The sequence below is a fragment of the Bactrocera tryoni genome, chromosome 1 (assembly GCF_016617805.1).
Source record: "Bactrocera tryoni isolate S06 chromosome 1, CSIRO_BtryS06_freeze2, whole genome shotgun sequence".
NCBI lineage: Eukaryota > Metazoa > Arthropoda > Insecta > Diptera > Tephritidae > Bactrocera > Bactrocera tryoni.
The window spans coordinates 11,815,749-11,959,927 of record NC_052499.1 but is presented as its reverse complement, the minus strand read 5'-3'; the positions used below and the strand labels follow the sequence as shown (position 1 = coordinate 11,959,927).

General features: G+C 35.1%; 5 protein-coding genes and 1 long non-coding RNA gene across 35 annotated transcripts; 2 read left to right on the top strand and 4 right to left on the bottom strand.

Moving 5' to 3' along the window:
• Nucleotides 1-26,503: 26,503 nt before the first annotated feature.
• LOC120780063 (luciferin 4-monooxygenase-like) lies at nucleotides 26,504-29,332 on the bottom strand. The gene is made up of 5 exons (XM_040112341.1): nucleotides 29,053-29,332; nucleotides 28,771-28,978; nucleotides 28,494-28,680; nucleotides 27,746-27,862; nucleotides 26,504-27,673 (listed from the first exon to the last, which is right to left on the bottom strand). Exons 1-5 carry the CDS (start codon nucleotides 29,191-29,193, stop codon nucleotides 26,695-26,697), a joined length of 1,632 nt encoding a protein of 543 aa, XP_039968275.1. The 5' UTR covers nucleotides 29,194-29,332; the 3' UTR covers nucleotides 26,504-26,694.
• Nucleotides 29,333-32,068: 2,736 nt separating this feature from the next.
• LOC120782592 (embryonic polarity protein dorsal-like) lies at nucleotides 32,069-34,519 on the top strand. Its single transcript, XM_040114944.1, has one exon. It carries the CDS (start codon nucleotides 32,069-32,071, stop codon nucleotides 34,445-34,447), a length of 2,379 nt encoding a protein of 792 aa, XP_039970878.1. The 3' UTR covers nucleotides 34,448-34,519.
• Nucleotides 34,520-34,534: 15 nt separating this feature from the next.
• On the bottom strand, nucleotides 34,535-37,175 carry LOC120782593 (4-coumarate--CoA ligase 1-like). The gene is made up of 5 exons (XM_040114945.1): nucleotides 36,909-37,175; nucleotides 36,633-36,840; nucleotides 36,391-36,577; nucleotides 35,646-35,765; nucleotides 34,535-35,579 (listed from the first exon to the last, which is right to left on the bottom strand). Exons 1-5 carry the CDS (start codon nucleotides 37,059-37,061, stop codon nucleotides 34,607-34,609), a joined length of 1,641 nt encoding a protein of 546 aa, XP_039970879.1. The 5' UTR covers nucleotides 37,062-37,175; the 3' UTR covers nucleotides 34,535-34,606.
• A 3,303-nt stretch (nucleotides 37,176-40,478) lies between these two features.
• On the top strand, nucleotides 40,479-43,385 carry LOC120776381 (embryonic polarity protein dorsal-like). Its single transcript, XM_040106988.1, has one exon. It carries the CDS (start codon nucleotides 40,783-40,785, stop codon nucleotides 43,321-43,323), a length of 2,541 nt encoding a protein of 846 aa, XP_039962922.1. The 5' UTR covers nucleotides 40,479-40,782; the 3' UTR covers nucleotides 43,324-43,385.
• A 20-nt stretch (nucleotides 43,386-43,405) lies between these two features.
• LOC120776386 lies at nucleotides 43,406-46,068 on the bottom strand. Of its 2 annotated transcripts, XR_005705427.1 has the most exons (3): nucleotides 44,655-46,068; nucleotides 43,762-44,568; nucleotides 43,406-43,665 (listed from the first exon to the last, which is right to left on the bottom strand). It is a non-coding gene; the product is annotated as an uncharacterized LOC120776386 (long non-coding RNA). The 2 variants fall into 2 exon arrangements; XR_005705426.1 differs by having other exon boundaries at nucleotides 43,406-44,568.
• Nucleotides 46,069-57,964: 11,896 nt separating this feature from the next.
• Nucleotides 57,965-138,523, bottom strand: LOC120782428 (glutamate-gated chloride channel). Of its 29 annotated transcripts, XM_040114681.1 has the most exons (15): nucleotides 137,910-138,523; nucleotides 133,460-133,627; nucleotides 132,069-132,519; nucleotides 109,910-110,055; nucleotides 106,994-107,106; nucleotides 93,391-93,461; nucleotides 81,894-81,963; nucleotides 79,967-80,203; nucleotides 77,836-77,970; nucleotides 68,873-69,025; nucleotides 68,225-68,404; nucleotides 63,596-63,714; nucleotides 59,357-59,481; nucleotides 58,846-58,962; nucleotides 57,965-58,625 (listed from the first exon to the last, which is right to left on the bottom strand). In XM_040114681.1, exons 4-15 carry the CDS (start codon nucleotides 109,969-109,971, stop codon nucleotides 58,616-58,618), a joined length of 1,392 nt encoding a protein of 463 aa, XP_039970615.1. In that variant the 5' UTR covers nucleotides 109,972-110,055; nucleotides 132,069-132,519; nucleotides 133,460-133,627; nucleotides 137,910-138,523; the 3' UTR covers nucleotides 57,965-58,615. The 29 variants fall into 29 exon arrangements, with proteins under 29 accessions (XP_039970615.1, XP_039970620.1, XP_039970622.1 ...); XM_040114686.1 differs by lacking the exon at nucleotides 132,069-132,519; XM_040114688.1 differs by lacking the exons at nucleotides 93,391-93,461; nucleotides 133,460-133,627 and adding an exon at nucleotides 104,033-104,100.
• Between the last annotated feature and the right edge of the window lie 5,656 nt (nucleotides 138,524-144,179).

Below are 144,179 nucleotides of genomic sequence, written 5' to 3'. Positions count from 1 at the left end.
AACTATTCAATGTCGCCGTTCTATCTACTGAGGTATTCGCTGTTGCCAATGCTCAAAGGACCAAAAATCTTCAGCAGAGCCTTTCTCTCGAACACTCCTAAGGCTGTCTCATCAGTTGATGTCATTGTCCATGCCTTCACACTGGAATAATGAGTGATTTATAGAGTTTGGTTTTTGTTCGTCGAGAGAGGACTTTACTTCTCAATTGCCACCTCAGTCCGATGTAGTACCTGTTGGCAAAAGTTATTCTGTGTTGGATTTCGATGCTGACGTTGTTGTTGGTGTTAATGCTGGTTCCAAGCTGGATGAAATTATCGACGACTTCGTAGTTTTGACTGTCAACAGTGACATGGGCGCCTAGTCACGCGTAGAATGTTTGTTTGATGACAGGATATATTTCTTGTCTTGCCCTCGTTCACCAGCATAGCTTATAATATTTTAATAAAAAAATAAAAATTATTATTAATATGAACTAAAGCTTGGCTATTATCAACAAAAACCGACAAAAATGGAAGAATTTTAAATTTTACCGCTCTACTTGAGCAGTTTACACCACTGTGCGTATGCGTGTATGCAAATAATTCCACTATTTATTTTAATTTAATAAATTAACAGCTTAAGTATATTCTAAAGCAATAATAGACGTCTCACCCGCTACACCTTTACATTTAATAGTCATACATGTAGATATGTATGTATGTATGTATGTATATTTGTATGCAGATATTAACGCACAAGTTGCTCAGCGTTATGATAAATCACCGCCTTGATCGTAATTGCGCTTTTCAACATTTAATATTTAATATGCGAGCAATTTTCTAGTTTCATATTTAATTAATTAAATATTTATTATTTTCTTAATCTACCTGAAACAGTTCTAATGGCGCTAATTAAGTGGCCGGCTTAAGATCTGCCATGCATATTAGCATTAATGAGCTCATGTCTACGAGTTGTCAACTTTGTTTACTTTTTACTTATCATAACCATATTATCATAAATATTATATATACTATACGCGCTGTGTGCTTGTATGTGTGTCGCTATCGCGTTGAAGGCGGAGATTTAACGTTTCACATTAATCGTGATTTGAGCATCGAATTGCCATTTGTTATGCAAAACCATGCAACACTTTGCATACAAAATTGTAACGGTAAATATTTGCCGTATTTGCCATAAGTAGCAGGCGTGCGTATCAAATGGACCCGCGTATTTGGGTTGGTTGCATGTAAAAGTCGGTTGTTTGCGCGCCTTTAATAAATTATTTTTAATGAAATTGTAATGAGAAACAAATAACTGGACAATTTATCATGGTATCGCAATAATCACGTAATATTTTTACACCTGATCGAAAGCGAGTCACAGGTAGCTAGATCGCTTGGCTGATCAAGTGGTTAATGGTAAGCTTTATTACTTCCTATAAGCTTCAAGTGGCGCCTTGTGCACGCGGCTTGTTCTAAAATGACATAAAATTATTCCGCTTATTTTATTAAATTGTAATTTTATTATAAATAAATAGTAATATTTGCGTAGAATAAATATAACGAGTTATTTTCTGCGGTCCCTTTGATCTCTCCGGTCATATTAAATAAGTACATGCCTCAGAATGCCGTTAGCAGAACATGCAATATATAAATTGATGTAATTTTTTATAACTAATTCGACAACAGCACTTTCATACACAAGATTTTTATTATAAGCAAATTTACATGCCATATATTAAATATTTAGTTTAAGGAAATGTGAGGAAAAAGCAAACTAACTAGCACTCTAAACAGCCTGAAGATTTCTAAAACAGCTTAATTTAGTTCGAGGTATTCCCAAAATATTCTACTGCTGCTGGCGCTGCTGTGGAAAATAAGGAAGAGGATGGTAAGAAAAAGACGACGATGTGGGTTTCGGTCTCTTCGACTAAACAGTTCAACGCTACAGTTAAGGTTGAGGGTATTAAGTGGAGGTAAACGTTATGAAGACATTAAATACGGATCTATAGAATTTTACGAGTTTATGCTTGTTGTTGAAGCATAAAACATTTCCAACGCTGCTAAGGTGACAGCTCTACAGTTAAAGAGATATAAATCGCAAATTCGTTTCAATTTTGTCGAACGGAAGAATTTCCGTGCTTGAGACGTCGTATGACGCATTTCTTAAACTTAATATATTGTTCTACTTGCTAAACTTTGAAGCGGATAATATCGGGAAATGTAAGACTTTAAACGCCCTCGACTTGGCGCATTTTATGTCGAGATCTTAAACTGAAAGCATATGTAGAATATGCAGCTTGTGTAAGAACTGGAGACCTTCTTAAGCGACATCGCTTCGGTCTATGGGATTGAGATCACTTACACATTGACCGATAGTTGCAGTATGTAGTCAAGCGGAGGGTCGAGGGAAGTAATTGCCCAATTTTTTTAACTTTTGGCACAAGGGCATACTGTCACCATAAAAATTGTCTCCCCAAATTGCAATACTGGAGAATGGAGTTGTGTTCACGCAAGTGCGGAAAGGTTTCTGATTTTCATTCACTTGGGAGTGGTCAGAAACGATTCTTTTACATATAGCTAAAGCAGCTCACGACTTCCGGTCTTAGACCAAGTATCCTCTAGGTAGCCAAAGAACATCCGCTTGAAAGCGAGTTAAAGAGAGAAGGCGAAACATCCCATCCACAGGGTTGTGCGCTGAGTGATCCAGCACGTAAAAACGCCCCTAATGAAACATTACCAACAGCCTCGGATGAAAGACCCCCCTTTTGATGACGACTATGGCGAGCATATTGTGTGAAAAATTAAAGCCCACCATCAACAAACTAATTGGACTTTATCAGTAGGCCTGGAAAATTCGCAACTGACCAGGTATTCACCATGCGCCAAATCTTGGCAAAGACCCGTGAAAAGAAGATCGACATACACGACCTCTTTGTCGATTTTAAAGCTGCTTTTGACAGCACGAAAAGGAGTTGCCTTTATGCCGCGATATCTGAATTTGGCATCCCCGCAAAACTAATACGGCTGTGTAAGCTGACGTTGAACAATACCAAAAGCTCCGTCAGTCCAAACGAGGTTTCAGACAAGGCGACTCTCTTTCGTGCGACTTCTTCAATCTGATCTTGAAGAAAATAATTCGAGCTGCACATCTAAATAGGGAAGGTGCTATCTTCTATAGGAATGGACAACTGTTGGCGTATGCCGATGACATCGTTATCATTGGCCTCAACAATCGCGCTACTTTCTCCAGAATGGATCAGAAAGCGAAGCAAATGGGTCTGGTAGTGAACGAGGACAAGGCCACTAATATCAACACCAACAATAATGTCACCCTCGAAATCCAACGCAGAATAACTCTTGCCAACAGGTGCTACTTCGGACTGGGCAGGCAATTGAAAAATAAAGTCCTCTGTCGACGAACGAAGACCAAATTCTACAAGTCACTCACCACCTCCGTCCTGCTATATGGAGCAGAGGTTAGGGCGATGACAACATCTGATGATTCGACGTTACCAGTTTTCGAGAGAAAGGTTCTGCGGAAGATTTGAGACCCTTTGCGCATTGGCCACGGCGAATATCGCTTTCGATGGAACGATGAGCTGTATGAGGTATACGACGACATTGACATAGTTCAGCGAATTAAAGATAGTGGATGGTTGGAATAGTGTTTTACACTTGGGACACCTTGTATATGAACGCTACTATGCTTTCAGAAAGTTCGCTAATACAAACTTCTTTTGCTCAAATAAACATTTGTCATTAATAATAATATGATTTTGTAATCCAAAAGAGTTAAAGTTAATAAATACTTCATTCATTCGAACAAATGACAGTGTTATAGTTATGGGTTGCTGCATCTATACATACATACACATGCACACAAAAAAATATGTAAAACGACGACCACTTAAAGACGAATTTTTCACTGGAATTGCCTAATATGCTCCATTTTTGAGAATCAGCTGGGAATGCTTTTCATTGTTATATGCATGAATATCAAAAAATGTTGCAGCTTCGAACCTTAACCCTGCGCTTGCAACTAAAAATGTGCGTTCATCCATCAGCAAGTTGCCAAAAAAAAGCAACGAAAAACATTAAAGTTTCTAACGCCAAAGTATTGTGCAATAAAAGCAACAAGCACACACATACGCACATATATATGAACTTCAAAAATGCAGTTGTTTTTATAAAAGTTCAAAAAAAATATTAAAGAGTGGCAAACAAATTCGTTGTGGCCACCAATCATTCATCTTTCATTCAACAAGCTGCAAGCGCAGTTAAATATGAAATCAAGAGCATTTCCCACACATAATATAAATACTTATACATACTATACAGTGGCCACAAACGAAAGGCTTGTCAGGCCGCTGTGGACGCTACCGCTGCTCTCGTCTGCCAGAAGTGACGCAACCAGGCAGCGCGCGAATGAGTGAACGAGTGAATGCTTGAGCCGCTAATGAGTTACATAAATTGCGCTTGCCACCAAATGTGCCACCAAAATGCCGTGAAATGTTGCAGTGCGTGTGACCATGCCACATATGGCCATTTAGCGCCTGTGTTTCCACGAATAGATGCCGCATTCCGCGGCAAATGCATTTGCATTGCTGCATTGTAATCTGTAAGCAACAACACCGTTCTATTTTTATATGTATGTATGTATGTAAATAAATTTTTTGGTGCGTGATGATGAATGCGCGCCCCCGATATTAGTTCAAACGTTTGCTATTAACAAATTCAACACACTTTGTGGCAGGCAGCGCTGAGTGTATAATAATACTAGCATTCTACAAATAACTTCGTATTCTTCTGCTGCAGAAACGAGCATTCAATAATATGTAATGATAATGGCGATGACGATGACACGAATTGCTGCGACTCCAATGAACCTTATCCTAAAGTGGCAACGGTCGCTTTTGTGTGAGAGATGTGTGAGGGACGGCGGGGGCTTGTATTGTTTGGGTGCTAAAAGTAGGTGGAATAGTGTAATGAAGCTTTATTTAGTCTTATGGGGGTGGCAGCATATTCGAATATTTGTTAGGTGCTTTACGAAACACCGATCTTTAGATAAGATTGACTCTTTTAAGTATTTATTTTAAGGTTTGTATTTTGAGGTTATTATGCTACAGTTAACAATATACTTGAACATTACATTAGATGAAGACCTAAATCACAAGATTACAGATTTTTGACTTGCATTTTCCACACCGTCGACACACCATCCATAGGCTCGTTTAAGCATTCTTAGACAGTTGAGAGTCCTCAGCTCTTAATGGATAGATTTTAGAAGATAAAAGTACTTCGAGTTATAACGATATTTCAGAATATAATGGACTTTTTGCGATTATGAATCTAAGACAATAATAAGCTTGTATTTATAATGGCTTTTGAAACTGATTTGAAAGTTTTGGAGGACTGATTCAATTCGGAAACATACAATAGAAATAGGTGACAAGAAATTTTCGGATATCACTGATTTTTGGAGTAGGATATAGAAGAGGTTTGATGAATATATTTTCACTCTTAAAAAAAACTTGCTTACACTGCACTTAGCAAAATTACAGTTGTAGGGGTTCTTCAACTAACTCATAGAAATCGTCCGAGTTCTTTCAACGAAGCTTAAGAAAATCAAAAGCTTATAAGTAATGAGAAATGAAAGCGATTAGAGCGGGCTGCGAAGGATATAGTTTGAAGTTTTTTTAAATAGAAAAAGTTGCTCCGATAACGAAATGAATTTTTATAAATTACAAGATCCTGCCGCATAGTTTGTAAAGCCTAAAAATTTCGCAAAACAAAACGACGTGGGCCAAGTTTTGGGAATCTTTCGCGAACTTCTTCTGCAGTGATTTCAATGTCATGATGCGTGTGCAGCAACGACTGGCCGTTCAATTTATCTTGAAGTATGTTTGTCCTCAGGCACGTTTTTATGCGGCGAAATTACGAAAAAGAGCGTTCAGAGCTCGCATTCGTCACAGGAAGTGTACAGAATATGCGAAGAAAACTATGAATTATTTGGTACAGGTGTAAGTCGCAGTTCTTCAACGTTTCCAATGCAGTAGTCGGTAACTTGTTGTCTTTTAACTTTGGCTTTTGCCCCCAATGGCACTGCCTTTGAGCTTCAAACGTCACACGAGATTGCCATTATCCAAAAAGCCTTTGAATCTATCTACCAAGCAGACAATACGATTTTCCATTTCTTTGGTTTTTAAAGCAAATACTCGTACTTTTTCTACAAGCAGCAAACTCAGTTGAAATCCATTCAATACTTCTTTAGAAAAGCGTGTCTTCAAATCTTCATCGATTGTATCCAACAGAGGAATGTACACTGAAACCCTGTAGTATTCTTCGCAAGTTCTCACGCAGAAATTTTCGCGTTTTGTTTGTCGGCCGCAGATTCTTGGTTTTTCTTCGTCAACTTTCAGTTCTGCTACCATTTCCCCCAAAAATTTCCCAAATTTCCCCCATTTCTCCTCTATGAATCCGCCACTGTATAAAGTGTATATTTGATTCATCAGTTTGTCGTGCTGATCATTAATAATTATTTTGTCGCCTTCAAAGTAATCCAGAAGTAATATAAGTACTTATGTCAACAATTTTTTCCAGTCCACGAAACATTTTTCATAACCATTTTTTGGGATGGTCTTCAGCTCCTTCAGCGAATTTTGTTTTACTATCTCCTAAATCGACATAAAACGGATTCCACAGAACGGCAATTTCAGTTTGGAAACAAGAAAAAATCAGACGGAGCAAAACCCGGTGAATACGATGGTTGATCGATGGCATTCATTGTGTTGGTGGCTTTGAATTCGGTCACAATCGTAGCTCGATGCGATGGTGCATTATCATCGTGCAATATCCGTGAATTGTTCTTTCGCAATCCTGACCGTTTTTGGCGGATGTTCTCACTCAATACGGCCAAAAAGAACTCCTTATTGACTGTCTGTCCCGGAACAAATTCATGATGCGAAATAGCAAAAAAACAATGAGCATCACCTTGATTTGAGCGTCTTTTTGCTTTCGGTTTATTTTTTCCTCTCCATTCCCATGATTGTTGACTTGGTTGCATGTCAAACTCACAAACCCTTGCTTCATCGGCAGGTATAATGCTCTTCATAAATGTGGGATCGGAATTCGCACGATCAAGCATGACCAAAGGATCTGTTTACGGTACTCTTTTTGAAAAAAAAATAGCTTTATCGGGACGGGTCGAGCAAGAAGGCGTTTCATACCCAAAATATCAACCAAAATCATTCGAAAGGACTCGCGAGAGATGTCGAGCTCTCTTGCAATCTCTCCAACACTTGTCTGACGAGTTTTTTAATATTCTTCAGTTGAACTGATCGAAGGTCGTCCAGAACAAGGCATGTCTTCAACGATCTCTCGACCGCCTTTGAAGGATTTGTACCACTCGTAGGCTTGTGTTTTTTGATAAAACTGAATCACAGTAAGTCTTTTTTTAACATTCGTAATTATTCCGCAAACGAATTTTGATTAGAATATGTACATAATTTGAGACAAATTTTTTCTTCGATATTTTTATCCAATGTAAAAAGCGGAAGGCACTACTGAGGTGTACCGACTTAAGCAGCTGCTGTAAACAGACTAGTTGACAGATAGCGCTTATATTTGGCATAGTAATAACAGTCCTTTCAATTTATCTAAATACATTTTTTTGAAATATCATCCAGGGAAGATAATTACAATTTCCGGGTCTGGGTCACAATATAAATGTTTTTTCATTAGTATGCATTTTTGTAGTGTTATTTTAATTACAATATTTTAAGACTCGAACGTTTAAATATTGTAATTATTGTAATATTGCCGGGGAAACATATATATTTTTCGGGTCACCTACATATATATTTTAAGATAGGGTTTCTAAGTTTTAGTCTTCGAAGAAATGTAAATTAGTCATGGTAAACGTTATAATCGATAAATTGTTTAAGAAAATAAAATTTTTTCCACATATTCAAAAACATACACATACTGATGACATATTTATGTCACATCGGCTTGAGAATCTCAAAAAACTGTTTGAATATCTTTATTTATAACTGTGTTAATTCCAGCTAAATACGAAAAATAAGATTAGGGCGAGTAATAAAACACTCTTTGTATCAAATAAATCTCCAGAAATTATCGAGTATCTCAAAAGTACAGTATTAAGTTGTTAACAAAGCACATTCCCATACAAGACTACACCCACACGAACGGCGGCCACGAACGGCGGCCACGAACGTTTAAATTAAGTTAGTTCACTGAAAGCTAATAAAACATCTTAAATGAATATAAATCTGATTAAATAAGTACGATAATAATTTGGGAGATTTATTGTAAATAAGCCAACACCATTCAAATCGATTGATATGAAGTGACGCGACGCGGCTGCCACAGACACACGAACGCCAAAAGCGCGACTGCAACGAGGCCAAGATCACTGATCCGTAAACGCACAAACAAATGCAAGTTTATACATATTTACATTAATACGTATGTATGTATGTACATAAGTATATATAAGCCAAAGTTATACTCCGAAGAGTCGCCGTGCTTTCTTTAGTCAACCTTAACCTCAAAGCTGGTATTACTCATGATAAGTTACGAGAGAACGAAATGAGCCGTGTTTATGCCGTATGTAAGTGTGTAAAAGGGAATAACAAAACAAGTCGAAGTCGTTATCTGTCGGAATTATTACAATCAATTCGCCAGAACTGCTTTATAAACGAAACATTTAAATTCCGATACGAAATGATTGGCCATTGTGTGGTATTCGGTATGGTGTGACATTGTGTCGGTCCATTGCCGTCAGCTGCAGTGATAATGGTGGCCTTTGCGTGTAATAATACGACAATACCTCATTCCACAATTATTGGTGGTGTTGATGATGACGCCAACGCTAACATTGACTCTTTGATTTATTTTTATTAGAGCCTTTTCGAGGGCGAACAAGTCAAACAAAGGCGAAGCCGAAAGAAGGGTAAGGAGAAGCAAATAATGAGTCCACCGCCAGACGCATGCGCAGACGGTTGATGTAAAATAAGTAAATAAATGTCGGCAAGCACAATAAACATAATACAGTTAAATAAAAATAGGTTCACTAAAGTTAAAACCACGTCGTGGTTGCCAGACGCGCGGCCGTAACAGCGCAACAGATGTTAGAACCGACGGATGAAGAAATTAAGGCGCACGATAGATAATTGAAGGTTTTACAAACAAATGAGAAAATGCATTGCACGTCGCCACAATATGTATAGCAGTTTTAATCAGTTTGAAACTCTGGTGTATATGATTGTTATATATTATAAGCAGTCCTCGATTCGGCAAGCATTGCTCGCCAGCGAATCGAACAAACTAAACCAGATGCTCAAAATTCAAATTATTTTTTTTTCGCATTAAAAAACGTGGTTTTCCATGAGCTACAAAATAAATTTTTCTTCCTTCTTCTTCTTTTTCCTTGCGAAAAATCTACCAGCAACCGGAAACCCAGTTTATGAACAGGTGGAGTTGACCTGTCAGTGAGCTTAAAGCCTTCCTGCAATTGTTAAATTAGCTGGAATTAAGCTTTGGCCACGAAAAGGACAGCAATGCCGCCTGGTTATCAGTATATTTGGTTGATTTCTGCATCCACCCGTATTTATTCACAAACCTTCTCTGTGCCTAGTACTTTTGCTGGGAAGATGCCACCTATGTTTCATAGACGGATTAAGTGAGAGAGAGAGAGAGGGATTTCAAGAGGCTTGAACTATACCTCCGTCCCTACTATGCTGTTCATTTTGAATCCATCAGTATTGGTTAAGAAGGTATCCTCCTCCCCTACTAAACCTCTTCTCCATTCACGTTTAAAGAGACATAATAATTGGAATAAATATCATTTGCTAATAAGGAAATCACGATTTTCAAAAGTAACGAATAAAAATTCATATCTGCACAATCTGGAAACAAATTTTGAAAAAAATCTGTAATACATACATATGTATCTTTCTTGTCCTGAGATTTGAATGACTTCGAAAGTCTTTCGCTCTTTGTGTTGGAACACGTACGCGCCATTCCAGTGTCGACGGCAATTACTTCTAATGGCAGATGCTTGCTGCCTTAGCGCCCATATTTTACCACGAAATGTCGCTGCTCGGGCATCGCTGGCCATTTATGAATGTATGTACAGTAATTATGGGTCGGGAGTTAATTAAAATTCTTGCATGCAAATAAGATTTCAATTTTGCTAAAGTCCGAGCGATCTGTGTTCTTTATTTTTTGATCCTATTTCCATACATACATATGTAAATATGTGTCTGTGCGTGTGTCGAATATAATGTTTTGATGCACACAAATCACTTTCAATTACACATTAAACGCTTATTATTATGGTTATGACCAATAATAACACATAAATTGTTTGATTTGCGCGCTCAACTCGAATTTGAATGCCAATAATGTATATATTATGTGGAATCCGGTGAAGCTCTTGCATAGTAATCACAGCGTATGATTTTGTGCGCACTGTGCGCTGATTGAATATGCCATTAAATTAATTTCCCATATGACTGTTGTTCTAAATGTCGCTTAGCATTCGCACGATTTACGTGATATCCACTGGGAACATGTCGTCATTATTTAAGGGCATTACTTTTATTGCAAAATGGAAAGTTTTCGCTGATGTTATTGAAATATCGCCAAATTGGCTCTTTCCGAATTTTTGTATGTTTTCTAAGTTCAATTAATCATGGAGTCGCCAAACCAAACTCTGACTCAGAGAAAGAGCTCTACGCACATACTGGTGAAAGACGGTTCCAAGACGAGGTTTCAACCATTAACTTATCGGTAGATTGGCTGCTGCGGAGTGCAGCCTCCTTCAGAGAAATGACCATCCACTCCAATATCAGGGCGGCGATATTAGCCTTGAAGTCATTAACAGTGCGTTCACTTTGTGATAAGACTAGTATGGGTGCCAGGCGATAGCGGAATAGCAGGAAACTGTAAAGCCAGTGAGCTAGAAAGGTAGGGTGACTAGCGGGTCGGTGGTTCCGTCTCCTTGTGTGTTCTATTAATAAATAGCTGGGCTTCAGCGCTAGGTCAACATCGGTACATAGTCTGTCCGAAGAGATCTAAAGAGCTCTTTGCTCTCAGTAAGGCTAGTCCACTGGTTAGTTGTGGGATTCTAATAGACCATTGCCATAAAGGCGTGGAAGTCTTACCAGACGCTAGTTGGATGAACTGTATGGAAATAGACATAAGCTAAATACCTTTCAGAAATACAAAATATTTCTTATAAGAACTTGATTTGTATTGGTTAGTTTTTATGGCAGCGATATGCACTGGTGGCCCGATCAGAACGATTTCTTCGAAGATTACACCGCTACTTTGGACAATACCTCATGCCAAATTTCGTAAATATTTCTCTTCAAATGAAGAAAGCAATTGATTCATTCGGTCTGTTTGGCAACTAACTATGTTCCGATCTGAATAATTTTTTCGGAGATTTCACCTTTGGTTTAGACAATAAGTCATGCCAAAGTTCCTTTTGATCAATTTGTACAGGTTAGAACAAATGAGCTGCATCTTCGAGAGAGGACATGTGCAAAATTTCCAATCGATATTTCAAACACTGGACTAGTCGCGTATATATAGTATAGACGAGCAGACGGACATGGCTGAACCAACATAGCTGATCGTTTATATATATTTTTTATAGCGTCTTCAACGTTTCCTCGTCGCAAACTTAATATACTCTGTTCAGGGTATAACCAGAACTTATTCCAGTTTAGAAGCGATTCCATTTAGAGTATCGTGATGACACTCCACGCACCCACTATTCAATGGAAAGGTTTACACAGAGTTTTAGTATGGACTTTTGAGAGCTCATTTGTGTTTCGAAAAAGCTATCATCTACGAATTAATCCTGTCATTCTATTTGAGAGAATTTGAATCTTGAAATCATCAATTCAGAAGCTAACGTTAAAATTTTCGAAAATACTAAATTTCAAATACAAAAAGAGCCACAAAATTGTTCAAACCCATTAGAAACCAGTTTGATTTTAAAACCTTAGGAATTTTAATGCAAAGTAGGAAAAACTATTCCCCAGAATAATGTATCCGATTTCGTTCAGTCAATTATGCCTCTTACACTCCCATTAAGCCACCAATTAACTTTTCAAACAAACATGATTTGAAACATGATTTCCTTTTACTCCCTACCACCGTTTGTTTGACATTTGCCAACTTAAGTGGATTTTAATTGAAACCCGAAAGAGCAGCATAACCCCACCATCAGTAATCCCCCAACGAAGCAGAGCACTCTCGCTAAGTGTTTCAGGCACTTATACGTAATACTCGAAGCACTGGCATAATTTCCGACATGGATACACGTAGTACAAGTAGCAATTGCCGGGTGAACGGATAATAAACGTCAAGCCAATTAGATAGAGCCGGCAGGGCAATCAGTGTGCGCAAGTGAGAACCGCTTGTGCAAGGCCAATGCTCCTCAATATCGGGCACCCACTATTCACGACATACAACATATGCATGTTTTAGTGTGTGTGTGTGTGTGTAAGTGCGGCGATCAGCATGGCTGCAATTATGAAGTGAAATCGAAAGGATCAAATTTCAACAGCGCCTCCGAGTGTCAGCCGTGAATACGTGAGCGCAGCAACAGCGAATAAGTACTCGTGGTTAAGTGCTTCAGCTGTAACGCCGGCTGTGCCGATAGAAGGGCAAAGGTTTTCTTCTATTCTCGAGCACAATCAGTGTTATCGAAATTATTACCCTTGGTCAGGGCCAACCAAATTGTGGCCACAAATCACGTGCTCATTAAAGCTGCTGTTGTTGTTGTTGTCAATACTTATACACATTTTATGTGCATATATGTAGACTGGAGTTGTGTGTGAGGAAGTATTAGCTTCCCTTGTGCAGCGTCTACTAATTACCCCTTGCACTTTAATGACCTGGGATAGTTTCAGGAATGTATATATGTAGGTATCTATATTTATATGTTGAAGTAAATATGAAAATAAAATAACTCGTAAATTATGTCTGGGAACAATTTTGCTAACTTCATTGAATCATTAACTTATTAACAGTTGAGATGTTTTTTCTTTCTTGCAACCTGTTCTACAAGTATAATAGTATTGTTCACCTAACGGTTGTACGTATCACCTAAAACTAAGCAAAGTATATAGGGTTATATATATATAATTGATCAGGATGACGCGAAAAGTTGAAATCCGGGAGAGTCTGTCCGTGCAAGCTGTAACTTGAGAACAAATTGAGATATCTCGATGGAACTTGGTATGTGGGTTCCTTAGTACAAACAAATTTCGAGTTCGTAGATGGGCGTAATCTGATCACTGCAACACACGCTAATAAGTTTAATCTATATTCTGAACCTACAACTAAATTAACCCAGCTGAAATATTATAAGAACTCCCACCAGGCTGCCAGGTTGCTCTATAAAAGAAAATCAGGCACTGGCCTGACCATTGCTTAGCTGACTTTCGCGCCTCGATGTGATTTGATTTGAAAGCCACGAGGTAAGCTCTCCCACTAGATGACTCCCACCTGGCCTTTGCCGAAATGTAAAAAAGGGTCATTGACCTGATAAAATGTAAACAAAAGGATCAGTGAGCCCAAATCTGAACAAAGGTTGTTGACTTGGATAAATGTAAAAAGGTTGTGGACTTGGCTAAATGGAAAGAAAAAGTTCATTGACCTTGTAAACAAAAGGGTCAGTGACTCTAAATGTAAACAAAGTTATTGACTTAGATAGACGAACAGGCCGATGGACATAGCTAAATCGATTAAACTCGTCATTCTAAACTTCTTCTTCTTTACTGATGTAGACGCCGCTTATGGACGTTGCCAATACGCAAAGGACTACAAATCTTCCGCAGAACCTTTCTCTTGAACATTCCTAAAGCCGACTTATATTAATGTCATTGTCCATGTCTCTACACCATATACCAGCACGGGAATGATGAGGGACTTACAGAGTGTGCTCTTTGTTCGTCGAGACAGGACTTTACTTCTCAATTGCCTACTCAGTCCGAAGTAGCACCTGTTGGTAAAAGTTATTCTGCATTGGATTTCGAGGCTGATATTGTTGTTGGTGTTAATTTTGGGCCAAGATAGACGAAGACGCTCGAAAGTTATGACTGTCAAAAGTGACGTGGGAGCAAAGTCGTGAATGCGATGACTGTTTGTTTGATGAGAGGAGATATTTCGTCTTATTTTCGAAATAGTAAAGTCTTTACAATGACTAAGTTAAAAAATTGTGGTTTTGTCGAAGTATCCTACAGCTTGATAGGACAATGTATATAACAGTTAAAATGTCGGAGCTTAAGAACTTAGCATAACATGGCTTTCAATTTTTATTGACTTATTTATTTTGACTTCATAAGCAACTGTATCTAGATTATATTAACAGATCTAAATGATTGATTACTTATCATTTGATCAATTTGAAATACCATGTAAGTATTGATCACATGATCACATGAGCCGACTAAATTTACTAAGCTTGTGCAACAAAATAAAAGCAGAAGATAAAGAGGGGTCATACTCCCTAAGTTAGTGTTAAGGTTATCGCTTTTAAGTGGCCCATTACATGTAAGACTTTTGCATATTAAGGCACCTAAACGTAAAAATCAAGCTCATACCGCCAGATCAAAGCTTCAATTGTTTTTCTCACTCTTCTGTAAGATTTATTAGGACCTCGAGGTTTCACTGATTTGGTTTAGGCATAGCTAAAGGCCCATAAATCTAGAATCATTAGCATAATAATGAGCGGATGATACAACAAGTTCTTTCCTTGCAATAAAATATATATTTTTTTTTATTTCGTGGGACATGAAGGAAAGAAATCCGTTGACCATCACATACCCGAGTCATAAAATTAACTGCCACAAATTTCTTCACACTTAGCCAGCCTAGTGCGCTCTAATTCGATGGATGTGAAAAAACGGGCACTACAAGAAATCCCAACTGTGGCGTGCCGCCACTTTTAATCTCCGCACAATCTCACATTATTTTACACAGCTTCCATTTTTCCCAAACACACGATGGCGTTAACCTTCAGGAAGTGCTCGTGCGAGTATGAAAGTATCTTAACAGCCATTAAACAGAATTTACATAATTACGGAACAAGCCAAGTCGAGCATATCGACCGACCGCTTGCGCTCACACCTCATGCACTACGCGGCCATTCGCTTGTGGTAAGTATGTATGTATGTATGTGTGTGTGTGTGGTGCGCTGATCACATGTGTTATGAGTAGGTTAGTTGCTGTTGCTGTCGCTGGTAGGATGGATATCTATTAAATGCCTGAGCTGGGGTAAACGCGGTGCAATCAAGTCAGTCAGTTGGGCAGTTAGTCAGTCAAGCGCACTTTGCGATAAGCGCAGGAGAACGTGTCAAAATGAAAAGTGTTCCATGATTGCAGTGTAAATTGTTAAGTCGAGACATAAATCCACATCGATAAATGACAAGCGGTTTAACAGACGCCGCCGGACAGAATTACAACAACCTACGCGGGCTGTTGAATTCATGTTGCATGTATGTATGTAGGCAAATGTTAAAAAGCGCTTGATAGGGAGCTTGTAAGTGTGTGTGTGTGTATGTGATTAAAGACAATTCCGTAACTACTCCTAGTGTGGCAGTATGAAAGCTGGAGTAGTAATAATGAAGCCATGCGAGTCGCAGCTTTCTTTGCCGTTTCCACGACAGTCGGGTCTACGTAATCGGAACTGACACGGATTTTTATCCGGCCAAGGACTGTCAACTCGGCAGATTTCTGTCCGTTCAACAACAGCAACACAACTTTCTTTGGATTCTTCTAGTATTGCAGAATTAAGTTTCGACTTAAGAGTTTGGCCGTAGAGGAGCCAAACCCCTGCCGAACCCATCAAGCACATAGGAAACCCTTCTTGGTCGTCGTTGTTGGCTTGGTCAAACCTTGAGCTGGCTCAGCGCGATTCGACCACGACTGTTTTAAGTTGACGATGTCGTAAGTGACTCACTTTTCTTTACCATCCGCTTCAGAATGGAATCGTTTATTTTACGATCCAACAGCGATTTGTAGATGGAAGTCTTGTCCATGAAGTTTTCTACTTTAACTCGTGTGGTACCCGTACATCAGGTTTCGTTTGTTATCCAGCCTTATTTAAATGGTTTCCAAAGATTTTTAGTTGCGAGGTTCAGTTGGAAGCGGTGAGACTTAGAACGAAATTGACCTAGGTTGGTGTACGCAAATGCAGGGGGTTACTCAGAAACTTTTCGACGGATGAAGGAGCCTCAAAGAACTGCTGTTCTAGCGGCTGAACAGATTCCTGAAGTAATTTGGAGGAATGCTGACTATTGACGGTCCTTGGCCGGATAAAAATACGAGTCCGTTACGCTTAAGTGGACCAGACTTTCGTGGGAACGGTACAACTTGGTGAGACCCTCTGAATTAACTATCAAAATGTTAGAGCGAAACTGCTGACTTACTCGAACCCAAATATGTATAGAGTCTGATAGAAGTCATACATAGATCAAGCATAACAAATTCCCTGAAAAGTTACGTCGAAATTTATTTGATCTTCAAATAGTTATTGAACCACTTAAAGCCCAGATGTCAATATACATATACATATATATGTATATATATAATGTACATGTTCATAAAACTACACGAGAAACAAGCGCCAAAACACGATCATCTCTGTAGGGTGAGCCGCGTAAATCGCTGTGTTTATTTGCGATGTTTTCTTGTGCGCACGCGCAACATGTTCGGCGCCTTATGACTTCATTAACCGCGCACTATATGGACTAAGTACAAGAAGGGCGCGCGTTCAAAGTGTTTCGCATAAAGGGCCGGACGGCTTCTTTTGGTCGTGGATCAAGTGCAGTACAGCAGCGCTTTGGAGGATCGCCAAAGATTATCAAATTAATGTAGCAATTTATAATGAAGACGCATGCCGCGATGCAGCGCAAGGCGGCGCATGAGAATTGTACGCCTTAATGCATATGAACGCTTAACACAGTCGTGTTTTTATTGGTGTTAAAGCAGAAATTAAATTAAAAATGTTTGCCACAGAGGGGCGCTGGCCTATATGAAGCGCTATACAGCAATCATTGTTGTTGTTGTTGGTCGGCATAATGCAACAAATCACGTTGATGTTGTTAAATTGTTTATTATTTATTACCCCATAATCAGCGGTGGCAAGGCGCTGTCGATGATGACGGCAACCGCGCGTTGATGGCACCGTCTGTGGCGCTGCTTGACGGAGGTGCGAATTGTGCTGCAGGTGTTGCACCGATTGTTATGATTGCTGTACTACACGTCATTGTTGGGGCATGCGTTTTGTTGTTGGCAACTTAGCGCCAAAGCCAGTTGAAAAATTACTACGAAAAGGTGGAGTAAAACGTTTAAATGCTGCGCGGTCAGTTGCATTAGATTTTCTGATAGATCATTTTGCTGTTGGCCGTGAGCGTTCAATACGCGCACAGGCGCACCTCTCAAACGCAGCCATAAGCGCGTGTAAGGATATTGTTGTTGTTAACGCGCCGCAATCGCCAGCAACATGTTGAACAATAGCATGCATAGCGGCATACGCAACAAAAAATGTTTCAAGATCAATGGCAGCGCGCGTTGCTTTTACTGCGCGCGTTCGCTAAAACGAAGAAATTGAAAGCAACAACAACATGGTGTAATGCTTGTTAGTTGCTGATCAATAATGCTTATTGTGGCAAGATTGAAACGTTCACAGCCTGAAGCGATTATTCCACCCAGCGCGGTTGTGCGCAGTTGTTGTCCGTTGCTGGCGATATCTGAAGTGCCGCTGTCGCATCACTGCATCACGCTTCAGACAATTATAGCGACGTATAATAGGCGTGAAGGTGTGAAGCGCGCCTTCTACTTGCGAATCTGCGCCTTTTGTTTATTTATTGTTGTTGCGCGCTGATAAACAGGCTTTCATTGATCCTGTTTGTGGCGTATTCAGCGAAGGCGCGTCAATAAATTACCCCAAAGTAGTACATAGTATGTCATGCGCATCTGTACGCGCTCACTCAACGCTGCTTATAAATGTGTGAAACGCAGCGCGCAAACATCTTCGCGTCAGTGACATATTAGCGCCTAATCCCCTATTGAGTCACTTCTTCATATTGTTCACATAGCGTGCTAGCGCGCTACTTTTTTATCGTTGTATAGACAGGCTATGATGCCTTCTCAAGTTTAAAGGAGCCCGCATTAGTGGCCAAGTTCTTGAGTTCATGCCAGCAATGTCAATAATGTGACAGCGTGTGCGATAATAAATTTCTAAACATTTTCATATTCTACAAGTATGCATATTTGCGCTGGTGCATTTACGCGGGCACGTGCATGTGCCCACTAGATGTGCGTGCGCATGATCGGCGCTTGTTGTGACACCTCACATCCGGTCTGGCTTTATCTAGTAAAATGTGGAATTTATTCGTGAGTGAGGCTTATACTCGTATCAAAATAGAAACAAGAAAGGGAAGTTTAGTTGGGTTAAAGATGTTTACCAAGCTAGTACCAAGCTCATATGAATAACGTGTTTGGATAGTTCGACCTCACTTTCTTTCATAAGACTTTGGCAACTTGCTTCCGAAAAGATGTTTCGCCCTCTCACATAATGTCTTTGGACAACGAGCAATAAGAACTTCTACGGTTGCGGCAAGATGAACTTTGTTAAAGGTAAGTGATTCAGTAGATCTCCAGCGTTCTACTCTTGGCCAAAAGAATCTCGCTGTGCACAGAAGCTGATTTTCGACCAACTGTCTAACTACTCTTACTTTTATAGAATACTCTTCAAGACCAGTTTAGTATATACTCCTAGCTAGTCTTCGCAAGGTCAGTTATCCCTTCGTAACTTCTAAGAGGATGGAGTCATGTGTAGAAGTTCACGCAAGTAAGGAAAGTTCTCTGAGCGTCATTTACTTGGGAGTGGCGATTCTTTTACATATAACTCAAGCAGCTCACGACTTTCGGTCGGTAGCTAAAGAACATCCGTTTGAAGGCGAGCTTAAGTGAAAAGGCGAATCATCCCTCCCCAGGGTTGCGCGCTGGATGACGACACCGAGTACTATCATTCAATCCGGTGAATGAACGTCTAGCCACAAACCGCATCAAAGCGAGGTTCTTCAACATATCGCTGATTTACGCTGATTAAAAGAGTATAAATTCGGTGTGAGATTCGTGCTGAGAGAGAGAGACTCCATCGCCAAGTCCTGGCATTCAATCCGGTCGATGAACGTCTAGGCACCATCCGCATCAAAGTGAAGTTTTTCGCTGTTTTGCGCACGCCCCGACGGAAGAGAAGGACGATGTCACCAAAGATGTCTTCTAAGAGCGCTTGGAGCACAGCTATGTGAGGTGCTCCCGCCAAGATGTCAAAATTGTGCTTGGCGACTTTAACGTTAGGGTGGGCAAGAAATGTATCTTTAGCACAACGGTCGATAAATGTAGCCTCCATGATGAAACATTCTCAACCTACTTAAGGTTGATCGACTTCGCCGGCACCCTAAATATGGTTATCTGTAGTGCTAGATTCCAACATAGAAGAATTCATCAAGCTACTTGGCTGTCTCCGGATCGAAGAGCTATCAAAGCTACTACATATTATGGGACGTATTTACACTTAAGGGCTTGAAGATGAGAAAAACTGAAATTATTATCCCTCAAGGACTCTGTCCAGCGTTTGTCATATTGAAATTCGTAAATCTGCAAAAACAAACCATGGTTTTTAAAGATATTTTAAGGTCTCTTCCTGTTTATCATGTCAATCCATCCAATCTCGAGGACAGTTCCTAACAGACTCCCACAGTTGTCTCAATTCACCAACTGCGTGGATGCTCGATCATTTTGATAAAAAAATACACAATTTCTTATCTCTTCTTCTTTCCTACGCCAACTTTGTATGCGTACATATAATATTTCACCTAAACTCCATTTAAATTCTAAGTGCTTGAGCGCAACTATTTGCCGAATCACGTTACTGCAGTCAAATGTTTTCCTCAAAAGCTCGAGCTTTAAAAGCCATTTGGAAATCATGTCACAAATCTGCTAATAAAGTGTTTAATCTTATCGCACGCGTTGCGAATCGAGCGAAGAAATGGCAAGAGGTGTCACTTCACACACAGAGTTGCATTTGCAGGCATTTAATTAAGACATGAAATATGGCAGTGCCATTTACACTCGAACAGAACTGCAAGCCAACATCTCGGCAGATGAACATAAGTTGCATTCAGATGGGTTTAAACTCAAGCAGAGTCAACTAATCTACGCCAAGTGCCTTTCCACTTCCATATTACACAATCGCTGATACGCTTGCGCTCGCGAAGGAATGCGTCAATGCTGCAGCTGGCGAGCGACTCTGCGCGGACATATCCAAACAGACATGTCGCATGCAACAAGACGCCACGACATATGCATGTGTGCGTATGAGTGTGTGTGTGTGTTATACTCATAAGTGGGGCCACTTAAATAATTTTCTCGCTTGTTTACACTGTCACAATGTTGCAACAACAACGGCAACAATATTTGATGTCAATGTGTTTATAGCCGGCCTTGTTGTTCTTCTTGTTGTATTTGCTGTTATTGGCATAATATTGCGCATTGCACTTTCATTAGGAATGCACACAGTTATACATTAGATGACTTGCAATCCCACACAAACACACTACTGCCAAGTAAGTGATGCCAAGTACCGGTCGGCGGGCAAATACCACCTTGACTGCTGATCACTCTAATCTGACGCTGCAGCAGCGGTCGCCAGCACCACCAACAGCAGCAACTCCACCGCTGCACAGTGAACCCTTTAATTTTTGTGAGAACTTAAACTGAAATTGGTACAGGATTTCCACAGGTGACCTTTATGGAATCCTTGTAGACGAAACTTCGACGATTCTGAGGTTATGATCCTTCACAGGTTTATGTCTTATAGCATAAAAGGGTATAAAGTCGCTTATTTTTTATGATGAAGTTCATCAATACAAGAAGTTTTATCTGTGTAACATCCAAAATATCGCCAAAGAACTCTCGGCCAATTCCTAAAGAAATAAAATATTCGAAACATCAAGAGATCAAGGCATTTTGTCACTAACCCACACTCTTTGTCAGTGTACTTTGCTTGCAGGATACTGTAGACGTCAGGCTGAAGGAAGGCGATTATGGTATCTAATTTTCTGAAAACACACCACCTCCTACTCGATTATTTAGTTTTGTCATAACAGTATAGAAGCTTATACCTGACCACCTCACCATTCTCCCACACTTCTCTGGAAGGGAGGGTTATATTGACGACCAAACTAAATTTCAGTTTTATACGAATTCGAAAATCTATGGTATTGAGTAGAAACGGGAACTTACTGAGTATCTTAGAATGCCACTTATTACAGGCGACTCTTAGAAAGAATTATCTCAATCTAAGAACTAGGTTAAGTTGGTTTAGATGTTTCATCGAAGAAAGAGGGAGAGGCTAGCCTTACTGAGGGCAAATAAATAACTAGTTCTCCTGTGATCGATCTTGGGCCAAACGGCCTTTGCGACATTGCTTGTACCGATGATGGCCCAGCGCTGGCCAAGTTTGCGCGAATCCCAGCTATTTGGTAGTAGAACGCAAGTGAGTGAATGAAGCACCGACCCGCTCCCATTCTACCGATAGCGGTTCTAGGATGCCTTTACTTGATAGCTCATCAGCTTTGCAATATCCTGCGATTCCGCTATGGCCCGGCAACCATACCAGTCTTATCACAAAGACAATCTATGCTATTGATAACTATTGATAGCGAGACTTGACACTCCTTGACCAACCCTGAACGCTCTGTAAATGCTATCTGAGTGAATAGTCACTTCTCTAAAGGAGGCTGCACTACTAGCTGCTTCTTGTAGGCATCCCTTGCCTTTTGAAGTTATTTACTTGTGAATAATACTGAAATTCAACAACGTTTTTGCTGCCCCAAACGCACTGTGCAGCAGGGCGTCCAGCGCCGCTACGGACTTGACTTCCTGTACTAACTATCTTGGCGGAAAGCTGACATTTCACATGCGAAAATAAATTAGTTTTCCATGTTGCTTTGTCAGTTATCACACGGCAATGCTTGTTTTATATCGGTGAATTCTAACATTTGCGCCCGCTGCCCAGCCAGTGGTGGCAGTAGTGGGTCCATCGCTGCGACGGTGGTGTCTGCGACTTGTTGATCAGCGGTTTGTAAGTATATTTGTCGTTCTGCAAGAGCTCTGCCATTTTTGGCGTTCCAGTTTTGTTGACTTACCGCAAGTCAGAGCGCTATTCTTAGGCACCATCATAGACCACTTGCAATTGCGGCTTTGACATTGCACTCGGCTAGTTATGTACGCACATATATTTCCATGTTGTTACATACATTTTTACATGGATTCGCCGCACGCAGTTAAAATAAAGTGTCTTCTACGGCTGCTTAAGTTGTTTTATGACCAAAAGATTGTGGAAACGCAATGGCATTGCTTGAAAGCATTAGAGATATTAGCCGGCAATGGCAATGGCAATAGTGGGTATTAGCGCAACAACACGCTGACACGCATGCGCATATTTATCACACACACACATTCACATGTGTGACATGTGCGCCAAGCATGCGCGCTGTGTATTATAGTGTTATGCAATCAGCTGCGCATGCGCGGTCGCGACGAGTCACGTGAATGTATTGCAATCACTTTTAAGCGAAAAGCAATTTGCTAAATCGGTAAGCGTTATATTTGTGACAAATTGTACTGCGGAAGGGATAGGAAAAGCTGCACACACACTTACAGATATGGGCAAATAACTGGATCGTAAGCATAAAAAATTCGAAAAAAGATTCGAGAAAGTGTATTGATATTTATTTCTTTAACTTCGACCAGATTTGTATAGAGCTTAGAGCTGTCACAATCGTAGGGTTCTTACTTGATAATGTCCAATAGGCATTCATGCGGTTAGACTAAAAATCTTGTCGGACTTTAGGTTTCGAACTTGTATGACAGAGGAGGAGCTGAAAAGTTCAGGCACTTCAGCTTTTGCAAGACTAAGGTTAAAACATCTCGGCGATCTTACTATCGGCGAAGCAGAAAACATAGTTTGAAATTAGTCGCCGCAACCAATTTGTGTAAAGCTCAAAGCACTTTGGCGGTTTTTAAGGGTCTTATGATCTATTATATAGGAATTTTAGATACAACAAAGGACCGGCGCTATAAACTGTCAAAGTTAGATCACTTTTTGGATGGACCTCTAAGCTTCACCTCACTTAAACTAAGAGCTTTGTAAGCACCAGTTCATACCCCCGCCAACACCACGGCCAAATTAGTTGAATGCGGCTACGAACTGCTCTTTCGTGGACCGTATATTCCAGATGTGGTACCATGTGTATAATTTTTGTCTGCAAACTTGCCTAAGTCACACGTCAAAAAAAATAAAAATTTAAGAAGAAAAAATAAGAAAACCTGTTTAACAGACCTCCAGAACACATATTTTTTGGACGGCTGAAATAAGTTGGAGCATCGCTCGGTCAAATATATCGAACTAAAAGAAGACTAAATTGAATAAAAAATCGAAATTTTTCTATAATTCTCGTTCTGCTTTAGTGAGCTAAATACTTATCGACCCGCTCCGTATGTGCCACATGTACAATTCAACACATTAAATTGCATATGTCGCTCGTTTTGAAGTCACTGACCTTTTTGAAATTGAAATCGATGCGTTTCTTATCGTGATTGCATCGCTGATCCGTGATGCGAGAAATCCATCATTGATATGAGTGTTTGCATTTTTGCAGTTGTTTTTGCGCGGCACTCTCCTCATCTTCTTCTATGCATGTGTACTTTGTTGGGTGGCCGCAGGGATGTCTCTGACAGTGGTTGGTATTGTCTGAGCGCCGATTGTGTTAATCAGATTAACGAAACTTTGGCTTGATGTGTTGCAACATGTGAGCGTCGCCGCAGGCACAGGAAGCTGAGCGATAAGATCGAATTTGTGTGTACTTCGTGAAATTGATTTCATATAACAATATGAAAGCATTAAATACGTATGTGACTTCGGCATACTGATATTGGTTTGGCGTAGCGATAGAAGTCCAACCAATAAAAACGGTATCGAAGTAGTATTTTATTTAGAAATTTTCGTTATTTATTGACGCGTGAAATATTTGGTTCAATAGTATGTAGGTAAGTGATTTCGTTACGAAAAATCGACAGTTTGTATAGCAGTCTAACACTATAGTAGTTCGATCTGAACAATTCATTCGGAGATTATAGCGCTGCCTTGAAAAATGTTCTATGCCAAATTTCGTGAATATATGTATCATGACAAATAAAAAAGTTTCGCATACAAGGACTTTAGGCCCGTCGGCCTCTCCTCCTAAGGAGGCGCATTCCGAGGGACTATCTATCAGGAGCGCAACATGCTTATTGTAAAGGCAAGTCAGTGGATACTGCCCTGCATACTATCGTGTCATGGCATGAGGAAGCCATTAGGATTAAGGATTACACTGTTGCGAGCTTCTTTGATATTGAGGGAGCTTTCAACAACCTCCTGGTGGAGCCAGCCTCATAATAGATCATAAGACCCTTATAAACCGCTAAAGTGCTTTGAGCCTAACACCAATGTGTTGAGGCGACTAATGTCAGACTATGCTTCACCGAAGGCAAGGCCGCCGAGATGTTTTAACCTCAGTCTTGCAAAAGCTGAACAATGGAGGAGAAAGTGCCTGAATTTTTTCAGCTCCTCCCCTGTCATACAACTTCGACAACTAGAAGTCTAGTCCGTCCAGATTTTTAGGCTTACCGCATGGATGCCAATTGGACATTATCAAGTAAGAACCCTACGATTGTGGCAGCTCTTAGCTTCGTACAAATCTGGTCGAAATGAAAGAAATAAATACCAACACTTTCTCGAAACCTCTAGACGGTCTTCTGGTTGAATCAAACACCTCATTCAATCTCAATGCGACAGAGTGATTGAAACGAAATTTAAGTAGTGGTACCCCACAAGTAGGTGTTCTCTTTCCGCTTCCATGGATCCTGGTCATTAACGACCCGCTTAAAAAACTTGAGTGTCGTGCCTGCCGAATGATTGCCTATGCAGACGGTGTAGCACTTATGGGAGACGTCCCCTGCGACCGGAGGATATAGAAAAATATCTAGGGCTAATATTGGATAGGAAGCTTTCATGGAAGCCGATTATCGAAGAGAGAACAAAATAGGCATCGATTGCCCTATAGTGATATAGAGGAGTAATTTTCAAGAGGTGGGTCTCTCACCGATAGTGAACCTTTAGCTCTATGACAACATAGTCAAGCCCATTATGTTCTATGGAGTCTTTGCGTGGTGGAGACCTCTAGAAAAGACTACATTTGCAAAGGAGCCGAGAGCGTTCAACGGGCGGCGCTCATCAGCATATGTGGTGCACTAAATCCACTCCAACCATGGTGCTTAACGCCATTTTGAACATCGTGCTCGTAGACATCGGTGTATGGTCGCGAAAGTGGCTAATAGACTCAGAAAATCTGGGTTCTTAAAAGAACGCATATCGGAATACTCGGATATCCACACACTTTGACTTGATACCGGATCACCCAGAGCATGGTGCCGCAAAACCGAACTCTAGCGGCTTTTCCTCTGCCCATATACCGATGAGGGAGTTATGGGTGGGAAGAAACCGTTGGACGAGAAGAGCAGTGAGCTTCTTTACGAATGGGTCAAGACCTGAGAAAAGGTTGGTGAAGGAACTCTCAATCAACTATAGTTTCAGACTTCCAGACTCTTACATTGGCATTAAAGTGGATCTCTGGAGTGTGGCCTCCTTCAGCGAAGTGAAACGTTCACAATCGCAGGATGAGCTAGCAAGGAAACCGAGAGAACGGGGGTGGAGCGATGCTCCCGTATCCTTTTTGTTCTACTACTAGATAACTGAGCTTCACGGAAGCTTAGCCAGAAGTGGGCCACCATCGGCCCTTCACTGTCGCAAAAGCCTTTTGACCCAAGTTTGATCGCAGGAGATCTATTGATCTCTTTGCTCTTAGTAAGGCTAGCCTCTACATAGTTGTGGAGCTTTTAACAGACCAATTCCTTATTGCCGTCCTTATCGTAAAGTTGGAAATCTTATCATGTGCCGTTTGCAGAAGCTGTTTGGAAGAAGATGAGATGGAAACAACTCAATACTTCCTTCTTGATTGTCCCGCAGGAGTGCTTACTTTCCAATCCTTCACAAAGAATTAAATATAACCTAACCCGTACAAGAACTTGATTTCGATCGGTTATTTTTTATGGTAGCTTTATCACATAGTGGTCCGGTATCGACAATTCCGACAAGTGTACAGCTTCTTGGAGAGGACGTGTGCAAAATTTCAGACCGATATCAAACCGTTTTCTGTTTTTTGTTCACTGATTCACTAAAAATCAGAAATCGAAATATACTATATAGGCTATAAAATGCTTTACTACATAAATATGTAAATTTATATATACATACATACATACATATACATTTCATATTGTATTGTATACTCACTTAACTACTTATGGGTATACCCGAAAATGTTCGATAACAAAAACCGAGATAAGCTTAACTACCTTGATATGAATTTACAACTTGAACTGTAGGCTTATGGAATAGATGCTAATATTATGGCTAATGACAAATAATTTCAATACAGTTTTAATTAAGTACTTCGATACCACTATTAAACTTAAAGAACCTAAATGTACCGTAACACTAAATATTTGCGCCGCCAGCATGCTTATGTACCTCCCACTTTTTACCCAACGCCAAATCGCGCGCTTGATTTCGCAAAATCTTACCACAACCCGTTTTGGGCAGCTCGTCGAGAAAGAAGACGCCACAATGCAGTTGCTTGTGCATCACCTGCAAGCGCTTGGCCACATACTCGACAATATCTTGTTCCAGCAATTTACTACCCGGCACTTTGACGACTGCTGCCGCAGCGGCATCGCCATCCACCTCATTCCACAAACCGAAAACGCATACTTCTATCACATCGGGTAACTCTGCCACGACTTGCTCGATCTCGTGTGGGCAATATTGCATGCCATGGAACTTGAGCATATCCTTCTTTCTGTCCAACACATAAAGGTAGTTATCACTGTCGAAGTAACCCAGATCGCCGGTGTGAAACCAACCCTGATAGTCTTGCATGCGTTTCGTCTCATTCGGATTGCCATAATAACCATTCCACACCTTATTGTTGTGCACCAATATTTCGCCGGTTTCGTTATGTCCCAAGCTACGTCCAGCATCGTCAAGTATTTTCACCCTCAAACCGGGTACGAGTTTGCCCACGGAACTGGGTTTGGTGATGCCCAAATTGGCTGAAACACCACCGCATTCAGTCAGCGCATAACCATAAGATATGTAACCATTAGTTACGTATTCCTGCATCTTTAACAAGGTCGGCACATAACAATTACCACCACCAATGCTGAGGAAGCGCACACTGACCAATCGCTCTTTGGTTAGAAGCGGTGACTTAACCAGTGTGGCAATGTGTTGTGGCGCCAAAGTGAGTATAGTAACCTTGTATTTGTCGATAAGTTCCAAAAGATATTCCGGTGTATAAGGTTTATCGACAATAATGCGTGTGGCGCCATGTCCACAACTGAAGAGCATGTTGAATAAACCCGTAGACCAGTCGATGGTGCTGAACGAGAGCAACACGTCCTTGCTGGAGACAAAACTGCGGACGTGTAATGAAGTTTTTTTTTGAGTATTTGAGCAGTCATAGTACTGATTGTATACAAAAACTTACCCGTAATCGAAGAGGCAGCAAGAATTGGAAATGCACACATTCTTAGGTAGTCCAGTGGTGCCTGAGGTGCATAGTATGGCTACCGTTTGATCTCCACCAATGGTAAGGTTTTGCGGACTGTAAAGTAGAGCACATTTAAATGCTTTATAAAAATAGATTTGTTGACTATAAAATTAGTTAAAATTTTTTAATTTGATTTAAAAAAACTGTAATGATTATGTTCCAAGTCCCCGCTTCGAACATAGTTCGCACTAGAACAGCAATCTTCCATGGTCATGTCGTCCAAGTGGACGAAAACACTCCAGCTCTGAAAGTATTCGACGCAGTATCCGCCGGGCGAAGCAGAGGAAGAGGAAGACCTCCACTCCGTTGGAAGGATCAGGTGGAGAAAGACCTGGCTTCGCTGGTAAGTGGCGCCACATTGCAAAAAGAAGAAAGGACTGGCGCGCTGTTGTTAACGGCTATAACCGCGTAAGCGATGTTTAAGTGAGTAATGAAGAAAGTGATATTTCGACACCATATTTTACTTGTTGAGCGTTGTAAGGTGCGACTGATAACTAACTGTTTATACAGTATAGTCTGCTATATGTTAACTGCGGAACGGTTCTGGAACTACTTTGTTCATGGTTTGACCAAAATTCCAGCGTTGAACGCGCTTTATGGTCTCGATCCGTGCCATAAACCCTAATAGATGCTTGCAATGGCATAGGAAGTTCATGGAAACTGCAATATACCCACTAATACTCACACATAGAACATTTCGCCCTTTGTGGGCTCCAGCAGATCCTCGATTCTCGGCAGATCGCTACGATGCTCCTTCAATGTATAAACATTCGCCTTCAACATTTTGCTGACCGCGCTCACGCGATCATAAATGCTGCCATCACAAAAGATCAAACGCGGACGCGTAGTGTAGAATAGATTTTTCATGGTAGCTGCGCATCAAAAATGTCAAAAAGTGAATTTAACATAAATGCATTCAATTATAAACAGAAATAAGGGCGCTCAACTACGCCGACACCTACACTCGTCTTGGTGCGGACTTAGCGCATGGAAGGGCGTGCAATTCAGCAAACAACCCAAAACCAAGGGCAGCAGATATGTGGTATTGCCGCCGGCAATGCCGATAACATCGTCTTGCTTCAGACCCATCGCCTTGAAGTGTTGCGCCAGCCGAATACCAAAGGTAATCGCCTCGCCGTTAGTGAGTGCGGTGCCCTCGGTATCGGACAGCTGATTTCAATAATACAAAATAAATAAAAAACAGAATAATATTTGGATTTGCATGTTTTGTTGTTGTAGGTTACCTGACATATATTTCCGGCATTATTACGCATAAATGCTAAGAGCACTTTGCCAATGGAACAATCCGGATCGAAGAATTTCGGCGTAGCTGGACCGCTCCAAACCTTCATATACTTATCGAACTCTGTATTGATGTGATCCATAATCCGTTTGGCTGATTTTTATTAAAAGATAAATATAAACAGCCGCAAAACGTATGCGTAGCGACTAATTTTACCGTCAAGTGGCTAACGGCTTACTTAACTGAATGGTCGAAATGGCATATTTTCGCTTTGACTTGGTGATAATGCCTGAAGTTGATAAGAAATGTGGCGTTGGTTACCTGTATGCGTGTTAATGCATTCGCGGTTTGCTTGTATGCGTTAGTGCTGTGACCCTGTGGGAAATTATTATTCTCATATATGGCTAGGTAGGTAGATAGAGTGGGCTATAGGAGGTCCATTGTGGTACCACCGGTACTAAAATCTCCTCACTCAATAGTTTCGTCACACACTCACTTTATAGACTCCTCTCTGAACTAGCCGGTGCTTTTGATCAGGTTCATCAGCATAAAAAGTTTTATCTGTGCCACCTCCGAAAAATCGTCCTTGTTTTAATAATTTCGTTCCAGCACGTTCCGCCCTTCATGCCTTTAAAACATTCACGTTTAATTTAACAACCCAATAAATCAGTTCAAATTTTCTGCAGGGTCTTTGGCACTTGTCAGCCACAAACGCTCTTTTTGATAAGATTACTACCGCCAAAAAGTAAACGAAAATTGGCGAGTAAAACACAATGACAGCCGAAAATCCATTCTGTCAAAGAAGTATATGTTTACATTTGCATACAATAGAAAACATATCTTAAAAACTAAATTAAAAATCTGTTTATTAGCCCTATATCAGAGACTCCATCATATATTCACTAACATTCTCTGCCTACCTAGATATACATACATGTATATACACATAAATGCATAGTGATAAGTAATGACGTCACGAGCGATAGCTTCACAATTTATCGTTGCATATTTTACATCTTTCTTAGGTACCTTTAAAAGCAGCCCAAAAGTATGCAACAATTTTAAAATGTAAAGAAAGTTCCAGTATTTCCAACACAGGTTGACTCAAAAGTTCGTAAACCATATCTTCTCCAGATGTGTGTCTCTGCTCATAATCTACAAGGTTGACAACTTGGCTGGAAGACTTTTTTCAATTTAAATTTTAGCATAGGCTGTCGGTTACGAAGACGAGTCGTTGCTTTACAAGTATGGTGTCATAACTAAAGATATTAAAGCTCAGACCTCACCCAATATTTACAATAAAATGTAAAATTTTACAAAAAAAGAATGTAATTCTAATAATACATAAGCGCTATTTTAGGAGGTTATATACAGTTAGAATTTTCAAAAAAAAAAAAACATTTTTTTCATATCAATTTCTTTATGTAAATATATATAAGAATAGACACGAAAAAATTTCATTTAGTTCCGGTGAATATTTTCGAAGTTATACACGCAAATTTCAAAAGTCGTTTCAAAGTGCTTGGAAGCACAAGGCCAAACGATTTTCTCAAAATGGTGTTTCCAAAGTCGGTGACTAACATTACTCGAAAACGGCTCCACTGATTAGTCTCAAATTTTATTAGAGCTTCTAAATATGTCTTTCAGTAATAAATATACATTTTTTTTAAACCAATATTTTTTTTTATAAGCAATTTAAGCCCAAATTTTGGTCAAAAATCGATTTTTTTCGAAACCGCCATTTTGTTAAAAAATTTTATTTCGTTTTTCCTCCAATTAATTACTAGGTTTAACATTAATATAACGAAATCTGTTTGGTTTTTTTAATTTCAGTGGGTGCAGTTCAAAGAGTCACCGCAAAACGTCTTTTTTGAGAGGCGCTCACGGAGATCAGCTGTAGTTTCTTTACAAATAAATATTTTTACTAATACTAAGTCATAAAATACAGTTAAATGATACCATATTATGTGTACAAATTTTTCGATAAATAAAATTAAAAGCTTTCTCAGAAAAAATTCGGAAAATTCTGAAAAATTCGGCCTTTTTTTTGGGAATTGAAACAAAAAAATTACTTTATCAATTACTTAAGAATTTTGAGCGTATATTTATAAATATTTTAAGCACAAACTGTAAGTTTTTTGAAGTAGAAAATTAAACAGATTTTGAGATACAAGTGATCTCACGATCCTTCACTACAGAAGTGATTCCAACCTTCTCCGTGATTGCAACTTAAAAAAAATGCTCTACCTGAAGATGATCCTGCTACGAGTACAATGACTCATGATCGAAAAAATAATAAAAAAAAATTAGAGAATAGTGATGACCTAAAAAAATGTGAATAATATATATTTCAAGAACAAATCGAATTCAATTATGGACTTAATTAAATATTAATTGATTAGTAAATCTTCATTATTCTTTAACTTCATTTTTTGGTGAGTTTGTATGTTTATATCACTAATCATATATAAAAAATATGAAATATACAGCACTCTAAGCTGAATCATTCAATAACAAAAAATATTTTGATAATTGTGGATAATTAAGTATTAATTGTACAATTTAAAATGCATTAAATTGAAGAATAAACAGATTTTTTATGCTGAGATCCACACTCAGTGGATTACAATTTAGAAAACAAGAGTGTAAAGTTTACAATGAAACGCAGAAAAGTTTGCATGTTTTCAAGCCAACCCTCCCACAGGTGCCTGAATCACAGATTATCTACCTGCTTACCTCATTTACATATTATATAACAGCTTATCTTCTAAGGACACAGATTAAGGTATAACAGAAGACATGAATGGAATGTCATCCTTCCTCGAATCGCACTAAATAACACTAAATCTACCTAACCCTTCGTATATAAAAAGAGCGCAGACACAAGTTGTTAAACAGAATCAAGTCTAACGTAGAAAAAGTCACACGTATTCAGAAGCTGTGTTTTTGGAAAAATTATTACAATTCAATTCAATTTTGTTCACAAAAAAGTAAAGTAAAGTGAAGTAAGAAGAAAAATGAATTCAAATAACTATATGAATCAGTTCAACGACTTTATGGATGGAGTAGCTCCGAGCATGTCGCTGATGGATCGGCAGGATACAAGGCAAGCTCCTGCTTGTGCTGACCCCACGCAACAAAAACCAAACCAGAAGCAAAACCCAGAGCGAATACTAAAACCGATTCAAAGACAAGCGCCAGTAGCGATTAAAAAACAGCTAGCTGAGCCGAATAGAAAATATGCCAACGCTTATATCAAAATTGTGGAGCAACCGGCAAGTAAAGCTGTGAGATTCCGCTATGAGTGCGAAGGACGTACGGCCGGGTCCATACCGGGTGTAAATTCGACGCCGGCATTGCGAACATATCCTACAATCGAAATTGTTGGCTACAAAGGTCGCTCGGTGTGTGTCGTTTCTTGTGTCTCCGCGGATCCGCCATACAGACCACATCCTCATACTTTGGTGGGTAAGAAGGGTTGCAAAAGTGGTGTTTACACGTTTAGTGTAAACGAGGTTACTATGCGTGCCGAGCTCTGTAACCTGGGTATACAGTGTGTTAAGAAAAAAGACATTGAGGCCTCACTGAAGGTGCGTGAAGAAGTACGCGTTGATCCGTTCAAAACTGGCTTTTCACACGCAAAGCAACCGGGTAGTATAAATATCAATGCGGTGCGCTTGTGTTTCCAAGTTTTTATTCAAGGCGAAAATGGACATTTCACGGTGCCACTGAAGCCCGTTGTCACCGAACCCATCTACGACAAGAAGTCGAAGTCAGACCTCGTTATTCGTGAGATGTGCAGTTCGGGAACGGTGCTGGGCAACACGACAATCATGTTGCTCTGCGAGAAGGTGACGAAGGAAGACATAGCGGTGCGTTTTTTCGAGGAGAAAAATGGTGCTGTGGTTTGGCAAGCTTATGGCGAGTTTGATCCCTCCAGTGTGCACAAACAAACCGCAATTGGATTGAGAACTCCACAATATCACAACACCGATATTGAAGAGCCCGTACAGGTATTCGTGCAACTACAAAGACCTTCCGATGGTGCCGTCAGTGAGCCTTGCGAATTCAACTATGAACCAGTCAAAAAGACACGGTTAAGACGTAAATGTAGACTAAACGATCTTACTATGACCTCACTTAAAGTTAGTGAGAACCAGACGGTTACCAATAAACCGATACAAAATAACATTACCCTTGTTGCCAAACAAGCAAATTTGGATAAGTTCTTCGTATCTGGTGAGATGACACCATCGCCAGAACCATTGTCACCGTCATCATCAACCAGCAAGATTGATACGTCGACAACAACTTCGCCTTACGGCAAGGTCACGGAGGTGATTAACCTGGAAAGTGGTATGGTGGACATCCAAGAAACTCTCAATGTTGAGACAATTCCAACGACACTGGAAATTCATGAGGAGAGTAAAGTTTATGCGGCTAACCAAAAGCAGTCGCAATTTCCAAAACTTCAAAATATTCGAGACCAACAACAACATCCTCATTTAGATGATCTGTTGCAGCAGCCAAATCGGTCTCTAATAAAGCAACAGCAATCACAAGGGCAATTGCCACATCAAAATCAAAAACTACAACTACAATTGCAACAACATAAATATATACCGGCGCAGTTGCAAGAACAACAATATCCACCAACGCTACAACTGCAGCAATCAATTCTTCCGCAGCAACAGCAGCAGCCGCAACAACCACTCCGTCCTAAGCAAGAACAACAACATCCACCACCGTTACGAGTGCAACAACCAATTCTTCCGCAGCAACAGCAGCAGCCACAACAACTACTCCATCCTCAGCCACTTCAGATGCCGTATCAGCAACAAGGAGTTCCTCAGCAACCGCAAACGCAGCTGCAGCAACAACAACAATGGCGTTTGATGCAGCAACGGCAACAACTATTTCTTGGTGAAACGAACAGGGAAGAGAAACTCACCAGCATTTTGGCTTTAGCTGTTGCAGCGCTGAGCAATAATCCATTCAACATGCAACAATTTCTTAATGCCACTGCAGGCACCATGCCACAGAATGGCCAGCATAATTCCGTTCAAAGCAGTATAAAGCTGCAGCCGTCTCCGCCGGTTCAACAACAGCATCAGTTTGTACCGGCTCAACAAAAAAATCAATTTGTATCGCCTCAGCAACAGCAACCACCACAACAAGACGTTTCATCTCAATCGCAATTCCAACAACAATCTAATGTAGCCACGAATAGTAACGATAAACTGTTGGTGGGCGAGGTCGATGCAAAGAATAACAGTAATTCTGACACGCGTGGAGAGGCTTCCTCCATAAGCCAGCTGCTGAATTTGGATAGTGATCAATTGGTAAAGATCTGCGATGGCACACTACTCGATCACACCATCACTGACGACTTCTAATTGGCGCCTTTAACCTTCTTAGTCTAAATGTTCATCTTTATGAGTTTCTCTTACGTTGAAAATATACTTAATACAAAAATAATAATATTAAATTAATACCCAAAAATATAAATACTTCTTTTATTAATTAAAAGATAAAAATGAGCCACAATGACGAGATTAAAAGACTGTGTTCAAGTTCCTTGTCTGGGATGAAAGAAACATTTCCTTAATTGCTTTACGATTTAGCTTGGAGTTTCCCAACTTCGGCAGCTCTTCCACAATGACGGCACCGCCATGTAAATGCTTGTATGTCGCCTCGAAATGCTCCTTCACATGCCTGATCACATCTGGCGCACTTAAAGAGCTACCTGGTATTTTAACGACAGCGGCCGCCGCAGCATCGCCCACATCGTCCCTTGATATCCCAAATACACACACCTCTGTCACATTTGGCATTTGAACAATCACCTCTTCGATTTCTTTTGTACAATACTGCATACCAAGATACTTCAGAATATTCTTCTTACGATCAATCACATGTAAATATCCGTCCGTATCGAAAAAGCCCAGATCGCCGGTATGGAACCAACCGTCCGCTTTATATATCGACTCTGTCGCCATATTATTGTTGTGATAGCCCAACCATTGGCGACTGTGTTGACAGCATATTTCCCCAACCTCTCCAGCGCTCAAGCGTTTACCACTTTCATTTATAATTTTGGCTTTGTAGCCTGGTTGTAGACGCCCCACAGCTTGCGGTTTCTCCAACAGCTTACAATTCATTGTCAAAACGGCTTCGAACTCGGTTAAGCCATAAGCGAATATCATTCGAGCGTGCCTCAAATACTTTTGGAGCCCCTGCTGTATATGTGTTGAGCAATTACCACCGCCATACAAAAGGTATCGCAGGCTGTCTAACTTTTCAACGGTAATTGATTGATGATTAAGTAATACAGCTAATAGCGGTGGTGCAATTACAGTAAATGTGATCTTGTATTCTGGTATTAGTTTTAAAAAATATCCCGCATCGAATGGTCGTTCGGTAATAATACGCTTAGCGCCGAAGCCAATGCTTGCGATGAGCATAATCAAACCAGTAAGCCAATCCAATGTGCTTAAAACGAAGAGAACGTCTTCCGAGTTCAAAAAGCTACAAGAAACTTTGACTAATATAGGAAATAAACTGGAAATTTGAAGAATGGTTAATATAGCTCACTGTAACATATCGAAAAACCGCTTATGATTGGAGATGGTCACCGCTTTGGGAACGCCTGTAGTACCGGATGAGCATAAAATGGCCAAAGTTTGATTCGGTCCATCCTCCAAAATAGCAGGTCTAGAAGTAAAACAATTATTACGCTTTCAATCTGTGGTTTGGTTCTTTGGGAGTTGCAGACTTTGTTTGTATCATGAGTATTTTTTATAGTTTAAAAAACCGGATATTCTTAAAGCACCTTTTTTTAGTTAAAAGGCATCGTGAAAATATCTAGTAAACAATCGAGTCTTTCAGGAAAATTTTCTTGTATCATTTCTAAAAATTTAGAAGAGATAATTAGTTTCATTAGACAGAGTCTAACTTTTGGTTTCTGTCATTACAAGGATCGGTCCATTACAGCACTCCCACTCCTCCGTAAAAGTACACATTAGCAATAGCTCACGTCTTCGAACTTTTAGTGAGAAAGCTAAATTTATCTGCTTCAGCTCGTACTCCAAAGAGTGTACTGAACCAATAACCAGGTAGACCTCTAAATACAGCCCACACCACATTAAACTGAGCTATAGCCAAAGATCTGACAACAGATTTAAATAGTCACTACAAAGTTACAGTTACTGTTTATACTTTGCCCGCGGAAAGGTTCTAGTTCTTTTTAAACCATGCTAAGAGAATAAACAGTCGAAGTCGATAGATCATTTCCTGCAATACAAAGTGTGAGATTGGCTGAAGGATACGAGTAACTCACGTAAATGTATGTTCCGAACCGGTCGGTTTCAGTAGGTCCTTCACAGACGGTACCTTCGGCAAATGATTACTTAAGGTGTATAATTTCGTTTCCAACTCATTTGTTGCCCGCACGATCTTTGCATAGTCCTGTCCATCGAAAAATATATACTTTGGCTTTGTGGTTTCGAAGAGACTTTTCACAGACTCTAAAAAATATATGCATATATGTAACATTCCATAAACTTCAGTTTCGACACTCACTTTCCTCTAGATTGGGATTAACCGCGTGCAGCGCGAGGCCATTGAAGAAACATGCCAGGGCTACAGTCATCAAGTGGGTGGTATTCCGCGCAACCACACCAACAATGTCACGTTGCGCCAAGCCCAGCTTGCGAAAATGTTCAGCAACACGAATGGCCTGCAGCAAAGCTTCTTCGTAGGTCAAACTTGTCTGCTCAGAGTCGGATATCTTTCGGGGTTTACAAGGGTTTAACAAAAATTTGACAAAGCCGCCTACTTAAACTTTTAAACGCTTACTTGACAGATGCTGTGTGGGCAACGACGCATTTGCTCGAAGAGTATGCGTCCCACAGATGCGTTGCGATCGTAAAAGTCAACGAATTTCGGACCCAGCCATTCCTTAGAATCGGCGTCGTATGTTGCACCTATGCTTGCATCTATTTCGAGCATTTCTAGTTCTGGGTTTAAGCACGAATTCACAAAGCAACACGTATGTATATTGACTTCCTATTTTGCGGAAGCGTCTAATCTTGGCAAATCTCGATGCTCAACTGTTGCAACTCAATGCGGATGCACCAAGTTGGCGGGTATATATATAATAAATATTTGCGTGTCATATAATGATAGTTAGTTATTTACAGATTGATATAATTTCTACTAATTAAACCTGTGTGTATGTTTGAATATTTCCGGGAGTAAGGGGTGTCTCCATAGATCATTGAATTGCTAACAAAACACGCATTGTCTTAAATAGAAATATGAACATAACTAGATATAAATTTTGAAAACTTGAACATTAGCTTACATCCTTGATATACAGCTATGGAGGGAGCGGGTAGCAGTAGTTTAAGGCATACTGATTGCGTGAGCTCTTACTAACCTCCGTTGAACATATCTTAAGTTTGCGTTACTCAAATGACTGATTGGTTTATTGATAAGAAGCTTTAGACGTATTAAATCACCCGATATTTATAAGCTAGCAATAGTATATACAATAAGTATTATATAAGTAAGTAAAGCATGTAACATAGCTGACCTTTACGTCTATGGAAAACGAATGCGTGTATGCCAAATCTAATGAAGCTATTAGCGTACATACTTATTGTATATACATAAGTACATATGTATGTGTTAGTAATTCTTTTCTCTCTCTCTCTAGTCAACTTGTTATTCATCAACAAGTCGTCATCAACAACTTACATATACATATATACTAACTACATTTCATTTATTTGGAATGGCAAGTCATACGAAAAGACTAATCAAATTTCAACTAATTTTTTTATATTTATAATGAACTTTAATTAACCAAATATGTACCAATTTGGTGGACTACTTTTTGCCATTTTTCCGCTAGAGACATTATTCCATCAGTGCAAAACTTTTCTGGTTTCTCAGTGAAAAATTGTGACAGATAATTTTCACAGGCTTCTCTTTAAGCCAACTTTACTCCATTAAGGAAGGTCTGCATTGACCGAAACAAATGGTAGTCCGGTACAAGATCAATGCTATGTGGTGGATGCATCAAAACTTCCCAGCCCAGATGTATGTGGTCTAGCGTTGTCTTGATAGAAGACGAAGCCCTTTCGTTTGATCAGTTCTGACCGTTTTTTTCGATTGCTTGCTTCAATCTCATCAGGTGTTGACACCAAAATGTAGAATCAATCGTACGACCAGGCTAGAGCAGCTCATAGTGGATGATTCCTTTGCAATCACACCAAACATTCAGCATAACCTTTCGAGGCGACAATCCTGGCTTTGCTACCATTTGTTGAGCTTCATCACGTCTCCTGTTACCTTTCGCTTCAGAAATGGTTCGATTTCATTTCGTTTCAGCAAAGAGTCGCACATGTTAATTTGGTTCATTAAATTTTTCACAGAAAATTTATGTGGTACCCAAACCTGGTCAATCTTTTCCATAATTTCAACGACTTTTTCAACGATAGGTCGACAAGAGCGAGGTGCATCTTGCACATCGAAACTCCCAGAACTGAAGCGAGCGAACCATTGTTGTGCTACACGAACTGATACAGCATCGTCTCTGTAAACTTCATTAATTTCATTGGTGGCTTGCGTGGCATTGTTCCCTTTCTAATACAAAAATTTTCAAAATATATACCATCATTGGTTGAATCTATTATAAGTTTTTCATGTCCAGGCAACAACGTTGACGGAGAATTTTCGAGTTTGACAGAACTGCAGTAGTAGGTCTGAGTTCAGGTGAAAGCTAACCTCAACAACTGTGTTCTAAGCGTATTTCTTATGATAATGCGGTGAAAGATATTGCTTGTACATGTCTTTTGACATGAAGTAAGTTTGCTTCCTTAAAAGGAGCATGCAATATTATCAGCTCTCGTATCGTACTTAACTCTGAAGAAGGAATCATGACAGGTGCGCTTGTTGGCCAAATCTTAGCCACAATAGCTGATAATGTATTAAATATTTTCAACACATCAAGACATGAATTCAATCTTGTGCTTATTGTATAAATGTTAACACGTGTGCCACTTTCTTTCATCCTTCTTGCCCTGCTCGTAAATCGTCCATTGCGTTGACAGACTGTTTAAAATATGTGACGATTGACAATTTACAGAACCGGTGAAATATCTCTTATTGCTCCATTCATAATTCAGCTGGAAGAGTTGTTATTAAGACTTTATTTTAAACAAGTAAGGAAGGAATAAGTTCGTATGTAATAGAACATTTCATGCTCTTGAAACTTGCCAATATCAAGGCCGCGGAAATGCCATTAGGTGCATAAGGTTTGTTAGTTATATGGGGTCTACTACCTATTTTCACCAGATTTTATCCATTTTAGGTACAAAAAGACACTGTTATTAGAAAATTACGTTCTCTCTATTTCATTGAAATAACTCTCACACTGCCTGGTTTATATGTATGTAGCATACATATACATATGTATGCCTAAACATTCTCTGGTAATGACTTCGCGAGCGATAGTTTCACAATTTATCGATATATGTATATATATCGATATACCTATACATCTTTTACAGGTAAGCTACCTGACAAAGGTAGCCAAAAAGCTTGCAACAATTTTGAAATCTGACGAAATTTCGTGTACTTTCAGCCACAGGCTGACTCAAAAGCTGTAAAACCTATATCTTCAAAAGGTGCGTGTCATTGCTAATATTTTTTTAATTTTACAAAGTTATCGATTATAGTCGACGAGTGAATACTAATCGTTGATTTGAAAGGACAGTGTGATAATTCTAAATATTTAGTTTCGGACATTGTACAATATTTAAAAATAAATATTATTAGTGTGACACCTTAAAAAAATTGGACTTTTGGGAATAAAAAATAAACATAAAAACTATTTTATCAATTGTTTAAAATTTTATATTTATATTTATTCATATTTTAAGCATACACAGTTACTAAATTTAACACTACTCTAACGAAATCTGTTTGGTTCGCTAAAATCAGAGCATCCAGTTCAGAGATATAATGGTCAGCGCAAAACGTCTTTTTTGAGAGGAGCTCCCGGAGAACAGCTGTAGCTCTTTTCCAAATAAATATTTTTACTAAAACTAAGTCTTAAAATACAGTTAAAGAATACCATAATATGTTTACAAATTTTTCGATAAATAAATTTAAAAGTTGTCTTAGAAAAAACTCTGAAAAATTCGTTTTTTCGGCCTTCTAACTGTATATAACCTCTTAAAGAATAAACCGATTTATTATTCTTAGATCCACACTCAGTGGTTAACAATTAACAAATGAAGAGCTCACGGTCACAATGAAACGCAGAAAAGTTTGCATGTTTTCAAAGCAACAAAGGAACATCCCTCCTAAAAGAGCTGGAACCACAGATTACTTACCTGTTAACCTCATCAATAAGTATTACACCACAATTGTATATATCCCATGGATACGGATTAAGTTAGAACAACATTGTTTTTTGACATTGATGTCTGATACCTTGAGCCAATATGGCATCCTTCCGCGAATCGCGCTAAATAACGCCAAACCGTCCTAATCGTTCGCATATACCTTTTGTATATGGTAAAGAGTGCAGTCACAAGTTGTTAAATAAAATCAAGTATAACATAGAGAAAAATAGACGTATTAAAACGCTGTGTTTATATAAAAATTATTTCTACAATAATTTTATTCTCTAGCGTAAGTAAGTAAAGTCAGAAGAAAAATGGATTCAGATATCTATATGAATCAGCTCAACGACAACAACGAAAAACCAAAGCCAAAGCGAACACGAAAACCGGTAGCGATTAAAAAACAGCTAGCTGAGCCGAATATAAAATATAAAAACGCTTATGTCAAAATTGTAGAGCAACCGGCAAGTAAAGCTGTGAGATTCCGCTATGAGTGCGAAGGACGTACGGCCGGGTCCATACCGGGTGTAAATTCGACGCCGGCATTGCGAACATATCCTACAATCGAAATTGTTGGCTACAAAGGTCCTTCGGTGTGTGTCGTGTCTTGTGTGTCCACGGATCACCCATATAGACCACACCCTCATACTTTGGTAGGTAAGGAGGGTTGCAAAAGTGGTGTGTACACGTGTAGTGTAAACGAGGTTACTATGCGTGCCGAGCTCTATAACCTGGGTATACAGTGTGTTAAGAAAAAAGACATTGAAGCCTCACTGAAGATGCGTGAAGAAGTACGCGTTGATCCATTCAAAACTGGCTTTTCACATGCAACGCAACCGTGTAGTATAGATATCAACTCGGTGCGCTTGTGTTTCCAAGTTTTTATCAAAGGCGAAACTGGACATTTCACTGTGCCATTGAAGCCCGTCGTCACCGATCCCATCTATGATAAGAAGTCGAAGGCAGACCTCATTATTCGTGAGATGTGCAGTTCGGGAACGGTGCTGGGTAACACGACAATCATGTTGCTCTGCGAGAAGGTGACGAAGGAAGACATATCGGTGCGTTTTTTCGAGGAGAAAAATGGTGTTGTGGTTTGGCAAGCTTATGGCGAGTTTGATGCCTCCAGTGTGCACAAACAAACCGCAATTACATTGAGAACTCCACAATATCACAACACCGATATTGAAGAGCCCGTGCCGGTATTCGTGCAACTACAAAGACCTTCCGATGGTGCCGTCGGTGAGCCTTGGCAATTCAAATATGAACCAGTCAAAAAGTCACGGTTAAGGCGTAAATGTAGACTAAACGATCTTACTATGACCTCACTTAAAGTTAATGAGAACCAGACGGTTACTAATAAACCGATACAAAATAACATCACCCTTGTTGCCACACAAGCAAATTTGGATAAGTTCTTCGTATCTGGTGAGATGACACCATCGCCAGAACCAATGTCACCGTCGTCATCAACCACCAAGAGTGATACGTCGACAACAACTTCGCCTTACGGCAAGGTCACGGAGGTGATTAACCTGGAAAATGGTACGGTGGACATCCAAGAAACTCTCAATGTTGAGATATTTCCAACGACACTGGAAATTCATGAGGAGAGTAAAGTTTATAAGGGTAACCGAAAGTCTCTATTTCCAAAACTTAAAACCATTCAAGACCAGCAACAACAAGCTAATTTGGATGAGCTGTTGCAGCAACCGAATCAGACCCAAATACAGCAACAACAATCACAAGGACACCAATTGCCGCAACCAGAACAACAACCACAATTACAACAACATCAATCTATTTCGCCGCAGTTGCAAGTTCAGCGAGAACAACAATATCCACCGCCGCCACAATTGCAACAACCAATTATTCCGCCACAACAACCACTCCATCCTCAGCAAGAACAACAACATCCACCACCGCTACAAATGCAACAACCAATTATTCCGCAGCAACAGCAGCAGCCACAACAACCACTCCATCCTCAGCAAGAACAACAACATCCACCACCGCTACAAATGCAACAACCAATTATTCCGCAGCAACAGCAGCAGCCACAACAACCACTCCGTCCTCAGCAAGAACAACAACATCCACCACCGCTACGAGTGCAACAACCAATTCTTCCTCAGCAACAACAGCAGTCACAACAAAAACTCCATACTCAGCAAGAACAACAACATCCACCACCGCTACGAGTGCAACAACCAATTCTTCCTCAGCAACAGCAGCAGCCGCAACAACCACTCCATCCTCAACCACTTCAGATGCCGTACCAGCAACAAGGGGTTCCCCAACAACCGCAAACGGAGCTGCAGCAACAACAACAATGGCGTTTGATGCAGCAACTGCAACAACTATTTCTTGGTGACACGAACAGGGAAGAGAAACTCACCAGCATTTTGGCTTTAGCTGTTGCAGCGCTGAGCAATAATCCCCTCAACGTGCAACATTTCCTTAATGCCACTGCAAGCGCCATGTCACAGAATGGTCAGCATAATTCCGTTCAAAGCAGTACACAGCAACAGCCGCTGCAGCCGTCTCCGCCGCCTCAACAACAAAATCCATTTGTACCGCCTCATCAGCAACAACAATTAATAGCGCCTCAACAACGGCAACCATCACAACAACAAAACGATTTATCTCAATCACAATTCCAACAACAATCTAACGTCGCCACTAGTAGCAACGAAGAACCTTTGGTGGGCGAGGCCGCTGCCAAGAATAACAGTGATTCCGAGACGCGTATAGAGACTTCCTCCATAAGCCAATTGCTGAATTTGGATAGTGATCAATTGGTACAGATCTGCGATGACACACTACTCGATCACACCATCACTGACGACTTCTAATTGGCGCCTTTAACCTTCTCAGTCTAGATGTACATATTTATGAGTTTCTCTTATGTTGAAAATATAATACAAAACAATAATATTAAAGTAAAACCCAATAATAATTTTTTTTATTCGAGTTCCTCGTCTGGGATGAAATGAATATTTCCTTAATTGCTTTATGATTTAGCTTGAAGTTCATCAACTTCGACAGCTCTTCCGCAATGACGGCACTACCACCTTGTCTCGACCTGCTCTTTCACATACTTGATGCTTGAAGATTTTTAGTGTTTTGGCAACTTCTGTTGTATCCGATGAGCATAAAATGGCAAAAAAGTGATTCCATCCTCCAATATAGCATGCCTAGAAGTAAAAGAATTGTTAGGTTTTCAATCAGTGGTTCTTTCGGTGTTGAATAATTCTTCAATAACATGTGTAATTGTTGCTTAGAAAACATACCTTTCGATTTCCTGGTAATTATTCAATTATCTATGTATATACGTAAGGGTTCTTTGTTTTATAAATGATCAGGATTACGAGACATGTCGAATTCTGGATGATTAATTGTCCGTCAGTCTGTCCGTGCAAGCGATAACTGAAGATACATTGAGAAAACTTGATACGTATGCTTTGGCACTCTGTGGAATTTACGGATAAGTTGAATCGGCATGTTGACAAGCTCAAAATAATTTCGTTAAACGAGAAACATAACGAGCTTTAATCCTGGCTACAAAAACTCGGTACAAGACATTGAAATGTGGATGGTCTTTTGAAGTTTAAACCTTTTTAAATGTTATATGTAGATCATACTTACTGAGGACAAGTTCTTCTTGCTCTTCTCCAAATTGTGGAATGGTTCATCCATTCATCGAATGATAACTATGTCCACCCCTATTTAGTGGTTATGTGGAAACCTACTAAGAGTGTGGTCACCGGGTCAAAAACATTAAGAGCATTAAATTTCATAGCCGTAATGGTTCAGGAGGGCTCCATTACAGAAGTGCATATTTTTGCCACAATGGTTTGTCCACTACAGTAATCCCATTCCTCCGTGAGACTGTATAAAAGTAACCGCACTCGTTCTATCACTCTCGGTTTTACCAAATCTCTGTGAGAAAGCTAGAATACTTTGGATAGTCTAGTAATTTGTTGCTGGAAGTCCCATCGATCATCAGGTGTACTACAAGGTTGGCAGTTGTATTTATATATGTACATAAAGCTATATGTTTTCAAAGTTCCTTGGTGAAACACGGGACTCCAGTTGTACTATGTTTTAAATGAAATTTTTAATACGCTTTGACCATAGTAAAATGAACTAGCCGAATCAATGCGGCAAAATGCGAGAAACTCACGTAAATTTATGTTTGGAACCAGTCGATTTCAGTAGATCATACACAGCTGGTAACTTCAGCAGCTGATTACTTAAGGTATATAAGTTCGTGTCCAACGCCTTTGTTGCCCGCTCGACCTTTGCATAGTCCTGTCCATCGAAAAATATATACCTTGGCTGTGTTGTTTCGAAAAGACTTGTTAAGAAAAGACAGCTTTAATTCTAAATAATAATAATTTTCAATTTTATTTAGTATTTTCTTATTTTAATTTAGCGTTACACACATACATTTTGATCATTCCGTTTTTCGTTCGTTTTTCATACGTTTCTAGCCCATTAGAGGAATAACTTCACTATTAATACCAACGTGTAACTGTTTTTACAACAAATTCTCTTTATTTATTATTATTTATTTTGTATGCACATAATATAAACATTGTTAATTAGAATTCTGCTTCACTTGGTTCACTTGTCTTTTACATTATTTCGGTACTCTTTTGTCTCCCGTGCACTCTCGTATGTACATACACACACCCAAATGCATGCATGCACATATGTGTGTGTATGCGCATAAGTTATGTTAATAGTACAAATATCCTCATTGTGTATGTGATTTTGTTTTTGCTTAAATTATTTTCATTTATTTATTGGTGAACAGCAAACTTGAGAGTTTCTGCAGAATTCTTTTGCCTTGTGCCGGTCTGTGATTTCAAAGATTTGTGTAGTGTGAGAACTTCGCGTGAGATGAAACAACGGTGCAACATGTGGTTCATTTAAGTGACTTATGTATATACTTTACATAATTATTCATTTATATATTTTTAGTTAGTTGGTAAGTGTGTATGTATGTATTCATTGATGTTGCATGTGCTTAGTTACTTGACTTGTGTGTGTGAATGCAGGAGGAAGACTTCAAATATGAAATTTATACAAAAGTACATACATACATACACATAAAATCGTTTGTGAGCTTTATTTCACAATAGAAAATATACAAATAGATATATTTATATTCTTCATTTTTTATATTCATTATTTTTTTTTTGTTATTTTATTGAACTGTTCAATTGCATGTATCCATTACGAGCCAAATGCTTACAGACTCATTACAACTCCGCTTCTGTCAAATTTGTTGCTTTTTTGCCTTTTTTTTTGCTATTTCTTTTCTACGATTTTGATTTTTCATACCGCTTTATACATACTTATTATTTTTCAATTACTATTAGAGAATGGGCTGCTTTACATTAGTCACCGTAGTGGAGGTCTGCGCAATTCTAATTGGAATTTCTTTCTTTTTTCTTTCGTGAACATTAATGTATAGTATATACCTATATAAAGGTTTGCTGTTAACAGTTAGTTTGTTGGTTTTGTTTTTGTTTTTTTTTTTCCTTCACAGAAAAATAAAATTCTTATAAGAACTTGATTTTGAGCGGTAAGTTTGTATGGCAGCTACATGCTATAGTAAACCGATCTGAACAATTTCTTCGGAGATTACATTACTGCCTTAGGGAATAATTCATGCCAAATTTCATGAAGATATCTCTATATATATAAAAGTTTCCCATATAAGAACTTGATTTTAAACCGGAACTTTGTATGGCAACTATATGTTATAGTAGTTCGATCCGCGCGATTTCTTCGGAGGTTGTAGTGTTAGCTGGAACAATAATCTACGCCAAATTTCGTTTGGATATCAAAACAAATTAAAAAGTTTTCCTTACAAGGACTGCGTTTCCACCGACCAGTTTGTATGGCAGCTATATGCTATAGTGGTCCGATCAGAATATTTTCTTTATAAATTATATCGTTGCCTTGGGCAATAGCACATATACGATTTTGTGATGATAACTCGTCAAATGAAAAAGCTTACCATACAAGAACTTGATTCTGGTCGTTAAATTTGTATGGCAGCTATATGATATATTTGTCTGATATCGGCAGTTTCGACAAATGAGCAGCTTCTAGAGCAGAAAAGCATGTGTGCAAAATTTCAGAACGATATCTTCGAAACGATAACTACTGCGCATATACATATGTATACAGATAGACATAAGGACTTGACCAAATCGACTCAGCTCGTTACGCTGGTCATTACTGGTCTCTACTTTTATGAAGTTCGAGGAAGCAGATTTTATTATTGCATCTGATTTCAACGACTTAAGGGAAATTCACACAAAATTCCAAACCTTTAATGGCACGCAGTTGGTGTTTTACGAAAACGCCAGGCTTAAAGCTGGTGACATGAATTACCGATCTCGCATGCTAGACTTACTATATACATATGTACATATAGCCGATTGACGTTTGCTTTGCTTATGCTTTATTAAGAAGGTTTTCGACTACAAATCAGTATCTTATAGATAGCCTATGGACCGCATTTGTGTAGAACTATTGAAGGTGTGAAGTGTCACACGTCACTTGTGAAGCCGTGATTGAGAAATCTCGCGCTAGTTGGCAGCAGCCTCAAACTAATAAGGGTTTACTTAAGTAGCAGTGAAAATAAAAACCCTATTTCTATGCTTTATTATAAAAAACTCTTGAACTTGTACTAAACCTGCCGCCTATAGAACTCTTCGCTGAAAACTGCGCAGCAAAATCGGCGGGACGACTACTGGCTGCAGGAAAATTTACATATAGAACTAGTTTCGAGCAAAGCTCGGTGGGTAATGGCAGTTGGGCAAACACCGAATATATGACCACACTTTTCAACTGGGAAAGAAGGTTCAAAGTAAACATAGAAAAAGATGGCTAGCGTAAAGGCATGTTAACAACCCGCAACTCTCTAAACATCTACATCGATGGCTCGAAAATGTACAATGAAGTTGTTGCGGGAATATATTGTCCGGACTACTGCAGTATATTTCAAGCTGAGGTCTTTGCTATTGTGAAAGTCGCGAAGCTGGCCTCTACTGAACCAGCAGGCAATTTAAAAGTTTCAGAGTCAACATCTACGAAGACAGCCAAGCAGCAATCAAAAAAGCAACCACGTATCGCATATCGGCCAGAAGTGTCGTGGGAAGCAGGGCAGCAGTGAAAAGTGTTGCTAGAAGTAAGCAAGTTCAGTTCTACTGGATGCCAGGCCACAAAGGCATCGATGGCAATGAAATAGTGACTGAGATTTGCAAGAAAGGTGCAGGACTAACATCCGAAAAAACCTGATCAACATTAAGAGACCCATGCATTGTCTATACGATAATCTCGACAGAATGGTGCACGGCTAACAACCGAAAACGTGAACAACATTGGGAAACCCGAAAACGGTAGATCTGAAGTACATATAATTACAATTGACACTCGATAGAAGAGATTGTAGGAACATGATGGGAATACTAACTGGTCTGATGGGGACACGCGCCCGCAGAATGGGGCTGACAGATCAAGAAGACTGCAGGAAATGTCTAATGCGACGCAACAGGCAAACAATGGAGCAACTATTGGGCACTTGTCCCGCATTGGTAAGACTTCGATGTAAGCATCTGCGGTCCCCATGGTATGAGACACTGGTGGAGGTATCGATGGTGAGGCCGCAGAGTCTGCTAAAACTCGCGTCAAGTGCTGGAATCTTAAAAGATGACTACTCCTCTTGGACCTATCAACTAAACTACAACTGGTATTGCAAGGACCAAAACTGGTCTATGCCTACCAGAATAACCGCATCTAACTTAAAGTATAGCTGTTAAAGCTTCACCTAAACAAAATTTTTTGCGATTTATTAAATTGCTAAGATTTCAACCACATACAGATCTGACATTTAGCAGCATTTTAGAATATCGTCTAGAGAAAGTCACGCTGTTTTTTCTTTAACCTACAGCAAACGATATTTGCCAATCTAATATAATTAATATGCAGACATTATCAAATAGTTATAGCAGTGTTTTATATTATTTTGCTCCGGCGGATATGTACCTACTTCTTTCATGTTTATGTGGGCGTGTGTTTAGTTTCGGCATGAATTTCGGTAAAAAAGTATATCTAAATGCCAATGTTTTGCTATTTTCTTCTACTTTTTCATGGCTTAGCGAAACGAGCTTTTAGTGTCTGCTTTTTAAAAGGCTTTTTCACCAAGTTGTAAAGTAGTTAAACTGCTTTTTTTTTCTTTCCCTGTTTCGACATACGAGTTTAGCAGTCGATTTCCATAGCGTTTGCGGTATTTGCAATTGTTCAAGACAACATTCTCATATTTATATTATTTACTACACATCAATATACCGTAATTATTTGGAGTATATCGTCACTTAAAATGCAAAATAACGTAACATCACTCAGAGAACGTATTCTCCATTCTCTGCATCACTTTTCATAAGTTTACAGGCGAAGGAAAAGCGTTATAATAGGAACCACTTATATTGAAACAAAATTTGAGTTTTGGTTATATATTGGTCAGCATATACTCATAATGAAACAAAATCTGAGTTTTGCTTATAAAATGGTTATATATTGGTTATTTTATCTGACAGGGATTTTCGATTTATTACGATGTTATGTTGTTTTTCATTTTAAGTGACGATATATAGATCTTAAAGCTGTTCTTTTGCTCATTGGTGCGTCTTCTTGCTGTGACAATTGTTTTTTTTGTGACACTTTCATACTTGTAAGTTCCTAACAATTATAGTTAAAATGTACTTTTTTTATTTTCAATAATAATAATTATTATTTTCTCTGTTCATGTCGCTTTTAGTGTTTTCATTAGTGTTCAGTTCTTATTTTGCAACCAAAACAATTTGAATTTTAATATTTTTACAATTAAAACAAACCCATTAAAATCTCGACTTAGTTAATTTATAAAACAGTTAGTTTTCATTTTCATGTGTGCTACATTCATATCTTTACTTATTCGCCTAATTTTTTTAATTTATTTTTTTCATTTTATTTGTATTATTTTACACTTAACTAATAGTTATTACTACACATTTTTCTATTTTCAAAATAGTTTGAAAGTAATATTTACATGGTTTGGACATACATATACGTAACTTAATTATTTTTATATATTTTTCTATTATTATTTTTTATTTCTTGTTTTTATTTTTATTTTATTTTTAGTTTTATATTTTAATATTTTATTTCTGATTTTTATTTTTTTATTTTAAGTTTTTTTCTTTTGTTATTTTATTTTTATTTTTATTTTTATTTTTTATTTTAATTTTTTTCTTTTATTATTTTATTTTTTTTTTTAATTTTAATTTTTTTCTTTTATTATTTTATTTTTATTTTTAATTTATATTTATTTATTTTTCATACAGCAAAGCTTCTGCATAATTGACGAATCAAATTAATATACTTTGTTATTGTAGTTTCCAAAAGTAATTTGAAAACATGTATAAAATTATCTTTGAGCTGGATCAAATCAGATTTTCAATGAGTCATTAGCCACAAATGGCCCATAATTACCACAACCTATTTGCTAATTATAAAATAATTTATTTGTTTGCAGTTTCTCATTTCGCTTGTGACATTTTTAAACCGAAATAATTTACTTCAGTGAAATCATAATGACACAACTGTGCTTCTTTCAAGCCATTATAGACAACTAACGAATTGTTCACATAAAAGTTAAAAAATGCTAATTAACTCAATTCGGAGAGCCTTAAACAAGATAAATAATTAACGATTGTTGACATAAAACTTAATGTTTAAATGTTAATTAACTCAATTGAGAGAGCCTTAATCTAAACTATTAACAAGTCGCGAAAAGGAAAAATATGCTAATTGACTCAATTAAGGGGTGACTATGCGAACATAATTTAACAGCTATTTTATGCACTTATTCTAGGCAACTAACGAACTGTTCCCATAAAAGTAAAAAATATGTTAATTAATCAATTAGGAGAGCTTTAATCTAGACTATTAACAAATTTTTCGCGAAAAGGTAAAATATGCTAATTGACACAATTAAGGGATGACTAATGGACACATATTGTAACAGGTATCTTATACATTTAATCTAGACAATAAATAAATTTCTGCCATAAAATTAAAAAGTGCTAATCTAGACAATTAACAAATTGTTCACGAGAAAGGTAAAAACGCTAATTAACTCAATTAAGTTAGGAGAAACTGTATAGCCTCGAACAAGATGACTATATGAACATAGGAACTGTTACATAATTTAACACGTGTTTCATAGTCTTAATCTAGACTATTAAGAAGTTGCTTAAGAATGGTAAAATCGTTAATTAACTCAATTAAGACAGCAAAAGTTGTATCGCCTCTGACCAGCTGACTATAGGAACATAATGTAACGGGTATTTTATAAATATAATCTAGACAATTAATTAATATTTTAATAATAATCTGGCCTAAAGGTAAAAAAAGTTTCAAATAAAAGTAAAAAAAAAATGCTAATTAACTCCATTAAGCGTTGCCTACCGAAAAAATAACAATTAATTTTATTTATTCAGTCACATTGTGGACTCAGCCAATGGGAAATGGCTTTAAATTGAAAACAAACGTAAACTTTTTATGTCTGTACTCGCTGAGAGAACAGAAAAAAGAGGTTTTCGCAATTTACAAGATAGTGGATCGATTTTTTCTTTTTATAAAATCGCATATGTGGCAAATGTGCTATGGATCATTCCTAAAGAAGTTTTCTTAAGAAACTATGTTGGGTTAGCAGAGCTGCTTACAGGCCTTGAGTTCGCTGACATCGAATACTTACACAGCTTCCGCCAGGATGGGAACGAACAGGGGCTTGCCTGTCTTCATGCATACATGCGCTGGATTTATGGGGCTCGCGCGAGATCGGCAAGCATTGTTTAGAAAACAGCATTGGTGAGGTTGCCAAAGCCTTCTGGGCCAGAGTGGAACGTAACAGGATCATTGAGCTGCTAGCTCTTAGCAAGGCTTACATCACTGCAATAAGAGGCGTCCTAACACGCGATGAGGCTAAAGATTTTGGAGGACGCAACTTGTCAAAGTTGCCACGAGAAAAATGTGTTGGAAACATCTAGACACCTCCTTCACGACTGTCCAGCTTTCGCCAGACTAAGGTCGAAGGATCGCGAAGGCTATACTTTTTACGAACTCGGCGAATTGGCTGGAACTGATGTAAGCCGCCTCAATATATTTGAGGCAGGCTTCAGGCGTTTTGTCGATATATTTTGATACCAAATACAAAGTTCTCAGCAGCTTTTCGGTGTATTCTATCTGTGAATTCGAGGCATTCATAACAACAAACACGATATATTGTGATATTATTTAGGCTTCGAAGCGCTTAAATCTGTTGGAGGTGAATCAAGTACTCTCAGAAAGGTCTCAAGTAGCGGCAATGTGAAATTCGTAAGCTTTTTTTGGGAGACCTTGTTGGGTGCTATTTGCTATTCGTATAATATTTTTTGGTATAAATAAGTTTTAGTTTTTTTAACGTCCGTCTAAACTCCTCGGCGGGAAGCACAAATTCGTATTTTGTGTAGTGAAAATTTGAGCTCTCTCGATACGCAGGTTTATGTAACTTTTCTTCTACATAAGCTATAATGTTGGCTGAAAATTAATACTAAAAAAACATACTTCCAACCATAATCTGTGCCACATGATTTTGGTTTAAAAATGTCACATGCGTGTAAGTTCTTTATATTCATTATGTATGGGCTTTTTGCTAAATTAATCACACTTATTCTCACGCTTAATACATAAATTTAGTATTAACACTTATATTCAAGTCTTCAACAATCTAGTTATTATTATAAATACGTAGTTATTACACTTACAATGCCTCGGTTGCTAGAAAAAACCCTGTATGCACGAGTAACTACTTCCGCGCTTTGATATACAACAACATCCACACATTTAACCCTCCACGCACGGCACAATGGAACGCAACTCGCATACACGACTTGCAGCGTCTTGCGATCCGCACTTCCCGCAATTGCTATGCGCTCTCCTGGCTACACTTATGTATATATGTATATTACCTTAGATGTATATAATTCCATTGTACATATATAAATTTGTTTTTATACCACATATTTACTCTTTTACATAACTTTACATGTGTTTTTACTCACATTTCCAACATAACATGTTTGTATATACTTTCAAGATGTTACTGTTATTTATTTTTTCGATTTTTTCAATATTTCTTGTAGCTTATTACAACCAACGCTAATGTCGAAACGCTTATATTTGCGCTTCTCAATCAAGCAAATTAAGTTTATAAATATATTTTAGTATAATAAAAAAATTGAAATTAACTGTAAATGTTTATGTACATAGCAGGAGGCAAACGAATTAAAAGTGAAAATAAAAAATTAATGCGAAAAGCAATTGAAAACTGGAGTGAATTTTGGATAACTAAACGAGATTTGGCTATAAATCTCAAATCTTGGCGCTCGCTAAGGGATTTCGCTATGTAGAATTCATTTTATGCTTCGAACTGCCGGCATTACGTGCGATTCGGGAGTGGGCACACACAGGAGTACACAAGAATTACATGATTTTGAGTGTAAGTAAACTACAGTTAGCTGTTGTATTGAGGGTCTTGAGTTGTAGTGTTCATACTATGTTTTAATGCTTTTGCCATATTTAAATTTATACTTTAAAATTTTTGGTTCTAAATTTATTTTTTATTATTTTTTATTCTGACATTTAGTTGCTTTTTTCGTTTATTTATTTTTTTACAATTTTGTGTGTTCCTTGTGTGTGTGCTTGAAACCAATAATTTGACTTTTATGTTCATAGTAATGTGATTGGTAAAGCTGATGGTTATTGCATGTTTATGAATTTTTCGTTTTACTTTTTCATTTTCGAAGTAAGTGATTGAGTTCTTTGCAAATTTCGTACTAAGTTAAAGTTTGTATATAGATTATCATACTATGCTAAATAACTAGGTTCACTTAGGTGTATACTACATAAGTCAAAAATGTTTAGTTTTGAAAAAAAAATATAATAAAAATATTTAATTTTGAATACTGAAAGCTTGGAATTTTAGCGAATTTGGTGTTTGAAAAAAATCATAAAAATATTTAATTTTTTTAATTTAAAAAATATTATATAGATACATATAAGTATATAGGTATGAGTTGCTCTATATAATAAGTATGGAATTCGTATAATAAACTCTGTTTTATTTATAATAACTACACGACAGTTATATTCGAACTATTGTTGGTAAAAAAGTTAAAAAAGAAATGAAAAATAAGTACCCCTACACTGGTTTTCAACTCCACTCAGTTGAATTGAACTTCAGATCAACCCCACTCGTTTTTGGTCTTACGAAGTTCAACTATTATTTGTCGAATTTTTTTTTTCGAATGGTTTTGCCATCTTAGAAAGTGAAATTTAAACAGATAACAGTTGTAACGGGTGATCCAAGTAGAGATACTTTTTCAATATCCTTTTTTTGACAGATCGCGCGTGAGTCGCGTCAAGCTATCATGATATTTTGTTCAGTATTGTTTGGCATTTCATCGTGAAAAGACTTTCGCCTAAACAAAGTTTACAAATCATTCAAATTTATTACAAAAATGCACGTTCTGTAAAGACTGTGTTTCTTGTGCTTTGTTTAATTCAATTCATTATTAGATAATATTCGACCGAGTAGACCACGTCCAGCATGCAGTGAAGAAAATTTAGCAGTCGTAGCCGAGAGTGTATACGTAGACCGCAGAGAGTCGATTCGGCGCCTTTCGCAGCAACTCGGACTGACGCTTTTCTAGTCGAGATCTTAAATTGAAAACATAGAAAATACAGCTTGTACAAGAACTGAATCCGCTCGGCCTTCCCAAGCTACATTACTTCGTTCTATGGGCTTTTGAAGAGTTAAAAGAAGATCCGAATTTTTCGCGGATGGGGCCCATTTTTGGCTCAATATTTTTTTCAAAAATGATGCCGATGAAAATGTAACCGTCAATGATGACTGCTATCGCGGCTTGATAACGGACCATTTGATGTCTGAAATTGAAGCTCGTGATCTCGGCGACATTTGGTTTCAACAAGACTTCCCACACATCGCACCAATCAATGGATTTATTGAGAGAGCACTTCGGTGAGCAGATAATTTCACGTTTTCCTCCAGCCGGTCGATTGGCAATCAAAATCATTTGATATCACATCTTTAGAGTTTTTCCTGTGGGCATATGTAAAGTCTAAAGTCTGTGCGAATAATACCGCTTTGATTCAAGCCTTGGAGCAAAACATCATGGGTGTTACTCGCCAGTTACCAGTCAAAATGCTCGAATGAGGCATCGACAATTGAACTCTACGGATGGACCATCTCAGACGTAGCCGCGGCCAACATTTGAAAGAAATAATCTTCACAAAATAAATGCCAAAGAATACCATATTCTTTCGAATGATAATAAACATTATTCAATAAATTTGAGGTTTCTGTTTTTTTTTTTCTTTAAAAATATTAGGAAACTTCTAAATGAAACACCCTTTAGTTTATCGATACTGTAGTCAACCTCACTGCCACAAAATTGAATACTTTGTGGTATTGAAGTTAGAAAATATTTCAACTGAAATTTGTTTTGACAGATTGAGTTAATAACGATAATAGAAAACTTCAACCAAAATGCAGTTGAGTTGAAAGCCGTTACGAATCTACACACAGCTCGTAAGCTTCAAATTGCTTATCGCTAATAGAGAATAGAGAGGCAGCCCGTAACAACTGTTACAGACAGCGGCTTAATTAGTTCTATTAGTAATTGGCTGATTTTTTTTTGATAATTTATTTTTATTTATTGAAACTGCTTGTTTTTTTTGCTGGCTTCAGTTGATTCACGTGGCTTTCTACATCTCCTATAAACTATTTTTAAAAAATATAATAATTATAATATTGCTAATAATTTATATATTGCTAAAAATTATATAGTTATAATTAATAATATAAAAAGTCATAATTAATTTGTTAATTAAGGTAATTTTTACAACTGACTACTCAACTAGAAATGAAAGAGTTTTTTTATGTATAGAAAAGTTATTTTTCACTGTGTATGTTAAGCAAAAATCTACAGCTTGCAAAGAAAAGTTTTTGAGAAATGGCTTAAATTTCTTTTACTAATAAAATCTAGCCAAGCTAATAAGTTTTACACAACAACTAATTTATTTTAATTAATTTATTAAAAACATGTAATTGATATATTGAATTAATTAAGAAATTATTTAGTAAAATATTAACATCTAAAATGGATTACAATTCATACAATAAAAAAATGATGTGTAGCTTGAAAGTAAAACCAAAATTTATTTAAAAAATCATAATTTAACTAGAATACGAGTAATTGAAATCAATTTAAATAAGTGCGATGGCGAAAAATATTTCAAATTGAATATAGTAAAGCAATTTGGATTTTGTAGTTGTACCCACCAGTTAATTGCTAATTTTTTAAGCCTCGAAACAAAACGCATTCAACGAATTGGATTAAATTAAATAATTCAATTTTTGGATTTTACAAAAAACATTGACTTTTTATTTTACAAACAAATATTAACCTATGTAAGCTTTTATAAATACACAGTTTTTTTTGCTTAATTTACACGCTTAGCAACACACTTAAGATAATTGTCAAATATAAAGTTAATGCAACAATTTTCCAATGACATTTTTTTTGTTTTAATTCCATATGATAACAAATCATTGCAAACATATTTACAAACATAATTTACGATCTGGCCGCTAATAGCTTTGATTGAAAAGTTTATGTTAGTTGAAAAATGCGAAAGCTCGAATGAGACTACATGAAACTTATAGTAGATTAACAAAAATTTATGTTCCGATGTTTTTATAAAAAAAAAAAACAAAAAAAAATTTTAAAATTTTGTGCAAATATTTGTTTAGAAAATGTATAGCAGTGGCAATAACCGCATTTCAATTTAGGAACATTTCGAACAACTTGCTAATTTAGTCAATCAGCATTTTCCCAATTATGTGTTAGTCTATACAATGCACTAATTGACTAAATTCACGGACAGCGAAACAATTTAAAATGAAAGGAATAAAAAAATAATAAAAAAAGGAATTATCATGACCTATATTCGAACTCTCATTTTTCAGCTAGAGTTTCAAGGGCGTCGGCAACTAAAGTAAATTTTTGTGAGAGATTCTCTAATACATTTTCGGCAGTGAATGGAAGCGTTAAAGACGGCGTCTAAAATACATTTTCGATAGAAAACTTTCGCAAAGATCTACTACTTTTTCGCCATACTATAGCTGTTCAAAAAGGAAGCGTAAGACTGTCAAACTTTAGTTTTAATTTCTACTCTGCAACGTAATTGATATTAATTTATAAGATTTACAATAATGGTGTACACTATTAATCTGAAAATGTTGGAGTTTCAGACATGATTTTTCTAAATTTTTTTCAGTAATTTTTCATAAAACAATGAGACGAGTGAACAGTCTTAATAAATGGCCTTTATGAAAATGCAATGCAAGAAATTTAAGTACAATCTGTAAAAAACTTTCTTCAAGCAAATCTTTTAGAAAAGTCGTAATTATTTGATCATTTCGGGCAAAAATACTACAATCAAGTAAAAATGAAAACTAAAATAATGAAAAAATCGCTGTGCCCTGATTGCACGTCATTAATTGAACGGAATTCCTGTGAGGCATCAAGATAAGATGTACTATACATATAAGATTTCCTATTTTTGACATCATGACGATAGAGCTCATGGTTTCAGAGATAGAATGTACAGGAAAAACTCGCATCGAAATATTTTGTGTACGTTCTCAAAAAATTTCTAAAAAACCATAAATCGGAAAATTACGAAGACTTAATAAATGTACTTATAATAATTTATAAAGTTTTGGGAAGCTTTAAGCCTTTTCTTTAAAAATGCATATTAATTAATTGACTTATGATGTCTTATAAATCTTTGGAAAGCTTCAAGCTTTTGCTTTAAAAATGCATATACGGGACTCTGTCTCTTTTTTACCGGCAAATTTCGGTGCGTTGAGTGTTGAACAAGGCGAGAGCTACCTTCATCAGACATTTTCTTGATGGAAAAGCGCTTTCAAGGCAAATGGAATGCAGGAATGCTCGCAGATTATTGCTGAAGACTTAAAAACGACATTCCAAAAGCCAAATATTCACGAAAATCATGATTTTTTTTCTATATTAAGCAATAATTTCGTTAAATGTAGCTGATGTTTGTGCTTTTTAAGTATTTATATGTTTTCAAGTCAGAAGAAAACCTTTCGAACCAGTTTTTTTTCCTTAACATGTTACTGTTTAGTGACTCTAGTAGTACATTACAAATTTTATATGAGTTTTCATGTGACAAAAAAAGATTAAAATTTGGTTACAAAGTGTAAACAATTTAAAGAAATTTTTTTTTTGAAATCGATTGCGGAAATCTGTTATCTTTTTTCATTTTCTTATACAGCTGGTAATGTGTTTACCAGTTGAGCATGGCTATTTATAGTGTTTGACTAATTGCTTGCACAATATTTGGCATTTCAGACAGTCGCTTAATTAAGTCAATTAGCGGATTGTATAGACTATCATTTTGAGGGTAAAATGTTTCATTGACTCGATTAAGCGGTACTCTGAAACATATCTAAAGTTTAATTCTAACTAACAAACAGCGGATTAACCAAAATAAATGTTATTACAAGAAACTTAAATTAAATGATTAAATTTACGACTGTTTATGTGAATTAGATGACATGACATACATGAATTTCCTAATTGTTAACCTGCTTAGCTTACTTACGAGCATAAATTGCCTATTTCAATCATTTTAGCTATTTTTTTTAAATTAATTTTAGTTTTTATAATTAAAATAAATAATTATTTTTATTGAGCTATATTTTTGCCACTCTCGCTGTCACCGTTAACTGCCGTTCTTTCACGATGTACGTATGTATAATATGTATGCATGCATGGCACTTATTTTTCTTTAAATTTTCGCGCGTAATGCTTTTTGTTTTTGTTTTCGTTTTTTGATTTTACGATTTTTCGATTCTACATAGCTTCTTATGCCTAGTTTTCTGCACTGCTGTATTTTCATAGATATGAACATCACACAAACGGATCACCTTTAGAAGGTCCTTTAAAATTTCCAATGAACATAGTATGTGGAAGAAGCCAAACCAATGCAAAGCAAATCAAACGAAGCCAAATGATAATGGAAATAAAGTAAATAATAAAAATAAAAGCAAAAAAGGAGAAATAAAGAAAATATATAGATTAGCGTTATTGACTTTTCTAACAGTTTTTTTTATATATATGTAATTCAAAATTTCAGTTAATTAAGATTTAGGCATTTACTCATCCTCCTCTTCCCTGAAGAGATATGTGCTCCAGTAGACCAAATTGAATAACGCAAAGACCAGCGGAAACGTTATTCGTGATATAACATCGATTCTCTTCGATCTAGAACATTGTCTGTGGTGAGTGAATTTCGCAGCAGGCATATTTAAAATATATATACGCAAAGGAATTGATTAGTTGATAAATCGCAGTAAAAGTTTGTGTGAGTTTTTTGTATACATAAATATTATGCAAATTTAAAAGCAAAAATTTAAGTAAAAGGAAATTGTGAAAGCTCAAAGCACTCTTAAAAAGCACAAACAGCAAATTTAATTTGTAACAAAATTAAAAAATAACAGTAAACGCTTGCATACATACTTTTTCTTAGCGCATATTTGCAAAGCAACTCAACTTGACTCAAAAACGGCAAAACTCAACTGCAATTACAACTCAACTCAAAACAAATCAAGTCCAAAGTAAACAAAATACTTGCAAAAGCATTCTTAGCAAGTGATCTCTAATTGCTTACCTTGTAGGAAACTTTGATAGCCAGGTCTTACAGCAGTTTGGACGTTTGGGCGGCTGCATATGCACCTCGCATTGGCGCAACTTCTCCAGGGCCATCGGATCGCCGGGGTGACGCACCAGTGGCTTCTAAATTTGCATTTTTTCGTGTTGGCGCACATTTTTCAATTTCATGAAGAATGCCCACGCACCATTTGTTGTTGTTATCGTTGTTTGGTTGTTGTTGGTTTTGAACGATGATAGAGGAAGGTTTTTTGATATTGATTGTTTTTTTTTTTGTTTTGATTGATAGTTTGAGTTATGCATAATGTTTAAAAACGTTTTGAAATCATTTGGTTTTTTTTGGTTTAATTTAATTTCGTTTAATTTTTTTGTTTGTTAATTTAGTTTGGTTGGTGGTGAAGAATTGAGGTTGTTGATGTCAATCGGAATGACAAAATGAAAAAGGTTTCGAAATAAAGAATAATTGAAATGTTAATATTGTTATAGTAATGAATTTTGCACTGCCAATTTTAATTAATTTTTTGTATAAAACTTAATAGTTAATAATTAAAAGTAAACATAAAAATAATTAGTGCTTAAATACTAATTATAAACAGTAGTTATTAAACGGGTTTTAAGCAAAAGTTATGTGTTAGTTTCGAAATTTTTAGTCAAAATAACGGTAATTAAGGAATTATTGAATTGGTAAGAAATATGTAGAATTAGCTTCCTCTTACTTAGGTAGTTGAATTTAGGGCGTTAAGGACCTAAACATCAGCTAGCTAGAATGTGCACTGTAAATATCTAAAATTAGGCAAAAGCTGTCTTCGATTCGCCATTGCTCTGCTCGCTGCTGCTCTCTTGTCAAAAAAAATTTACATATAAGAGCAACAACAACGTGGTCGCGTTGAATTCATGCAAGAGAGTATGCGATTACCTTACTAAAGGGCTGAATTCGCAAAAGAGAGAGAATGCGTATCCTCATTAAAGAGTTGAATTCGCAAAAGAGAGAGTATGCGTTTACCTCATTAATGGGTTGAATTCGCAAAAGAGAGAGTATGCGTATAACTCATTAAAGTGCTAAGCAGCTATCTTCAATGGTACCCAGTTTTATTTCGCATACATTAGATCAGTTTGACTATTGTGAATGATTCAAGTGACGTATTAAAATACAAATTTCTTAGTTTTCTTTTTACATATTTTTGAAACCTAAAATTATAGTAATTTAAAAAAAAACAAAAATAAAGCGGAACTGCATCGTTTTTTAACGAACAAAATTTTTTTTTCCACTAAGAAGGCATCACAACAATACTGCGCATGCGTTAGAAGACATGTTAGCGCAGGGCTATACTACAAGTGCTGCACGTTTGTTGGAGCATCTGGAATATTTTGTTCGATTCGCTGCAGACTAACGCTTGGCGAATCGAAGACTGCTAATTTCTACTAGCTAAAAACTTCAAACACAAATGCCTCAACTCGATATAAAGGATATAACGCAAAATTGAAGAATTTATCTTTAAAAGTGGCGCTCATATAGAGGAGAATACCATAATCCTATACATTTTAGCTAGACTTTTAACAATGATACTTTTTTTGATAATACTACGTATTTAAGACAAATCTTGTAATGAAGGCTAATCATATCTTTATTTAAGTTAGACCCAGTGGTTGTATCGTTATTTCCCTGAAAATTCGGAATCAAAATCCGCTCATGGTATGCTTCCCGATATGAATATTTCAATTTCGGGAGCAATATATAGTCAACGGATTTATGCTTGTTAAAAAATATCTTTTTCTAGAGTGCCTTGGCTTCATTTCGTTTGCAAACTTTACAAATTTGCTACATAAAAAAAATTAGATTTTTGGGCTGTTTACCCGAAAACTTTACTAAATTTATTAATTCCATAATAAGATATGGTATGTTGAGAGGCTCACGTATGTCTCCAATGCTAACATGATGGTTTGCGAATGAGATCTCATGTTTTTTCGAAGTTAACGTCATTAACAGTAGAAATTCGTCAACTGTCTCATGCGAGGAGCATTTTACCCTCTTACTATATATACGGCTCTAAACACTCACTTATGTACTATACATTATAGAATTACAATTTAACTTCCATAACTCGAACTTCTACAACTCGGAGTTTCACATATCTCGAACTCTAGAATTAGCAATAAAAGTCAAATTTCATGAAAATTTTCCTCTATAACTCGAAGACACTCTAACTCGAAGCCTTTTTTATGAATTACGCTGATTCGAGTTAGGTTATAGCCTTGACAGACGGCAGCATTAATCCGGATTAACTGCGCACTTAATCAGATCCAAATTTGTAGGTGACAGACGGCAGCTATGCGAGTTTGAAACTCTCATAAACAGCTCATTGTCCTTTTTATAATATTTTCAATGAAAATTGATAGAAGATAAACATTACGGTTGTTAGCCGACCAATTTTTACCAAACCATTTTTTATTACACCCATTTTTTATTCAACACATTGTTTTTAAAACTTCATCATAACATAGAAGTTTTATTGATATTATATTGAGAATTTGATAAACAGCTGTCAGGGTTGCTTGTATTTCATTCACAATAGATAAAAATTGGCCATTTTTAACAATGTTGTCAACGAAAATCTCACAAACTCCCTAAAATTTTGAGAGTTATTTTTGGATTCAGCAACGGAGTTAGCTGTGGTAACTCCTGAATTAATCCCGAAAAATGCAATTAATCTGGTTTAACGCTGCCGTCTGTCAATGCTATTAGTTCAATTCGTATATACACTTTTTCGAAGTAAAGGGTGTGTTTTTAGACATCTGGTTTTCAAATAGAAATAAAATGCATATAATTTAATCGTATGGCCCAGATTTAAGCTTTTTAATAAAAATAAAGGTTTTGTCAATATGTTTTAAAAAGATTTCAGGCTAGTGACCGCCGTGGCTAGTCGAAAGGAATAAATTCCATTTTAGACGACTTTTCGCAGAAAATATAGTAAGAATACGCCATCTATTACCTTGCAAAGCGTGAATCGCCTCAAGCTTATCTGCGTAGATAAGCGACTTCTTATAACCCCACAAAATGAGTGCAGCGGTGTGAAATCGCCATTATACGATCACCAAAAATGCCCTTCAATAAATTGATTATTGATCGTTGATTGTATGGGAGTTGGAATCAAAAGTCGTCGACATCGACATCCTTCAACTCAGACAAGGAAAAGTCAATAATCATGACTTTATAGCGTTCCATTATTCGCTGGAGCATTTTTGCAAAAATATGAGCCGCTTCATTCCATCTGCACATAGAACTCACCAAACTGAGACTTTTTGAGGATTTAACGGCATCTCAACACATAAAATTTGATTTTCCCTCTCAACCAAAAGTGAACTTCGTCACTGAACTAAATTTTTTCTAGAAAATCGGTAACGATGGCCCTCTCGTTTCGGCCTCATTCACAGAAAGTGCAACGCATTCGGTGTTCGTTCGGCGTCAATTCTTGCACGAGTTGGATTTGGTAAGGCCGCAAACTAAGATCCCACTACGAATTTTTTTTATAAAGTGGATGGGCTCAGTTGCTATTGTTGCGTGCGTTGGCGAATGAACTCATTCGGGTCTTCATCGATACTCTGTATGGCGTCTCTGAGCATGCGAAAAATTCATTTGTGTAAACATGATACGACTTCCAACCATGGTTGTTCGAATTAACGACCCTGCTGGACGATTATGTGCAACGAATATTGGACGCAGCGCCCACTAACTGAACCACTAGTCTGTAAGTCTCTTCATTTATCAGAAGTAATATGAAACGGCAAGCGCAACTGAATATAAATCAAGTAACAGTTGTCAAAAATACCAACTCTGAAAAAAGTATTGCCTCATTGAAAACCACATGTCTAAAAAAAATCACGTGACCTATTTCTAAGAAGGAAGTAAGGATCTAGAAAACAGTGTCCACCGATATTCTTTATGCCCACAATTTAAACATAACCGACCATATCTTTTCTAAAGTAACTGGTTGCTTCCCTGAGGTTGCCACTCGAACTCAATTTATGTCTAACTAAAATGACTTCAAAATTATAAAGTTTTGTGCGGCATATTTCCTAACAAGAAACGAGTTAGGGACAGCTGAGTTTTTTTAAAGCTAGGTGAAGTCAATGCAGTATAGCAATAAATATACCGTTAACACTAAAAATTATAAATTATCAAAATAATGTTAAGGATATACTAGTAAATATGCATGTAAGAGAATAAGCTTTTGACAAATACCATTGCGAATGTTGCATTACTGTCAGTGTCGAGCAGATCTGAAGCAGCGTCTAAGCTGGCCTGCTCCAAATCGCGACGTTTCTTTTTCAAATTCTCCTTATGTATGTCTGCGGCCCGATCCGTATATAATTATGTTGCATGGGATAAAAAATGTTGGACAAGAATTTATTTGTTCCACACAAGATTTGTGCGCGCATATGTGTGCGTGTGTTTGTGTGCCAATGTGGTAGATGGTATTTACATGCATGCAACATTTGTAGTGTTGTTATTGTTGTTGTTATTTTTGCGATTACACAAATTTACGGAAAATGCAACAGATACGAATAGACACAGCAATAAGTGATGTTTTTTGTTGTAATTTATACGCAATATCGTAGAAAATGAGAAAGTTAGGAGGGAGTCAGGGGTGGAGGGTGAGCACGTGGGGGACAAAAATTAAAACAGAAAACCACAAATGTGCATGCGCAATATTTTTCAGCAACGAAGGCATAAGAAACCAAGAGACACAGATAATTGCACATTTAGCGTAGTAAGTACACAGCGTTACCAGATGCAATTAAAAAGAAAATTTTAAATAAAAAATGCATAGCAATTTGTGGGTCAAATTTCAAACGAATTGAATTTGAGTATTGAAATAAGTTAAACAAATTTAATTAAAATAATAAAAAAAATATTTTATTAAAATAATTTATTAAAAATAATTAAATAAAAATATAAATAATTTTATTAAAATAATTTATTAAAAGTAATTAAATAAAAATAAAAATTATTTTATTAAAATAATTTATTAAAAATAATTAAATTAAAATTATATTTAATTATATGTACGAAATTATGATTGCACCAGCGTATGTATGTATATGGCATGAAAAAGAAGAAAAAATATATTTTATGTAACAAAACATTGTAAAAGTTGTAAATGTAATCAATAATTACAAAAGACAGTAATCAAACAAATTATGCGTGTGTTAAATGTAATTATATGGTAATGATTATTTTTTATAGAAATGACAAATATTTTCAAAATACATTTTACGTTCATTTATTTTACATATTTTTATCAGTTTATTGTGTTAGTTAGTATTTGCAGTTTTTGTTGGTGCGAAAAGGTTGGATGAAATAAGAAAATAGAATACTTGTATTAGTAGAGTATCCTCAGCGTTGGCTCAGTAGTCAACAGTAATTATTAATTTGTTAATTACATGAAATTTCAATTATGTGAGCTCTGCTATGTTTAGTAGTATTTGTGAGAAACCAATTATTTTGTGACAAATTTAAACTTTTTTTTGAATAAAATTTTTATTTATTGAATTACATGAAGCTTATCCAAACAAAATATAAATTTATAACCAATTATAAATACATAACATTAAAAAAACTGTATAAACAGCAAAAAGCAATTAATTTCGTTGTACCGAAGCTATAATACCCTTCACAAAAAAGTTTACATACAAGAAATTGAATTTGATCGTTCAGTTTGTATGGCAGCTATATGCTGTAGTGATCCGATCAGCACAATGTCTTCGGAGATTTCACTATTATCTTAGATGATAGCCCATACCAAATTTTCAGAAGATATCTCATCAAATGAAAAAGTTTTCCATAGAAGCAATTGCTTTCGATCAATCAGTTTGTGTGGCAGCTATACGCTATAGTGACCCGATCTGAACAATTTTTTTCGGAGATTACATTATTGACTTACACAATAATCCATACCAAATTTCTAGATTATCTCAACAAATAAAAAAGATTTTCTAACAAAAATAATATTTGGTTCGTTCAGTTTGTAAGAGGTCAGTTTAAAAGTCCCCGACGTGACACTTAGATGACGTTTAAATCCATGATTTTTAGTTGGCCTTAACCTTCAAAAGGCGAAATTTGACAGCTTGTGGATCTTTAGCTTGTAAATTATATCGTTTTGAGTGAAAGAGTTTTTGTAATTGTGAAAAAAAAGGACAAAAAGGAATTTCGCATGTTGATAAAATATTTCTTTTGAAGGGAAAAAATAGAGTTGAAGCAAAAACTTTTCTTGATGACGAGTTTCCGGACACTACCCCAGAAAATCAGCCAACAGGGTTTGGGATGCTAAGCTTAGAAATAATGAAATAAGCGTCGAAGACGGTGAACGCAGCGAATGCCCAAAAGACGTTGTTATCGATGAAAACATCCATAACGTTCACAAAATAATTTTGGACGGCCGTAAATTGAAGTTGTTTGGGATAGCAGACAGTCTAAAGATATCAACTGAATGTCTACGTCATATCATTCACGAATATTTGGATATGAGAAAGCTCTGTGCAAAGTGGGTACCGCGCGAGCTCACTTTTGAGCGAAAACAACAATGTGTTGATGATTCAGAGCCGTGTTTCGAGATGTTCAAGCGTAATAAACCCGAGTTTTTGCATCGATATGTGAATATGGTTGAAGCATCGCTCGAACATTTTACTACGAAATTCAATCGACAGTCATATGAGTGGACTGCACACGCTGAACCCTCTCTAAAGCGCGGAAAGACACGAGAGTCGAGTTAGAGAGTTAGATGCGTATGAATAATTTTTGATTGACTACCTTAAAAACGAAAGCACGATCAACAGCGACTATTACATAGCGTTACTGGACCGTTCGAAGGATGAAACCGCTGAAAAATGTACACAACTTTTGAAGAAAACATAGTGTGTCACAAGTCAGTGAAAACAATGACGAGAATCCTTGAATTGTGCTTGGAAATGCTGCCGCAACCAGCGTATTCTCCAGAACTGGCCCCCAGCAACTATTTTCTGTTCTCAGATCTTAAAATTATGCACACTGACAAGAAATAGTTGTCGAATGAAGAGGTGATCGCCGAAATTGAGCCCCATTAGGAAGTAAAGGACATATCGTACTACAAAAATGGTATAAAAAAGTTGGAGAGTCGCTATAATCAGTGTATCACACTTGCAGGGAACTACAAGTATGTTGAATAAAAAAAACGGTTTTTGTGAAAAAAATGTTTTATTTTGGTAGTGCGGGGACTTTTCAATTGACCTGTTATGACAGCTATATCTTAAAGTAGTTCGATCTGAACAAATTGGTAGGAGATTATTGCATTACCTTGAAAAATAATTTCCGCAAAATTTCGGTAACATATCTGGTCAAATTAAAATGTTCTTCTTAGACATGAAGAATTATTCTATATATACTATAGTAATCCAAAATCAGCGGTTGCGACAAGCAACTTTTGGAAAGAAAAAGATTCGTAAACATTTTCAGATCGATAACTCACAGCTAAGAAACTAGTTCGCTTATATACGGACAGATAGACAGACTGAGATACATACAAAGATGGTTACAGCGGCTCAGCTGATCTCGGTGACATGCGTTATATTTTATAGCGTCTCCGACGCTTCCTTCTGTGCGTTAGAAACCTTGTAGCATACTTAATATGCCCCGTTGAGGGTATAAAATTGAATGAATATAATAAAAAAGTAATAATAAAAACTGAATAAAACTAAACTTTTTCAGCTTAACTTACATAAATTGGCTATGCTGCAGCTCAAATGTAATTCAATAAGTAATTTACTCGTTAAGCATGCAAATTTAATTAATTTCAGTTTCAGTTTTTAAGGCTCGCTTTCTGACTTGTCACATTTCGTGTGTAAATAAGTTGTTTACTTTAACGAAAACTAATTCAAAATGTATTAAAAAAATTTTTCTACTACATACATACATATGTATGTATGTACATATCGTCACCTAAAATGCAAATAACGTAACAGCGCTTTCAAAAGTTGGCGAAAGAAAAACTATGTAATAGAAACCACACATATTGAAATAAAATTTGAGTTTTGGTTATAAACTGGTTATATATTGGTTATATAGAGGTTATGTAGTGGTTATATATAGGTTATAAAATGGTTATATAGTGGAAACCACTCATATTGGCACAAAATTTGAGTATCGGTTATAAAATGGTTATATATCGGTTATATATGGGTTATATATGGGTTATATCTGACAATTTGAGTATCGGTTATAAAATGGTAATATATAGGTTATATATGGGTTATATATGGGTTATATCTGACAGCGGGAGCTTAAAATGTTATGCTGCCTATACTAAATATGGTGTAGTAAAATGTAAGCAATATAAAATTTCGATTTTTTTGAAGCCATGTAGTTTTGCATTTTAGATGACGATATATAATTTACAACTGCAGTACATATACATATGTATGTACATATGCATATATGTAGTTATGCTCGAACCATTTCGAATTTACTTATTGTTTTTGCCTACATATTGTTGTAGCGCTTCATTTTTTTTTACAAAATCAACATTGGCAAGCATCTGTTGTGTTGTTATTGGTTTTGTTATTCATATTTTGCATAAATAATATTGTTTACTGTTATTTTATCACATCTGTTAGTAAGCTAGTTGTTTGGTTACATTCGCACTCATTTTGTGTTTTTTGTTGTTTTATACATATTATATTATTATTATAATTTTTTTCGTGTAGCAGTGTAGTTGTGTTGTATTTACAGTTACACACACACACACAGACATTCCAAATATGTGAAGAAAAAATAAACAAAATACACCATCAATTAATACAAATACATTGAATAAGAAGCATATAAAATCTCAATTACTAGCTTTATTCAAACCTGAACGGGAGGCATAGTTCACCAGCGCAAATTCGAGCAGTGCGCCAAAGACGAAGGTCAAACAGACGCCGGTCCAAACGTCGATCGCCTTCGTGTAGGAGACAGGCGGCAGTGAGGCATTTATGCCAGACGTTTGCGTGGCCATGGTGAGCAGCGTGGTCACACCTGTAATACATCAATCGAATCATGTCACGAAGCGCTAACGGTGCAGCCAAGATCATTCCTTGCTAACACACACACACACATACAAAATATTATAGCTAAGTAACTAAGTAATTACGGCAGTTAGAACTTAATTGAAATATTTGTTTTTTTTTTTCTCAAAAATGAGCAGGTTCTCTATGAAAATGAAAAATAACACGTAACAAATGTTCTTTTTTCGATTTTTTGGTTTACAACTTTAATCGTTGGTAGTATTCTGTAAGGAGTACTCGAGCCATGAATGCCATAACAAATTGCTACTTTTATAAAAATTATATATTTAAATGACTATGTATTTAATAAAGTTGTGTGTTATTGAAAAGAAAACTCCTTTGTTTGCAAGTTTTCGTTTTTTTTTTTTTGCTTTAACTTGACTGTGCTTTGTGTTGCTTTACTTAGTTTTTGGTCTTTTTTTGCTTTGTTTCGACTTACCCAATGACACACGTGCTGGTACGGCGCCTTGATCAAGCCAGAATGACACCCATGAGACAATGACCAACATACAGCATGGGATATAAATTTGGATTAAGTAATATGAGAATTCTCGCTTGAATAGTAGATCGACTTTGAGGCAACTGTATTCACCTATGAGTATACAAGGTATCGTACATAAAAGTCAAAACCGAAAACATTTCGTTGGGGCGCTCACACAAAACATAAAACAGTTATGAAATATACACATATACAAATGAAAACATCAAAAACGAAATCATCAAAAACAAAAACATCAAAAAATGACAAAAAACAAAAAAATAATCTCATAATTGACTAATTAAATTAGTGAATTTTGAATAAAAAAAGATTAGTAATATTTTAGTAGAAAAAATGTACAAGTACACGTGGTTAAATGCAAATGTTGCAGTGCTTTTTCACATTTATTTCTTATAAGGAAGCATGAACACGAAAAATAGTTAGTTAACGTTATTTTTGCTTTAAAGCGCGTTCACACACGCAGACTTTTTAATTTTCCCTTAAGGGGTTACATGGGTTTATGGGTTTCGAAAAATCGATTTTTTTTTATTGTCTTATTCAATTCTACAACACCTCTAGATTATTGTTCTAAAATTTCCAGTTGATTCGAGTAATAGTTTCGGAGATACAGCCTTGAAAACTTGTGGGCTCGAGGCTAGCTAGGCTAAGTGCGCCGTTTTTAACGCGTTTTTCTGGAAACTGTGTGCTTGAAGTTGGTTGGCAAGATTTCTCGAGAACTACTCAACTGATCTTCGTGAAATTTTACACAGTTTCAATTATTTGAATAAAAATGTTGCGAAATTTTCACTGAAATTTTAATTTTTTTGTAAAATTTTCTGTCAAACACTCAATTCTCAGTTTTTCTCCTTCATTTAAGTCCAAGTTAAGGAATTATCCTCCCAACGCGGGCGCATCTTTTTTCCGAGGGGTCACTGGAAATGGGGTCGCATTGGCCGAGTTTAAAATATTTTTTTCCACATTTTTTAGATTTTCTTTGTTAATAGTGTATCTTTGTAACAATAAAAAATTCGTATAAAATATTTCATTTTTTTATGAAAAAATAAATTGTTGAAAAAGACTGGTTTTTACCTGAGGTAACCTATGTAATCTCTTAAAGCGCGTTCACACACGCAGACTTTTGTCACCCATATTCGTAGTTTAGAAGCGTGGGGTCTGAAAGAACAGACGAAACAGACACCGATTCGCTCAGGCAACGTGCTATGTGTGCTGTTAAACTATGTTCGCACGAGTACTCCTAAAGTAGGCGAAGCGGCGACGTGGGTAGAAGAAAAAGATAACGAATCGCTTGCGATCAGACAAAATGCTTTGTAAACCAGTTCATAACAGTTCGCTGCAAAACCATAAGGTATTGTTTTTCATTCTGAAGTTCTTTCCATGTTTGAAATTGCGCTCGGCTTTAAAGAATATTTACAATATGTTCGGAAATAAAATTATCCGACTTGAGTTTGGCAATTGGAGTAGCTCGTGTGGAAGAAATTTCGCGATAATGACGAACAGAAGTAGTCGCATGTAAACTCAGTCAAAAATTTTTGATTTTTTGTGCTGTACTACCTAACCTCTCTTTTGATAAATAGTTTACATACACTAGTAATGAATATTGTATCGTTTACTAAGTAATTTCGTTTGATGATAACAGCTGATCTTTTTGGATTTTCTTTGCAGGCAATGTCACACTTAACCGCTATATCCTTATAGCTGATGTTTGAAAAAAAATTCTTAAATATTTTGATATAGTTTTTGTTTGGTGGCCTATCGGCATATTTTGCTGTTTTATTATCGAAAGGTTAAAAATGCTGTTCAAGCAAGGTGAAAATCAAGTGATGTGTACGAAGAAAATGTATTGACCGAATGCCAATACAAAAATTGATATTTCGATCTTGTGTATGGAGCATGATCTGGAAGAACCCTTGAAACCGATATGGAAAAAATAAAGTCATAAGTCGATGCTAATGGTCGGATAACAATTCGAGAGAGCGCTCCAAGTTTAAGTTTGTCTAACGCGACCGTTCACAAGCACAAGCAACGTTCGGGATATAATTTTGAAGCAAGTCTTATGGGTTCCTCATGTTTTTATAAAACGAAAATTCCTTCGTCGCATTAACGACTGTGATTTTCGTATTAAACGTCAAAGAGGGTATCAGTTTTTGAGGCATATCGTTGAGGCGAGGAAAAGTGAATCGTTTAAAAGACTGTAAAGCGAAAGAGACCATAGTCTAAAAAGGGTGAACCAGCTCAAAGCACCTCGAAGTCTGATATTCACCAAAAAAAAGGTTGTCTTTTTGCTGGGATTCCAAATGGAACGTTTATTTTGAGCTTTTGTCCTAGAAAAATCTGAAGAGTTTTGTGATCAGTTGACAAATTGAATGATGCACTCAAAGATAAGAGACCTGAATGTATTAATGGAAAAGGTGTAGGGTTCCTCGAGGTAAATGCGAGACCTCATTCAAGTTTGAGTTCTCGCCAAAAGTTTTACTTATTTCGGTCTCTGCAAAATTTTTCGGCTGGGAGAAGCTTTCCTCTAATCAGTACCTCAAAACCATTTGGACTGTTTTTTTCCCTGCAAGGGTCAACAATTTTACGAGCGTGGCACCAATTTCTTGTCCGAAAGATGAAGAAGAAAATTAGTTATTTTACTTAGTGAATATAAAAATACTAAGTAAACGACCCAATACGAAAACGATGTTCGAAACATTTATAATTACAGTTGACTCTCCGCAGAATAGATTTAGTGTGTGGAGCACTGAATTTTCTTATTTTTCTTCTGTTTTTAATGGTACACCTAACTATAATGGAACAAATCATATTTTGATTACACTGAGATACAAAATTAGAATCACGATTGGCTACCAAGATCGTGTGATATTACACCGTTAGACTTTTTCTTGTAGGGATATGTAAAGTATAAAGTCTATGCTCGAAGGAGTCACCGAAAATTGGACTCAACGGATGTACCATCTGAGACGTAGCCGCGGCCAATATTTGAAAGACATGATCTTCAAAAAATAAATGCCAAAGAATGTTCTTTCGAATGATAATAAACCTTCCCCATTATATTTGAAGTTTCTATGTTTTTTTCTTTAAAAAAGTAGGGAACCTCAGGATGTATCGCCTTTATTAGACAAGCTGTTTCTGCGACGGTCCTTAAAAATTTAAAAATGGAGCTGAAACGGCTCAAACCTTCATCAGCTGGCTATATATTTTTATACTACAGATAATATTCCAAACTACCATTAACAACAATTAAATTAAAATTATTGAAGTGATAATTAGAAAACTTCCTGTTTTATGCTTTTAAACTGCCGTACAGCAGAAAATGTGCAATTGAAAGTAGTTTCGATTTTTTTTTTCAATTTTTAAAGATTTTTTTTTGGAATTTTTAAATAATAATTTACTTTCATCAGTTTTGTTGACATTTTTCTAACAATGACATTTCATTTTTCGCTTCCTGCTTTCATAAACGACTTTTTCTCACTTGAAAGAACACTGCATTTTTGCGAAAACCAAAAAGGCAATAAGTCAAAAATGATAAGTTTTTCTTTTTTAGTCATAGGCAAACATAAATAACAGCAGCGGTTTTAGATTTTTTTCGAGAGTTTTTCTTCGTATAGCAACAAAAATGTTAACGGAATTGAAACGTATTTTCGAAAATTGTAAATATATGCTATTTTGTAATTTTTAAGAATACATTCTATTGTTCATTTCCGTTAATTTGTTGACCAAGCGTTCCATACTCTTCAAGACAAAGTTGTTTATTAGTACACATTCTCATATTTTTGTAACTTCTTGCATTACATTCATTTTCAAGTTTTTGTTTTTCTTAGAGTTTTATTGATTTTTTTTTTCAAGTTTTTACGTAGTTTTAAATTCGATTTTCCCAATCTATCTCATCAATGCATCTGGCATATAGAATTGTTCATTTATTGTCCAATTTCAATTTGTCTTGCATTGTGATGTTCTTCGCAGAATTCGCAAAATTGGGTGGAAAGTTAAGTATGTAAGTTTGGTAGTTCTGAAAGTTTTGAGAGTTTCTATGTTATTTGCGTAGTTGTTGCTTGTGGTTATATAAGTTATGTGTGTGTATTTGGTTATGCATGTGTGTAAAAGTGTATGTGTGTGTGTAATTTATGATTCAAATTTCACCGAAATATCGTCAAATGAATTGGCGCTAGTTGTTGTTTTTAGTATTTTTTTGCAGTTTTTTGAATTTTTAGCAATACAATTGTTTCTAAAAATTTAAGCAAAATTTATAAAAATATATTGTCATTTAACTTAAGTTTAGTCAGTGTTGTTTACATAAAGTATGCTACTCAGAAATGCGGCTAATGTTGCACGTTGTCTAAGATTTTCGAACTGTTCTAAACACCAAATGCACAACGGCAACTAAAAGTACTAAACAATTCAAACTAAGTTTTTTAGTAATTAAATTTACCGCTTTACTTTACTATTTCTGCGTTTGTATGTATATATTTTTGTTTATAAATGCATACTTTTTTATTTAGTTCTTTGTTATTTCAGTTATTTTGCTACTTTCAACTAATTTAGTGGATTGCTTTAAATTTTTCGACAGTTTTTGTGTGAATACATTATTTCAATCAAAGAAAATATTATAACAAATACTAAAATTTCTCAAAAATAATGTAAAATGTCTAATATTGCAATAATATTTAAATGAATATAACAGTTTATTGAAAATTTTCAAAAGTCCATGCTTCAAACTCAAAATGCAAATGAATATTAATTATTGAAAAGAGTGTGGCAGTATATTTGCTTGGATGAGAAAAATATGGGCACTGAGTTTTTGAAAATGTTCAAATTAAAATTTTTACATTTTAACCTACTACTCGATATCTGTTATTTTATGCACTTCAATATGTTATAATATGCATAAACTAGCAAAAAATTGTATTTGTATTTAAAATAAAATATTTTCTTCCTGATATAAAAACAAAAATCTTTCAGGGCTTTAAAAAAAATGCGCGCAGGAATCGGCTGCTTAACAGTTATGTGAGCTGCATGCAATACTTTACAGTTTGTTACATAAGTAGACAGAGAGCTTCAGTAATTCTGAGTTATGTATTTCCCATTTTGTAAGCCAAATTTTGAAACTACATGTTTCTGAAAGAATTTGTAGAGATCTAAATACCTCATGGTACATGAAAAAGGTATAAAGTAAATAGATATACAAGTATGTGAACAAATCTGCAAAGCTAAGTTGATTTCGTTAAAGAGATCATATAAAATGCACTAGCTCAGAAATAGAAGATAATTGAAGCTAAACATCTGCCAGGCAGCTTAAAGATCAAAGAGAATATCAAATATCGGTACAGTAGACAAAATGCATAAAATGATGAGAAAAGCTGCAATATATATACGCAGAGCAAAGGTTGCTTGTACATACTAATATGTTCAAAAAATAATAAGACTTTGTTAAATTTTTAATTCATACTTCAAAATCTATGCCGTTCCCTTCAAATTAATTCACCTTGGCCCCAATACACTTGTGCCAATGTCTTTTCTAATCATCCAAACAGTTCTAAATGTCAATTTCCTGAATAGTCTTCAATGCGTATAGCGATTCACATTTAATATCTTCCATTGACTCCAAACGGGTTTCCCCGTAGCGATCGTTTGAGTTTGCTGAATAGCCATAAGTCGCACGGAGCTAAATCAGGTGAACACGGTAGTTGCGGCATGAAATTGGTTAAAAATTTGTCAAAAAACTCACGAAAAATCAAATCAGTAATCTTGACTTTTGAACCTGCTTTCACGTAGTTTTTTCGGCTTCGGCTCACCTTTGGCACGATATTCGACCGCTTGACCATTTGCTTCCGGGTCGTAAGCATAGATTCAAGTCTCATCGCCAAGAACAATACGTTATTTTTCGAAAAAATTTAGTGATTTTGGTACCAATCGTGCTTTCTTTCACTTTTCTTTGACCCAAAGATCTTTCAAAATGGTCTACACAGATCCTTACGATATTCTAACGATGCTGGTAAGATCTTTGACTTTAGTCGTGGATTCTCAAGCACCAATTCGTATATTTTATTGACGTGTTGATCACCAGTTGCCTTTGATGGCCGTCGTGAACGTGGTTCGTCGTCAACGCGTTCGCGATCCCTTTTGAATAATTTCTACCAATCAAAAAGACTTGCTCACATTTGAAAGACTCGGCACCAGAAATTTGATTCCGCACACAAAATTCTATGGAAATTCTTTGTTGAATAATTTAATTCTTCATTAAAATCGCCGAATGCACTTTACGTACTTTAGAAAAGCAAGCGTATACTAGACACTATTGATTATTTTGATGTGACATTTGGCAAAGATGTCGCCAACTTAAAAAAAAATGCTTGCGACGAATGGGCTTTCATGCGAATTAAAAAGTCTTACTATTTTTTCCCACAATAGTATGTATTTCGAATATTATAAACTTTTTATCATAAAGTCAGATTAATTATAAAGATGCTCCCTCTGCCCGAGTACGTAATTGCCATTGCACGAATTAAGGAGTACCGTTCACAAGTATGAGGTTTCGATAGTTATTTCTAGAGGTGGTCAACTCGCCATAAACTTTTAATCCTATTTTTGACATGAAAATTTTCTCTTGAATTCCAGTAGCCTTTGAAAGCTGTCCTACAACCAAGAAGTAGACTTCAGTGAGGAAGGAAGCCATATAACTCTTAGAAATGGTTCTACGTAAATGCGCAAAAACACAGAGAGAGAGACAGTATTGTAGTAAGCATATACGAATTTTCCTCTTCCTACTGGAATATACATATTATAAGTATGTCAAAGTGATCACCACTTGACCCAATACAATTGCGCCAACGTTTTTTTACAATTCTCGGAACAGTTGTTAAAGTCAGCTTCCGGAATTGCCTTCAATACTCGTAAATGTGGTATGGCAGTACTTAGAATTGAGCTTAATTTCGACTTTATATTGCCTTCTCTTGCGGAGAAGAGTATGAAAGTGGTGAACTGGACAGGTATACAGCAATAATGGCATACAGAGTCTCGACTAGGTAATGAAGTATGAGGTAGTGTCTTTTCAGCAAAATTAGTTACCATAATTGTCTTCGAACTACTAGACCACTCTAGTGCCTACCAAGCTGAAATCATAGCAAATAAAGCAAGTTTACTTACGCCGCTTACGATAAGAAATAAATTCGTATATGCAATATGTTTTGAAATCACTGAAGTCTTTTATAATTGCATCAAAGATAGTGAAATATTGCCATGCTCATGCTAACATCCTATTTCACGATAAACCTGCAAGGGGCTCCGGCGCATTAAACTAGAACTGATGAGGCAGATGAACTAGCTAAATGCCTTCTTGTAGATATTAAATGGATCAACATCTTATAGATATAGCTGCCTGTAGATGGAGTTCGTCGCTCACTTGCTCAACAAGCAGGCAAACGTGGCAAGAATAGAATATAGTCCACAAATATCAACTATTAAAATTCAAAAGGAATGACGTAGAACCTGGAGTAGGGGTGCTAGCGGGTCACTGTATAATTTCCAGACATACCAGTAGACTGCGACCATCATACAATGACTATTGTAGAGCAGTTAGCGGAGGAAGAGATTAAAGTACAACTTAGATGCAAATAATACAAGGCTTCCAAACACTCCGCTGGGTTTCTTGAAAATATCTCGGAGCTTGCAAACTTTTTGTAGTGATGAACTTCATCAGGCACACATAGTGTTTCAGAGAGTACATTATGTAGTGAGGGGATTGTAGTCTCGATTGTTTCACAATGGGCTTACTAAGGACCTAGGTGCCTTGCCAGCCAACTAATTTACCTTTGTACCATCCTACTTAAACGTTTCATTGTTCTTGGCCAGAGGTTGCTCTTAAAACTTACGATTGGTAAGTGAGCATAACTGTTCAACACGTTTGTTTGTGTCGCGCAGCGCAAGCACAAGTTTTAACGATATAAGAATTTATAAAATACTCGTTCTAATAGAAAACTCAAAGCTAAGAAGCATGCATGAGATAATTAGAATTAAAGAAACATTACTAAAATAGAATAATGTGTTTTTAAATTGAGAGGAAATTTCCGTTTTTAAACAGCTACCTCGTTATGCTTAAATATCATATTCTTAACTGCCAATTAGTATGCCACTAGCGCTTAGCATATCTCTAGCACTACAATTTATTAAATGCCGAATTCCCTGCTGATGCACGGTTAGGGGTATACATACTCGACTGCGTCAAGTGCTTGCTGGTGGTGAGTATGCTTAATGGTGGTATGGTGTGTGTGGGCAAGTGTGTGCGTGTAGTTATTCATACTTGTAGTTATAAGTCTATGTGGGTGTGTGTGTGTGTAGGTGGGCGGTAAGCAATATTACTGGTGTTTTGGTTAACAAACAACTTCTTCTTTGCATATTTTGCATGTTTTCGAAAATATTACTTATGAAATGAAAGTAAGAATGTAATTAATTACATATTTAAGTACGTAAGTGTAAACAAGCACAACGGAAAAACATCAACAAGTACATAAATTCAAATATTAATTATATATGTATATATATGTAGGCAGTTACATAAAAGAAGCAATTAAATAAATTTTTCAACGAAATTAGACAATTGCATAATTATTATAGTTAAATAATTGTATATACATATATGTATGTATATGTAAATATACTAAATATTTGTAAAACATTATGCTCGTTAATAGAATATATTTCATTTTAATATGAACACAGTCGTATGTAGGCACCGTTTGGTACAGTTAAAGCAAATTATATGGCGCGTTCACATTTCAAAGATGACACAAACAATAATAAAATATTACTTGTTTGCATAAAATATGATTTCTTTAAACTTCGCATTTGATTAGCAACGCAGAAATTTTTTTTAAGAAAACCAAATAGGAACTGTAGAGACAACATACCCGTATTAGTTTTACTGTTGCAATAATCAGTCAAGAATTTTTCAAGTGTGAAGCGAGGTAGGTGTAAGTTCTTAACCACTTGCACGGGATCGCCCTCCTTCCACAGGAATACCAGATCGTTCGTTGTCCAACCATCTGTGAAAATTGGAATTTGATTAAGCGCTAAGTAAAAGAGCTATGCTTCAACAGCTGTAGAGAGGAAAGTATAAATCTGCAAATAATTTATTAATTACTGTAATTAAGGTAGGTGAAAAGTGAGTTTAGTTCACTGTGAATCAATAATAGAGGTTAAACGTCGGGAACTTCGTAAATAATATTTGCTATTATACATCTAAAAGTATATATGTATATACAAGTGGTGACATTTATGCTTAAGGGGATATGCTAGTTTAGCGGTATGAACCTCAGGTAATCTTTGCAATATCGCAAAAGAAGACAATTAATATGGTAAGTCGAAAAAGTCTTTTCGTATTTTGTCAATACATGCCGTTGCAGTCGTATATCTCCAATGCTACCAATCACATTGTGTCATACCATAAAGTGTTGGAAAGGTGAGATTTTAAGCATCATTTAACAAAAAAAAAATTGAGTTTGGGTTCAATAATAAGTGAAAATAATGAAGAAATTCGCTATATTTTGACATTTTTGTATATTAAAAGGAACAATGCCACGTTAGCCACCAATGAAATTATTGAAGTTTACGAAGACGACGCTGTATGAGTTCGTGCAGCACAATGGTTCGCTCGGTACTGTTCTGAAAATTTCGATGTGAAAGATGCACCTCGCTCAGGTCGACTTATCGTTGAAAAAGTCGATGAAATTATGGAAAGGATCACATAAGCAGCCTTGACATCGCTAAGGAGCTTAACATTCATCATCAAACGGTTTCGAACAATTGAAAAAAGGCTGACAAGAAAAAGAAACTCGATGTTTGGGTACCATATGAATTGTCTGTGAAATATTTAATTGACCGAATTACCATCTGCGATTCTTTGCTGGAACGAAATGAAATCGAACCATTTTTGAAGCGAATGGTAACAAGAGACGAAAAGACGAGCGCAATATGACAATAATGTGCGAAAAAGATCATGGTCCAGGCGTGGTGAAGCTCAACAAATGGTCGCACAGCCAGGAGTGACGCCTCGAAAAGTTATGCTGAGTGTTTGGTGGGATTGGAAAGGAATCATGCAATATGCACTGATTCAGCCTGCTTGAACGATTGATTCTACAATTTTACTGTCAGGAACTGATGAGATTGAAGCAAGCAATCGACAAAAACGGCCAGAACTGATAAAAAGAAAAGGCGTCGTTTTCTATGGGGACAACGCTAGACCACACACATCTTTGATGACTCGGCAAAAACTCTGAGAGCTCAGCTGAGAAGTTTTGATGCATCCACCATATAGCCTTGACCTTTCACCATCGGACTATCATTTGTATCGGCAATGCAGAACTCCCCTAATGGAGTAAAGTTGGCTTCAAGAGAAGCCTGTGCAAATTACTTGTCGAAGTTTTTCGCCGGGAAACCAGAAAAGTTTTACACTTAAGGGATAATGTCTCTAGCCGAAAAATGGCAAGAAGTAGTCAACGAAAATGGTATATATTTGGTTCATTAAAGTTCATTACAAATATAAAAAACAAAAAGTTGAAATTTGATTAGAAATACGAAAAGACTTTTTCGACTACTCTATAAAAAAAATTGTACACGAAATGTCGACTGTCTGAAAAAATAAAACTTGGTTTCGAATTTCAAAAATAGTAAAAATAAAATGTTGAGTATATGGTTAGTTCAAAATAAAGACAAGTCTATAAAGAAGACCCTCTAAATTTTTTTTTCAGGTGAATCGTTCTAGTAGAACCTAAGTAACCCACGGTTTTGAAAACGATGATTTCGAGAAAAACGTGTTTAAAGTTTCAGTTCCAATCGAACCAGTTTTGGGTGACAGGTCAGCAAAATAACCATATTTTCAAAAGTAAGATGTCAGTCATATTCTTGCATAGTTAAACTTTGAAAATAAAAACAAAATCGTTTTTTTTTTATTTCTACACTAGCATACCCCCTTAAAGGCGCATGTTTCAAAATATAATTTATAATTGCATTCGTTTTTTTTTGCTATTTTTTTGCACTCACAACTAGCCATGCGTAGCGAACATATTTGTCGATCCAAAGGATATAATTTCAGATTCATTGGACAAGCCAGCGTCAGTGAGATACGAATACTGTACAATACGGAACCATTGGGAAAGATGCGTATATAAACATTCGGCATGATTATGTTGTGGAAGTGACCCTCTTTTTCGTTTGAGAAGAACAAATCGGGCATCCATACACGATTCGCTTCGGTCAATGTTAGATACTTGAGGCGACCTGCAAAGTGATAGCAAAATGTGGTTATTTGAAAGTAGAAAATATATTGTACAAAAGTGTGTTATGATTGAGAAAAACGTAATGTTTTGTTTACTACTAGCTAAGATAGGTTAAATCTAGTAATTGAGACCGTAACAAAAAATATTTTTGCAATTAACAGCCCTGAGACATAAAAAATATTGTGAAAAGTAAAGAGACCTTTGTAGCAACGAATCTAAGTTAAGCTAGTCTCAAAGTGTAGTAAAAATTTATGAGAAGTTTCTTCCAAATATAACATTGTGCGCTGATCAAGCGGGATGGGAAGCGCTCATGGAAACCAAACAGCGAGGAGAGATTGAAGAAGGCAAAGGTCGCCTTATATTATTGTAGAGCAGCAATTGGGAAGAAGTGGGTATTCTTCTTTGTTATTCTGGCTTTATGAAAACGTAGTTAATATATATGGGAGGCTCCGAGCAGGGACACATTGAAATTATCGACTAATTCGATTCCATTCTTTAACATTTTTCTCACTACCTCGCTGAAGCTTTCCTAACGGTTTTTTCAAGGATGGATAGAAGTTAAGGGGGCGGGTAAGAGGTGAAATGTGCTGTAGGGAGCTCTCGATGAACTCTAGTTTCAGGCTACTAAACACTTTCGCCATATTAGACTTCTATGCCCGATATCAACGGACGAATTTTAAAGGAAGTGCACCCTAACTCCGCCTTCATAAGATTGGTAGTGGAATTGAAATATCTTGTTAGACACACTGTTAGAAAACCCAGCGAAGTGGCTACAGTTGATATTAGGCATCTTAATTAATTTGTATTGAGTTCAAAACGCTTCATTAATCTATTAGGCGATGTACTTGAAGGTGTTTTTGGTTAACATAAAGGACAGATAGCTGCCCAAGTGAGATGGATCAACCCTATGAACTAACCTAAGCTAACCTTGAGCGAGTTTTTCGGAGAGAAGAATACAAGAATATACAACATAACTAAATTATTTTGCAAATGTGTTCTCAAATTAGGACTGTGATCCACTATATTGATTTTTGGATTGTCTTCTGATTTTATATAACTTTTGAAAGTATTTAATTAGTTATGAAATATTTTTATGTAAGATTTCAGAACTTTACTTTAAATATGCTCATAGCGTTAATATGAATTGGGTAGATATTAATTGTGTCTTCTTTGCTTATTTCCTTTTATATTAAATTTCAATTTTGTTTTTATATCTTAGTTCCACAATTCCTTATACATATGTAAGTATTTCGTCGCCTAAAATGCAGAATAACGTAAAATCAGTTTTCAAAAGTTTATAGGCGAAAGAAAAAGGATATAATAGAAACCACTTATATTGAAACAAAATTATAGTTTGGCTTATAAAATGGTTATATATTGGTTATGCATTGGTTACATATTGGTTATGCATTGGTTATATATTGTTTATGCATTGGTTATAAATTGGTTATATAGTGGTTATGCATTGGTTATATATTGGTTATATCTCACAGCGGCAGCTGAAAATGTTTTGCTACGTATAGTGATTCGTAAGCAATAAAAAACTCAATTTCGATTTTTTTGCTGTTACGTTGTTTCGCATTTTAGGTGACGATATGCATGGAGTTCTTTGCAATTAAGTGTCTATATAATTAAAATTGCTTTCCTTACTAACCAAATATGATAAAAGTAAGCGATTATTTCCAATTTACCTTGTATGTCATCGAATTTCAGCCGCTCATCGGTCCATTGCTCGCGGAAAGTCAATTGCACGCTGTATTCCTGTACACGCACGCACACACACACAAAATTGTCGATTAGTCGAATTCATAAATAAAAGAAAACTTTCAATTTTATATAAGCAAATGTGATTATTCAAGTCTATGATTTTCGATAATGATTATGTAACACTAAACTACAATGGATTTTGCTAATTCTCTAATGCGCTTTTCGATTTAGTTGGTGGCCTAGTTGATTAGCGAGTAAATAGTGAAATGGGTAAATTGCAATTTTGCATAGTCAATTTATTTCGATTTTTTGTTTTTGTTTTTGCAATGCAACTAATTGGGTTCTACGAATTTTGAGAATTTTTCTTTTTTACAAGGTTTTGCATAAGTCGAAATTTGGCAATATATTAAGTGATTTTGATAAAGCAACTCGTATGCGAATGACGGTGTTGTTGGTGTGGTATGGGCCGCGCAATTCTTTGATAATTTTATAAAAAAACACAAATTGGTGGTTTTTGCTCGGGTATGTTATCGATATGTGCCGTTAAGCGTGGTTTTATCGAATTTCACAATTTATTTGAGGTTGGGTTCATGGATTTGGTCTGATTCGGATTTTCTCTTCTGCAGCGGTTAAGATGAGTTGGTGTAAGAAATTGCTTCGCAAAAATAACAATTCATTTCAGCATACAAAGCATGTGTTAAGCAAGAAAAGTTAAAGTCAAGCAGACAAGCAAGATAAATGCATCAACATCAAAAGCGCTAGCGATAAACAATTTGTTCGGTTAGTACAGTTATAATGGTAAGTTTGGTAAGCGACATGCAGCAGCGGTAATGCAGTGGCATTCAAAGATTTCTGTCACATTCAGCAGACGCATTCAAGCATTCATTATATAAGTATTTTAGTTAGTAATCAGTTATTAAATACATACATACATATACTAAGCATTTATATAAAAGTATATTTGTTATATTTTAGCAAGAATAGCGTCAAAAACATCGAAAGTTGCATGGCATTGAATATATTGTAAGCAGTAGGCAGGCAGAAATTAAGCGTTAATATATATGTATGTCATAAAATAACCGTTATATTTAAATAGAAACTTAATTCATAAGTGGTAGAAATATAAATAAATTTTAAACATTTTAGTTATTAAATAAAGTGAATAAATTGTATAAAATTAGGTACTTAAAATACGTGGCAACATTAAATTGAAGTTAAATAATTTTCAGATTTGTATTTTTATTGTAGTAAACAATTTTACACTTCAAAGCTTTATTGTAATTGCGCAGCTCCAATATCCATTGATTTTCTCCCAGAGTTATAAGCTTTCTAAGTCAAATTAATCAAAGCTTAATATTTGCAATAAAATTTTCGTTAACGAATTAATTGTATTTATAAATTATATTTGTAATTTTTCGTAAATTTTCTTCTTCCTTAAAAATCTATTTAATTAAAATAATACAGACTCTTCGAGCTAGCGTATCAGTAGCTGTCTCTCCAGCGAATCGAACAAAGTATACTAGTAGATACTCAAACAAACGGGCAGCGCTTGTGATGCAACCCTACACTAACATGTACACTGACGCATGCGCAATAGTGTTATCATGACTTCTTAGTGGAGTTAGCAACCAAAGAAAAACACCACACACCACCCCCAAAAGTTCAAATTCATTATTTCCAGTGAGCCACAAAACTCATCATCGATCCAGAAGAAGTAGTTATAGAGTTCCCCCCAAAAATTCTACTCTGAATCCGCCCCTGAATGAGGTCAATACTTCCCTGAGTACATATGTATAATGATTTTCGTTTTTCTAACAAACCTTATGCTGAATATGTAGGTCAGTGTGTGAGTTATATATAGTGTATGTATATATAAAATTACTTGGATTCCGATCAGATTTACTCCGGAACAACGTTTGCAAATCGAGCAAATTTGTTATCAAAATAAAGATTGGAGTTGGGCGACATATCGCGCGCTGCGTCGAATATTCGGCCAACATAAACGTAATCGAACAACCATGGATCGCTTTCGCACCACATTTACGCTAATGCAGAACGAAGACGTTATTGCTGTTGTGAAGCAGCGTATCGAAGAAGACCAGAAGGAAGCCGTCACTTGCAACAATTAGAGCTGTGTCCATCCATTTTATGGAAAAATTGGCGAAAGAATTTCGCTTTGCCGACTTATCCAAGCCAACTCGTGCAGGAATTGAAGCCGAACGATCATCAAGCGCCTCACACATTCGGCGAATGAACGCCAAACGAGATCCAGACTCCGGTCCCGACTTTCACAGAAAACTTTTGCTCAACAATAAAGCTCATTTTTGGCTAAATGGCTACGTTAATAAACAAAATTGTCGCGCTTGACGCCGTACTTTCACAAAAAGTCTCTGTTTAGGGGTTACATGGGTTTCACAGTTTCAAAAAATCGAAAATTTTTTGTCTTATTAAATTCTATAACATCTCTAGAATATTGTTGATCCGAATAATAGTTTCGGAGATACAGCCTTGAGAACTTATGTATACGCTCCAGGCTGGCTAGGCTAAATGCGCCGTCTTTAAACGCGTTTTTCTCAAAACTATGTTTTCAAAGTCGGTTGTCAAGAATTCCAACCAAAAATCTAATTTTAATTTTTTTAACACGTATTTTTTATTTTCATTTCAGATGATCCTGAAAGAAGTTCTGCTGACAACGCGGATGCACCTTTTTTCCGAGGGACTGCCGGAATTGGCATCGTAATGACTGCCATTTTGATATTTTTTTTTGAAAATTTTACAAAATGTTTATTAAATACGAGTCTTTTAAATAAAAAAAAAATTCATTAAAATATTTTATTTTTTATATGGAAAAAAAATTATTGAAAAAAATGCCGTTTTTTGCCCGAGGAAACCCATGTAACCTCTTTAGTGAGCTATATTGGCAAACGGAATCATTGCTCTATATTTCGTTAAAAACGGTCGAAAGATCGTTGAAAACATGCCTCACTCTGGACGACCTTCGACGTCTTCAACTGCTGAAAATATTAGTATATGGTGCTTCAAAACCGTCAGGCAAGTACTAGAGAGCTGACAAACGAGCTTGACATCTCTCTTGAGGCCGTTTGACTGATTTTGGTGTATATTTGGTGTATGAAACGTGTCCATGCTCGACTCGTTTTGATAAAACAAATTTTTTTTTTAAGAGTACCGTAAATAGGTCTCTTTGGACACGCTTGATCGTGCGAATTCCGATCCACATTCATGGAGAGCATTATAAGTGCTGATGAGACATGTGTTTATGGCATGCAAACACGTCAACAATCATCGGAATGGAAGCCGCTTTCAGTCGATCGAAGAGACAAAACCAAATTCGCTGAAAGAGCTTTCGGGAGCTGGAAAAATCATTTGCATAAGTATATTACGTCTGGTGGGAATGACTTTCAAAAAAAAATAATAATTATTGATGAAAAATTAAATATTTTGCGTTTTATTTGCAATTTCCGGGTACGTTTTCGTCACAATGTATTTTTCAATAGCCAAACTCAATAGTCCTAAGCCAAATTCTAGTTATTAGAAAACATTATTATCGCGTGTATTTCACTTTGCTTTTGTTTTCATTTTCCAATAAAAACTTTTGTAGTAAAATCTTCCCGGCAAAATGTTTCGTTGTTCCGGTAAGCATCCTTGAAACAATTGTAGTTTTAGCTTTCTGGTCAGTAATAAATTACATTCTCAGTAATTGTCTTACCAGACTATATTTTACGCTTTTTCTCAGATTCACATATTAATTAATTACATGTTTCGAGTGAAATGTGAAAACAGAAACTTTTTTCGAACAATTTTCTCTTCGGATTTTATTCAGAATTATATGTAAAGCATTAATAAATTAAATAGAAAAACCATTACGATTATTTTAATGATTCATCAGAAATGCATAATATAAAACATATATGTATAGGTATTCTATATTGGATTACTTTGTTGAAACATACGCATTCACATGCAACAGTTATAAAAACAGAGTTACCAGATAATGAAAAAGCAAAAAAACAGAACATTGAAATAGCTGTAAGGAAAGTTCAGACGTTAATAAAATCATGAAAGGAATTTTGTTTTACGCTGTTTTGTATAATTACATAATAATGAACAACAAACTAAGCAATTAACCGTAACTAAATTGAAAAAATTAAATGAAAACTAATTGAACGAGTTGAACTAAATTAAAAAAAGAACGCTTTAAAGACTGCTGGAAGCCTGGCATGTGAAAAAGCAGTACGAGTACACTTTCGAAGTACATGTAATCGTATATGAAATCTGCAAATATATTTTTTTAAAGAAAATTACTCACTTTTCGGTATGCTAGTTAATTTTTTAATTGCCAAATATTATAAAAAAATATCTAATTTTTAATTTTAATTTTTAAAATTAAACATTATTAATGTAAATATTTCAGTATCATTAATAATTAATTAGCGCTATTTGTACAAAAATAACTACTCGACACTGCGCACTCTCACGTTTAAAGCGCAGTTATCGTTGAAATATACAAGTATGTGTTTGTAAATGGACTTTTTAGCCGAAATTATTAAATGATTGCTAGTGTAAACTCACTGTAAAGCAGCTGGCAACCCCGTTTGCTAATGCGCCGTTCGCAATTACACTCAAATAACAAAAAATATCACTTGAAACTCAGACAAATTGACAAACATTTCGCATGAAAACAAATTTCAAAATCAAAAACAAAAGAAAAAACAAAAAGAAATTAAAACTTGATGATTTCTGTGCGCCTAACTGTAGTTTGTTTAAGCTAAATATTCTACATAGTGTTACCATATTGTAATAATATTATCCATTGCTATCACTTTGCGCATAACTGTATATATATAAGTCTTTAAGTTTTTGTTAATATTAAGCTTAAAATATAACTTACTTTTTTACAGTGAAATTATAAACATATTTACAAGCTTTGTGTCTTGTCTTGTAGGCTTGTTCATATTGCACATAACTGTACTGTGAGTAAATACAATTGTGTAGTATTTTTGCGGCGTTCAACAACACTGTTCGGTGCTTGATAAATCGGTTGTGCTTAGGCTATATTTTATTTATTTTAACACTGTTTTTGGCACCAATGCACATTTTGTTTAAAGAAATATATTTATTTAAGTAATATTGCTATACACTGTATTGTTGTTATTATTTATATTTGCATTATTAGCTTTACTGGCGATTCGTTAAAATTAAGCGGTAAGTGTGTGACTGAGAAAATGTCGAAATAGCGAATAGCGGTTTTGTACAAAGTGTACTTAAAATAGACATGATCAAAAGGTTTTTAAAAAAAAATCATGAAATAATATGCGTTTGATGACTTGCAAAGCAATATTTAAAAATAGTTAGTACAATATAGATGGAAAACAGTTTAAAATGGTGCTGGAAACTGCTTTTTTCTTTAAATTTCATTTATAAATTAATTTGAAAAATATTTTTTCCCTCAAACATATTAATAATATTTTAGGAAAAAAATTATTTAATTAATTTTTGAAGTGCATTAAGAACTGGTCAAAGAGTGCCTAACCACGCTATCAATAGCATCGAGTGTCTTTGTGATATGACTGGTGTGGGCGCCAGGCCACAGCGGAATCGCAGAAATTTGTAAAGCTGATGAGCCAGCAAGAAAAGGTACCTTAGAACGGCTTTCGGTAGAATGAGAGTGGATTGGTGCTCGCGTATTCTCTTGTGTTCTATTACTAGATAACTGGGCTTTGGGGAAGCTTGGTCGGTATAAGCGCTGTCGCAAAAGCCTTTAGGCTCAAGATTGACCGCAAAAGATCTAGTGATCTCTTTGCCCTTAGTAAGGTTTTCCCTAGTTTTGAAGCTTTTAACGGGCCATTGTCCTACTGGCGTCCACGCAGTAAGGCTGGGAATCCTACCAGATGCCATCTGCAGTAGCTGAATGGAAGAAAATGAGGTACTCAACACTTCCTTCTCGTCTGTCCCGCGTTTGGGAGGTTAATACTTAAACACTTGGGAGCGCATATCTTCAGACATCACACCGAACTGGCTGGAATGGAAATTAAACACATGTGCAAACTGTCTATGATAATTGCCAATCATCTTTTTGGTAAAAAGTTAATATCCCTATTACTGAATTCAACTCCACTTGGTTGTCACGCCAACTCTTTTTTGGTACTATGCTTTTCAACTATTTTCTGTCAAAGTTTCATTGTTGTTGACCGCCTTAAAAATGAAGGTTTGACAGCTAACTCAACTCAATATATCTGAAGGCACAATTTGCGACTGATGTGCTAAGAGGTATGTGGGGCATCTACGGTTGTTACAAAACTTGTTTTAAAATATTATGAAAACCATATTTGTGCGCTATGGGTAAAACACAAATGACTGAAGAGGAGCAAAGCGCTTCAAAACCTGTATTTTATTCAAAAACTATATTTCTATGTGTTAGTAGTTTGTATCGACTCTTTATGTTGCAAGCACTTCCTACGGTATCTTAATTTTCACTGTAGCTTGCCACGTTCAGTTTTGTGACTTTATTCCACGAGCTGAACAAATTTTTCAACTTTCTATGGATTTGTTTTTAATAACTGATAAAAATAGTTTGAAATTATAAATAAAATATTTTTTTTACCCATTTTCCTTAAAATGTCTCCTAATTGAATTCATTAATGCGTAACCTCAGCTTGAAAGCAGTAGTTGAAGTTTTATGATACTCTAGTCAACTCCACTGGCACAGAGTTGAAAAAAAATACCAAAAAAGTTGAAGTTTGACAACACTTCAACCAAAAACTTTTTTGACTGGTAGAGTTTAAAACTATAATACCGGATTTCAAAACTTCAACCAACACGCAAGTGGCTTGAAAACCGTAATATGGGCTTTAATTATCTTCCTAAGATCAGTTTGCTTGCCAACACTTCTAGTTAATGGACTAAGGAGGCAGAGAAAGAGGTTTAATTGTTGAAAACTGCTGCCGATCGCAAGACCGCACACATGTGTTTGAAGATTAAGTAGACTCTTCATGTTTTTTAATGTGCCCAAGGCAATCACTTTGCTTTGATTCTCCTCTTATTTGTAGTTTTTCGGTTGATAACCGAACACATAAAGGAAACAGGCCCGTCATAATCGCATAGTTTATAAAGCCAATAAGGAATGCAAGATATTGCCAACTATATCCAATTACGAAAGAAAGGTCTGAGGAAATAAAAAATTATGCTATTTTGAGGGTTTCTTTTATTTAGTTGCACAGATCTTTTATCTTTCTTCCTTTATATACTTTCCTCTTGTAGTAAATAATTAATTGAAAATTAAAAAAAAACGAAACACTTTAACCCTGGACCTCGAATCGACCAACAATCATAGTGTTTTGCCAACAGGGGCAAAATAACGAAGCCCGTCCAGGGTTAAAGTGTAGTTGCCAAAATTATGAATATATGTACATGTATTTAGTTTACGTTTCAGCTGAAAACAGTTGTAAATTTCCTTAAAATCAAAAATAATATTTAACCAAAAATAATACAATACTTTTAATTAAAAATTGAAATCAGAAGATTTTATGAAAATATTTTGAAAATGCTACAATGAAATGAAATGTAAAGAGATGCACACGATTTCGCAATGAGAGAAACGAACAAATCATATATGGACTTTATGACACAATCAGGCACAGTTCTTAAAGAAAAATCATATGTTCATAAATATAGATGTATGATATGCATTGGAATAATAGTTGATAGACATAGGAGGATAGTTAGGAGGTTAGAGTTGTTGTTAAATATCAATCGACTTGTTCTTTAATTACAATTTACAGCTTTACGTGTAGTCGGAAAACAAGCGTAGACATTAAAATATATTAGTACAGTGGGGAGTTTATATCACTGGCGTGGAGATATAGAGAAATAGAGAAATAATAAATGGTGAGGTTAGTAATGGAAATTGTGATGCTGTTGTGAACAAAAGTTTGTACTTAATCCATGAAAAATACACAACTGAATTTTTACATTAAATATTTGTTTCTTGTATTATACATTGATATTGTTCATTAGTTATCATATACAAATACATACATGTATTTACTTAGACTTCATAAACATAACTATTACGTTTAGTTCGTAGTGGAAAAACCGAAAACGGAAATATTTATTTATAAAATCATAGTTTATTTAACACAAAAGCAATATGGTTTTTGTTATTGTTATAATTTACATAGAGAAATCGGTGGTAATTGCTGTTATTACAAGTGGTGATTTGGTGGTTAGAAAGTGAAAGTTCAAGTGGCCGAGTAATCGAGTTGTTGCGAAAGCGTTCGGGGTTTAAGCGTGTCGCAAATTGAATACTGATCGCATGGAGAACGCTGAAGACAGGGGTGCTTGTAGGTAAATGGGCCGGCAGCTGTGTGGGTGGATTATGGTACAGTTGAGAGTCTTGAGTTTGAGTTTTGCGTTTTGCGTTTAGCTGGTGTTAAGATGAACCGTTCGAAACGAAAAGCTGTTTTAAATATAGACACATGGCGGTATTTTATACACAGCGTTGTTGTATATTTCTTTGACTTATGTTTTTTTTTTTTGTTAAAACGTGGTTTTTGAGGGAGTGTGACCAAACGAGCCTGGTTTTAATTAATTATCTGGTTTTTAGAACAGTGTTTTGCAGTATTTTACAAGAACTTTGGTTTGAAGAACATGTAAATCTACAAAGCTAAGCAGCAACTTTTGTGTGTGGCAAGTTTTTAGTTCGAATGCGCACTTTATATTAAAAGTGTATTTGTTAAAAAAAAGGTTATGAAATAATTATAGTTAAAGTTTTTCAACTAGGCAATCATTGAGTAGCTTTTAGATAGAGCGATTATAGCGATTTTATTTAATATATACATATATAATACAAAGCAAATATATCTATGAGTATCAATCATTCAGAAAAATTACGGTTTAAAAAGGAAGAGCTCTACGAGTTTTACCAAAAATATTAGTTTATTGTCAATCATTAAAACTTGAAAACTGCAATAAAGTTTTTTGTTCTAAATCTTCATAGAACAAATAAAATTGTGAAGCATATTGATCTATAAGTATATGCGTAATTGTTTCACCCAAATTTGGCCTTAAAAAAAACAAAAACAAAAACAAAAAAAACAAAACCCACGTAAAAAACTATTATTCAAAGTCTAGCCCATTTGGAGCTATACCATTTTTGCAATTCCCTGGCAAGTCGAGCATTCCAACACAAAAGCACTGCGCCGGCTGAGCGGCCAAGCATGAATCAAGCTAATTTTTGTTGACCGGTGCTGATGCAAACCGAATTCCAGTTAAGCCGTTCTGCATCTACCGGAACGGTTTGTAGTTAGAAGGAGTAAGGTCTGGGCTAGTCGGCGTATAAGGCAAAACTTCTCAGCCGCAATTTCCACAGAGTTAAAACCAGCCTGCCGACATGAAACCAAATGCTGTTATGATGGAAAATTATTTCCTCGTATTATAGCTCGCTTCAAATGGATGAGTTGTTGTCGGTTGCGTTCCCCATCAGTGGTTTCATCCGGTCTTCGTGGCTCATAATATAGCGCACCCTTCTAATCACACTAAATACGGATCATTACCCTGGCGTTATGGATAATCGGCTTCACCAGGTTTCGAGAAGTTTTTGCATTTTCTTGATTAAATTTTAAACATCAGACACATCCCGATGCAAAATCTACTTTTTTAGTTGCGTTCAAGTTGCATTTCTGACATGGAAAATCGGTTTTCAACGCCTTCTGCTTTTATTTCGCATGACACCCAATTTCATTGCTTTTTAATTTAATCAGACTGATTTCAAATAATACATATGCGAACTGCTCTTGTGTTTGATAACAATCTTCACTGATTAATGCTTCCACTTCTTCAACTTCAAACTTTTTTGATCGCCCTCCTCGTGTTTTTTGATTGCTTTCCTCGTCTTCCAAGCCAGAATCAACACCTTTAAATCGTGTAAACCTTTTTAGGAAAGTTCGTTTACCACAAACTACGAACAAAATATTTTGCTTCATATTAAAGTAACGTAATCAGGCAAAAGGTATAACATAACGCGAGATGCAAGTGGAGGTACTTTTTCCAATAGTCTTTTGCCTGACAGATTATGTGTGAATCGCGTCAAGCCACATTCATAATTGAATCAATAGACCACGTCCAGCACGCAGTGAAGAAAATATAGCAGCCATAGCTGAGAGTGTACATGAAGACCGCGGAGAGTCGATTCGGCGCCGTTCGCAACAACTCTGATTGACGAATGGAACGACTTGGCGCATTTTACGTCGAAATATTAAATTGAAAGCGTACAAAATACAGCTTGTGCAGAACTGAAGCCGTTCGAGCTTCCCAAGCGACATCGCTTCGCTCTTTGGACTCTTGAAAAGCTCCAAGAAGTTCCCACGTTTTCGAGCCAAAAATTTTGTTCAGCGATGAGGCCCATTTCTGGCTCAATGGGTATGTATGTAAACAGGCACAATTGCCGCATTTGGAACAAAGAGCAACCTGAAGAGATTCAAGAGCTGTCATTCCATCCAGAAAAAACAACGGTTTGGTGTGGTTTGTGGGTCGGTGGAATCATCGGTCCACATTTCTTCAAAAAACAGGTTGTCGCCACTTCCCACACATCGCTTAACCAATGGATCTATAGAGTGAACAATTCAGTAAGCAGATAATTTCCCTTTTGGGCCGGTTGATTGGCACCGTTAGATTTTTTCCTGTAAGGAGATGTAAAGTCTAAAGTCTATGCGGACATTTCGGCTACGATTCAGGCCTTGGAGCAAAACATCACGCGTGTCATTCGGCAGTTACCAATCGAAATGCTCGTACGAATCAACGAAAATTGAACTCAGCGAATGGACCGCCAGAGACGTAGCCGCGGCTAACATTTGAATGAGATAATCTTCAAAAAATAAATGCCAAAGAATGTTATTTCGAATGATAGTAAGCATTCCCCATTGAATATTAGGTGTCTGTGTTTTTTCTTAAAAAAAAATTAGGGAACCGCGAACGATTTATTGCGTTTTACTCAGTTGTAAATAATATAGGGTGTCCCAAAATTAACGCAAGATTTAAATTTGCCACAATCATAAAAAACACAAATCAGCTTAATAAATATGGAACGTTACACTATAGAACAGCATGTCTGCATTATTTGATAATATTTCGCAAATAATGAAAGCTTGACGTCCACAGCTCGAAAATCGCATACAAAATATGGTCGGAACTTTTTCAACTGTGAATATTAATTGAAATGGCGGCAAACTACAATCTTATGTTAATTTTGGCACACCCTCTAGCATTAAATCTTACGCTACACCAACGGTCTAATGGTCCAAAATTTATTACTACCAGCTCTTTGAAAAACCACTCAATGATATTTCAATATTTGTTGTGTAATATACATATTGTATACATTAATGGCCTAGTCATTGTAAATTTTGCTGTTTCTATAAACTGTTGTTATTAATTTGCTCACTGTTTAAAGGCTGGAAAACTCACCATTTTGTAATCGTCGATTTTTGAGATTGACCGTAGGAACATGTTGACATAGACAAGAGTAGGCGCATTTTCTAGAATTTCACATTCGATTTTGACTATTTAGTACAGGTTCTTTGATTGATGTACGAGTAAAAAAAAGATGCTTAGTGGTTCAAAAAAAAAAAAATTAAAATTAATAAGATAAGACATAAATAGTAGAAATTTAAGCGTTGAAATAATAAAAATTTTAAAGTGTAAAAATCAAAGTCTAAAAATCGAAGTGTAAAAACTAAAATATTATATAAGAATTAGAATTATGAAAAATATACATAAATAAAACAAAATTATAAAAAACCCAAACAGAAACGCCGAAGAATTATCACTAAATTTGTATTAACCCTTTTTGTAACCATATGTAGCACATAAGTTAAGTTTCAAACGAAAAATGTAAATAAGGCTTAAATATTTCCGACTATATGCGTTACATAAACTATATTAATGCGAAATAACTAATTTCAATGATTAAAACAAGTAACGAAGACTAATTCGCTGAAGCATATGTATAGGCGCAATTGTTTCAGACTGCCCCATTTTCGATTTAAAATACAAATTTCAGTAGAATTTTCCTTTGATTGTGCGTTTTTTCAAAACAAATTTAATTTTATTAAGTTTGGTAATGTATAAATATATATTTTTTTATGCTTAAGTCTATGTTATAACTCAATTAGAGCTTTGAGCGATTTTAACATTAAATAATGACACTTCGTGCGATTTAAAAAAAAATACTTTCTTAATTTCGCTGAAATATATTGATGGTACTAACTCACTTATGACTAACTTATATGTATGTATGTACAGTACATACCATAAATATTCATACTAATTTCGTTTATATATAAATATACTCTTTTCACTTTTTAAACTTAATATAATTTTGATGGAATTGTGTACGAAATGAAAGTGAATGAAATAATTGAAAATTCTTATTTGATTGCGGGCATGTTGTTAGTAGGTATATTTTGAAAAATGTCTGTATGGATCTCATTAGAAGTAATCATATTGCAGTTAAAACAAATATATATGCATTGAAAAAACTTGTGGTGCGTTGAAATTAAACATTTAAAAAACAAAAAAAAAAAATTAATTAATATTATAACGGTTTTTGGCAGAAACGTTTTTATCAAATAACGGTTTATTGATTGTCGTTTTTATAAAATTTTTTTTGTAATTTCTTCGCTTGCTTTACGTCACATTTGGATTTGCGCAGCAGTTCTGAGCTAATTTCATACGAAAATTCATTATATTTTAAAGTGAAAATCATGAAATTAACGAAAAATATCAATAAAATAGAAACTATACAAAACTAAAATAATGACCTTAAACATGGGCACTCTTATTGCTACACAAATAATTGTAAAATAAAAACTAACGGCAAGTGTTAGTGTCTAGTATCAATGGTTATATATTTATGTATGTGTAATTAGTATCAACTATTTTCGAATTATACGACTTTTTCAAACAAAAACGGTTTAACGACGTCTAAAGCATACAAAAATTTTGAAATTAATATTCAAATAATTTTATAGCGTTTATTGTCATATTTTTCAAAAAAAATATATAATTTGGGATGGAAAGTAAATGAAAATCACTGAAAAAAATTATTTTAAACATAAACAATTTATAACTAAACACTGACATTTCAACAATTATCCCATTGCACACATGTAAATATGTATGTATGTAGTTACGCAATCGTAGACTTTACTGATTTTTTTTTTTTAATTTTTACGCTTTTTTTCTAGTAATCATACCGCTGTTTTAATTACCATTTTGAGCGTAAATTTTCTACGTATTTTATTAACACAATAGTGCAAAATCAAAAAAATATATAAATGTAAACGTTTGCGAAATTTATTTTAATTACAAGTTTAGTTGCAGAGCGAGAGAGAGAAAGATGTTATTAGTTGGAAATAGTTAGAGAGAGTAAAGGAGATCCAAAAGACATTTTACAATAATATTAATTAAATTTTATTATTTATGAATAATATAAACTTTACAAGAAAATAAAGAAAATCATTATTTTACAATGTTTGGAAGTAAACAAAAACAATTAAAACAAAATATGTAAAACTATATGCTAGACATTTAACCAAATATGCATTTAGGCATTGGAAAGAACAATAAACGAACCGAAATCGAGTGTGTAATAGAGGAAAATAATAATGAGTTGAATTTTAATTTCACCTCAAATTCACCACACTTTGTATTGAACTCAAAGAGAAATTAACGAACCGAAATCGAGCGTGTGATAAATTAAAATAATAAACAACTGAATTTTAATTTCACCACAAATTCACCACACTTTATTTTGAATTGAAAGTGCAATAAACGAACTAGAATCGAGTGTGTGATAGAGGAAAATAATATTGACTTGAATTTTAATTTCACCTCAAATTCACCACACTTTGTATTGAACTGAAAGAACAATTAACGAACTGAAATTGATTTTGTGTTAGAGGAAAGTAACAAACGGCTGAATTTTAATTTTACCTCAAATTCACCACACTTTATGTTGAATTGGAAGAGCAATAAACGAACTAGAATCAAGTGTGTGATAGGGGAAAAGAGCAAACAGCTGAGTTTTAATTTTACCTCAAGCTCACCACACTTTGTGTTGAGCTGAAAGAGCAATTAATGAGCTAAAATGAATTGTACGGTGTGCGACGAGCTTTTTGAACTTTCAGTTTCTAAATTGAAGACATTGTAATCAAAATGTGCAAAAAGTAGTATTCGTCGAAAGAATCAAGACCTTACCGAACTTGCCACACTGTCTCAATAGGTTCACATATTCTAGAGATGACCACAAATATGGCTTTTGTTACTTAGTGGAGAGTATTTCACAGTTCTCAAAGCTACAAAAAGTCTTTCAGCAATGGTAGTATTTCTGAAGTAGTTAGCGACTAAAATTTCAAACATCTGCTTTTGTAAAGTTTTTTGGTTTAAACTATTTTACGTAGGTTGCCTTTTGTATTTGAAGTTTTGGCAGCTCTTGTGTTTCAATCTGGCAACACACAACTTTGCAGGAAAGTTTTGACATACGAGCGTCATTTTTGATGTTTATAGTAATTTAAAATATTCATCTTCGCCAAAAAATGGATTTATCGAGGTGTGGTGAATTCAATCGAGGTCATAGTTAACTCCAAGACAAATTTCGTTAAGGTTGTCCAAAAATAGTTGTTGTTCCAGAAGCTATTTAATAATAACAGAAACATCCGCTTGTCATATATCATTCAAGAAATCAGGAACACCCACCACTCTTACAATGTTAGCACTCAACATATCGATTTGATGAGACAACTATCGTATTGTGCTGGCTTTTTACCAAATCACTTTCTTTTATTTCCTTAGCTATACAACAAACTAAGAGGTCAACGTTTTTCGATACCTGAAGGAGCGGTTGATGCGTTCAAAAGGCATATTTTGGAGAGACCTCAATCAGAATGGCAAAAGTGCTTCGAAAATTACTTCAAACGCATGCACAAGTGTATAGACTTTAATGAAGAATATTTCGAAAAACCATAATGCGATTTTCGTTCTCTAAGCATGAAATATAAAAGGCAATCCTTTTATACTAAGGGTAGTAAGAAATATAGAATGGTTCTTCTAACAAACTTCTCCTGAAAATTAGAGTGAGTTCTGATTAAACGACGTAGACTTTTGCTACAATGGTTTTAAGTTTTAGCTTTTTTGGTCATTTGTTGGTGGCGACTATATGAAAAGCGTTAAAAATATTTGACTTACATATTTTGGTGAAATAATCGTTGCATTAAGGTCTGTGAAACAATGCTTTCTGACTGCCAGCATGTCAGGAAACGTATTATTACTGGCGATAAAACTTCAATATATGCTTATGTCTCAGAAGCAGACGATTAATCGGCCAAGTATTGTGGCAAAGGCGAGCCGAAGCCAAAAAAAAACCACGTCAAAGCAGAAATCTTCGATTATATTATCGAGATGTTGTGTGCTCCGAATTCCCTCCTACCGACCAAATTGTCCACAAAGAATACTATTTGAATATTAGACGTCATAATTGAACACATTGAACGTGAATCGCTACGCGCATTGAAGGCTATTCTGGGACTTTGACAACTGTTTTGAGGATTGGAAAAAACCTTGCCACAAGTGTAGTGGGGCCAAGGGAGATTACTTTGAGCGGAACGACATAGATTTTGGATAATAAATTAAAAAATTTAAAATAATGAGCAAAGTCTTACTATTTTTTGCTCATAGCAGTATTAGCCCCACAATTTGGTCGAGTTATTTATGCTTTTTGTCTGCAGTCCATTTCCTAATTGACTAAATTAAATACATGTCTAAAATGATTAAACATAAAGGAAGGCTTTTAAGGTCTAATCAAAACAATATATAATGTGTGGAATAATCGGAAATGTTAAATGTATTCATCAAATGAATCAATAATACAAAAACAGTATTTGTTTTACGTCAAAAAAGACATCAATATCAAAACGATTAATTGTATTTTTAGTAGTATTATTTAAATATTTATGTTAAGACCCAGTGTGATATAATCATAACACTAAATTATCATATAAATTATAATACCATTTATTATAATAGTTATCATAACAGTAATTATAATAATAAATCGCATTTGCTCGTACACATATAATATAGTATAGTATATATGTATATATATATAAGTTTCTGTTTTGGTTGCTAGTTTTCCACTGTTAGTATGTATGTATCAAACATTCTTACGGCGAGATTGCGCACCGTGTCCTTAATGTAGGTATATTGTATGTACTATATAGGTATTATGTAACTGTACACTAAACAATTTCCGTTATGTAAGGACGCATGGTTGCTTAGGACAATATGTAGGGGCAGTTGGAAACGCGACTTACTCCGAATGGAATTTGGTTTTACTGAAATTTCGAAAACTCACTGAGAACACGTTATACACATATATGTATGTATGCATGTAAATATACACATCGAAAAGTATGATTATGTGAAAAGCATGGTAGATGAGCATTCTCTGCAGATTTTCGCGCGCCGCTTGGAGTACACAGCATGCACTCGGTGCGAAGAGTTTCATTGGCTATATAATATTGAAGCAGAAGATACAAATTTGAACTAATAACAGGCCTATTGCTGTCAGGCGTAAACATTTCGGGCCTAAAGGAAATATTCATCACGCGTTAAGACTTCGTCGCAGGGTATGCGTAGGCACTCGTCTAATGGCGCTTTTGGCTAACTGTTCTAATTATGGTTGAGTTAAAATTTTACAAAATACACACTACAGAATACGAAAGTACGAATATTTGTGTTTTAATGGATTTTTGTGTGTTCAAATTTTTTATTTTTTAAATATTTTTTTTTGGAAATTTTTTTAATTTTTATAAACCTAACACGCACTTACCATAGTGACATCATCGATTTTAGATATACTTCTTATGTAAATGTTGACTCGCACAACAGCGGGACCATCTGTATAATACACACACACATATACATATACATATATATATTTATACATGAAAATAGATATGCGTTTAATATGTAAAGGAAATGCACCAGTAATCTATAAACAAAATTACTTGTTGTTGTTTTTAGATATTTTTTCTGCATGTGTACATATGTATATTTTTTATTATATAACAGTGAAACAAGTTGCATGTTTTGGCTCATTTCGTCGTCTTCATTATATTGACTAACATACTTTGGGTTAGTTAGTAATACCTGTTGTTGGTTTTTAATTAACGCATTGGCTTTTTCGTCGTTGCGAAAGCTTTTTGCGAGCTTTTGAAAAGTCGTACGCGTTCAAAGTGTGCGAAGCTTTCGACCGCTGTTCTCGTACTCAATGTAAAGTGAAAGCTTTCAGTAGCACATAACTGCTGCAATAAAGTGCAGTTAATGTCATTTGACCTGAGTTCTGCATTTCCTTAAAATATTAGTAAACTGCTAGTGTTATTTTGCATATTTTCGCTGAAAAACACGCACAACTTGTAAATGACATGATTTGAGTTTTGAACGAATTTACCAATATTTTGAAAATAAATATAATAAATTTAAAATTAATGTAACTAATATTAAAAACTGAATTGAGAAAACTACACTTTTCTGTAAGTAAGACAATGGCAAAAAACAAATTAAAATAAAATTTTATTCGAGTTGACTTGACTACTTTCAAATGTGCTTGCCGACAGTGGGTTTAGCTAATAATTTGGGTGGTGGAAAATGTTGTGGGCACACCGTATGTTAAATAAAACATGAAACTCGCGAGATTTCAACGACTTCTTTCACTTTGCTGCACAAAACACGATTGTGCAATAAACAACACAGTAATTATAGTGTTATTTACAAAGAAACAAAAGTAGTGAATTAACAACCCAACTAAGTTAAGTTTGCCACAAGTAAAGTACAGCAGCTGTGGGAGAAACGCTTATATTTAGTAAAAATAAAGTAAAAATATATAAAAAGAGTTAATGGATACAAAAACCAAAAAGAAATAAAAATATACAAAATTAAAAATAATAAAAACAATAAAAATATATATAAAAATAAATATCATACAAAATATAAAAAGAAGTAGGTATAAAAAAATTAAAATAAATAAATAAAAGATAAATTAATCAGAATTAAAATATTATTTATATAAATATAAAATCATAAAACGAATGTAAAAAATGAAAAAGTTAGTTAAAAATAAAACAAATAAAAATAAATAAAAATAAAATTGAATAAAATAAAATTTATATAAAATTGAATGATGATAAAAAAAAAAAATATACTAAAAATCCGGGTCATAAAATTAAAAATGATAATTAAAAAAAAACAGAGGTAAAGACAATTATGAAAAATATACATATATATATAATAAAAATGATAAAAAGTCAAAATCGAAATAAATAAAAATAAAAAATGTATATTAAAAAATATAAAAAGAAATAAAAATCATAAAAAGATATAAAAAGAATTATAAAATCATAAATATAAAAAACAAATATAAGAAATTAAATATATGTATATAAAAATAAAAAATAAAATAATAAAAATAAAAATATATTTATATAAAAAAAATAAAAAGTGTAATATAAAAATATGAAATAAATATGAAAGGAAATAAAAAAACAAAATATATGAAAGAAATATATATATAAAAAAAAATAAACCAAAAATATTAAAATAAAATATAAAAAATAAAGATAGAGATAAAAACAATATAAAAAAATATATGTATAAATATAAAGTGATAAAAAGTCAAAATAGGAATAAATAAAAATAAAAATATATATAAAATATATAAATAAATGAAAATCATACAAAAGTAAAATAGAGATGAATGAAAATATAAAAAATATGTAACAAAATTAAATAATAAAAAAGTTATAAATATATAAAAAATAACAATTATAAAATGAAATACAGCAACAGTTAAAATAAATATAAAAAATATCTATAAGATTTAAAAATCTTAAAACATATTATAAAAGATATAAACAAAATTAAAATAAATATAAAAAAATTGAAATCATAAAAAAATTAAAATAGAGATGAATGAAAATATAAAAAATATGTAAAAAATTTAAAAATAAAAATAAAAAAATATATATAAAAAATAACAATTATAAAATTAAATACAGAAAAAAATAAAAAAATATAAAAATAAAAATAATAAAAAAATTAAAATAAAATAAAAAGTACTTAAAACAATTGTAAATGTAGCTTCGATTTAATGTAAAAAACCACATTTGAGTATATCAAATCAAAATAGAAAGCAAACTAAAGTTAACATAACGAAGCTAATAGCAATGTACAATTATAAGTAACTGTTATAAACTGTATATATGTAGAGCGTATATTATGTAGTATAGGAACTCGTTTTGCAGTTTTGGAGCACATACATATTAAGAATATAGTATCACAATATAAATTTTCGCTTTTAATTTTTATTTAATTTTTTTTTTGTTTTTGGCTATGTTTTTGCATTGTAAAGTTCAGTATGTAGGTATGTGTAAATATATATATTTGAAATAACTATAATTATTGTATTGATTAAATATTGTATTTAGCTAAAGAAGTATTTATAACTGTTCATTACAAACTTTAGTATGTACTTTTCTGTTTTAATATTGTAGAATTTGCCATATAAAATATAGATAACAATTACAAAAAAAAACACAAATATGAATATAATAAATAACGTATGTAATTCTAAGAAACTGCGTTCCATTAAATTCTTTAAATACAGTTGAGTTGCAAAGGTGACTTTTTTTTTGAACTGATGGGGTTCAAACAAATATGTGTGTTTTAATCATGGAAAACATGATTTTATGCAAAGTCTTGTACTTTCGATTATGTATGTTTGTCTTTGGCCCTACATTTTTCTACGAACTCCCGTATAACAAAGCGATCTTTAACTGTCTTAGATCCATCAAGCTTTACTCTCCAGCGAATCGCGCAAACTATAGCAGATGCTCAAGCAAACGGAGAGCACTTGTGGTGCAACCCTACGCTAACATGCCTTCTGAAGCTGTGTGTTAGAACAGAAGCGAGCAGAGAAATGGCGAATCGAACACAACTTTTGTGGAAACTGACAAAACAATGACGGAATTAGTATATACTTTAAGCGCTTACAATCCGCTGAATCATAACATTTTCAGGAAATATTAAAAGCATCAGATTACAACTTCTTTCCGATTTATTTTCAGGCTACCTGTGAAGTAGCCCGTTTTAATACTTGGTCTTACAGTTGCTTCAAAAGATCGTTAAAATCAATACACCAGAAGTCAGTTTAGCCGTGAATACAAGCCTTAGATTAATATAATTAATTCGTTCTTACCTATTATGAGCAAGCCACTCGAGGCGGCTCTCTTTTTCTCTACTAACACACCAACCAGGGATATGGAGAAGAAAGGCAGTGAACTTTTTCACTGGTGGGTGAAGCTAGGAGGGAAATTTTTCTGTAAGCAGCTCTTCGTCAATTTCAGCTTAAGGCTACCGGACCACTGTTTGTGTTTTTCAAGCGGAAGTAGCTACAAACAAGGTGGCAGTAGACGTATTGCCTACTGTTCGCTCAAAATTAATCAAGGAGTGTCGCTCACAACGAAATGGCATAAAATTGTAACTGTTGACGTCTTGCGTTCAATGAACCTCGATGAAAAGTCTCTATGCGACTGCGAGGCCATTTTGGTCAAGAACATCGAAGATTTACTAAACTATTTGCTTTTAGCAATGTTCAACTTGCCGCAATCGTAAGAGTGCTGATGGGCCAAAGGAAAATAAAAAATACTGTGGAACTTAAGTTGTCAAAGTTGTATGGAAGTAAGGGAGGTAGCAGAATCCTAGCACTTTCTCGTCCATTATTCAGGCTTTCCAAAGCTGTGGCTAAAATAACTCGATACTTTTAACTTCGGTCCACCAGTGGACATAGCCGAAACTAATTTTGATAATCTCAACAGATATGTGATAGGCTTAAAGCGCTTTATCGATTTGTAAGATTTTTATGGTCCAGTATATAGGAGTTTTAAGTTATCACAACGGACTAACGTTCTAAGCCAAGTGAGCTCCCTATTAGAATGGATATCTTAACCTAACCTAACCTCAGCTTACTTTTATGAGTACCAAAAAGTGTCAAACAATAAATCGCTGTAATATCCAAGAAATAAATTTTCTCTACGCATTTGATTATAAATTTTTTGTTTAGTTTTTGTTTTCTTTTGTTTAATTTTTTTTATTTTTTCAGTAAAAGACTTTGCATTTTAAATTTTGTATATTGCTGGATTTTGTTTTTTCAAGCAGCCAATGATGTTTTGTGTATTTCAAAATGCAGAAAATTAGCTTAACACTCTATTTGAATATAAATCGTTTTTATTATGTAAGTAAGTAGTAGCTTAAAATAATATGTAGTGAGCAGTGAGGAACGCGGGAATTGCAAGACAATTAATGAAAAACTTGTTCGCAACCAATCGGTGAGAGTGGCGGTTACTATAAGGTTGCTATAATTTGCTTTACTAAGAAATATATGAGAGTAACAAAGTGATGCTGGAATTATTTTCGTTTGGTTTTTTTAATGGAAATTTTGATGATTTTCGGGTTAACAATTTTTTTGTGATCTAACTAAAATTCTCTGCACCCGCTGCCAACTATATTTGTAACAAATGCAAGCTATTTTTAAACTTATTCATAAAATTATTAAAATTTAATGTCTAAAGCAGCATTACTGTTTTTGTTTTTAATTTAATAACTATAAGAGCGAAAGGGATTTTTGAGTAAATGCGAATAAATACGAGTATGTTTGCTATGCAATTACTGCAACGGTTGTTTTTTTTTTGTGAGCATTCCGTGAAGGGTAAAAATATGCGGTTCATTTAAAGTCATATTTTGGGAGTTTATTAAAGGAATAATTTTTTTTTTCTTTCAGCACTTTTTTTGCGTAAAATCTTCAGTAGAACATGGCAAGTTTTTGGGTGTTTTTATTTTTTTTATATTTTTAAAATTTTTTTTTCTTATATGGCTTGCAAGTCAATGGTATTAGTTTGTATTTTTTAGGAAATTTTTTATGCTATTATAATTTCATTTGATAAGATGACTTTTGCTTGATATTGTGTGCTATTTGCACACTTTTTGCTAAACTTACCATTTTTATATCACTAATCGTCATTATACTTCGTACGAAAAGATTGATTCTGACTATAGCGGGGCCATCTGTTTCGATACAGTAGGTACACACACACACACGTATATATAATATATAGATATTTAAATGTTGATTTTGTTCATATATATAAATTAATATTTATTTATGTCAATATGAAATACACTTATATGAATTTCGAAATGAAAAACTGTATGCTTATGACAGAAAAACTAATATAACAAGTAATTTTGAAATATGCAGTTTTACACTAAAATGCACTGTACTTGTCATAATAAAATAGTATAAAATGATATACAGATTTGTGTGTAGTCAATGGCGTATTTATTACAGTGTGTCAAAAAAATTATATTTCTTCGCTTGGTACTCTAATGTTTATTAGAGTGGGTCAAAAATGTGATAGTTTTTTCGCTTGTCACTCTTAAAAAACAGAGAAATAGACACCTTAGAAAAAATTTCTCTCACATATGAGCTCTTAATTGTAACGCGATGGCACTTCTCCTGACAATTTTTCATAGTTTTCTTATAATCAGTTAGCAAAAATCATATCTCGCTTACAACTAATTAAAAAAAAGTTATCGTTTCATAACTTTTGAAGTAAATTGAATGCTCATCAAAACGGTCTCGAACGATTTTTTCGTATTTTTTATCGCGTAAAAGACATTAACGATTGAAGTTTGATTATTTTAATTCATTTTTTTCTTCTAAATTTTATAGATCAATGAAAAAATGTAAAAAAAAAATATATTTTAAATTGCAATACTCATTGTTTTGTAGAAAATTTTCTGATTTATAAAATGGTCTCTCATTTAATTAAATTTTTTTTTTTGTTTTTCTCTCTGCTATTTGACGCTGGGTATTGCACAAACGCTTAACTTAATCGAAAAGTTATATAAACCGTTTTTGTAATGCAGTGAATTGCCTACAAAACTAAGAATTTTGCAATTGAATTGTTTTTTTGAGCACCAAGCGAAAAAAAGTATTGTTTTATTTTTGAAAAAAAAAAAAATTTTTTTTTAACCCATCGTAGTAATTATGCCATAAAAAGCATTGTGGACCTAAATAAAATATTATAAGTGTATATTTATATATCCTTGAATTAGTATATAGTTCCCAAAAAAATTTTCCTATTTAATTTTTATATTGCTAAACTAAAAAAATTGTTAAATATAATATAATTTTAAAATATTACTAATAAAAAATAAAAATAATTAATTTTGTACCGAAAATTAAATGCATTTTTGTTTACAAAATTGTATATTGGTAAATAAGTTTTTAGCACTGATTACTTAAATAATCATAATGTAGAAATAAGTATATTTTCATATTTTTTATTGTCGTGAGACCGACAACTGACTGAAAATAACTGTTGTTTTGTTTATTAAAAAAATTGTCTTTAATTTTGTTTATTTTTTTCTTAATTATTAATTAAATATTGTTTTTATTTAAAAAAAGTTTTAAATTAAATTTTTATAATTATTTTTTTTAGTAGTATTATTTTTATTATAAATATGTTTTAAGCACTCATTACTTAAATAATCATACTATAAAAATAAGCATAGTTTTTATTGACGTGATACTGACATAATAATATACTGTTGTTTTTTCATTAAAAAAATTTATCATTTAAAAAATTGTATATATTTTTTATAAAAAGAAAAATAATATAAAATTAATAAATTGTTTTCACTTTTTTAGAACTATTTGAAAACTTTTTTATTATTGTTTTGGTTTTTTTAATAAAAAAATATTAATATTTTAAAAAATTAATATTTTTTCTTTACTTTTTTAAGTTTTTAAATTTTAAAAATATTTTTTATTATAACTTTCAATTCTTTTTAATAATTTGTTTTTTGTTTACTAAAAAAATTAATATTAAAAATTTATATTGAATTTTTTTTAACATTAAATTTTTACTTTTACTTTTCTTAGAATTTTTTGAATACTTATTATTTTGGTTTTGTTCACTGAAAGAAATTTAATATTTCTTCTTACGTTTTTAAGTTTTGAAATTTTTAAAAATATTTTTTTTTTTACTTTAAATTTTTTTGTTCTGTTTTTTTATTTAAAAATTAATATTAAAATTTTACATTGAATTATTTTAATATTTAATTTTTAGTTTTTTTTTTTAGAATTATTTGAAAATTTTATTATTGTTTTAGTTTTTTTTTACTAAAAGAAATTTAATATTAAAAAAATAATATTTTTTTCTTTTTTTTAAGTCTTTGAAATTTTTTAAAATTTTTATTATTATTATTCTTAGTTTTTTTTATTAATTTATTTTTAGTATTTTAATATTAAAATCTTTTTTTTAATTAATTTTTAATTCGTTTAAATGCAATCTCTTTGAAAATGCTTAATTATTTTTGAAAGCGTTTTCGAATTGCCTGTTTCATTATTTTCAGGGCGTTTAATGCTAAGCTTAAGACTAATTTTAGTTTTTGATTTTAATTTTTAAATAATAAAATCGCCATAATATTTATTATTTATATTGTAAAATGTAAAAAAACAAAACACAAATAAAGAAAAGAGCTCTGTAGCATTATTACGAATTGTTGTTGAATTGTAGCATAAAATATATATAAATGTATTTAGAAATTAATGTTTACTAATGAAAATAGGTTTAACGCATTTTGCTATTTTTGTTGTAGATTAATATTTAATAAATTTCATAAAAAGCGCCTTTCACTGCTGTAACACAAATGCGAACCAAATGCGCCACATTTTTTTTGTTGTTGTATCTCATATGTATTTCGTATATACATAAATATTTTTTTTTTTTTATTTATTTTTAATTTATTTTATGTTGTTTATTATTATTATTATTTTTTTCATTTATTTGTTTTCATCTTGTTTTTATATTTTTTATTTAAATTATGCTTTTCATATTTTTATTTTATTTATTTATGTATTTTTATTTTATAATTTTTTGTGTTTTCTTACCCGTGCCGTTAATTCCGGATGGACGTATTCTGGCATCATATTTTCCTGCACCTAAAATTTGGTCTAAGACTTTTTTCTCCTTTTCTCGGAAATTTATTTTGGCATTATTAGCTCTGAAATTATGATATGTACGTACGTATAATTGTATTAATCGTTTGGCAAGCCATCCATAAAATAAATTTGTTTGTTTATTTTGTGAAATTTGCTTTAATTTTTAAATTTTTACACAGAAAATACCAATAATATTTGCATAGTTTACGAATTTGCATATAAATATTTGAAAAAGTGGTGGGGAATCAATAGTACAATAGTGAACAAATATCTATTTATATTATATTAAACAGTTAGATTAGTATATACAAAATTTTGTGGAGAAGCGAAAAATTTTGAATCTTTATCTCTCATAATAATTATTATTATTTTATTAACCATTTGGTTTCTTCCGGCATACTGTTTAACCATCGTAACGGTTCTCAACATTATACAGTCGCACTTATCATAGTATTTTGCTCACAGCCAGAGCATATCTGTTGGCATATAAAGTGCAGATATGCTTTGTCTAGCGTTTGCAAATAATTCCAAAATTTATGCTCCGACAAAAATTAAAAAAACATTGCATTTAATATTATTTATACAAATACGTATTTATATAAAGCGTGTATAATGTGATAATACAAAAAGATGTGATAATATGACCATTTAAATGTGTGAGTTTGCATATGTGACACAGTCACGGCGTGAAAGTGTGCAGTGTGATGGGTAATTTGGCACTTCTTCAAACTAAAAGTATTCGATTTATTTCATTTACCACATATAGATAATATTAAATGTTATTTCGTGGTGGCAGATGTGAGTATATTAGGTTAAGCTAAAGAAGAACCCTGAGGTTATCATTTGCCATAACAATGTTTTGAACCAAACCAAAGGATCATGTAACTAACTGTTATTTTGTTGGACGGTACCAAAACTTGTCTTCGGCCAACAGACACATTATCCTTCCGAACGGGATGTCTCCAAATCGATCAGAAATTTACGATTATATTCCGAAACTTGTTCTAAGTCAGCGCGTTGAAGTTGATCGTGCACCAATTTAAGAACTGTCAACTTCAAACGAACCGCACTTATTGTCGCAAAGTGATTTAATGGATTTAGTGCGTGAACTGTAACTGTCTGAAATTTTGGAATCTACATGGATTAAACATCCCGAATTTTCTTTCTTTTGATATGAAAATTTCTTTCTTTCGACATAATGACGATTGAGCTGCTAGATAGAGAGATAGAATGATCTGAAAGAAGATTTGTACAAAAAGAACGTTGTCCATTTTCTAAGATTCATAAATCATTAATCAGAAGGTTACAAAGACTTAATAATTGAACTTATAATGTCATATAAAGCTTTAAAAAACAAAAATGCTGGACTCTCATCTAGACTTTTTTCCGGCAATTTGGATATTGTGAGTGGTTCCTTTCGGATAATACATTTTCCTTAATGGATAATGAGAAAGGGCTATCAAGAGAAATGGAACGCAGGAATGCTGGCAGATAATACATAAACATACAGTGAAATTACGGAGAGAACACTTCTCCAACCTGCTGAATGACAGTGAAAACATAACACCAGGAGATGGTGAACACAATTCCCCAAAAGATGACGATGGAGCCGACATTACAATGTCCGTCAATGAAGTGTTTTGAAAAGCAATTACCCTTTTGAAGAAAATAAAACGGCAGGGGCCGATGAATTGCCAGCCGGCGAAGAACCGATAAGGAGCATGCATTAGCTTCTTTGTAGAATATGTTACCTCTTCGTCGATTTCAAAGCTGCTTTCAACGGCACGAAAAGGAGCTGCCCTTATGCCGCTATGACTGAATTTGGTATCCCCGAAAAACTAATACGGCTGTGTAAACTGGCTTTGAGCAATACCAAATGAGGTTTCAGACGAGGCGACTCCCTTTCGTGCGACTTCTTCAATCTGCTCTTGGCTTCAACACCCGTGCCGTTAGTTCTGCTTTCTCCAAACTGGATAAGGAAGCGAAGCAGATGGGTCTAGCAGTGAACGAGGGCAAGACGGAATATCTCCTGTCATCAAACAAACAGTCTTCGCACTCGCGACTTGGCAGTCATTATGTCGAAGTCATAGATAATTTCGTCTATCTTGGAACCAATATTAACCTCAACAACAATGTCAGTCTCGAAGTCCAACGTACAACAACTCTTGCCAACAGGTGCTACTTCGGACTGAGTAGGCGATTGAGGAGTAAAGTCCTCTCTCGACGAACAATGGCCAAACTCTGCAAGTCACTCCAATTCTGAGAGGCAGAACTGAAGTTTAAGGGAACGTCTACAAAAAACTGTCAATTTGGGAAATAATGTACATACATATATAATAATCTTTATTGTCTACTCTTTTACTCTCTGAATGAAAAGTATACTCTTATAAAAATCAAAGAAATCCACCTTCAAAACCGTGCTAATTTCAGCAAAAAAAAAATAAAAATAAATAAATAAAAGAAAAGCAAAATACTTTCAAATAAGAGCCCATCACTTTGCAGCACTCTCAGCCTTAGTCTGTTATTGAATTGCGAAATTATCTATAATAATCATCGAATGTCATTTCTGCTATTAATTAAGCAATTCAATAGCATAATTGCTTTTTTGTTTGTGCATGAGTGTGTGTAGTTGTTGTTATGTGCAAAAATATATGAAAAAGCTGTTAATATAATATTGACGCTGTCAAAAGTCAGTTTGTATTTTTCCTTTTTCATTTTGTATTTACATACACATACCAAATGAATACTCGTATGTGTAATATATGATAGTGAAAGCTTATACACACACTAGGCACGAACGCACACACACACACACATGTGATACAATATAATTACATACATCAATTCATTGACTACGGTACTTACAGCGATGCACTACATAAACTGGCAAAAAAGAATATCGCCCAAATGTAATGACCGGAGCCCATGGTTTGAACGATGAGGAAATGCTTTTGGATGTACTATTTAGCTATAGTATGTTTGTATTTGTAATTTACAGTTGCGTTAAGTGCCTGAAAAATGCAAGAAAATGGAAATTGGTTAATATAATATTATAGCAACATACACTATGGGCAAAAAATAGTAAGACTTTATTCGTAATTTTAAAATTCTTCATTTATTCTTCAAAATCTATGTCGTCCCGCTCAAAGTAATTCCTATTGGCTCTAATACACTTGTGCCAAGGTTTTTGCAATACTCGAAACAGTTATTAAAAGCAATTTGCGGAATAGCTTTTATGTTTCAAAACTATTATAAAACCTTAAAGTATTTCAAATTCTTTCGATGTTCAAAGCACTGCAAGTCGTTGCTTTTGTTGGCAGAAAAATACATATGTTTGTATGTATGTAAGTAAAAAGTTCAGGAGGCATAAGACATGAGTTTGAAAATGGGGCAGTGAAAACTATCTGTTCCATTCAAGATGAACCAATCAAGACCGGACATTAAAACCCAATTAAAGAAGAACAATATACATAGGTGTCTTTTACGTTGGGAAAAAAGCAGAAAAACCCAACGACATTTATTCGTTCAATCTCAGATGAATACTAAAATACATTTTATACATTTATAATGCCCATACCTCGGTTATTGCCATTAAGATGATGCCATATCACATCAATTCAGCAAATTCGTAACACAATCTAAACCTGATAACCACATTCCGTACACCACACAGCCTTAAACGAAGACTTAATTATGAAATTGGAAAACATTCGGCATAGTTCACGATTTCGACTTCAGTCCTAGTGTATATTGCATTTGCATACATATGTACATATAAACATACTATGTACCATTATACTTATATACCTTAGATATAGTTGAACGCAAACCAAGTGCCGAGCACCTACACAAAGGTTCTTAATAACTCATTTCATAAAGGTCGGAAATGGCAGAAAATTGGCATAGCCGTTTGCACCGAGCGGGCGAAAGAGCTGAAGGTCACACTTGATTAATAACTAAGTGTGCATGACCGCTCATATATGAGTTCACACATGTGTGTGTGTGGGGATGTGCATGCAATATTTCGTTAAAAGAACTATAGACTGTGATTTTTACGTTTCAAGGTCAAAGTACTAAAACAAAATTTACAACCGTTGATTTGACATTTTATAATTTCTTTTTTATATTTTTACTCTCCAAAGTGATTATTTTGAAAGGGGTGATCCAAGTAGAGTTACTTTTTTCAAAAGGATTTTTTTGACAGTGAATCGTGTCAAGCTGTCAAGTTATATTTCGCCTTATTGGCTTTTGAAAAGTTACAAGAAGATTCGACGTTTTCAAACCGAATTTTTTCAGAGATAACGACCATTTCTGATTCAATGGGTATGTAAACAAGCTAAATTGCCACATTTGGAACGAAGAGCAACATGAAGAGACTCAAGAGCTGCCATTTTATCCAAAAAAAGTAACAACGGTTTGGTATGGTTTGTGAGTCGGTGGAATTATCGGGCTATATTTCTTCAAAAATGATGCCGGTGAGAACTTAACCGTCAATGCCGACCGTTATCGTGCCATGGTAACAGACTACAGGCATTTGATGTCTGAAATTGAAGCTCGTGATTTTGACGACATTTGGTTTCAAGAAGACGTCGCCACTTCCCACAAATCGAATCAATCAATAGATTTATTGAGAGAGCATTTCGGTGAACAGATAATTTCACATTTTGGGCCGGTCGATTGGCCACAACGGTCGTGAGATGGAGTGATATCACACCGTTACACTTTTTCCTTTGAAGATAAGTGAAGTCTAAAGTCTATGCGGACAATCCCGCTTCGATTTATTCGCCAGTTACCAGTCAAAATGCTCAAATGGGTCACCGAAAATTGGCCTTAACGGATGGACCATCTCAGACGTAGCCGCGGCCAACATTTGAAAGAGATAATCTCCAAAAAATAAATGCCAAGGAATGTTCGTGCGAATGATAATAAATAATTCCCATTAAAACGGAATCTCCCATAATATTAATTAGAAGTGTTTTGAATTACGAGCGCTATTTGTATTGTTTACAGTAACTTAAAATGTTCATCTCGGCCAAAGATAGAATAAAAATTTTCGCGCGATTATTTTGTATAACTTCCTAAGTGGATTAACTCAGTTTGGTTGCTTTTAAATTACATAGAAATTAGATTCTTGCAATGGCAACGATAAGCACAACAGTGATTCGTGTTGCTGGAATGCAAGTTAATGCGAATATTATTGTCATAGAGTGTATTGCTTGCATTCCGAGTACACTGTATGCAATATCAGCTCAACAGTAAAGATGGACGTTAATAATCTATTTCTAAGTATTCGAGTACGATTGCAATTGCCACGGCGTCATATGCCCATAGTGTAAGTAAACTGCCGACAGTAGGTTTGTGTTGATTGCTCTTCCATGAATTGCGTTAATTTCAGCAATTAACAGGAACAAACACAGAAGTTTGAAGTGTTCGACGAATTCTATAAGTGAGTACTTAAGCAGGCCTTTCGTTAGAACAGAAGTAAAGGAAACTCTACGGAATTTTAAGATTTTGAAGTAAAGCAAGGCATTTTAAATTTTTGTTGTGCGTATATTTGTCTTATGCCACAAAGACCTGCTGAGAAGAAAAGTCTATATTTATATTTATTTCGCATGAAAATATAACGAAACCAATACAAAGCATTGCCGTATATATAGAAATAGCAGCAAAGCCTTTATTTACATTTAATTTATGCACCGCTGTGCATATAATTTTGTATATATTTATGTAGTATCAATGCTACGCGGGTTCTGCACGGTAGTCTATTTACAAATTCATTTACTTAAAACTTCGCTGTCTCAGTCAGAACAATTTGTTCGAATATTGCACCGTTGGCTTGGAAAATAATACCGGATTTTCCAATAGTGATGATATGATTTGGAGAATGGAGTCATCGCACGCAAGTGAGGAAAGTTCTCTGATCGCCATTCACTTGGGAGTGGCCAGAAACGATTCTTTTACACATGACTCAAGCAGCTCACGACTTCCGGTCTTTGACCAAGTATCCTCTAGGCAGCCAAAGAACATCCGCTTGAAAGCGAGTTAAAGAGAGAAGGCGAAACATCCCATCCACAGGGTTTGGGACCCGCCACGTAAAAAAACACCCCCAATGAAAGGAAGCAACAAGCCTCGGATGAGAGAACTCTTGCCAACAGGTGCTGCTTCGGACTGAGTAAGCAATTGAGAAGCAAAGTCATCTCTCGACGAACAAAAACCAAACTCTATAAGTCACTCATAATTCCCGTCCTGCTATATGGTGCAGAGGCCTGGAGAGAGAAAAGTTCTGCGAAAGATTGATGGTCCTTTGCATCGTGCAAAAAGCTGTATTGAAGCAGAAGGAAACTATTTTGAATATAATAAATTGATTTTGCCGAAAAAACCATTTCTTCTGTTTTTTTTTAAAGTCCTGTTTACTTTGGAACACACCTTGTATAAAAAAATCATCTTCTTCGATGAGGCCTACTTTCATCTGAGTGGTGAACAAACAAAACTGTCTATTCTGGTGCGATGAAAATCCTTAAACTATTTATGAACAACCATTACAATAAACTAAATTGACAGTTTGGTTTCGGGTTTTGAACTGGTAGAATCATCTTTCCGTACTTCTTTGGAAATGCAGCTGGTGAAATCGTTCCTGTCAATGTAGAGCAGTATGGATCGATGATAACCAATTTTTATGGCCGGAAGCCTGGAAGAACTTGATCTTGACAACATCTAGTTCCAACGGGGCTACGAAGCACGTGCAACAACTAAATTATTCCGAGACAAGTTTGGAGATTCGATTATTTAAAGAAATTGTGACATTGACTGGCCTCTAAGAAGTTGTGATATAGCAGCATTAGACTACTTTTTATGGGGTTATTTAAAGTCATTGGTCTTTAGCAATAAACTAGACTCTCTTCAAGCTTTAAAAGTTAATAATGAAAGTGCTATTCATGATATACGGCTTGATTATGTGGGAAAAGTGCTCGAAAATTGAGTTCATTAAATTCGGGCCTGCAAAAGAAGCCGTGGAGGCCATTTGAATGATGTTATATTCATTTGTAGCGGTTGTATTTCACATTAAGGTGTTACATGGGTTTACGGGTTTCAAAAAATAATTTTAGCTGTTTTATTAAATTTTAAGGCACTACTAGAATATTGTCCTAAATTTTCAAATTGATCTCAGTAATAGTTTCGGAGATACAGCCTTGAGAACTTGAGCGCTCGAGGCTAGCTAGGCTAAGTGCGCCGTCTTTAATCGCGTTTTCCTCGAAACTGTCTTTTTGAAGTCGGCGTGCAAGATTTTTCAAGAACTACTCAACCGATTCTTATGAAATTTCACACAGGTCTTTGAGATACAATCCTTAGAGACTTGGATGAAACATTTTTTTTAATTGCAACTATTTGAAAGAAAAAAAAAATGTCGCCAAATTTTCACTAAAATTTTCATTTTTTGGTAAAAATGTCTGCCAAAAATCCAATTTCAGTTTTTTCCTTCGTCCAAGTTCTAAGTTAAGGTTTTAACTAAAGCTCGTTAAAACTCGTATTTTTTCATTCTAGATTATACTATAAGGAGGTATCCTACCAACACGGGATCTTTCCGAGGGATCACCGGAAATGGCGTCGCAATGGCCGTTTTTCCAAAAATTTGAGAATTTTTTTGTTAATAGTATACTATATGTTTGTAACAATAAATAATGTTTAAAAATTATTTAATCATTAAAAATATTTAGAAAAAATGTGGTTTTTTCAACCGAGGAAATCCATCTAACCTCTTAATGAGTGCAATGCCCTACTTTTATGCTTTATATTTTGCATTTTACAAAGTTTGCTCACAGTTGCAAAATAGTATTATAGTTTTTCCTTTGCACATTCTATTATATTTTCTATTCAAAACCACTGTTTATTGCCGAACCCGTATACGGTTGACTGTTGCGAAGCCAAAATGTTGCAAATACGTGTGTTTCTATTTTTTTCGGTATAAATTTATAGTGCAGCCGTTGCCCGGACGGACTGTAAATGTTCATGTATGCATAAACAATGTGTAGATGTGTGTATATAAACAGGGACATGGCTGTATGCAAATTTCTGTGTTTATTTGCGTAAAGCTGTGTGCGTATATCAAGCTGTTTCGACACACTTTTCACAGTCAGCCTTTCAGAATAGCACTCGAGAGTACCTCGTTGCCAACCGTGTAGGTGGTAAGTCTGTAAAAACTGTAGCTAAGTATATGTATACGGCTGTAGAATGAAAATTAATGTGTTTGTGCGCATATTATTGAGGCCGGTGTTAACGAAGCCACTGTTAGCAGGCACTGTAGGAAAATCATTGAAATCATTTTTTCTGTGAAACGAATAGAAAACTTAACAAAAAATCTTACAGCCAGTGCTTAAAGCCTATCTACACCGGCTAATTTTTACAAAAAAAACTGAAAATTTCGCAACTTTTTTTCAAATAGTTGTCTAAGTCTTTAAGAACTGTATCTCAAAGACCTGTGTAAAATTTCATGAAGATCGGTTGAGCAGTTTGAGAATCTCGCCAACCGACTTCAAAAACACCGTTTCGAGAAAAACACGTTTAAAGACGGCGCACTTAGCCTAGCTAGCCTCGAGTGCACAAGTTCTCAAGGCTGTATCTCCGAAACTATTACTCAGATCAACTTGAAAATTTTGGACAATATTTTAGAGGTTTTGTAAAATTTAATAAGAAATCCGTCAACTCTTTTAACCCCTTAACCAATTATCTAATACATCGCTACAATCCCCCGAACTTCGGAGCGTGCGCGCACCGACTGGATTCGGTACAGGTCGTTCCTAGCCGTAGGTCGTCCACCATGAATTTGTCCCTCCTGGTCAAACCGTAAACTCCAAGTTTTACGTAAAAGTTCTCAAGGGACTCAAACGAAGGTTCAATTGGGTCCGACAAGACATCGCAGCCGATTGAAAGTTGCACCACAACAACGCCCCGGCTTACACCTCCTTTCAAGTGAACAGCTACCTAACCAAAGTCGGCATCCCAACGCTTTCCCAACGGCCCTGGACTGTTTTTTGTTTCCTTGCCTGAAAAGGTCGATGAAAGGTAAGCATTTTCAAACGACAGATGGGATCCCAGCAGCATGCACCTCGAATCTCAAGGCAACTTCGAAGAATGCCTTCCGGGACGCCTTCAATGCTTGGAAATCGCTACATCGACGCAAATTTTGAAAGTTTGTAAAGAATAGTAACGATTGGTTCAATACATTTTTTAAGTCGACTCAGTCCTATTACTTTCCGCACAAACCCTGTATAGTTGTCATACAAGCTGAACAACCGAACTCAAGTCCTCGTATGGAAAACTTTTTTATTTGACAATGTATGTGCCCTGACGAAATTCGGTGCAGCTTATTTTGCTAGAAAATACTACTATCTCCGAACATATTGTTCAGATCGGTTAACTATAGCATACAGCTTGCCATACAGACTGTTGGATGAAGTTAACATTCTTTATGGTTCAAGGCAATTTAACAACTCGCACGCAGGCAATTTTTCCTGCTGGGCGGCCATTTTGTACTAACACATGTAACATTTTTGAAAATGCAGGCCATTCGTGCTTTTTGTTTGCACAGTATAACGGTATGCGGTACTCCATAGTGGTTGGGTGGGCGCCCCGATGCTAAAACTATATTAGTTTTTGTTGTAGGCTGTAAGCTGTTGCCAAGTTGTTATGTTGATTGGATTTTTTCTCTTCTTTCTAAAAGCGACCGCTTATCTCACCGACATTTGTTCACAGACGTGGCTTACATATACTCGCAGAAGTGTGTGCGAAGCTTTTGTGAAAATGCGTTACTCTAGCCACAACAGTCACTTTCGCCTTTTGCATTTGCATTTGTTTTTGTATTTGCGTATTTGCGTATTTGTGTGTGTGTGTGTGTGTGTATTTGTGGTTTTGTAGATTAGGATAGGTAGACGAAATAAAGTCAAGTGTTATGTGTGCTACAAAACTGATTTCTCTGGTTGCGTTTGCTGGTGGCAACAGTGCCAAGACAGTAACTAAGTGGCTCTTAAAGGTACTATAAAGTATTTTACTCGCAGAAATCAGCTTACACCGCTTAACTAACTGCATCAAAGAGAGTGGAAGGCGTATATAAGATAATATTAAAAATTTTTTTTAGAAAAAAATTCGTGGGATTTGTTTTATCCGAACCATTTTGCGAGCTTTGAGATTATCGATCGTCGTATGGCTTGGTTTCCAACCTATTCAGAACCTATACGAGGTTCCCAATGCTGAACGACCTAAGGACCTTTTAGTTTAATATCATTTATCAACGCTTTTTGCAATTTAAAATTTTCGTAAGCTTTTATAACTTTCTCTCTCTCTCTCTTATACTGGTAAAAATATCAGCCATCTTGTTAGCTTCTGAGTTCTTAATGATGATTTTCATTTGATTTCTCAAATTTTTCAAATTCTATGGCATAGCATGTCAACACAAAACCAGATCTTGCATATTCTTAGTCATACAGTTTTACTGACATTTAAAATAAACCTTCTATTTAAGTGTCGAAATTGTTGAGCATTTCTCGGTGAAACCGGACGTGCCAGGTTAAGTAATATTTGAGCAAACATGCACTATTATAAAGCCCGCAAGGAAATGTGTCGAAAATGAGGCGAAACACATGCCCAAGCGCCACCTCCCATTTCCGAGGCTTTTGAGTTGCTGTTATGTACTTCACGAGATTTAACTAACATTGAAGGTAATTAAGAAGTCAGTTAGTCGTTTATGTGCGTTAAGCTTAGTTCGTTGGTTTTCGGTGAGGGTGAGGAGCGAGAGTGCCCGGTCGCGGCGCGGCTGTCGTTGAGGACAACGCGAAGGTTGCGTACATGTTGGCATTTCGTTTACTGTTGCAGTCACATACACACACATGCGTGTGACATTTCTATAAAGGTAGCGGCAGTGACGCACATTTATACATACATACATTTGTGAGCTTAGAAAGGCTGTTTGTGCTATAACATTCATATACCCCTGTGTTAACCAATTCTTCCAAAAGTTCTGCTCATACTTCTTGTGTTTATGCGCACTTCATTTGCTGTTTACCACTTCTCTGTGTTTCGCTTTTAGTTTCGACGTTAAGAAATTACCCAAAGTCTCAGGAAGTGTCGCAAGCAGTGGAATTTCGGTTACCTTTCCGTATCGTTGGCATTCCTTTTAAGTCAAAGCGGCTTGATAATTGAAAGTGCTGTGATTTCGTGTGTAATTTTGGTGTTGACTTAATGGGAGCATAAAACAATAGTTACAGGCCATTAACGGTTAGTTTGTTCAGGCCTTTATTGGTTGCGGTTTTGGCAGAGTTGCTTACTGTTATTCAGCTCAATAACTTAGAGACCTAATACGCAGTTAAGCCACTATTTAAGTCACTCATAAAAAGTAATTAAATTAAACATAAGATCAGCATTGAGTACCTCGTAGAGGCCGTAAAGTTCTTAAATCGAAATACGGGGAATGCAAGGTTTAAAATCAAATAAAACTATTTTAGGAGGTGAACTAAGTAATATCAACTAAGTTCTATGTTTTAAAGTTTGAGTTTTAAGTTTAAAGTTTTAAGTATTAAGTTTTAAGTGTATATTTAAAATTTTAGGTATTATGTATTAAGTATAATATTAAGTTGTAAGTATTAAGTATTATGTTTTAAGTAGTATGTTTGAAGTTTTATGTTTTAAATTTTAAGGTTTAAATTTTAAGTTTTAAGTTTTAAGTTCTAAGTTTTAAGTTTTAAGATTTAAGTTTTAAGTTTAAGTTTAAGTTTTAAGTTTAAGTTAAGTTTTAAGTTTTAATTTTAAGATTTAAGTTGTAAGTTTTAAGTTTTACGTTTTAAGTTTTAAGATTTAAGTTTTAAGTTTAAGTTTAAGTTTTAAGTGTTAAGTTTTAAGTTTCAAGTTTTAAGTATAAGTTTTAAGTTTAAGTTTTAAGTTTAAGTTTTAAGTTTACGTTTTAAGTTTAAGTTTTAAGTTTACGTTTTAAGTTTAAGTTTTAAGTTTAAGTATTAAGTTTAGGTTTAAGTTTAACTTTTAAGTGTTAAGTTTTAAGTTTTAATTTTAAGATTTAAGTTGTAAGTTTTAAGTTTTAAGTTTAATTTATAAGTTTTAAGCTTAAGTTCTAAGTTTTAAGTTTAAATTCTAAGTTGTAAGTTTTAAGTTGTAAGTTTTAAGTTTTAGGTTTTAAGTTTTAAGTTTAAGTTTTAAAGTTAAGATATAAGTTTAAGTTAAGAGTTTTAAATTTAAAATTTTAAGTTTAAGTTGTAGAGTTAAGTTTTAAGTTTAAGTTTTAAAGTTATGTTTTAAGTTTAAGTAAAAAGTTTTAAATTTCAAATTTTAAGTTTTAAGTTTAAGTTTTACAATTTAAGTTTTATGTTCTAAGTGTTAAGTTTTAAGTTTAAGTTTTAAGATTAAAATTTTAAGTCTTAAGTTCCAAGTCTTAACTTTTAAAATTTTGAGATTTAGTAAGTTTTAAGTATTAAGTTTTAAATCATAACTTATAAGTTTTAAGTCTTAAGTTTCAAGTATTATGTTTTAAGTTCCATGTTTTAAGTTTTAAATTTTATATTTTAAGTTTTAAGTATTTTGTTTTAAGTTTAAGTTTTAAGTTTAAGATTTAAATTCTAATCTTCTAAGTTTAAGTTTTAAGCTTCAAATTTTAAGTTTTAAATAATAAGTCATGAGCTATAAGTTTTAGGTTCTAAGTTTTAAGTCTTAAGCTCCAAGTTTTAAGGCATAAGTTTTGAGGTATAAGTTTTCAGTGTTGAGTATTAATACTATCTTATGCCAAATAAAATAAAATTATGAATTTGCAAAACTTAACTACAATTTAAATATATATTTTAAGCAATTTTGCAATTAAAATAACAGCAACAAAAGTGGCATATGTCAATAACCCTCAATTTTACATAGCGTGTTGGCTAAAACGAGGCTATAAACACGTAAACATGTCAGTCAGTCTTACAATCGGGCCAATACAAAAACATTACATTGCTCATATTTACTGTATCGTTACATGCACATACATATACACATGTAATACAAAGCGAATGATAATACATAATCACATATAAAGCTTCGTGTCTGCCCTTACATACCACTTACACACATACTACAGCAAATCGTATTTGAAAACCAGTGGGCGACAGCTGCTGGAAGCAGTTTTCTACCGATTTTGAGCCAGGTGTAGCAGAATCGCAGAACACATTCTCACATAAGGCTTTCTATTATATGTATGCAAATAAATGGTCGCATAGCATGACAAGTGAAATCAGGTTAAAAGCTTTATGAAAAATGATATAAACACGAGAGAAACAGCAGCGACCTGTCAACCACGCCACAAATGCCTGATTTGAGGGCATTACTATGCTAAAGGGTTAATTACGAAATTTGAAATTTCAGTTGCATTTAATAATACCAAAACATGGGTGTCTATCTCTCGTGCCAACGACAGACTAGAATGCGCACTGCATTGAAATTATTTTGTGGCGCAGTTAAATGTTTCGAAATTAAATGTAATTCCACATAAAAGTATTATTAGCCACTAATGCGTTGAATCTGATGACAAATGGATTGTAAAAATTCATGCAAATGCGAGAGTTGCATGTAAAATGCTGAGAAGTGAGAACAACACACGATACGCATGCAAATTTCACATAGCGCACCAGCACAAGCAAAACAGCTGACCGGCGAGAAAAATGAGAAAAGTGGACTGGTGGCAAAATTGTTGATTTTCGGTTGTGGTAAAACTTCTTAAAAAATCTGTTAACCTAACTAACCGATTAGTTAGACAGCTTGGCAGTCTCGTGTAAGCTCTGTATGTGTGTAAAGAAAATATATGTAATGGGTATAGCAGCAAATACTAACTATCTATAATATCTAGGAAAGAGTATTTTGATAAGAAAATCAACAGAAAAAGTAAAGTGTTTCCTACAAGCATAAATTTGTTTCTGGTCTCTAAATGCATACCAGCAATTTTTTATTCATCTAAAATTCATATTTTCATGTAAATATTTTATGTGCATGCAGCCTGCGCACGCCAATTATTCTTAATGTAAATTGGAAATTTGCATGCAATTTTGGCTGCCATCCCTTTGAAGTGTACTTGGTGTTTACCTTAACTTATATCTGAACATGCTATAAATAAAGGATTTTATGAAAAATGGAAAAAATATATCGTCACCTAAAATGCAAAATAGCGTAACATCACTTTTCCTTAGTTTATTGGCGAAGGAAAAACGATTAAATAGAAACCACTTATATTGAAACAAAATTTGAGTTTAGGTTATAAAATGGTTATATATTGGTTATCATGCACTCATATTGAAACAAAATTTGAGTTTTGGTTATAAAATGGTTATATATTGGTTATCATACATTCATACTAAATCAAAATTTGAGTTTTGGTTATAAAACGGTTATATATTGGTTATCATGCACTCATATTGAAACAACATTTAAGTTTTGGTTATAAAATCGTTATATTAATGTGCGGCATGATTTCATTTATTACATTTTTTTTATATATTTTCTTTCTGCTTCGTGCTCAAGCCTCAGCGTTTGTGTAAAAAGTGTCAAGTTTGCAATATACTCATACCTAAATAACGTATCTATATACAAGCTGCTTCTTCGCGGCATGCAACAAGTGTCGCATCATATTATGCACTAATCATGGCGGCGATAGGGCAACAGCAAAAGCTTCACACTTGAAGAAACATGTCTTTGCCATGCATTTCTTGCTAAGCACATTGCTACGCTGCTTGTAGTTGAGAAATTGTGCGCCTGTATATACTATATATGTATATACACCAGCAACTGCATCAGCGCCAACCCTACCTGCGAAAATCGCCCACCATCAGCCGAGACTTTTGCCGTCTTTGGTTGCGGTGACGACGCTTCGAGTGCCATTTGCCAGCGCTATTCAGTAGATTGTGTAAATTGTGCAACCTAGGCAGCTTTATTGGCTATATGCTGTGGCGACAACAACACCAACAGCAGCGCGAACAAACAAAGATAGCATTGGAGCTGCATATATGTATGAATGTATGTGAGTGCCTATGTGTGTATATCGTTCGATCGTTGGCCTGCTGCTTGGGTATATCAAATTAAAAGCACTTGAGGAAATTCCCACTCGATAATCATATTATGTTTATAAAGATATTTGGCAAATATTTTATGAAAATATGCCAACTTACATATGTATACATAAAGTTTACATATTCATGCAAGTGTTTCAATGGCATGTGCAAATACTTGTCATATTCATACATATTCACTGCCATAGGCAGTGGCAGTGGGCGAAGAGCAGTCTAAATTTAGATTTAACACTCAGCTAATTATATATTACCTGAGCGTGAGTGGCACAAAATAAATATTTGTTTGAAGAAGCTTAGATGTGAAGAGCGCATAAATTGGACTCGCAAGTGAGGAACTCTAAATGAGGAGATAAATGGACCCCTTCACAAATGCAAATGATGCTTTACTAAAACTTTTATGGGTCAGTTTGTATTGAAACTATATGCTATAATGACTCAATCTGAACAATTTTTTCGAATATTGTGCCGTCCCTTTAGAAAATCACCGATGCCGAATTTGGTGCAAATATCTCGGTAAATCACAAAGTTTCCCATACAAGCACTTTATTCCAATCGTTCAGCTAAATGCTAAAGTGATACCTTCTGAAAAAAGTTTTCGGAATTTGCACCATTGTCTTAGACAATGATTCATGCCAAATTGCTAAAAGATATCTTGTCAAAAAAAAGTTGTCCATACAACCACTTTGTTCGGTTGGTTCAGTTTGTATGACAGCTATATGTAATAGTGGTCCGATATCGATGATTTAAACAAATAAGCAGGTTCTTGGAGAGAAAAGATTAAGTTAGATTATATAAGAAGTAGATCCTAACAGGGATCTCATTTGGACAACTTAGAACGCTGGTACGTAGTGGCACCTTAAACTTCTATATAATAGATCGCATGACGCTTACACATTCGACAAAGCGCTTTGAGTCAGTTTCTGCTATAACTTCTGTTTCGTCGCTGTTTCAGCCTCCGTATTGCAAAGACTCTACAATGGATTGCGGCAAGATGAACTTTACTATGTGCAAGTAGTTCCGTAGATCTCTTGCGTTCTACTCTAAGTCAAAAGGATCTCGCAGTCGCTCAGAAACTAATCGTTACCGCTTGGTTATCGCACATGAGGTCCACTGGTCCAGTGCTAGAACGCAAGACCCCAAAGTAGATTTAACTCGGTTCCATGTCGATGTGAACTGGACTAGGGACCCTCTCTTTCTATCGAATCGGTTTTGCAGTTGTCGTTGACTCCGGTATGATCCGACACACAAACAACTCCGATAATTAAGAGACTGCGCTTCCAACGCCACCGTGATAGTAGCGACTTGATAAACACTGCAGTGGTCTGATAGCATAAAGGAACACCCTACAGAAAACTCCGTCTCCCATCTGTGAAAAAGCTCACTACGTCTCTTCTTCAGCAACTTCTCTCCATACATACATATATCTCTCGTTGATATGTGCGCATAGAGAAAATCCGCCATGAGTAGCGATCTGAGATCCAGTTTTTCTTAAATGCAGTTTAAGAAGTAGAGAATTTCGATGTGTCCTTGTTCGAACCCCTTCATATGCTCACCTTCTCTGGATTTAGAATATTTAAGGCTACATTGAGTGTTATTGTTGGTGTAGTCCGCAGTGCACTGGAGATGGCAAGAGAGCCACTCTTCGGATATGGTTTCGTGAGAACCAACTTAGGTGGCTATACCTTTTTCCCATAGCGCCCCAGTAATATATCTTATAATATATACATAACCAATGAATTTCTTACTCTCTGCTCAACATAAGTCCAAGGTATTTCATCTTATTAGCAGGTTGAAGACGTGAACCTGCAGAAGAGCGAAGAGGAAGGCTTGGTATCTGATACTTCTTAATCAATAAAGCCATTTCAGTATTAGTTGGGTTGGCGGGTAAACCAATTCGCCCAGTTATATACCACGTTGAGGTTTCACCTTCGGTTCGCTCCTAGACGGCATTTAGAATTTTTTCTTAAGCCTTAAGATCAATGTTGTCAACGTAGACTGTAATAAATCACGCTCTTCTCTTTGCACTCTCGTCTTTGTTGTAATATGTTTCCAATTAAAGACGATGGTATTTAATTTATTTTTAATATATCTTTCAACAGAACTGACTTATAGTAAGTCACACCCTTAAACACATACTACCTTATACATATTAATAAATTCCTGCTAATGCGCGGCAAAAAAAAAATAAATAAAAATCCAGCTATTCATTTACAGTTATCGACAAATGTGAATATATGAAACTCATGCCTCAAAATGATGTTATCTCGCACGCTTGCTACACTTCAACAAATACATACATACTGGTACAAAAACAATAATACAGAAACGAAATTGAGAATGAAAATAATAGAATACCAAGAAGCTGCAGCAAATGCGAGGAGACTGAGCGGGCGGCAAAGAGATGAAGAAAATAATTCTTGAGATTTTTTGTGTGCATTTTCTGCAATTTTCTTAATTAAAAAATCGTTTCGATTTCCTTGTAGATGCAATGGCAAATGCAGACAACAACAGCAACAACACGCCAGTTCATCTCTAAGGCGAAATTGATAAGGAATTCGATGAGAAGCGCAGAAGGTTGCGCGGGGTGAATTCACTTGAAGACTTGTTGTTGGATTTTTACTGAGAAGCAGCTGAGCAAAGTTCATTTCTTGCAGTGGGTACTTGTAGCAAGAAGGCCAATAAGATGTTCTCAATGCACGAGCAGATTAATGGACTACGGTATGTGCAAGCTTATGAAAATGCCATGATAGTTTGCATGATAGTTGGCGACAAATCAGGGAAGTAATTGAAATCGCAAGAAATTTAGAAAATTTATTTTTATGTATTTCCGCGAAGGTAACTATAAATCAAATTAATGGGAAGAGCGTTACTATTGAAGATATTGGTGCGCGAGGTGTGAGTAACCATAATTTTTTTTAAGGTTCAGAAAGTCTAAAATTGAAAAAAAAAAATATTTTTTTTTGGCTTAAAGTACACTGTAGTATCGCAGGCTTTGGCTCAGCACTTAGAATTTAAAAGCCGATTTTCTTGCTCCCAACTGAAAATCGACAAAATTAGGCCTCATATTAGCTCATCATGCTTTAGACTGGTTTAAGCCCTTAAAGGCGTACCAACACATGCTTTAGATGCTTTAGACTGGTTTAAGCCTTAAAGGTGTAACCATCACACCATATAAAATTATCGCTCTTGGTAGTGGGTGTGAGCTAGAAATAAAGACAAACATTATGATTGTAACGTCCTTTCGAAGGCCACAAATTAATATTCTATTTATAGTTCACTTTCGACCTAATGGCGCTCATATGTCCATACACACTGATTTTGCATCCATATATGCAACGGATATTGCATTTTGCGCCCACGAAATTGACATTTTCACATTAACCACAGGACCAATGCAACAGCAGGTGATTGCGAATATGCGACGTATTTCACTCTCATTGCTAGCGTCATCATTGTACATATATTCGAATACAGTGTGCGAATTATGGATAGTCTTGCTGCAGCTTGAGAATATACTGGCTTTCTCGTCTAAATATAAAATCATTTAACACACTCGGATATCTCAACATATTTTGTGAATTCATCGTTGTTTAAAATACCATAATTTCTAGGATTGTATAATCTTTCATTTACCACATTTCCTATCCACACCAAAATCACCATTTAATCTACAGAGCTGGTTTCCCCAGACTAACGGAATCAATGATCCATGAATTCGTCCAAAAAAGAATGCTTTTTTGTCAACAAAATTATTCATCCCGCTCATGTGCCCTTTCTTAAACTGAAGTCTGGCTACTTTTGGGGGTAGGTTGCCTTTCATATTCCGGGTTTTTGCAACCCTAGTGTTACAATCTGGCAATTCACAACTTTAACGTAAAGCTTAACATTTTCGATATTATACATGCTCAAAATGTTTTGACATACGAGCACTTTTGTGTTGCTTACAGTAACTTAAAATATTCATCTCAGCCCAAAAATGGAATTTTACAACTTTCGAAGTGGATTAACTTAGTACCAGGGCATCGAAGAACTCAATTGAATTTTTGATGATGAAGCTCCAAGAAGTAAGTTCTAGTGTTTATCAATGGTATGGTGAATTAGTTGTTGTTCTGGAAACTATTGCTGCTGTGCGCAAACTGATATTATCAGAACATTTAGTAACCTATCGTGACATTGAGACTAGAGAAACTATAGGCATTAATGGGGCCAGCATACGTTTATTAGTGCATGAACATTTGATTGTTGCGGATCACTCTTCACCACGACTCTCTCTCTCACTCTCTCATACATCGACTCAACCAATTGCATTTTTGAGCACTCAAACATCGATTTGAAGAGTCATTCAAGTTAAGAATTTAATGTTTGATACGTAGAGTAGCAAAAATTATTCAATAATTGATTGAGTATATAAATCTTAGTGGAATAAAAAAAGGTCCATGGAGCTACTAGCCCTTCAAAAGGTTTACATTGACAGAATGATAGGACACTCAGTTAGTGAGGCTTGCCTTTTGGAGGACGCCATTGTCCAAGTTAGTCAGACGAAGATGAGGTGTTAACATCTAGATACATTTTCCTACACTGTCCAGCTTTCGTCAAACCAAGGTTGAATATCTCGGTTGCCATAATTTCCTCATACTTCGCAAATTAGCTGGAGTAGACATTAGCCAGCTCAATAAATTTATGGCTGAATTAAGGCGCTTTGTAGATTTGCGACGGTCTTTTGATCCATACTTAGAGTTCTGGGCATCACAATGGACCTGCGCCTCTTGCAGATCAAGTGGGATTATTTGAGGTCTCACGAATATCAGCCTATTACCTAACCTAATGAAAAATATTTTTAAAGCAGTAGAGCGATTTTCGATGATAAATATTTATTCCCAAGTATAAAAGGGAACACTCGTGTTCGTTTCCACCTTGTTTCTAAAGATATATGTGCATATGTACATATATAGTATGTACAACTTATGAAAGTTCCTGAATTGCCTTTTTGAACTTCTAATCAATTTGTGTGCGACAGAGCTGAATTTTGTGAATTATTCTATTTTGTCTGTACACTTGTTGTCAACAATTGGCACATATGTACATATGTATATGAATACATAATTTTTATGAGATTTTATTTTTATAATGTACAGACTATATAGTCGCAGCCTAGTCAAAGAAATATTGCTTGGCCGGCACTATATTGCATATGATACACTCTTTCTCTATTTCCCTCTCTCTCACGCTCTATTTCTATCCCTCTCTTTTTTTCTCTCTCTCTCTACCCCTCGCTCGCCAATTTTACATTACTCTGCATTCATGACAATGTATACAAACAAGACGTACGATGCGCTATCGTCCATCGACGCTGCCACTTCTGCTTCGCCGGGCAAAGTTATTGCGAGCATAAAATGTTCTTTGCCACTTTTTAATTAAATTTAAATGCACATTATGCTCTGTATGCTTTTCAACGCAGCGCATAAGCGACAAAAATTTATAGAGACATACATACATATGTAAGTATCTGATCGTCTCTCCGCCCAACTGTATGCATGCGAACTAGTTCCGTAGTTTTTGTGACAGCGATCTAAAATTTAGCAGCCGTCCTTTACTCGCTAAGGAACTGCTCATTTGTCGGAATGGTCGATATCGGATCACTATAGCGAATAGCTGTCATACATACTGACTGATACGAATCAAGTGCTTGTATGGAAAACTTTTTCATTTGACCATATTTCTTAACGAAATTTGGCATAAAATATTACCTAAAGCTACAAAGTATTTTCTGATAAAAATTGTTCAGATTAGATCACTAAAGCATATAGCTGCCATACAAACTGAAGGATCAAAACCAAGATCTTGTATGGAAAACTTCTATAAACATAGAGATATCTTAACGAAATTTGGTATGGATTATTGCCTAAAGCAGTAAAGTAATCTGCGAAGAAATTGTTCAGATCGAACCATTATAGCATATAGCTGTCATACAAATTGAATGATCAAAACATAGGTCTTGTATGGGGACTTTTATATATGTAAAGATTTGTTAATGAAATTTGGTATGGATTATTGCCCAAGACAGCAATTTAATATCCGAAGAAATTGCTCAGATCGATTCACTATAGCATATAGCTGTCATACAAACTAAACGATCGAAATCAAGCACTTGCAAGGAAAACTTTTTTATTTGACGTGGTAACTTAATGTAGTTTGACACATGTTATTTTCTAAAACAGTGGCATAATCTCCGAAGAAATTATTCAAATCGGATTACTATAGCATATAGCTGTCATACAAACCAATCTATCAAAATCAAGTGCCTATACGGAATATTTTGTAAATGTACTTTGTATTAAAGCTTCTTTGCCTTTTTTTCTTCTATTACTAATATTGACTCATTCAAATAATCGCCTTAGTTTTAGCCCACTAGAAACAATTGAAGAAAAATATGTACTTGCCCGCATGAACATAGGCATTAACTGCACGCAACGATCCTTCGTTTTTTAACATCCACGAAAGTGAAAGTGTAATTTTAACTCGGCGTCGATGCATACAAGCACATTTCTACGCAGTTGCAGCATGTTGCAGTAGCAGCATAAAATCCGCTTAGACAAATACCCACATAATATGCTTGCAAATCTTCACACATACTTAAGTGTGTGCATGCTCAGGTGTATAGGCGCGTGCTCGTGCTAGTCGTGTAACTAGATATCGAGCTAAGCAGTTATAAACACTTCGGGATTGGCGAGTTGCCTGAAAAATGCGCAAACTGTTGCAATATTATAGAAGGGCATACGAAGAAACTTAACGGAAAGCGTTTTCGAAGTAATAATACATTAGATGTGTAATGAAGTCTATATATGTATTTTAAATTAAAATTTCACTAGTCCCCATTTTTAATTTTTTTTACAAGTTTTTTGGTTCACTTGAAAATGACGTTTAAATTAAAAAAAAAACCTGTCATTGTTTTATTTTTTAAATTACCATAAGGGTTGAAACCATGACAACGAGAACACGGTTTTCAAGTAGGCATAATTTAAAAAAAAAAATAGTTTTTTTTTAATTTTCAAACTTATTTTCATGCATTCGAATTTGATAAAATTCAACATATTTTTTGAATCATTAAATTAAAAATTTTCTCAGAAAAAAAAATTTTTTTCGCCCTTCTAACTGTATATAACCCCTTAACAAAAATTTCGGGTTCGCCTATTTCACGTTGCCCTCATCTCTAGTTCATGCGCGTAAAGCATGTTGCGTATACGACACGTTGCACCACTGCTATTTTCCAGTCACCTACTAATTACAATTAATCCGCTTATGCATAACATGGCACGTATCACTTTATATAAGTGCTTATTTATATTTGAGTGGGGCACATGTGTGGGATGTCTATGCATTTCTTGTGAGATGCCGCGCTTGTTGCTGAATTGCTCACTTTGGGGTGGGCGTGGATGCGCTTCGGTGTGATAAAAGCCAGTGCAGCTGCATATGTAACGTATTATAATTATAGATATGCATAGATTCTACTATTTTGATAGATATGTGTGACATGTGTGGTTTAAATTTCATTAAAGTTTAAGTTTTTCTGTGCACAAAAGCCGGCTTTAGCTCGCATTGATTCTTTGTTACTTAAGTGCAGATTTATTCCTATTATTAGCTTAATGTGTGTATTTCTAGGTAAATATATTGCATAAATATTCATAATTAGTGAAATTTTTGCATTGAATTAACTGGAGTTAGTTTCTAAATGCCACCTGCGTAAGGTTTTTACCAATTGCGTAATACTAAGCTTTATGAATTCAAAATTAAATTGATTGCCTTGAATTTGTTTAATATTTTTAATGAAAAAATCTGCTTCCACTTATAACTTAAAACTTTTTGCACAAGCCACAGTACTTTATAGAGCATATGTACATATTTGACCAAATTTAATTCACACTATGAGATAACTCAACTATAATCGGGAATATATTTTCATTTTAGGAAGATAACTCACACATTGACCTATATATACTTAAGAGTGGATCGATTTTTTTTTCTAGAAAATCGCAAAAGAGGGCAATGTTCTACGGTTCATTCTGAACTTTGTCTAAGAGAATATGGGCCCTAAGCCAGTTTCGAGCCAGCAATTTTCACAGCGAACTTTAAACAATCTGAATAATTGTTTGTATGGAAGATATATGATATATGTAGTTGTAGATCTTGGTTCTGACAAATGATCAATAGATTATCAAAATGCACCTACGTACTGAATTTTGTTCGTATAAAAATTTTTGCCTTAAAATGGCAAACTTGAAACCAGTCTCTTAGAAAAAAATTCTTCAGAATGCTCATTAGCACATTTTCCGCATACTCTATTTTCCCTTTTTGTTTTTTCTCCCGAAAATCGACCAGCTCTAATACACATATCTATGCTAAAATAACGAATATAGGATAATAAGGGATAAGGGATAATACAGTCAGCGATTTTACATACTTTCGGCATTAAACTAATGTATGTCCGATGTAAAATGTTAATTTAATGTTTCTAAGACATATGTACATATTGATCCATATATAAAGTGTAAAGCCAACGGAAAGTTAGAATTTAATTCGATTTTGACATTACAACTTATCGTTAGATTATTAAGATAACTCACAGATTGACCAATCCATATGGTATAAAGTCAACCGGATATTTGAAACTCATAGTATTAGGCATATGGGTACTAAGGGAAGATTTGCCGCGATTTTACCCAATTTTTTCTCGAAGACAATGTTTGGTTAGAAAAAAATGTTCTGAGTTTGAGTTTGAACCCGATACCTTATTAAACTAATGTATACCAGATGTAAACATTTCTAGCTCAATGGGTATGTAAGCAAGGAAAATTGTCGCATTTAGGACGAAGTACAACCTGAAGAGATTCAAGAGCTGCCATTTTATCCAAAAGAAAAAAAACAACGGTTTGGTGTGGCTTGTGGGCCGGTGAAATTATCGGTCTATATTTCTTGAAAAATGATGCCGTTGGGAACATAACCGTCAATGTCGACCGTTATGGTGCCATGATAACCAACAATTTGATGCTTAAAATTGAAGCTCGTGTTTTCTGCGACTTTTGATTTCAACAAGATGTCGCCAATTCCCACACATCGCATCAATCAATGGATTTATTGAGAGAATATTTCAGTGAGCAGATAACTTCACATTTTGGTTCGGACGACTGGCCACCAAGATCGTATGATATCATACCGTTAGACCTTGTCCTGTGTGGATATGTAAACTCTAAAGTATATGCAGACAATCTTGTTTCGATTCGAGCCTTGAAGCAAACCATCACGCGTGTCATTCGCCAGTTACCAGCCGAATTACTCAAACGAGTCATCGTAAGTTGGACTCAATGGATAGACCATCTGAGACATAGTCGCGGCCAGCATTGGAATAATTTTCAAGAAATAAATGTCAAAGGATGATCTTTCGTATGATAATAAACATTCACCACTAAATTTGAAGTTTCTGTGTTTTTTTCGTTAAAAGGTAGGGAACCTTGCGGTGGATCACTCTTTATTATTGAAAATAAAACGATTATTTTGTACGACATACCAACAAAAAAGTGTTGTGAATTAATTTATTGCAAAATTTATGTATTTAATAAATTTAGAAAATCTTTTAATGAGCTGATAAATACATGTATAGAAACAGTTAGCCAGTTCAGTTCAGATTTACGTGACTGAAGCGAAATTTGGGCTCAAATATATGAGTAGTCACGTACATACACATGTACAACACACACATTGAAAATGCTGCAGAATTAGTTTTCAGTTAGCAATTCACTCGCACCAATTGCGGCAAGGACTCACATAAATACTCACACAAATACGTACTCAAATGAGTACTTGTGCGTTGGATACAAGCGTACATACTATTTGTATTAATTGCGAGTACAGTTCACATTCGATTGTAATTTGAAACTTACCGTAATTACAAGCAATTGTTGCGCAGTGTAAACTAGTTATCATGTGCTCTCCGCTCCAATAGTATATATCTGGCTATTGCAGTTGTCATTCAATAAGAATTTTGATGTCGATACGCATTAGTGGTGATATTGGTTTGTTGCTTTTATTGTTTTATTATTAGTATTATCTATATTTGAGTAATTCGTTTAGCAAATGAAATTATGGAAATTGTTGCTTTGTTTTATTGTTAGTTGTTTTTGGTATTTTGCCTTTTGTTTAGAGTACCGTTATTGTTCTGCGCTTTTGTTGTGATATTAGGTAGAACTTGTGTTGATTTTAGCACTTGTTGCTATCTTGTTAGCACTCTAATGATGCTAGAATGCTAATTTTTGCTTAGTCAGGTTGTTTGACAGTTGAAGTCAAGCCAATGCAACTAGTTTATGGTTGTTGTATGAGATGCACGGTAAATATCTATTAAGAAGGTGGATTAAGGTGAAGTAAGAGTAAATTTAAAAAATTTAAAAATAAAAAAATAAGAAAAAATAAAAAAATTAAAAAAATTAAAAATTTAAATTAAAATAAAAAAAATATTTCTTTGCTTAATTTCTGCAAACCGTCATAAATTCAGTTAAATATTTGTTTTAACTGCCACGGAAACGCAGATTTTGTGAAAAAGACCACCACAATGGCTTCCACGAGTATTTACTATGTTTATTTCTTTCCTTTGATACACAAGAAGTGTATTTGCATTCAAAAAATTTATATTTCTTTCCCCTGTTTTGACCTCATTTTCCATTAATGCCACAACCTTTCAACTGTTTGCGGCACACTCCGCTAGCCTGTGTTCGTTTTGCAGTACTTTTCCAAGCCAATAATAAATTCAATTAATTTTCCACCATCAAATATGTATTACTTTCCTCTTTCTTCAACTTCGACCTGCCAAATTGACTTAACAAGCAACCCGAACCGAGCAGCTGTCAACAGGGACTCGACATAATTAAGTTGGGCCCGAATTCTGCTGCCAGACTTCTTTCTCTTATTACACTATGCTTTGCGCAGCGCTTCCTTGCTTACACACATACCTACTTATTGAGTTATATTCACCGTGCAGCAATTCGCTATTCTTGGGGTCTCGGCTGGCAACTGTAAACTTTATGCACATTATACACACAGCCTTGGTTTTGTGGCAAGCACGCTGTATAAGTGTTATGATAGGAAAGAAAACGAGTAAAGACAATGCTAAAAACTTGATCCACTTTCTTTTCGAAATAATGTCAGTTTCCGGTCATTTGCTCGCACATCCGTTGGCGTTGCAATGACCAAGTGCCAAGTCTTGAGTACACATCAGCACACACGCACCACCTACTATAATATGTATGGTGTATAAGTAAACGGAAGTTGTAATACTCACTTTGGAGTTGATGTGGAAGGCATGAAGCTGACGACACAGTTGCCGGATTATTTGCATAAGCGTTTATGGTGGTTCACTATGCGGTTAGTAACATGTGTCTGCTTGTAATCAGTTCTTTACAGATAGTTTTATGTCAACATTTTAAATGAAGGTTGCGATTTCACCACACTGTAAAAACATATAACTGTGAAAATTTTTAACACCGCGTAAAGGGTATATTATATAATTAGTTTGCAATGAAGTTTGTAACACCTAAAAGGTTTATATATACATATACGCGAACTAGTCTTTCGCTCTTTGAGTTATCGATTTTGCATATAACCTTTTCTTTCTAAGTAGTGACAATTTTATAGGAACCGCTGATATCGAAGCACTATAGGATTTAATGGGTGATCCAAGTAAAGTTACTTTTTTCAATAGCTCCAATCATGCGGATGTTATTTCTGTTCAGTTATGTTTGGCATTTTATCATGGAAAGATTTGTGCCTGAACAACGTTTACAAAGTCGATTCGGCGCCATTCGCAAACAGCTCAGACTGAAGTATGGAACGATTTGGCGTATTTTAAGGCGAGGTCTTAATGTTTAAACATAAAAAATACAGCTTAAGCAAGAACTCAAGTCGTTTAACCTTGCCAAGCGACATCGCTTCGCTCTATGGGCTCTTCAAAAGTTCCAAGAAGATCCGACGTTTTCGAGCCAAATTTTATTCAGCGATGAAGTCTGTTTCTGGCTCAATAGGTTTGTAAAGAAGGAAAATTGCCGCATTTGGGACGAAGTGCAACCTTAAGAGATTCAAGAGCTGCCATTTAATCCAAAACAGTTTGGTGCGGTCAAATCATTGGTTCATATTTCTTCAAAAATGATGCCGGATAGAACGTAGCCATGATAACCGACTATTTAATGCCTGTAATTGAAGCACGTGTTCTCGGCGACGCTTGGTTTCAACAGGACAGCGTCACTTCCCACACATCGCATCAATCAATGCATTTATTGACAGTACATTTCGGTGATCAGATAATTTCATATTTTAGTTCGTTTGACCACCAAAATCGTGTGATTTCATTGACATTTATTAAGACTTTTTCAGTGGAAATATGTAAAGTCGAGTTCTATGCAGACAATCTTGTTTCGAACAAAAACATCATGCGTGTCATTCGCCAGTTACCAGTCGAAATGCTTGAACGAGTCATCAGAAATTGCACTCAACGGATGGCCCTTCTGAGCGGCCAACATTTGAAAAAGATAATCTTCAAAAAATAAATGTCAAAGGATGATCTTTCGAATGATATTAAACATTTACCATTAAATTTGAAGTTTCTGTTTTTTTTTTCTTTAAAAAAGTAGGAAATTAATAATTCTTCAGCCGCCATACAAGTTGAAAGATCGGAATCAAGTGCTTGTATGGAAAACTGTTTTATTTGATGAGATATCTTGAAAAAATTTGGCTTAGGTTATTATTTAAGGCAATGATGTAATCTTCAAAGTACTTATTCAGATCGGAAGACTATAGCATATAGCTGCCATACATACCTAATAATGGAAATCAAGTTTTTATATGTAAAACTTTTTTATTTGACGAGCTATCTTCACGAAATTTGGCACAAGTTATTACTTAAAGTAGTGGCTTAATCTGCAAAGAATTGTTCTGATCAGATCTCTATAGTCATACCAACTGTACGATTGTCATACAACGCTTGTATCGAAAAATTTACAAGAATAAGTAGTATACATTAACATTTTTCTATTTAGTTTACTTAAGCAGGTATTTTCAGAAATATATCCGGCAGAAAGCTTGAATAAGGATATGGAACGATTCACACAGGTGTCAATTCTTCTAAAATATGTTCTCAAGCGTATGCAATATTTTCACCATTATTTTTATTATTATTATTTTTTGACTAATTTTCTTGCTACCAAAGAGTCACAAAAATTTACGAAAACTACCAGATTTTGGTATACATATCGTCGCCTAAAATGGAAAATAACGTAACCTCACTTTTCATTAGTTTACAGGCGAAGGAAAAACGTTATAATAGAAACCACTCATATTGAAACACAATTTGAGTTTCGGTTATAAAGTGGTTACATACTGGTTATATATAACAGCGGCTGCTGAAAATTTAATGTTACATACTATATGGAAAATGATATTCTGAATCGTAAGCAATAAAAACTCAATTTAGAATTTTTTGATGATAAATTGCTTTGCGTTTAAGGTGACGATATAGTAACCGATGTATAGGTTATATTCTATTACAGTTGTGATTATTTTGTGTCCGCATGACTTCTTAGCTGCTTGTACAGTTTTTTTTATTTGAAAAAATAAACCAGATGAATTGGTTCAAACAGATATTAACTATGCTCAAATACTGTCTCAGTTGTAAACATGCTTAAACAGTGACAATTTTAGTTTAGTGTAGTTTTAGTTTGGTATTCTATTTATATTTAAAGTAAGTGATAAAACTATTTCAGTAAAATGATTTTTTTGCACAATTCAGTTCAAATTTTCTTCTTGTTATTTCGTAACACCGCTTATAACCCAAAAGTGTGACATATATTCTCTTTGTTTTTGAATGCCGTGGAATTTAATTTTTTATATCATAACACCACATTTGCGTACACTATTTTTTAAATATATTCGCCACATTTGGATAAATTATCGTTTTGTTAATTTTTATTTTCCTCTCTCCTTTTCCTTCCTCCTACCAGTCCATAAGAGAATGAGGCAAATTCATAAATATATTTGGTTGTCACATACTCTTATTTCAACTGTTAACTTGATTCGTTTCTTGCACACATTTATCTTTAAATTTTCCAATACTGTCTATTTTTGTTTTAAATACAGTACTGCTAAAAATATTGCACTGCTTATATATATGTAGCTTTACACGTATCAGTTGCTTCAGCGAATTTGTCAACACTTAAAGTTCATTCTCACTTTTGTTTCACTTATGAACTGCTTACACACGTATTTTATCAGTTACTAAAACGCGGAAAAATTATCTTCTATGCCAAACAGAATCCTTTTGTTTTTATTTCTGAACACTTCAATCCATAAGCTTTTAAGAAATTACCAACAATTTCTTGTTTTATTTTATTTTTTTTTTTGATTATAGGTAACATCTGATTCAACAACACAACACTGATATTCCGCTGCCGCCACTTGGTATGCGCCACTTTAGCGTTGCCATCTCTGTAATACTCCCTCCTGTTGCTGTAAAGGCAATGTAGTGATCTCTTTGCCGTATGCCCGTTATATATGGTTAAAGCCGACACCGCAATACTTAAACGAGCGAGTAGCAGACGAAAGCTGCTGTAAATTATTTACCAGTCATGGCTGCACTTCAACAACTGAACCGAACTTCGGCACTTCGGTGGCGCGCACAAAAGTAGGCAACAAAGTGAAGTCTGCGCTTGCAGCCACGGCAATTACAGCAGCTGTGTTGGTGGCGGAGCGTATTCCACTACACTTCTACATGTGTGTGTGTGTGTGTTTGTACGTAGCAAAGCTATGACGACAAATTTGGCAAAAACAACAACACTAATGTAGTGTTAGCAACAACAGGCGTTTACCATTTCCACACCAAAATAGGTGAATTGCTGTGCACGCTCTCCCAGCTGCTGGACAAAAACTGCATTGTTGTTATTGCATGCTTAATAACACAAACAACTGCTTAGTGCATATACAAATCGCATGCGAGTGTTCGTCTGACTTCGTCATATAAGCGAATGCACGTGCTTATGCTTCGTTTGCCATTTCTATCGCAGTGTGTATGTGTGTCTGTGTGCGTGCGTAATTTTCAAAGTAACAACACGCACTCATACAGCATTAGGGTGTGGTGAATATGCAACACAAGGAAATATACAAATTGTAAAGAGCGGACGTATGAGCGCGAGCGCGCAAGCGAAAGAGCGCCGCAAACTTGTGCGTATGCGAGAACTAAGGCGAGGCAAATGACCAAGTACCAACAGCTGGAGACAATATCCCTTTTTTCTGTTTTTTTTGTTTTTGTTTTTGTCAAAACCTATAAGCAGCTGAAGCGCTGAAGAAGCTAAGAAGCAGAGCAACAGTGGCAGCATCAGCCGTATACGCTGAAGAAATAACACCACTGTGGATGAAGCGTGTGCAGAAGCAAAGCATCAGCGTAGTACACGAAGTTACGACGACCGTTGCTATTAGCAGCGCGTCAGCATGAGAGGCAGAAGCTGAAGAAATCGAAAATGTATACGCTGGCAGTCACTACACATCCGTTTCCACATTTAACATCATATCCTTCTTTGTAATTGTTGTAATCAATTTAGTTTTTTTTTTTATTTCAACGTTTTTCACCTGCATACATACATACGTATAGTAAATATATATAAATATGTATGCTTGGGCGTTTCAAGAAAGAAAGTCTGCTTTCTTTCTTCTTAAAAGTGCTTCACAAAAACGCTCAAATCCAGTACCTTGTAGTGTTATCCATAAAAGTTACGTTTTTATCAGCGTGGCAGTGCCTACTTCTAGTATGTATATTCGCAGACGTTTCTATGCCGTTGTGCGCGTTTTCAGACGTATCTGTGTTAACTTGCGTCAAATGCTGGTAGTCTCGTTTGCATCACTTATTTTATATGCCAAATTTGAAAATTATTTTACCGTTAATTTTTCTTTATTATTTTTGTTGTTTTATTCACTAGTATAGAAACGCCTTTTTCATATTTGCTGCATGCGCCCCAATTTGCAAATTATGTGATATGTGTGCGCTGGTGCCTGTGTGCGTGTGTATATATATGTTTCCTTTTCACTGGATTCTCTTTTTCCTGTCGGTTAGCTCATTTTCTTTCCACTGTATAGACAAATTTTACTTTTACGTTTACGTTTTTTCCGCTTAGTAATATTGTATAACTAATTTTCAGGTATAATTTTCAACACTTTTCTATGCTTTTATTAGCTGCCCACAACTGGTGCATAGATATCTCATCCTTTTTTGTTGTTTTTTATGTCTGTTTTTTTTTTTTGCTTGCTTGCAACTTTTCACTGTGACGCGCTTTATTTGTAACCGTTTGGCATCCGTACACGTCGACTGTCTCCACCTGACTGAGAAAATCGATGGCCAATCTCTGCATTTTAACACACACGACGCATCGCAATATGGTTGGTTTTGTGACACAATTTCGCGTCTTTGTGTTCGCTTGTGTGTGTGCACGGGCATATTTGCGTCTGTATAACAGTATTTAGGTGGCGGCTGCTGTCGCTCATTGTAACGCTACACAGCATCCCTCGTGTGCACGCGAGCGTTCGCTTACAATGGTGCACTCTCAATCGTGCGCTCTTTCGCTCTCACTTCGTATATTTCGTCCTAAGTGTATTATCGGCAAGAATGCGTGTTCCGTATTTTAGAGTTACTTTTCATAACGGGTTTTTATTGTTTGCTATGATTGAATAACGGTACTTTTAACTGGTGTTAAACGCTTTGTTATTTTTGAAGACAATTGAAAGTTTAGAAAACTGTGTGTATTGAATTCCTGTTGGGCATTAGGTGACAGGTTGAATGTTACGTATACGCCATAGTCGTTCAAGTAATATTTGGAAGTAATTAAATTTGTATGTCATATACATACTATATTAAGGGAAAAACTGAAAACTTGCGGAAATAGTTGGACTAACTGTAAGTGCTCTGAATCTAAGTATGTGTTATTTCTAAGTTGATTTTTTTTTTGGTTTTGCAGATGCCAAGATTTTAGTTTTGGCCCTAAAACTTTAATCATTGTAAACAAACACACTTTCATAAAGTTAAAGCGTGTCTAAGTAAAAGGATTATTAACTTTTACTATTTGAATTTTTCTATATTTTTTTTATTTGTTACTTTTTGTTAGAAATTTTGAAATCCAAAGCAAATCAACCTATAAATTTGAATTAGGAATATTCTAAAAAAATATTTTCCGCTCTACAAAAACGTTTTATAAATTTTTGCCACATAAAAATTACTTTAAAAGTTATATCCAGTTAAATTTACGTGGCAAATGGACTGTATTCATATGGCACAACATGGCGTATGAGCAACACGGCTTTCATAAATCACTGTTTTCTATTTATATATTTTCAACAAGTATATCGTCAACTAAAATGCATGCAACATCACTTTTCATAGCAGTCGAAGGAAAAACGATAGCAATCAAGTTGAAACAAACTTTTAGTTTTGGTTATAAAATGGTTATATATTGGTTATCATACACACATATTGAAGGAAAATTTGAGTTTTCGTTATAAAATGGTTATATGTTGATTATTAGATCTAACAGCGATTTTCGATTTTTTTGATGATACGTTGTTTTATATTTTAGGTGACGATATAATATGTTTATTAGGATGAGTCAGAAACATAAATTTTTTCCCGCTTGGAACTCTGAAAAATAGATTCTAAGGCATCTTAGTCTCTATATAATCTATATATTAAAGTGGGCCAAACACATAAATAAAAAACAGATACTAAGACATCGCTAAAAAAGCCTCTCCCAGTATGAGCCCTTGCTTGTAGCGAGAAGTGCCACTGCCTAACAGTTTTCAATTTTTTTTTCTTGAAATCAGCTAGAAAAATTAAAATCTCGCTTCCAACTTATTAAAAATACTACTTCATAGATTGATTATGTAATTGAATGCTCTTGAAAAAATATCTCCTAAGATTTTTTTCGTAAGGCTAACGCTTTAAAAGATATTAATTGAAATTTTATTATTTTAAGGCACTTTTCTAATAAATTTAATAAATCAATAAAAAATCATTTTACGTTGCAAAGCTCACATTTGCTACTCTAAAATAATTTCAGAATTTTTTTCGTTGATTTTTGATGATGTTTAACACGTAAACGCTTAACTTAAACGAAAAATCTTAACTAAAAATAATTTTCAAATTTCGAATACCAAATAGCACATTGAAAAACAATAAAATTTAAAACAACAAACATTTATTCCATTTATAATCCTATAATTAAAATTAAAATTTAAATTTTAAAATCTAATTTTTGATCCAAAATTCCAAACCATCATGACTAGTCAGCTTAAAATATACAATAATTTTTTTCAGCCTAAAATTAAGTTAAGGAAATTTTACAATTTCCATATAAAAATAAGTAAGTAATAAAACGATGTACATATGCTGAAAACTTCAACTCCAACCGACAGAAATAATCAAGTTTGTCAATTTTCTACCGCCAACATTGCGCGCAGATTATTTCCTCCATTCAAATACGAATTCAACAATAGTAATTGTTATCGCCTGCGTATTTACGTCGCCGTTTACATAAACCGAACTGCGAAATGAAAAATGAAACAAGGAAAAAAGTGACTTCGATTGCACCAAAGCTATAATACCCTTCAGAAAAAACAAAGTATATGCCTTACAAGAACTTTTTTTTTATCAGTCAGTTTGTATGGCAACTATACGAAGCAAAGGTCCGATCTGAAAAATTTGTTTGGATATTATGGCGTTCTTATGCAAAAGTATACATGTCAAATTTCGTGACGATATCTCGGCAAATGAAAAAGTTTTCCTTACAAGAGATTGATTTTGATCGGTGAGTTTATATGGCAGCTTTATGATATATATTGTACTTATTTGATATCAGCAGTTCCGGCAAATATGCAGCTACTTAGTGAGAAAAGAAACGAAATTTCTGGGCGATGTCTTAAACACTAAGGGACTATATACATACAAGCATATGATATTTTTATATATAGAGTATTCTAAGTTTCCTTCAGCGTATTACAAACTTCGCGTTAAACCTCATGTACACTGTTAAGGGTATAAATAAAAATAAACAACAATAAAAAAGTGTATAGCAACGTGTACGTCAACCATGACGAACAGTCAGTGGCGTGCTTATCGCTTGCCACCTTGCAGAGTAATTATCGTCAATAGCAACACTATTCATATTATCCACACCAATGTAGAACTAACAATGCACAACTATGGTCGTCGGCACATTCAGCAACGTCACTGTCATTGTCATCATCGATGGCTTTATTATGCGGCAGTGCTGCAAGCCGTGTGGCAAATTCTTCTGTTGACATACTTACTTACTTATAGAAAGCTTGCCACCCTGCAGCGAAGCAACCGACTAGTCGAGTAGTATACTAGTTTGCAACTAGAAATGTCAGTCTTTAAATTTATGAAAAAATGAAAAATATGCGATAAAACAATCACTTAACATTTAAGGTTTCCTGAGTGAAATCGAGTTACGCAGCAAATCCGCAGTCTTGTAGCTGCTATGGAAGCATAGATTAATGGGTTGTAGTATATGATTTGACCAGTGATATTGCACCATGATTGAACTGGTTGTCTTTGTTTGCGTTTTTGAATCAGAAGAAGATTGGTATATTTACTTGTATGGAAAAAGACAATCAGCTGACTAGTTGGCGTGCTTATAATTCCGCGTTTTCCTGTAGGGTATGTGCTATGGCATACGTATGCGTCACTGTTTTGGTTATGCGTAAAGTAGTTTTTCTTTTTTAAGCTGGCATTCCCTACTTCATATACATACATACATACATATAAATTGTTATTATTTCACATTTTGCTATTATCATTTTACTTAACGTCGCTTGCTTGGATGCTGCGGCTTTTGTTATCACAACTGTGCATTTTGCCACGCACGCGTTTCTCATTTTTACAAATTATACACTTCAAATTGACACACTTGTACATATGTATATGTATACATCAGTATTTTTCAACAGCTCTGCATGTCGTTTATGCGCGAAAATAAACAGATTTGTTGCAGACAAATTTATTTGCAGTTGCATTTGAATTCAATTAAATTCATGGATTCACATCAGATCACATTACATACTACTATGAGTAAAAAATAGTAAGACTTTGCTCATTATTTTAAAAATATTTATTTTATTTTTCAATCCTTCTCAGCTCCAATACACTTGTGCCAACGTTTATTCCAATCCTTGAAATAGTTGTTAAAGTCAATTCCCAGAATAGCCTTCAATGCGCGTACCGATTCACGTTTAATGTCTTCTTTACTCAAATCGGTTTCCCCGTAGCGATCGTTTGAGTTTGCTGAATAGCCAGAAGTGACATGAAGCTAAATCAGGCGAATATGATAGTTGCAGCGCGATGTTCGTTGAATATTTGGCGAAAACCTCACGAAGAATCAATGCAGTATGCGACGGTGCATTATCATAGTGCAAAAACCAAGAGATGTCGGCACATAATTCCAATTTCTTTTACGAATAGCTTCGCAAAAAGGACGCATAACACTCAAATAGTATTCCTTGTTGACAGTTTGGCCGGTCGGAAGGAATTCGGAGCGCACTACATCTCGATAAATGAAGAAAACTGTTCACATAATCTTGACTTTTAACCTGCTTTGTGTGATTCTTTCGGCTTCGGCTCAACGTTGCCACGATATTTGGCCGATTCATAGTCTATTTACGGATCGTAAGCATATATCCAAGTCTGATCGCCAGTAATAATACGTTCATGACATTCCGGTAGTTGAACAGCATTGTTTTACGGACGTTGATGCGACGCTGTTTTTCGAAAAAACTGAGTAATTTTGGAACCAATCGTGGTTTAACTTTTTTAGACCCAAATGTTCTTTCAAAATGGCTTTATAAAATCTTTCTGATATTTCAATGATGCCAGTAAGATCTCTGACTGTTAATCGTCGATTCCAAAGCATCAATTCCTTTATTTGATTGGCGTGTTAATCATCGGTTGTTGTTAATTAATAATAATTATAATGTATGCCAATCAAAAATACTTGTTCGCAATGAACAGTTATCACCAAAGACCTTTTCCATCATTATGAACGTTTCGGCAACAGAAATTTAGTTAATTTTTCTAAGAAACCTTATGTCGAATATTGGTCAGTGTATGATTTGTATATACATATATAGTAAATTTATATAAAAACTGCTTGGATTCCAATCCTCTGATTAACGTTTTAAGATATTTTCCAGGCTTTGAATCCTGCAAGTTGCGAGAGTATAAAATGTGCGGTTCCACCCAAACTTAACGCTTCCTTACTTGCTTAATATTATGTTTCCAAATTCGTTTACAGACGGAAAGATTTCTGGGACTTAAAGCGAAATATTTCGCCTGCAAATACCTACCATATAAATATTTATGAGACTGTGACTGCTCTATATACGCAGATAAGAGCAAGAGCTCTAATTTAGCAGTTGAATTTGGAGAATTAGCACTTTGCATGTCATTACTGAGAGGCCTGTCAGTGAAGGCAAGCCGCCCTGACAATTTGGCAAGCAGCAAACAGGCTGTGATGGCGATGCTTCCGCAATTACACTTAAAAGTAAATAAGTCTATTTATATGCTCATTGTGAAACAACGTTACGCACATACCAAGCGCATGCCGGCTGCTTGAAATTAAGAGCAACGGAAGAACAATTGGCCCAGAGCGACGCCAATGGAGAAGGTGGTGCCTCGGGCGAAGCGTGTACGATGGTGCAAAATGAAAAGCGGAAGGAAGTTCTAAAAGTGTAAACGTGTGTACGAAATAACTTGAAGAGCACAGCGCAGCCAAAGACGAAGATACGAAATTGGTATTGTGAGTTGTGCAGGATGTCAAAATCGAGTTACCCGCTAGTTGAATGAACAAAACTTGGCTGCGCGAGTAGTATGTGGTATATGTAAGGATTTAAATTGGCGTGACGTACCGCGTATAAAATAATGCTCATTGTTGGATTTACAGCAATGTAAGTGGTTACGA

Bases quoted from the DNA above. Each gene is read 5' to 3' on its own strand.
- LOC120780063 (XM_040112341.1), bottom strand. From the start codon at position 29,193: ATGGATCACATCAATACAGAGTTCGATAAGTATATGAAGGTTTGGAGC. The intron at 28,979-29,052 runs GTAACCTACAAC...TATTGAAATCAG, and splicing joins ATGCCGGAAATATATGTCAG to CTGTCCGATACCGAGGGCAC. The intron at 28,681-28,770 runs GTAGGTGTCGGC...TTTGATGCGCAG, and splicing joins AAGTCCGCACCAAGACGAGT to CTACCATGAAAAATCTATTC.
- LOC120782592 (XM_040114944.1), top strand. From the start codon at position 32,069: ATGAATTCAAATAACTATATGAATCAGTTCAACGACTTTATGGATGGA.
- LOC120782593 (XM_040114945.1), bottom strand. From the start codon at position 37,061: ATGCTCGAAATAGATGCAAGCATAGGTGCAACATACGACGCCGATTCT. The intron at 36,841-36,908 runs GTAAGCGTTTAA...AAACCCCGAAAG, and splicing joins GCCCACACAGCATCTGTCAA to ATATCCGACTCTGAGCAGAC. The intron at 36,578-36,632 runs GTGAGTGTCGAA...TATATTTTTTAG, and splicing joins TAATCCCAATCTAGAGGAAA to AGTCTGTGAAAAGTCTCTTC.
- LOC120776381 (XM_040106988.1), top strand. From the start codon at position 40,783: ATGGATTCAGATATCTATATGAATCAGCTCAACGACAACAACGAAAAA.
- LOC120782428 (XM_040114681.1), bottom strand. From the start codon at position 109,971: ATGGGCTCCGGTCATTACATTTGGGCGATATTCTTTTTTGCCAGTTTA. The intron at 68,405-68,872 runs GTAAGTCGAAAC...GATGTATTACAG, and splicing joins ACCAGCACGTGTGTCATTGG to GTGTGACCACGCTGCTCACC. The intron at 58,963-59,356 runs GTAAGCAATTAG...CACTCACCACAG, and splicing joins CTATCAAAGTTTCCTACAAG to ACAATGTTCTAGATCGAAGA.